Here is a 134,259-nt window from a genome sequence, read left to right as displayed (position 1 = left end):
TTTCCTTCCCTTGGAACTTATTCAACCTAAAACACCAATTCAACTTTAGTTCGAATAAAAAATGTTGGGAAAATTAGAAGAAAATTGACTTGCTTTTTGCTTTGCTATTTTGTACATTTGTTATTTTATACGAAAGGATCCTGCCTAATTCACTAATTCGGGGTATAATAAAACTATATTCTTCTAAAAAGATTGTAGACAATTAGGCTGAAACGCGAGTATATCGCTCTTCTTAAGAGATTAAAGTTCACTGTGGTTTAACAAAGTCTATGAACAGATGTAGCAGTATATCTCATGACTTGTTCCCTCCAGAATACAATAGCATAACAAATTTGTTTTGTGACTCAAACCTATCTGGACAAAAGGAAGAGTCCAAAGCTCGACCACACGAACACTCTTCTTTGGTCAGTAAGTAAAAACGGAAAAGATGGAGGAATGGAGGGAATAATTGTTGTAGAAGAAATTAGGTAGTGGGATAAAACTAAAAGAAAACAAAGGATGATGGACAAAATACTACTAATTATAGATTTATTATCACCCTTAGTGGATAAGGTAATATACACAAATTAACAAGAAAAAAGTTATAAGAGTTACATAAGATGAATTGCTAAAAGACTCCATCTTAGTTTTCCCACTAACAACAAATAATAACAACCGTCTTAACTTCTCACTTACAACAAATAACGACAATTATAATTTATTTATTAAATATTAAAAATACATCAACAAAAAGCTTCTCTTCTTTTCTTCATTTCCGCAGCGGCTTTGCCACAGATGAGTTGATATGCTCAAAGTAGATTCCCCTTCACCATATTACAGAAAATAAATCTTCTTTAAGAAGTATAAATGTCCTGGCAAATGACACAATGCTCTGACATTAATCTAGCCATGACGCTTCCCTCTTGGATGGCGAATTCTCTACTTCGCCTATTCCACAGGTGCACTGCATAAGTTTCCCTGTCATTTAGCTCATTAAGTGTGATTTCCACCGCTCTTGACTCCGATCGCTTCTGGGGCTTCTTGAAAAGCCTGTGTATCCGATTCCAGTCCACGGGATAAAATGCCTTGGGAGGCAAGATTGTAAGGTTGTAACCTGGTGTGCTTCCAACTCTTTCAATTACCCTCGAAACCAAGTAAGGTCCATTGTGACCCCATTTGTTCCCATTAAAAGTTGTAGCAAATTCTTCTAAAAAGTCTATCAGAATCGGATGGTTTATGTCGAAGATCATCACTGCACCATTTAGTCTGGTCCATTGTTTGGAGTCCTCACCTACACTTTGTGCTCCAACTGCATTCCTCAGACCCGAAAAATCTTTCAATATTACTAAGTCAGTGTCCAAATACATGCCTCCATACTTGTACAGCATTGTGAGCCTAATAAGATTTGCTAGGTTTTGAGATAATGGGATGCGACCTGGGTCCTTCCTCCCGCTCTTCAATTCCTCAAGCCAAGATTCAGCCGGCGTGTTCTTGACCAAAAAGGGCAAGTCGGGCGTGATTGCTAGTATTTTGAATCCTTTGTCCAGCAATGGCTTCAGGATTCTGTACCCTCTTCCCGAATCCATGGATTTCGATATGATCATCAAGCAGCCTTGAGGGTTAGATTTGAAGAGGGTGTCCATAGCCAAGAAGTCTCGTTTCCCAAATGAGTTTGCCGGTGAGAGCCATATCATGTAGAACTGAGAGCTGCATCCATTGTTAAGGAATTCGAGCACTCGACCATGGAATTGCTTTGTCAAGTTGTCAGAGTTGAGTACATCAAGCTCCGGTAGTTTTCGCCGGAACCACCCTAGCCTTTCTTCTTTTGTGGCATTTTCTGGAGGAATCAAAGGATCATGAATTTCATCTGCAATGTCATCAATATTTTCTTGCATACTTGGAAGTGGTGACATTGATTCGATTTGCTTTTCAGGAATTTGAGTCTGGTGATTATGTTCAAGAATTTGATGAGTTCTTGGGTAATCTGTTTGCATGGAAAGGTTAGAGACGATGCTGTCTGTATAGATGATCAAGAATATGATGGCAAATGAGACGACGGAAAAAAAGGGAGATTTGGCACTGCATCTAAGTTGCCTGCAATCAAACACCTTTTGAGAGATTCTTTTCAGTTTCGTAAGAGTAGAATGGCGTGAGGATTGTTTTGGAGAAAGCATTGTTCTTGGTGTGTTGCATGGTACGGTATGCCAAGTACATGTATATATAGTGCCTGAAACGTTTAAAACTTTGCAGGTGCTGTCCATCTGTGGAAAATTAGTTGCATGTTAGAATTAATGTGCAAAGATTTACAGTTGTTGTCAATTTAGAAAAAAATGTTGTATTAATGTTGGATTTAAATAATTGTAGGGTTTATTATTGCATTCATTTCTTTCAATCTTCAAACCATTCATATTAACGTTTTGATGGCCATTTTTACTAACACATAATACTTCATTCATGTCCATCTTTCAATGTTCAATCAAGGAGTAATTTATGAAAGAATGTCACATTACAGCTACTTATTAGTGATTATACCGATTACATCATGGGATTATCAAACAATAATGATTGAAGAGGAACACGGTCATCATTTTAAATAGGGATTCATCTCCATAAATATTTGCAAATCACATATTAATATATGAAATAACTTATTAAAAACAAAATGTATTTGCATACGTGTCAAGTTTTTTTAGTTGGAAGTATGGATGCAAGTTGGATTAGAAATTCTGATTCAAATTAATTTTGAGCCAAATTTTCCAATTGTGGATGCGCGAATGTAACCCAACATTCAATATCTGAATTTCCAAAAAATAAAAATAAAAAATAAAAGTAATACTACACTTACCATTTATTTGTACCACAATTTTATACATACCACCTTATGTGGCAGCTTAATTAGGCAATAGCCACATCATTCATATAATCTAAATTTTTTTATGTAATTAAAAGAATTAAAAAAAACACAAAAAGAAAAACAAAACCCTAAAAAAAGCAATGCTACTGTGGCTTCCCTCCCTCACTATTCAACAGCCACCACCGTTTCTCAACCAATGATCACAACCCTTTCAATCATAAATTTTCCCATTATTGTTTACCATTGGATTCATTTCTTTCGTTATGAATAAACCCGAAACCCAATTCTTTCATTATGAAATTGCATCTATCATTAGTTTTTTCAATGGATTCCTTAATTTCTTTCAAAGGGTTATGGGTTGTGGGGAGACGGTGGCTATCGAAGGTGTAGCAGGAGGGAGGACAACGATAGAAGAAAAACGTGAAACCTGGGTTTTAAGATTTTTTATTTTTGATTGTGTTAATGCTTTTAATTAAATAAAAAATTCAAATCAAGACTGATTTGGAAGTGCTTTTAAAATGATTGAAAGCGTTTTTTAAAATGTTTTTGGGTTCTAAAAGCTTTTCAAGTGTTTTTCAGGGTTGCTCCAAAAACATTTTCACTAAAATGGTTTTAGCTATTTTAAAATCACTTTCAAATGAGCTCTAAATGATGTGGAATTAGATATCCAAATCAGCTGACAATTAAGGTGGTATAAAATTTTAATACAAGTAGATGGTAAAAATATAGTTTCATCTATAAAAATAAAAAATAAAAATAAAAAATAAAAAAAAAAGTTTGAAAAAAATGATAAAAATAGCATTACTCAAAAAATTGTGGGCAAGGTAGACAATGAAGCCACTTCATAAGCGATAGATAAATTTTGAGTAATGCTATTTTTACCTTTTTTTTCGAAACTATTTACCACTCAAATTGTCAGACAATCTATTAAATGGACGTTTCTGACAATCTGAGCACTATTTACCACTTAAATTGTCAGAAACATCCAAGTTCCGAACAATACAAAACTAAATTAAATGGACGTTGAATTTCCGCAATTTGAAGAAAACTTCATTCAAAATTTTTGATTTGAAATTGGCAAACCTTGATTCCAAACTGCTCCGTCCGACAATCAAACCAAGTTGAAAGTCCCAAACCATTTTATTTTTCCATTGAAAACATACTTCATATTTAAGATCAATTAAGCCCAAATTTATAAACCAAGTTGGATGAATAAGAGGTTTTCTCTACTGCACATACTAAATGCACATTTAAGTTACACATCTGAACGAGAGCTATTAGATCATATAGTCTAACGAGATATAACAGCTCTTGTTCAGATGTGTAACTTATATGTGCATTTTTTATGTGTACTGGAGAAAATTCAGCATGTAAGTATACCAAAAGAACTAAAAAATGATCATTCTCTTTGCTAAATCAAAACCTAGGTTCGAGTCTCACATCTAGCAATCTCTCTCTTGATGGGCTATGTGTAAAAACAAAAAAAAAAGAGCTAAAACCCTTTGTATGTCTTCAAAAAGACTTGTGATATGCTTTGATCCTGAAATGAGGTAGTTTTCCCTCTTCCGAAACTTTTTTTTACTTAAAAAAAAAAAAAAAGAACCCAAAGGCCCAACTTAATCTTTGGGCTTCTCAAAGCAAAATACAAAACGCACACAAAACATAAGCGATATTCAACCCAACGGTCACTAAAACAGAGCACACACATTCCCTCGAAAACCTTATCCGCTTATTCTCCTCAAGCTTCATCCATGGCGTCACTGATACTCGGAGCTCCACCAGCCCCCTCTCAATCGCTCGCTTTCAGCTCCCGCATTTCGTTCTCTCACTCCGAAACCCTAGTCGTTTCTCTCCCCTCCTCCACTGCTTCGCTATCACTCTCCACAGCTTCTTCTCCACCAGTCCCTTCAGGTATACGCAATTCCCAAAACCTCTCTCTCGCTCTCTGTAACTTTCCCTAATTTTTGCTCTGTGCTTCTGCAGTGTACTGCGGCAGAGGCGATAAGAAAACCGAAAGGGGAAAGCGCTTCAATCACTCTTTTGGCAATGTAAGTCAAATGTTCTGAATTTTCACCGTTTCTCTTCAAAAAGCTCATGAATTTCTTTAATTTGAAGACTTTCTGTTTCTATATTTGTAAATTTGTGAAAACATGGGAAATTGAACTGTAGGCGCGGCCGCGGAACAAGAACAAAGGCAGAGGACCACCTAGGGTTCCGGTGCCGGCGGCTCCCCCAAAGAAAGATAAGTTTGAGGACGATACCATTGTCAAGGTTGAAATTGATGAGTCCTTGTCTTAATTTATTAACGGAGCCCAATTTCTCTAGTTTCTGTTTTTAATTGTAATTTATGAACCTTGAGTTTATTTTATGAGGATTTTGATCAAATACTTTTCTTGGTCTTGCTTGGAATTTACGAATTAAATCTCTAAGCTCCAATTACATGATTTTATTAGTTTTTTATTTTTTATATTTTCCTTGTAGTCTGGGAGGGATCGGTATCCTCTCCTGATCCTTGTATGAGGATTCTCATGAACAAGGAATGTGGGAATCCAACGATTACAAACAGGAAGTCCCTTTAGGGGGTGTTTGTTTGCCCTCTCTAAGTTGGACTGGACTGGACTGGACTGGACTAACTATTAATCCAATACTGTGTTTGTTCCATTCTGAGACTAACATTAATGAGACTAAAGGGGGCTAGCATGGACAAAACCCTTCACTAAGAGGTCTTAGCGAGACCCCCCAATAACCATGGGACTAGCTAAGACTATCCTCTCTTCTCGTCCTTGTTATGCTCAACGACCACTCCCGACAGACTCCTCATCATCTCCGGTCACCTAGATCAATCATTAACTTTCCGACTCTCTTTCAGATCCATTTCACAACCAACTTTCACATAAAATATACCAAATTGAAGCTGGGAGTGACAAGGTTACGATTTTACCTGAATCGATGCCAAAATGTGGTCAAATGTGGCTAGAAAATGGCCTGGAAGTCTCAGCCTGTTTAGGCTTCTTCAAATCCATGACAGATTCGAGCATTCAAAGCTAAGATCTCGGTCCATGGATGGTGATGAATTTTTTGGCGGTGCTAACTTCATCCAATTTAACGAGGGTTGGCCGAAAAACACATCGGGAAACCTACAACTTGATAGGAGCATATTTATGCGCCTTAGTTAGCTAGTTCTTATGCATTTTTGTTATGTTTTATTCGTTAAAGTAGTCTTTTAAGCTACTTTCATGTGTTTTCAGGTTTAAAGGACATATTACATGAAATGATGCAATTGGGAGCTTTTGGAGCAAAACTGAGCTGGAATGTGGTGTATGCAAATGGAGCACGAGGAATGAACGAGGTTGAAGGTCAAAGGAGCTTAAGAAATGAAGAAATGAAAGTGAAGAGCAAGGAAGTCGGAATTGGTAACCAAAGTTTCTAAAGTTGGAAGTTTCTATTCTTGGAGGTTTCCATTGTCGTGAGTTCTATACTTGGCTTTGGGCTTTTAGATGACCTAAACCCTAACCTTAGCCCATTTTAGAGCCATTGCCATGGGCTTTAGCCCAAGTCCTTTCCCTTGCCATGCAAGGGGAGGCATTTTAGGCCCAAATCCATGCATTAAGCCCTTCACCCTAATTGGCCCAAATCCATGCATTAAGCCCTTCACCCTAATTCTTCCTCCTAATTAGTGCATCCCACCATTCCATTCCATAATTTCCATTAGTGCATCCCACCATTCCATTCACACTTAAATGCCCATTATCCCATTTTTTTAGCTTTTAAATTCCACACCATCCCATTATCCTTTACATCCACTAAATCATGCATCCACATTCACCTAAATAAACCCTAAATTACATCCACTAAACCATCCATCCACCATAATTCCCACCATCCACACCTTTTCCCATCCACCAAATACCTTAAACAAACATCCATTAACACCCATTCTCTTCCTATAAATACCCATTCATTCCATTCACCAAATCATCTCATTTTCCATTGTAATACACAAACACTTCCCCTTCTCCATCTTCTCCATTTCCACTCCATTCCACACTTCCATCCCCCCAACCAACCTATCCTTAAACCTTGTGCTACAACAACGAGGAAGAGAAAAGTGCCTAAACGTTCATACAATTCAAGTTTGAGTTGTTGGAATGTTTAGGTGTTTCTTTGATTTCAAAGTTTCATTTTAATTCTCTTTGTTTTGTACGTATAAGGAATGGAAGAGAAGAGTGCTTAAACGTTCATACAATTCAAGTTTTGAGTTGTTGGAATGTTTAGGTGTTTCTTTGATTTCAAAGGTATGAGGAACTAATCCCCCTTTAGCTAAGGGGTGATTCGAAACTATGTTTATATTTGCAATATGAATTGATTAACTTTCGTTGGAATTTCATAAGTTGTGGATTCAATTTGTTTAACCGTTTGATTGATAACTTATTTATGAATGTTTATTAAGAATGCGCGCTTAATTTTCATGCATAAATATGACGCTAGAATATAAGTGATTTTCACCTAATCGTTATGAACTTATATTCACAAGTAGTGGAGGTTGCTTATAAACAATCGCGTTAAATGAATTCTTGGCACGAGTTTCATGCTCATCATAGTAACGAATGCCTCGTCAACACTTATAGTTTTCATAATACTTAATGATCTTTGATTGTATCTTTATTGTGCTGTTCACGTAAAGGACTTTTGGAGAATGTTGTGAATTGCGTTGCGCAAACCCATCCAATTCATTAACTTAAGGAAAACTTGACGGTTAATTTAAGCGGACCTAATTAATCCGGAGTGTTGAGTTTCATAATTTATCGAAAGACCAACTGAGAATCAATCTTGTATGCAAGTATAACATGTGTGGAGAAGAACCCCTTAGCTAGCATTCATTCCATATTTCATCACATTCATATTTAAATTCTACCTTTAAATTACAATTTGTGCATTTAATTTATTTTCGTCAAAATTTCAATCCCCCTTTACTTTAGTGTCCAATTTAGTTAGAAAGTGTCTTAGTTTGTGTTTATAAGTGTTTTGTATTCTTTGAGTCTTTTGATTTGTTTTAGTGTTTTAATGTTTGTTTTACATTTTTGAGTCAGTTTCCAAGTGATTTAGTAATCCCTCCTAATCCCCGGTTTAGAACGATCCCTACTTATACTTATACTACAATTGACAAAAAGAGGGTTTAATTTGTGCGCGTATAATTCTCGCATCACAACTCGTTAGGAAAATTGGAGCCGTGAGGTCCCATTCGAACAACGCATAGCTAGAGAGGGAGGGAGGACGAGAAATAGAGACTGGAATCAATAAAGAGTTTGACCAGAAATGAGAAAGAGACATGAATTGAGAGGTCTAAGAGGAAAAAAAGAGGGAGAGGGTGGGATGATGAGAGAAGAAGAAAAGAGTGGGACGGAAATGATAGGAAAAAATGAAGAAAAAGATAAGATCATAATAAAATATTAATAATTTATATATTAAATAATATAATATTATAATTTGTTATTATTCAGCTTCTTAGTCCAATACTGCATCAAACGCTTCACTAAGTTAGTCCAGTTTAGTCTAGTCCAAGCCAATCCAGCTTAGTCCTTGAAGCTAATCCAGTCCGAGATAGTCCGGCGCAACAAACGCCCCCTTAAAGTTATAATAATTATAGTCGTTGAATTTTCATCCAACGGCTTACACTCCTTGGTCATGAGAATCCTCATCCTTAGATCAAGAGAGGATCTTGATCCATCTGGGAGGACAATTTGTCAACTTCCCCGGATGTGTTTTTGTCTTTCATTTGTTTATTTTGTGCTTTTTTGCCAAAATGATCCCGATACCGATATAACTACTTATTTTAATCTTTGATAATAAAAATCAATAGAAATAGTCATTGAGCTTGTCCATTATAAATTGTTTTATTCATTCCTTGAAAAATCTATCAATATCTTCGTTAACTGGAGGAGTTGGTTTGACAAAATACTCTTAAAATTGTGATAACCGGTCGTTCATGTGACTATTTAACGAGGATATTGACAGATTTTTCAATGAATGATCAATATAATTTACGGTGGACAAAGATCACTTATATCGATTTTCATTATCAAGACCAATCTCATGAACCAGTTTAGTTAAAAAGCATTTATTTAATTGTCTAAAATTTGGATTATCTATCATTCTATTGTGTTACTGTCTTTCTTTTTGGACACAAAATCGTCTTGGAAAGACATGGAAGAAAAAACTAGGGTTGGGCACGGGCCGGGCCGGGCCCAAATTTGGAAGAACCGGACCTACCCGTTTTAAAATGTAACGGGCCGGGCCGGGCCGGGTGTAGGGATTTTAAGTTTGGGAACCGGACGTAACCCGACCCGTATCAAACGGGCCGGTTCGGGACGGGTCCACGGGTCCAATACTTTTTTTTTTTTTTTTTTTTTTTTTTTTTTTTTTTAACATCATTTCTACATCGATCTGCAACCCCCCGCGTCTCCAGAACCTCGACCTGTCCAACAACTCCCTCTTTGGTCCGCTTCAGAAAGACTACTTGAAGAACTGCAAGCAATTGCAGCGGCTGATCCTCGCGAGAAACAGATTCGACGAAGAAATTTCGGCGGGAATTTGGTCCAGCATGGAGAATCTAAACCAATTGGATCTCTCCTCAAACGAGTTAACTGGATCGGTGCTGAACGATTTCAGCGAGTTGAAGTCTCTGTCGAGCGCGCTCAACCTATCGTACAATCACTTCTCGGGAAAGATTCCGAAATCCCTCGGCGATTTACCCTTGACGGTGAGCTTGGATCTCCGAAACAATGGCGATTTACCCTCGACGGCGAAATCCCTCGGCCACCTCTGTAATCTGTCATTTCTGTTCTTGCACTTGCATCAATGGCGGGTTCGGGAACCAGGATTCGGATTCGGGCAACCCGGAAAAGGCAAAGAGGGGAAAAGGGGAGGGGGATCTCGTCGCGATCGACAAACCTGGACGAGCTGTTGAGGGCGTCGGCGTACGTGCTGGGGAAGAGCGGACTGGGGATCGTGTACAAAGTGGTGCTCGGGAATGGAATCCCGGTGGCGGTAAGGAGGTTGGGGGAGGGCGGGGATCAGAGGTATAAGGAGTTCGCGGCGGAGATTCAGGCGATCGGGTGGGTTGAAGTGTTGGAGAAAGGGTTGGAGTGTTGATTATAATATGAAACGGGCCGGTCGGGGCCCCGTTTTTCTAAGGTGTAGGAACCGGCCCGCCCCGTAAATAACCATGCCCCGGCCCGCCCCGGCCCGTTTGTTCCCAAAAAAAAAAGGACCCGGCCCGTACCCGCCCCGAACCTACACTACCCGCCCCTACCCGCGGTTCCTCTACCCGTTTGCCCACCCCTAGAAAAAACAAAGGAAAATTAATAAAAAAGGCTTGAAAACTTTGAGTTTTAATTATAAGGACAAAATAAAAGGTAAAGTGAATAATATCATGTGTTGACTTTTTAGTGTAAAAATATAATTTTTTTTTAAAGTGAACAATACTGCAGGCTTTTTATTAAAACTTCCAAAAAAAAACAAATGGTTTTCGTACCGCCGGCTTTCGCCATTGTTTTTAGTTTATTGCCGGCTTAGTCCCAGCTGTTGTGTTTTCCTGCCCTCTTCAGCTTCTTCTTCATAAACCTGCATCTTGTTTGTTCCTTTTGAGCAATCCGAATACGCTACATCTTTAGGGTTAGGATGAGTTTATCGGAAATAACCGAAGAGAAGGATGATGATGAGAGCGAGTTCTTCGTCGATCCAGAAACTCAGAAGGAGAGGATAAGGCGGATTATAGAGTATCAGAAATCTCTATATCGGTCTTCATCTTCTTCGTCTTCTTTGTCTTCCTCTTCTGCTTCCTGTTCCTCGTTTTCTTCAGCTCGGAGAAGTAGCAGTTTGTTAGGTTTGATGAAAGTAGGAAACACATCTTTGAGGAGATTGTTTGACATGGAGCATACGAGTTTGGCGAACCATTTCGAGGATTTCAGTGGCTCGTCGATAATTAAGCCTATCCTTCTATGGGGGAGTGATACGGATAATGAACACGAAACCCGTTACCCCTGGGAATCCATCAAGCAGTTTAGATCAATAAATCATTCCAGGATTGATGATGTACAGGATAAGTTTGCTTCAGATGGTAACTTGGGTGGAGATTATGGCTTTCGGGATAGGGAGGTAAGAATCGGCACCCGCAGGTTGACTAGGAAAAAGTCATTTAGAAGATTACCAGGATTTGGGTTATGGAGATGCAGAGGATTTAGATTTCGATTGAGATTAAGGCGGCTTAAGATTTTTTTTTGTAGAAGAAGATGTTGATATCAGCCTGCAGACTTGTAATACGAACCACATTTGTTTATATATAAAAGAAAAGGTTAAGCTCTATTAACATACTGAGACATGGAATGTCTTCCATAACTTGTTTACAGAATCTAACATTTACAAATAACAACCAAACAATGGGGCTAAAAACTCGAAATAAAAGAAGATTGATCGAAATTTGTATGATCGGGAAAAAAAACTGAATGAAAAAAAGAAAAGAATTGCCATAGCTCTAGCTCTTGAACCAAAGCTAATCCCAGAAACAGATAATTTCCAGTCTGCGGACTTCGTCGCTGATTGAAGATGCTTCACCGTTTATTTGCTTAAGATTCTTGATGAACTGTATATGTCGTTGCAAATGATGCAATTATTGGAGATTAATCTCTGCATAATGCTTCCTTCTTGGACTACTTCTCTGCTGCTTTGCTTGTTCCATAGGTGTACTCCGTAAGTCTCCCCGCTAAGCTGAAGCAGCTTTGCTTTTATCCATCGTAAATGAGCCGGGCTTCCCGGCTTTTTAAACAGCCCCCCGATCCTATTCCAGTCGACGGGGTAAAAGGCGAGAGGGGGTAGAATTGTGAAGTTATAACCGGGTCGGTTTTGCACCCTCAGGACCACTCTGGAGACCAGGTAGGGACCATTATGCCCCCATTTATTCCCATCAAAAGTCAGGGCAAATTCCTTCATGAACTTGTGCAGAAGGGGATGATTCGCATCAAAGATCAGAACTGCATTATTTAATCTGGTCCAGTTCTTCGAAACCGCATCCACACTTTGTGCACCGATCGAGTTTCTCAATCCTGAGAATGATTTCAAGACGATGAAGTCTGTGTCTAAATAAACACCTCCATACTTGTATAGAACTGCAAGTCTCATCAAATTCGACAGGTTCTGGGCTAATGGAATCTCACCGGGGTCTCTGTTGCCTCTCTTCATCCCAGCAAACCAGGTTTTTGCCGGTGTGTTGTTGAACAGAAATGACAAGTCCGGTGTCACAGCATGAACTTTGAACCCACTATCCTGCAGCGGTTTCAGAATTCTGTAGCCATGCTTGGAGTCCAGACTTCTCGAGATAATCATCAAACATCCGTGTGGGTGGGCTTTGAAGAGACTCTCCATAGTCAAGAACTCTCTGCTCCCAAAAGACCTTACTGGCGAAATCCATGTCATAAAGAACTGACCCTCACAATCCTTGTTAAAGAATTCCAGAACACGGCCATGGAATTGCTTTGCAGACTTGTCTGACTTGAGAATGTGAAATTCTGGCAGCTTGCTTCGGAACCAAGCAATTCTCTCTTCTTCTGTGACATTGAAAGGAGGAACAAGAGGCCTTGTGTTTTCTCTACCAACTTCAATGGTCTCTTCCTGCATGGAACGCAGGACTAAGCGACTTACATCAGAGTTGATCAGTCGGCCTGCAGAACTACGATCATAATTCTGCAGCAATGGAGAAATCGCTTCATTGTTCGACGCCAATGACTGTTCTGAGTCGCTATAGATGATACTATCGGTATGGACGATGAAGATGATTGCGACAATTGAAAGAGTGCAGAAGACGTGAAATTTGGCGAGGCTAAGTAGGCGGCTGTCGATTCGAGTCATGGTAATTGTCAGAGGAGTTGCTGCATGGGGAAAGAAGTGAAGTTGAAGAGATATAGCTCAAGAGGAACTTTCATGGCGAATAGATCAAAGTACTTGACGACAGACACGCTTATACAAAAGAAAGGTTGGTTGCAGGCTTTCTATAGTTCAATGTTTACTCTTTAGGCGTCTGGTGTTGAAGCATTCAATAATCCGAATTTTTGGTAATAGTCAAATGGGTAGCCGCCTCTAAAAGTATGGCCTGACCTTTGTATGGAATATGGTAATACATAATTAGGATCGTAAATGACTAGTTCGTTTAGCGGTCCTTTATTTTTACTTTGGTGAAGGATGTCAAGTTTAACTCACATCCAAATTGACACTGCAATACAAATGCATTCCACAAACCACCCTAAGGTTGCATCTATTAAACACTATTTCAGATGTCAGCAAGTGTGTTAATTTTGTATGTCTACGTAATTATTGTTTAATACAAATATGTGGCTCATTATGACTTGTCAAAGTATATTTGTATCTCCTAAAATTAATAAAAAAATATCGATGGTCCATCACATTTTCGATAAAAATATGGTGATGGAAACACGTTTTACAATAATCTTTATTTAATCATTTAAAAAAGCCAATAATCTTTGTTCATTGATTAGGGGAATTGCCCTATTGCTTTAATTTTCAATGACTTAGATAACAAGCTACCTTGCTATTTCTGACTAACCCATACTTTAGCATTGAAAATGTAATTTCATCAAACCATAAAGGGAGGGCCCTTCCGTGAAATTAAATTGTTTAACTAAGAAAATGGGGTGATCAAAATTATTGGATTATTTAACAACTTGGCCATGTTGTTGGTGTATTTATTTTCCTCATACGTCCATTTTTAGTGGACCTAGAGAGGGGGATACATTGCATAAGGTTTATAAAACAATGGACTTATGGAATTGTGTTGGGTCTTATTCCTTATTCTTTTGTCCACGTGGTTATTTTGGATAATTCATCTTTTTTCATTGGGTTGAAATGTTATTTATTCTAGTGGACAGAATATTGATTGTTCTGTTACTTACATACATTAGCTTTTCTTACCCGCAACGAAATCTGTTGTGTACAAATTCTTACACGTATACAATCATAAATATTTTTCTTTGTTATAAAAAACCATGACATGTGAGTAAAATTTTCCTTTTGTGTGTTACACAACATCTCTCATAGACATGATACAATCAATCTGTTTTGAGGTGTATAGAAATTCTTACATACAATTAAGAATATACACTCTTGTATTTACATCTGTCATCAAGTGAGACATCATTTAATAGTACATTGACAAATGAAGTGATGCAGTTAAATTTTTCTTTATTACGAAAAACTGTAACATGCAAATATTTTCCCCCGATTACACAAAACCTCTCCAACTATATGATAAAAATAACGATTTTTTCATACCTCGTCATCCACATTAGTAGAAGGTAAAACCTGTACAAGTGGTTTAAAGAATAATGTTTAACACTACTATTTTTAACATGGTGATTTATGTTTCAGATAGTATGTTGAAGGGGTTTTTTCTGTTACTGAAATAAAAACTAAAAAAATTAAAGCGTGCACATAATTACAATATAATTTGTTAACTAATTTGATCCATGCAGTACTACTTGTCAACTATTTTGATTTTCTCACTAATTAGTATAGTATTTATTTTTCTTCATTTTATTTATCGATCAAGAGATCGCATGCAACATTTGGAACATGTAGCAAAATTATTCAAGTCTTAGTTTTAAGCAACGCACGTAATCGCATATGAAATGTAATTAAAATATATAGTGCCAGCAGAAAATTACGTATATATGATTCGATTCAAGGGTTGGGTCCATGCAACTTGTGACTTGTTTTGCATTGGGGATTAAGATAATCCTTACAAATTATTCCGTGATTACTTGGCTGATTCAGGTTAATATTTTACGTTATATGGTAGATAAAGTGTCTTTATTAACGATATTTTTTATTACATATATAATGTATTAGATAAGGTATGTACTCGGTCGTGCTAAAACATTGTTTACTTTTTTAATCAGTGATGTAGTTGTTGTAACAATTTCTTATGAGTTGAATCAAAATGGATGGGGTCTTGGAATATTAGCTCCTAGTCCTGGTTTAGTAGAAAGTAAAAAAAGCTTTATGGCATTAGTAGAAGTGAAAATGTTAAAATGAAAAGATTGCTAGCACTTTTTTTAACGTAAGAAATCCGCATGATTCAGAAACATTCTAAGGTTGTACGTGTACAATTGATCATGAAGCTCGTCAAAACTTAAGTGCAAGAACGACTCCCAACTTTGATTATTATGCGGGGGCACTCTAGGCAGTTGTACCTCGTAAAATTCTCAATAGAGAATAATTATCTGATGTAACAGTTCTAGAAGGTAGACAAAGTTACAAATTTTGCTTGATTTATCGAAAAAAACTAGTATCTAACCCAAAAGTCAATATCAGTAGGAACATCAATTTTGCGTGTACAACATGATCACTAATAATTAAACATAACCCCCTAATTATTGTATAATATGACCAAATAACTGAACTGTTAATATGTGGAAATGTTGAACAAACTAGAAATGGTTCTTAATAGCAAATGAAAAATTAAAAATGCACCAATAATACCCCTATATTATGGTGGGGATTCAATCTCCACCTTGATTGTAACATCCCACATCGTTCAGATGAGTGGATCCTGTAAGCCTTATATGTATATTCTCATCTCTACCTAGCACGAGGCTTTTTGGGAGCTTATTGGCTTCGGGTTCCATCGAAACTCCGAAGTTAAGTGAGTTGGGGGCGAGAGCATTCCCATGATGGATGACTTACTGAGAAGTTCTTGTGTGAGTTCCCAGAAACAAAATCGTGAGGGCGTGGTCGGGGCCCAAAGTGAACAATATCGTGCTATAGTGGAGTCGAGCCTGGGATGTAGTGGGAGCCCGGGCTGGGATGTGACATTGACTGGCTCTGAGATATTAGGACCCTAAATAGAAGGTAGTAAATGGGCCTTTGTATAAAAAAAGTCATGCTACAAAGCTAATTTATATGTCTATAGTTTTATTCATAAAAAAGTTCTAAATAGAGTATCATTACTTGAGTTATAGTTGAAATCAACAAAAAATCAAGAAATAAATAAATAAAAACAAAATTTAGAGCAAAGCTGGCAAAATCAAACTAAAAAAATAAAAGTGATTTCTCTTATGCATGCATGTTATATTTCTCTTATTCACATGCAAAACCTATAAAATTTCCCAAAGATGAAGTGTTTGGGCCACCAACCAAGTTGGTACATATGTAGATGATATCATCTTTCCTTACTGATTCCCCTCTTCACTAACATATAAGAGCATTCCCACCGTAGCAAATTGCTCGGGGGACAGCCTCCAAAACAAAGGCCCGAGGGCCGGTGGTTGGCCTCCAGAGTGAGGCAGCCCGGTGGAAGGGGGAGGCCCGAGCAAAGGGCCCGTGAGGGATTGCCAGCCCTTGAGCCCGAGTTGGTTGTGACGCAAGGCTGACGCCAGGGTGGCGTCAGCGTATTATTTAATTTTTTTTGTGTCAGGCGCGTGCACCCCACCCGCGCGTGGGGGCGCGTCCCGACACAATAATCAGAAAAAAAAAAGGGTTTTGTCAGTTACCGTTGGGAAGCCACGTGGCTTCCCACGGTGCATTAGATCCTAACGATCACTTAATGTGGACCGTTAGATCTCAACGGTAAAAAAAAAAAAAAGTGTCAGATTTAATATCCACCGTTCGATCTGAGATCAACGGTGGATATTAAAATGCTTTATAAATTAAAAAATAAATGAAAAAATAGTTTAAAAAATCTGAAAAGTTACCGTTGTGACACGTGGCACAATCTGGAGCGTTGGAATTCAAATTTTTTTATATCCAACGGCAGAGATTAATTAATTGAATAAAAATTTAAAAAAATTGTAAAAAATGCAAAAAAATTCAAAAAATATCTGAAAAATCTGAAAAAATTGTAAAAAAAATTGTTTTTACTTTTCTATAAATACCTTCTCATTATCATCTACCTTCACAACAATTTCATATTTTCTCAACTACTTTCAATCACATTCCTTTCTTTGTCTCAAAGTTTGAATCCATTTTTTTTCAACAAAATGACCACTGGTGCAGGTACGAATTGGTCGCTTATTGAAGATGTTGCGTTGTGTACTAGCTGGGTTGAAGTTACTCATAGTTCGCTTACGGGTAATGAGTTGCAGTTGCGAGAAATGTGGAGTCTTATTCATACCAATTTTCTTGAGAAAATTAGTGGGAAAAGAACCAATGAATCGATGTCTAGTCGTTGGAAATTACTTAGCCAATCGTTTAGTACGTGGAGAGACGCTTTGGCACAAGCTAGTAGTAATATTCGAAGTGGGGAAAATTACTCGGATATGGTAACAAGATATTATTATTTATTGTTTGTATTATTTATTTGTTACGTACAAAATTTATTATTTATTGTTACTTATTTGTTACATTATAATTATGTTGTTTGTTACATTATAATTATGTTGTTTGTATTATTAATTTGTTTGTTACATTATAATTATGTTATTGTTACTTATTTGTTACATTTATTTGTTACATTATAATTATGTTGTTTGTATTATTTATTTGTTACTTATTTTCATTAAAATTAATGTATAATATCACTTACATTAAGAAAAAAATATGTGTATATTTAAGGTTAAAATTATTTACTAAACTTGGAACTCTAGCCCCATGTTATGATTAACATGACATATATATATATATATATATATATATTTGCTTGTTATGATTAACATGACATATATATATATATATTTATTTGTTAATTATTTTCATTATTTACTAAACTAGAAGCCTTCTTACTTATTTTCATTATCTTTGTTACTTATATATATATATATATATGTATATATTTGCTAGTTACTTATTTTCATTATAATTATTTATTTGTTACTTATTTTTATTGTGTAGGAACTTCAAGCACAAGCTTGGTACGCTGCCAAAACCAAAAGCAAAAATAAATCATTCAACCGGTGGGAATGTTGGAATATTGTCAAAGATTGTTCTAAATTTAGAGTTGTGCCAGTTGGTCCAGAAGTGCACATGAACAGCACCCCTCTACACTCTACACCCGATCATGAGAGAGCAGATGATGCAGAAGAAGTGCCCGAAACGTCCCTCCCTGAACAAGCGTCGGGTTCGACCCGTTTTCCAATTAGGCCTCAAGGTAAGAAGGCTTCAAAGAGAAAAGGGAGTGCTTCCAAGAACGATTATGCAAAGTTCATGGAAGAACTTGCTCGCCAAGGTGAATTGACTTTGGCGAGGGAACTGGCGAAAGATGAGGCTGATAAGGCTGATAAGGCATCAAAAGCAGCAGCTGTTGAGAGAAAATTTTATGCTAATGAGAGAGAAAGAGAGCTACTTAGGCAAGAAAGGGAACATGTTAGAGAAGAAAGACGAGCTCAACAAGATCGTGAGATTATGAACATGTCTTTAGAAGGGAAGTCTCCAAATTCTAAATTTTTTTGGAAGTCAGAGAAAGCGGACGTGATGCGAAGGAGGCGTGCAAGAGAAACAATAGCAAGCCAAGGTGGTTCTAGCACCGCAAGAGAAGATCATCCTAGCACCACAAATTGGTTAAGTGATGATGAATAGAGTACTTTTTGTAATCGGAGCCCATAATTTTCCAATCACTTTGGGTTGTAATTTATTATTTATTGTTTGTATTATTTATGTTGTTTCCATGTTCATGAATATTTATTCAAATTAATTTGGTAAGTTATTTATATTAAGAATTAATTTGGTAAGTTATTTAATTTGGTAAGTTATTTATGTTGTTAAAAGTACATTAAAAGTCCATCGTTCTAATTAAAAGTCCTTTACATAGATTACATATACTAAGAATTACATAAACATAAACATAAAAAAATTACATAAACATAAACATAAACATACTAAGAATTACATATACTAAGAATTACATAAACATAAACATAAAAAAATTACATAAACATACCAAATAATAAAACACACCAAATAAAATAACATAAACATACCAAATTCAAAATAACACACTAAAATGAACTTAATTATCTTCAGCTTGTTTCAATGCCCACTGGTGCTCTATCAAGTCAATTTGTCGGGCATTGTGCATGTCTAGCATTTGAAATGCAGTATATCGTTGAATGAGCCTTTCATTGTAACGTCCATCCCTTTGTAATGGCTCATGTTGCACGGGCTCATCGGTGGCGTCATGAGCACAATATATACGTGTTCTTGAATTGTTCATTGGGTCTGGCTCATATTCATCAACAGCTTCATAATCGTACTCATCTTCCACAATCATGTTGTGAAGAATGATGCACGTCATCATGATGGATCGAAGCGACTCTACATCAAACAATCTGGCAGCACCCCTGACAATCGCCCAACGAGCTTGGAGGATACCAAAACAACGCTCCACATCATTCCTGCACCCCTCTTGACAGCTTGCAAAGTGTTTTTCCTTGGCACTCCGCGGACGTGGCACTGTTTTGACAAATGTTGACCAGCGCGGGTAGATGCCGTCAGCTAGGTAGTATGGCCCGTCGTACATACGTCCGTTGACCTCATATGTAACTTTTGGTGCCTTTCCTTGCAGGACATCGTTGAACACTGGGATTGGGTAAGGACGTTGATGTCATTTTGAGCTCCCAGGACCCCAAAAAAGGCGTGCCAAATCCATGTATCAAAAGATGCCACTGCCTCCAGAATGATACTTTTTGCCCCTTTTCTGTCCCCGTAAGCGCCTTGCCATGCACTTGGACAGTTTTTCCACGTCCAGTGCATACAATCAATGCTTCCAATCATCCCAGGAAAGCCACGCATCTCCGCCTTCTTCAACAGCCACTCCAAGTCCATGTGTGTGGGTTTGCGGAGGTACTCAGCGGTGTAGATAGATTCGATTGCTCCGCAAAACCTCATCAGGGACTCAAGAATGGTTGATTGCCCCATCCTCGTTATCTCATCCACTTGGTCTGCAGATGCTTCATATGCAAGCATCCGCAAGGCAGCAGTAATTTTTTGCTCCGGCAGTAGACCCATATCACCAAAAGCATCTTTTTTTTGCACAAAATAAGAATCATGGTTGCAAACAGCAATCATGATTTTGTTGAACAAATGTCGTTCCATTCTAAAACGACGTCTAAAGTACGTATCAGGGAATGCACTATTAGGAACAAAATAATCATCCAAGAGTTCCATACCTCGTCGTTGCCTGCTTCTATCAAGGTTTCCGGAATGGCTGGGCCTGCAGATCTGAGCCGCAGCTTGGATGACTCGACGGGAATGTGAGGCTCTGCCCCTTCTTACGTCGTCATCTCTCATTTGATGCTCCTCATCTTCTTCCCTCTCATTTCTTACCCCCTGGTGATTGAACATTGATTCTGATTGGTTAAACAAGTCTTCCTCTTCCTGATTCAATTCCCACATCATCCTTGAGGAAGAAGAAGAAGACATTGAAAGAAAGAAACAGAAACTATGAATATTGATACTGATTTTTGTGAATAAGGAAGCAGAAATTATGAATAATGATAGAGATCTTGAGAATTTTGGTGTGAGATTTGTGAAGATGGATGGTGGATTATATAGAGGATTCAGAAAGGATTAGGTTCTGCATAATGCCACGTGGCATGCCGTCATTCGTTAAAAATCTGATGGAAATCTATCATCAAAGATTGTTAACAGATTATGACACGTGGCATGCCGTCATTCGTTTAAAATCTGATGGAAATCTATCCTCAAAGATTGTGAACCGATTATGACACGTGGCGCGACGTGATTGGTTAATAATCTTATCAGAAATCCATCACCAATCATTGTATTATTTTGTATTATTTAATAATACTTAGGATAATGACACGTGGCGCAACGAGAACGATTAAAAATCTTATCCGATATTACATTTAAAATTATTTTGTATTAATTTTATAAATAAAAAAAATATTAATATTTTATTGCCTATTGCCAAGGCTATAGAAGTGTAACGGTGGAGATGCAAAGTCTATTGCCAGGGCTACTTACTGTTCATTAAGGGCAATTACTGTTCATTAGGTGGATTGAATAGTGTATTGCCAGGGGGAGGGCTCCAACGCTGGAGTTGCTCTAACAATTTGACCTATTTACACTATCGGTTGTTTTAAAAAAAAAAATGTCACTATTAATGTAGAGAGCTGTTCTGTGACCTTTTGAGAACAATAATATTTGCCAAATAAAAAGAAGCTTAAGATAACAAAGAGAGAGAGAGAGAGAGAGAACGCGCTTAAACTTCTTTTTCATTGGCAATTATTATTTTATACATTAGAGCATCTTCAATAGAAGTCTTTATTTAAGGACTTCCACCATCATTTTTGAGTACTCATTTAAGGATTTAAAGAGAATCTTTGTGTCCCTAAAGAAATATTGCTTCCAACGGGAGAATCCTTATAGTAGAATCTCTAAATTTGAAGTTTTTATGATTTTATGTGACAATTTGATTAGATGCACAATTTTTATTTATACATTTTTTAATTAATTAAACAATAAAATTAAAAGAAAAACTAATGAAAAGAATTTCAAAATTTTAGATTTTAACCAAAAATCATGTAATAACTTTATGTAATTAGAACAAACCCCAATATCAAATCAATCCAATAAAAGGGCCCAAGCAAAGTAATTTATTGAGATTCCGATTTTACCCCCTAACGTCTTTTATTGGCCCGTTTATTTTTGTCCGTCCCCTTGGACTTGAAGGAGAAAAGCTGATTCACTTCAGTTGGCGTTCCCCAACGCCCGTGATTCCATGAAATTCAATCCATTGCTGCTTCTGCTGTTCTGCTCGCGAACCCTAAATCCCAAACTCCTAAGCCCAAATCAGATGGGCAGCAAAAGCAAAAGCAAAGAGAAGAAAACAGTTGGAGGACTCAATCGACGACGATAAATTACTTTGGTTGATTAGATTTGCTGTACACGTTCTTCTTAGACAGGGTGTGCTTGGTATTAAGGTGCAGATCATGCTCGACTGGGATCCTAAGGGAAAGCAGGGACCCATGACTCCATTGCCTGATTTGGTGATCATCCACACCCCCAAGGAAGAACAATATCTTCTAGTTCCACCCGAAGAAATCGACATAGAGCCAGTTCTGGTTCCAATAGCTTAAATTGAGTTTTGATTCATTTGTAAACTTATAGATATAGGAAAGGAATTGGTTGTCCTTTTCTGCTTCGATTTTCAGCGCATGATCTTGTTTACTAGTCTACGGATTTAAAAATTAGTATTGAAATAAATGGCTAAGCAATATGACAATGGGGTTCTGCCAATTTATGACAGCCTTTTCTTCTTCTTTTTTTTCTTTTTTTTTTAATATTCAGTTTTCACAAGAAAACATGAGATGAACAAATGGTGTCTTGTAGCTATTAGAATTTGCAATTGAAACATATTCTTTTGCAATAGAATCAATAATTTGCAACCTTAGTTCATTTTTCGCGTTTGTGCAAAACTACACCAGTACTTTTGTAACACCATTGAATGAAATTCTATGTGTTGCATCTATAGATGCTCTGAAATTGTGTTTTTGTTTTAGAAACAGACAGTGTTCAATTTAAGAAATAGTGATGGTATCCATGTTTAGTTCTAGAAATAATCAATGTTCAGTTTAAGAGACAATATTTATGAAACTATAGAAAAATTACCCACACTATTTCAAAAAATTGAATCAAAATTACACACATTATTTCTGGAAGATAACAAAATAAACACTATTTTTGAAACAATGGCAAAATAATCCACACCATTTTTGAAATTGAAACAAAATAACCCACACTATTTCTGAAACTACAGCAAAATAACCCATATTATTTTGGAAACTGAACCAAAATTACTCATATTATTTCTAGAACCACAACAAAATAACTCACACTATTTCTAAAACTAAACCATAATAACCAACACTATTTCTTGAAGGGAACAAAATAAACAATATTTCTGAAACTACAGCAAAATAACCAACACTATTTCTGAAATTGAACCAAAATAACCAATATTATTTCTGGAACTACAACAAAATTACACACTATTTTTGAGGGAAAAAAAACTGAACTAAAACAATCCACACTATTTATAAAAGAAAATAAATTTCTGAAACTACCACAAACCTACACCATTTATGAAATTGAACCAAAATAGCTCACACTATTTCTAGAACTACAGAAAAATAATCTACACTATTTTCTAAAACTGAAACAAAATAATGCACACTATTTTTAGAATAACAACAAAATATACATCTATCTCGTAGATGATAGATTATATGTTTTTTCTATAAAATAAATGAATATGATTTGAATTAATTAATTAATTCATCTTTTAGCCCGTGAAAAATCCGATGTTGATCCCTTGAAGGCCAAGGGAAAATAAGCAACATTTGAGCCGTAATTTCCAGGGGAAAGAAAAAGTAGATGAATGAGTCTATTTATCTCCAAAGTGGTTCATCTAACACTAAGATAGGACCCGCATCAACCCCAAGACTAGAAGAAACCGATGAAGGGCTTAAAATACGTAGGCCGGTGGCTAATATGTGTTGGAGGTCGAACTTCATCTTCCTCTTGTAAAATCGGATCCACTTATCTTGAAAGTTGTCTATCCACTCCTCGAGAAATTTTTCTAGATGATGGGTACATTGACCGAGCTGGAGTTCCCCTCTAGTGATGCCAAATATCCATCTGCTTTTGTTTCATAAAAATCAATTAAATAAAAACAAAAAAAATTCAGTATACTCGGAATATGAATAAATACGTTATATATCGTTATCAAGTGAAGAGAGACTCAAATAAATAAATAAATAAATAATTCATTCATTTGTATAATAACATATGACGTACCGTTTTGTATTCCGAGAATGATAAAAATATCAATATCAAATCAAGTAATAAAAAGTAGAAATTTAGGAGAAATTTACAATTTCCTATTCCACGGCCAATTTGTTTGTTTCTAAGTTGTATTTGCTGCTAACTCACCAGCCACAAGGGTGGTTCTTGGAAATTGAGTTTCAGTCTTGTGCGTGTGGAAGTTGATGATCAAGCACACCATCCGGCACCGCGGGCTGCAGCGGCGCAAGTAGAACCGTAAGTATCGTGACCGATGGTGGAGTCTTTGCCTTTGGGCACGGCATCTGCACTGGAGAACATGATGGCTGAGATAACTGTTGGTATTTGACAGTTTACTAACTCAATACCAAAATATGTGGGTGATAAGTTTACAAACTCTATCACACCTCTTTCACTTTGCACTCTCAAATAAAATTGGACAAAGAAATAGAGAAAGGAGGGAAGCAACAAGCTTTGATAAAACACTTGGACTTTGATATATGAAAAGAGAGTTTACAAACTCTATAGCTTACAAGCTTAAAATGAGAATGAGAAATGGGATTTTGATGGGATGATTTACAATGCTTGAGAACTTGGGTATTTATAGCAAACCAAATGATTAAACTAAGATTATTTATTACCACACAAAACACATTAATTGCACCTAATAATTTTTATTCAACCATACCTAACATTGCCTAACTTTCAATGCCTAACTTTGACATTGATTTTCAACAATAGCAACTTGTTTTGATTTGAATTTCCAACACACCTCCTCAAATCAAAACGCCTTCATTCCTAGCATTTCACGCAGTAGCCGGAATGTTTCAATTGGCAATGGCTTTGTGAAGATGTCTGCCACTTGTTCCTTGGTGTGACAGTAGACAAGTTCAATTGTCTTTTGCTTCACATGGTCCCTTAGAAAATGGAACCTGGTATCAATGTGCTTGCTCCTTCCATGTTGAACAGGATTTTTTGCAAGTTTGATTGCAGACACATTATCTACGTGAATCACAGTCGATTCCACTTGTGGATGACACACTGACTTCAACAGATTTCTTAACCAAATTGCCTCACACACGGTTGAGGCTACAGCAACATACTCGGCTTCACATGATGACAAAGCAACAATTGATTGCTTCTTTGAAGTCCATGAGAAAGCTGTTGATCCTAGAAAAAACACATAGCCAGTTGTGCTTTTCCTTTCATCTTGGTCACCTCCCCAATCACTATCTGAATAACCAAATAATTTTGCATCTTCACCAAAATTATAAAATAGACCATAGTTTAGAGTACCTCTTATGTACCTCAAAATTCTCTTGGCGGCCAGCCAATGAGACTCCCTTGGTGTTTCCATGTATCGACTCACGAGTCCAACACCATAAACTATATTAGGTCTTGTGATTGTAAGGTACCTTAGGCTTCCAACGAGGCTTTTGTACACTGTTGAGTTTACAAACTCACTCTCTCCTCCTTTGGACAGCTTCAATCCAGTTGCGACTGGGGTATTGACAGTGTTGCACTTGTCCATATTGAACTTCTTCAATATGTCTCTCATGTACCTTTGTTGAGAGATGTAGATACCATCACTTTCTTGCTTCACTTCTATGCCAAGAAAGTATGACATTAATCCATTGTCAGTCATCTCGAATTCACTGAACATGGATTGCTTGAACTCATGGAACATTGCCTCATTGTTTCCTGTAAACAATAAATCATCTACATAGAGACAAATAATTAAGAACTCCCCTTTTTCACCATTCTTCATGTAAACTGAATGCTCGTATGGACATTTCTGAAATCCATTTTGGTGAAGGTAGTTGTCGATCCTTGAGTTCCAAGCTCGTGGTGCTTGCTTGAGGCCGTACAAAGCCTTCTTCAAACGATACACCTTATCTTCTTCTCCTTGTACTTGGAAGCCTTCCGGTTGTTCCACGTACACTTCTTCCTCAAGTACTCCATTAAGGAAGGCTGACTTGACATCTAGTTGATAAATTTTCCATTTATGATGTGCGGCAAAAGAGATTAGCAATCTTACCGTGTCAAGTCTCGCAACTGGAGCATAGACTTCATCATAGTCCACTCCATACTTCTGTTTGTAGCCCTTTGCTACAAGCCTTGATTTGTATCGATCCACACTCCCATCTGCAGTGCGTTTGATCTTGTAAACCCACTTGACACCAATAACCTTCTGATTTGGTGGGAGCTTTGTCAGCTCCCAAGTGTCATTCTTCTCGATGGCATGGATCTCTTCTTCCATGGCTTTCTTCCAACAATCTTCTTCCACAGCTTCATTGAATGAGAAAGGCTCGTGGTCTGCATACAAGCAGAAAAGGTTGGTTTCTTCTTCTTCTTCTTGTCCATAAATCTCTGTGAGATTCCTTAACCTCACTGGAGTTGAGGAGCTGCTTTCCTCACTAGATGTAGGACCACTCCTTGCAATTCTGTGCACTGGAGTTGTTGTGATTGTTTGAGCAGGTTGTTGCTCAATCGGTGGTACAACTTCTGGTTCTTCAAAATCAGTGGAGACGATCTTCTCTTTACTGACTTCTTTGTTGTTCCACGTCCATGTCTCTTCCTCACTGAAGATGACATCTCTACTAACCACTAGTTTGCCAGTTAGTGGGTTGTAGAGCTTGTATGCCTTGGACTCTTCACTATAGCCCACAAACACACATTTCTCACCTCTATCATCAAGTTTCCTCCTCTTGGCTTCTGGAACTTGAGCATATGCAACACACCCAAAAATTCTTAGGTGTGTAACATTCGGCTTGTATCCACTCCAAGCCTCTTGTGGTGTCATCCTCTTGACACTCTTTGTTGGACATCGATTCAACAAATAAATCGAACAAGCTACAGCTTCTGCCCATAACTCTTTTGGCAAATTCTTCTCCTTAAGCATGGACCTTGTCATGTCAAGGATGGTTCGATTCTTTCTTTCGGCTATCCCATTTTGCTGTGGGGTGTAGGCAGCAGTAAGTTGATGCCTAATTCCTTGCTCCTTGCAGTATGCTTGGAAAGCATTGGAGGTGTACTCTCCACCTCTATCTGATCTCACAGCCACAAGCTTGTGGTTACTTTCTGCCTCTGTGAGTGCCTTGAACTCCTTGAAAATTTTTAGGGCAGCTGACTTCTCCTTGAGAAAATAGACCCAAGTTTTTCTACTGAAATCATCAATGAAGGTAATAAAATACCTATTTCCTCCATAAGACATGGGATCCAATGGACCACATATATTTGTGTGCACCAACTGCAGTGGTGCCTTTGCTCTCCATGTATCACCAACAGGGAACGATAGTCGTGCTTGCTTGCCAAGCACACAACCTTCACATACTTGGCGTGTGGCTTCAATCTGGGGTAGACCACGAACCATTCCTCCACTTGACAGCAACTTTAGGCCATTGAAATTAAGATGGCCAAATCGAAGATGCCATTTCCATGACTCATCTTCCATTACACCGATGTTGCAGCTTCCAATCTTTGTGTTCAAATTCAACGGAAACATCCGGTTCTTTGACATTCGAACACGTGCAATAAGCTTTCTCCTTGCATTCCTGAGAGTGAGAAGCATGTTCTCCATATGTATAATGTACCCTTTCTGGAGCAGTTGACCAATGCTCAGAATGTTGCTCTTCATACCTGGTATGTAGTAGGTATCGGAGATGTATTCTTCTCTTCCATCCTTCTGAATGATCTTGATCTTCCCTTTGCCTTCAACTGGCAACTTTGAGGAGTCACCAAGACTTACAGATCCATAGGCCCCTTCTTTGAGTTCGGCAAAAAACTCCTTCTTTCCACACATGTGATTGCTTGCACCAGAGTCCAAATACCAAACATCTTGTTGGCTACTGGAATCATGGTGTGCTAGTAAGACTGTAAGTTCTTCATCGGTATTTCCACTTGATTCTGCCATGTTGACATGCTCACCATTTTTATGTGAACATTCATTGGCATAATGTCCATATTGCTTACAGTTGTGACACTGGATATGCGCCTTTCCTCGAGTAGATCTCCACTCCTGAGACTGACCTTGATTTTGTGCATAGCCTCGACCTCTTCCTCGGGCTCGTCCTCAGCTACGGTTGGATGGGCTCCCACGACGTGAGTTCCACTGCCCACGACCTTTATTTGGTTTGTCAATATTCAACTTTGACTCCAAAGCTTGCTCTAGCGTTGTGGGGCTTGCATTCTTCTGAATGCGTTGCTCGTGAACTAGGAGGGATCCTAGTAGCTCTTCTGCGCTCATCACCTCCAAATCCTTGGATTCCTCAATGGCAGTCACCACATGCTCAAACTTAGATGTGAGTGACCGGAGTATCTTCTCCACAACTCGTACTTCATCGAGTCTCTCGCCATTTCTCCTCATCTGATTTACTATCACAATGAGCCTTGAGTGATAGTCGGAGATGCTCTCCCCTTCATTCATATGAGCAGTTTCAAAATCTGCTCGAAGTGATTGTAACCTCACTTTCTTGACTCGATCTACTCCTTTGTAGATTGTACTGAGTGTATCCCATACTTGTTTGCTCGTTGTTGCTTCTGCAACCTTCTCGAACGTTGAATCTTCCAAACCCTGGTATAGAAGATACAGCGCCTTTTGGTCCTTCTTTCGTAAGTCCTTGAGAGTGTTCCTTTGATCCGCAGTAGATACGGCTTCTTGCTCGGCAGTGGGTACAACATACCCACTACTGACAACTTCCCATAGCTCCTGTGATCCAAACAATGCTTTGAATTGGATGCACCATCTTTCATAATTTTCTTTCTTCAATGTGGGAACTTGGAGTTGCACTAAGTTGGACGCCATAACTGCTGCACCTACCAGAATGGTATTCTGGCTCTGATACCAATTGTTGGTATTTGACAGTTTACTAACTCAATACCAAAATATGTGGGTGATAAGTTTACAAACTCTATCACACCTCTTTCACTTTGCACTCTCAAATAAAATTGGACAAAGAAATAGAGAAAGGAGGGAAGCAACAAGCTTTGATAAAACACTTGGACTTTGATATATGAAAAGAGAGTTTACAAACTCTATAGCTTACAAGCTTAAAATGAGAATGAGAAATGGGATTTTGATGGGATGATTTACAATGCTTGAGAACTTGGGTATTTATAGCAAACCAAATGATTAAACTAAGATTATTTATTACCACACAAAACACATTAATTGCACCTAATAATTTTTATTCAACCATACCTAACATTGCCTAACTTTCAATGCCTAACTTTGACATTGATTTTCAACAATAGCAACTTGTTTTGATTTGAATTTCCAACAATAACAACAAAGGTGGCCAGAGCTGCCCACAACATCACAACAACTGCTGCACTTCCGCCGCTTAAACCACCCTTCAGCTCTTTCCACTCTCTCATATGAATTGATAAACTGCAACCTCCTACCTTCTCTCTTAGAAATGGCTGATAAGGCTTTTTCTATGAAGCTGACCAACAGATATCGAAAAGACGTCTTTTATTTCCTTCCAGTTGTTCTCATATATTCTGACTGGTGGCTGACGGGCTTGGGTTAGGCTCCGTTAGGGGTAAATTATGGAAAACAATATTTTATTGCGGGTAGGGTTAAATATGAATAGTTTTGTTCTTATGATTTAATTTCAAGCTTTTTTGGTTAAATAAAAATTTAGGGTAGTGTTTGGTTACAAAAAAGGTGGTCCAAACTTCTTTCATTAAAACTCTCAAAATTAAAAACATTAAAAGTATTACAAGCTTTAATCAAGATTGTGTGGTCTGTTTTCTACTCAAGGTTGTGTCCATATAAAGTCTCCAAATGTGAGTACATATATTATGTATCCAGTGAGTCCCTATACTTTAGGGACTCACTTTCTGATTCATTAGAGATTTATTTTATCCTTATATTTATTTTATAAATATTTATTATGATGATTGTTCTTACTTAGGGATTCCACTGAAGATGTACATAATTGAAACTCTTCCTACCAGTGCCACCTTTAACATGTCACCCCCAGGACCAGCCAAATATAATAAATCTTGGTTTATAATTTTATAGTTGGTGAACAATTTAATACAAAAGCCAAAAAAAGGCATGGACCATAGTGCAGTTTTTACCATCTTAAATCTACCTCCAGAAATGATCTCAGTTCTTATTCTTATTCTTTGGTCAAGCGGAGGACTTTGTATGTCTATACTCTGGGAGAAGGATCCACGCCGGATCCTTTTCCTAGGGATCAAGTGATCTCACCTGTTTATCGTACATTGTGTGATCAGTTTTCGTTAAGTACTATTCATATTTAATATTAAATTTTAAATTTTGAAATGTTTTCTGACCATACGATGTACAATGAACATGTGAGATCACAGGATCCCTAGGAGAAAGATCCTCGCCGAGGATCCTTTTCCTATACTCTAGTCCTTTTGTATTTGTACTAATGTAAAAACTGATATACGACAAAATATGGATCCATTCTGATGAAGAAAGATAAAAAAAATAAAGTATTTAAAATTTTGAAAAATAAGGATTAAAGTTCAGAAATATTGAATTCAATCTATATGGTGACAGAAAAGGCATTAAGAAATATTTTGGTGTCAGAATTAGGCATTTAATAGTCAATCGATATAAGGACATATTATACGCTCAATTCTAGCACCAGATAGTTCTTACTACCTTTTGTTGTCACATATTGATTGAATCCAATATTTCCGAACCTTAATTCTTCTTTTTCAGAATTTGAAATATTTTATTTTCTTTATCTTTCTTCATCAGAATTGACCTATATCTTGTCCTATATCACACTCCTCCACTTGAATCGAGTTCGTCTTAAAATTGCCTCTAACATCAAGAATCATGAACCTAGATAAGCACGTATAATCTCTAACATGAGGAGCCAGATCTTCTTCAAACTTGGATTGTACAACCATGTAGTCGACTCCCTAAATAAGATTTAAATATGTACTTGACTCATCTTGTTGTCCGGGTTCACATGCTTGGTTTGATGATGCCATATATCCTACTACCATATCGACCTCGATAGTTTGAGTTTTATCAATACCTTATTCGTCATGGATGCTAACTTGATTGTCTTCTTCTAGTATGGCTTCCTCTTCAATCATGACACACTTTTAATTGGCGATTCTACTTCCTTGTCTTCAATTTCTTCCTCCATCTTTTCTTGGCATAGGGGATCATCAAATGATTTTTCCTCACCTACTTTGTCTTTGAAAGTAGCATTTTCCGTTCTTAGAAGATACAAATTATATTCAAACGAAAATCATACCTCTACAATAACTTTCTCTTCATCCTACGTCAAGATCGGATATGATCCTTTCCTACTTTCTTTCGTGCATTTTGCAAAAAGCAATGTTTTCCTTTAAATAAAAAACAACCTGTTAACACAGGGTCCTTTCCAAACCCGAAAATAGTAGGAGCCCAAAGAAACAACGGTCCAAAGGAAGAAAGAAAGGATGGCCCTAAGGAAGGAAGCGAGATCAAGGCCTAGCTGGAAATATCTTGGCCATACCCGTAAAAGAAGTTTGTGATGCAAATTGAGTCAATGGTCATCTATCGTGGAGCTACCACCATCTCAACTGCCCAAAATTCATTAAATTAGGTTAACTGCCCAAAATTCATTAAATTAGGTCATCTATCGTGCCACCATCTCAACTGCCCAAAATTCATTAAATTAGGTCAGAGGTACCATCACCATCTCAGGAGAGGATCCTCTTATTCATTAAATTAGGTCATCTATCGTGGAGCTACCATCACCATCTCAGGAGAGGATCCTCTTCCTTTCTCCAGTGGATGGGCCTACTGATAGGTAATAAATGTAGGTCTCCAAAGGATCACATTAATTGCTTCCAAAGGAAAGTCAAATCTCCTCAATGAACCCAGCAACGAAGAAGCAGACTCCTCTTTTAAACACTGAATTCAACAAACAAACCACAATAAAAAAGAAAAAAGAAAAACGAAATCTGTATTCAGTTTTTACAACAAAATGGAGATTTCGTATACTTACTGTGCAAATTTGTTGTTTAAGTTCCTTCCCGGATTGTTTCTCTTATGCATGATCACGTGCCCGGAATCCACATTCGGAAACAAATCTGATCGCCTCGCTCTGCTGGACTTCAAGAGAAGAATAACAGAAGATCCTCTCCGTATCATGAACTCATGGAATGATTCGGTCGATTTGTGCAGTTGGGTTGGCGTTACGTGCAACCATGCGAACAAAAGAGTCATGATCTTGAACTTGGAAGCTCAAAAATTGGTAGGCTCCGTTCCGCCTTCAATCGGAAATCTTACTCATCTTACTGGAATCAACTTGATAGACAACAACTTCCACGGTGAAATTCCTCAAGAAATCGGACGTCTACTAGGCCTGCAGTATCTCAACCTGTCTTCGAATTCTTTCGGCGGGAAAATTCCAGCTAATATATCTCACTGCACGCAGCTAAGAATGCTTGATGTTGGTGTAAATAAGCTTATTGGGTCAATTCCGAACCAACTCAATTCGTTGTTGAATTTAACTCATTTTTGGGTTGATGAAAACAATCTCACTGGTGCAATTCCGGATTGGATAGGAAACTTTTCTTTCTTGTATGCCCTCTCTCTTGCTAAGAACAATTTTGAAGGAAGCATACCAAATGCATTCGGGCGGTTGACAAGCTTGGGAACATTCGTAATTCCAGGAAACAAACTTTCCGGTACGGTTCCTTCTTCAATCTATAATATATCGTCGTTATACTATATAACATTTACTCAGAACCAGCTGCAGGGAGAGCTACCACAAAATGTGGGGACTACTCTTCCTAATCTTGAGATATTTTCTGGTGGTATCAACAAATTAACCGGAAGTATTCCTGTTTCATTGTCAAATACTTCTAAACTTCGAATTCTTGATTTTGCCGAAAATGGCCTCACGGGAAAATTCCCTGCTGAAAGTTTTGGGACTTTGAAAGGGTTGGTGAGACTAAACTTTGATGACAATAGGCTGGGAAGTGGGAAAACAGGTGACCTGAGTTCTCTCAGTTTTCTGGCCAATTGTACTAATCTTGAGGTGCTTAGTTTTAGTCGTAATCGTTTTGGAGGGGAATTGCCAGAGTCCATAGGCAACCTTTCTACGAAACTGAGAATTTTTACAATGGGGGGAAATTTATTACATGGAAGCATCCCTACCGGGGTTGTAAATCTTGTAAACTTGACCAACCTAGGAATGGAACAAAACTATCTTGGTGGTAGTGTCCCTGATGTGATCGGTAAGCTTCAGAAGTTGCAGGGGCTGTATTTGAATCTTAACCAGTTCTCTGGGACAATCCCGTCGACATTAGGCAACTTGACTTCAGTCACAAGGCTCTTCATGGAGGGGAATAGGTTTGAGGGAAGCATACCTCCGAGTCTCGGGAACTGCCAAAACTTATTGATGCTTAACCTTTCTAGTAATCAGTTAAGTGGCACCATACCTAAGGAGGTTATCGGGCTTTCATCTCTTTCAATTTCTTTGTCCATGTCGAACAATTCTTTGACTGGTTCTCTACCATCTGAAGTGGGCGAGTTGGTACATCTCTCAGAGCTAGATGTATCAGGAAACAAGTTATCAGGTGAAATCCCCATAACCCTTGGCAGCTGTGCTAGTTTGGTGAGCCTGCATTTGGAAGGTAACCAATTTGAAGGAACAATTCCTCAATCTCTGGCCAACTTAAGAGGCTTGGAAGAAATAGATATTTCACGCAATAATTTATCTGGCCAGATTCCTGAATTTTTAGGTAAGCTTAGAGCTCTAAAGCAACTCAATATTTCACATAATGAATTTGAGGGTGAATTGCCCACAGAAGGGATATTTTCAAATGCGAGTGGTTTCTCGGTTCTTGGAAATAATAAGCTCTGCGGTGGCATCCGAGATTTACGTCTACATGTATGCACTAGCAAATCTCAAGGACTACTTTCCCCGAAAGTAATGATCCCTCTAACTTGTGCAGTTGCATTAATAATTACTCTGTCATGTTTCATTGCTGCTTGTGCATTGGTGAAAAGGTCAAGAGGTAGACCTTTAACTTCACGTTCTAATGAAGAATCAAAATTAGGTGTCTCTTATTTACAACTCGTTGAATCAACCAACGGGTTCTCTCCAGAAAATCTCATTGGTTCGGGAAGTTTTGGTTCTGTATATAGAGGAGTCCTCTCTGGTAATGGCATGATAGTTGCCATTAAGGTGTTAAACCTTCAACAAGAAGGAGCTTCCAAGAGTTTCATTGATGAATGCAAAGCTTTAAGAAGTGTAAGGCACCGCAATCTTCTCAAGATCATAACTGCATGCTCGAGCATTGATATGCAAGGTAATGATTTCAAAAGTCTAGTTTACGAGTTCATGGAAAATGGAAGCCTGGACACTTGGCTGCATCCAAGGGACGACGAACAATCTCCAAACAAGAGATTAAGCCTTACCCAAAGACTGAATATAGCCATTGATGTCGCTTTTGCACTAGATTATCTACACCACAATTGTGAAACATGCATTGTTCATTGTGATTTAAAGCCAAGCAATATTCTTCTTGACGAAGATATGGTTGCTCATGTTGGTGACTTTGGCCTAGCAAAGTTCCTCTTGGAGGCATCAAATGGTACAACCTTGTCAGTAGGGCTAAAAGGTTCCATAGGCTACATTCCTCCAGGTATGGATTTCTATAATCCTCATTTGTTATATTCTTTTAGCACTAAAGAAATTTCAAATATGCTATAAATTCTAAGCATGAACTATTTTGAATGGCAGAGTATGGGATGGGAGGACTAGTCTCCACACAAGGAGATGTTTATAGTTATGGGATACTGTTGCTAGAAATGTTCACAGGAAAAAGGCCAACCGATGAAATTTTCAAAGATGGTCTAAGCATTCACGAATTCACCGCCATGGCATTGCCGGACCATGTCAAGGAGGTAGTTGAGCCCTCATTGCTCCTCGAAACAGATGATGAAGATGATGATGGCGACGGATATGGGAATAAAATACAGGAAAGATCATTGGCCAGATACAAGGATCCCGGCCCGGACAAAGCAAAAAGACTGGAGGAATGCTTGTATTCGGTGATACAAATAGGTATCTCGTGCTCCACAATATCACCAGGAGAGCGGATGCTTATGCATGTGGTTGTCAACAAAATGGGTGCAATTAGAGACTCATATCTCAACTTAAGAAGAAGAAGATGAAGCTGAAGATGAAGACGATTGCAATGTGCAACACCAGACTAAGTTTCTTTACCTATTCCAATCTATACGTAGCTTTTTTCTGTATGCAATAAATTATCTGTATAAATGTATGTGACATCATGTAAGATTGAATCAGTATTTTATCACTATATATATTTGTCTCTTCATAATCGTGGGGCTTGTAATTTGGTTGGCTTAAGAGCATTTCATGCTTGCACCTGAACTCAGAGTTCTATTACCTCTTTGCTTACTTCGGTTGTATAAAAAAGCATCAATCACACAATTTGATACTACTTTTCTGAAAAAAAAAACTCTTCAATTATGATTGAAGGAAGAGATATTATTAGATAAACAAGGGAATACTTACCAGGTAATGAGGTAGCAACAAAGTTGCACACCACCACAAATAAGTGTTCCCAGTAAAATTACTGCAACTTGAGTTTCTATAACAGTAAAAAGAATCAACTTTTCAGTTAGAATGTGTTTGATTTTCTTGAAAAAGGAGGGAGAGAATTTTGATTGGTCTGGGATTAAATTTCGCAAAATGATCCCTAGGGAAAGAGGAGGAGTCAGGAAAAGACGTTCTTTGACGCTTTTTATCTGGTTATGTAAATTTGGAATAAAGGAAAGAGAAAAAAATAGAGGGATTTGACTTGGAGGTTTTAGTGTAAAGGTCACAAAATACTTCTAATACTAAGATTGGGTCAATCAACATTTTATGTTTTCAAGTTGAAGTCATTCATTTTCGACAGGAAGTTTTCATTACAATTTGTGAGAAATTCTAATGAACTACTTAATCTCACAACTTTATAAACCTAATGGAAAGTTAACTAACACCATATGCTAATAAGTTGGTTTGAAACTTAGGTTCGTCTGTGCTTAATGGTTTGCATTGGTTTGAAACTCAAGTTCATATCTATGCTTAGTGTTTTCAAATTATGTTGAATTATCTGTGTTCGCCTGTGTGTTTTTTTTTCTTTTTGAATTGGTTGGTTAAATGTACAATTTTTTATTAATCTAATTGAAAATGCATTACATAATAAGAACCCGCAGCAACACGGGGACCAATTTTCTAGTAATGTCTATTTTGTGTACACTAATAACCTTGCTTCTGCTCGCGGCTGGCGCACCTCTCCTAGCTATTGCCCCGTTTATTCTTGAATAATCTTTTTAGGATGGACAATTTTACATATTTCTGCCACATCCTTCTATTATTAAGTACAGCTGGTACCATTTCGATATAATGTCTATTATGTGTACAGAAATTATAAAACTCTTAACAAAATGGTAGCCTCAGATGAGCTAGAAATATCTTGGCCATAGTAATTATTTGAGACAAGCTGATAAGTTGTGATACAAACTGAGTAAATGGTAGGCCTTAATGTTTCCTAGCACGTCTTAATCGAGCCTTTGCGTGCGTGATTCTTGGTCCGTCCAGGACACCGACGGTGACCAAACACAAAGGGATGGGGTCAAGATAAAAGTAGGGGTGTTTTGTGAGTGGTGGACGGCCACGAGAACATTGGCACTTAAGAATTTCTCCAGTGGATGGACCTGCTGATAGGAAATAAATGTAGATCACATTAACTGCTTCCCAAAGAAAAATCAAATCTCCTTAATGAACCTAATACTGAAGAAGCAGACTCGTCTTTAAAACACTGAATTCAACAAACAAACCACAATAACAAAAAATAAATAAAAGCGAAACGAAATTTGTATTCAGTATTTACAACAAAATGAAGCTTTCATATACTTGCTATACGAAATTTTTGTTTAAATTCCTTCCCGGGTGCCCGGAATCCGCATTTGGAAACAAATCTGGTCACCTCACTCTGCTGGACTTCAAGAGGAGAATAACAGAAGATCCTCTCCATGTCATGGACTCATGGAATGATTCGATCAATTTGTGCAGTTGGGTTGGCGTTACGTGTAACCATGCTAACAAAAGAGTCATGATCTTGAACTTGGAAGCTGAAAAATTGGTAGGCTCCGTACCGCCTTCGATCGGTACATGGCCTCACGGGGAAACTCCCTGGTGAAAGTTCTGGAAGTTTGAGAAGCTTGTTTAAACTAAACTTTGATGACAATAGGCTGGGAAGTGGGAAAACAGGTGACCTGAATTCTCTCAGCTTCCTGGCTAATTGTACTAATCTTGAGGTTTTAGGTTTTAGTCGTAATCGTTTTGGAGGGGAATTGCCAGAGTCCATAGCCAACCTTTCGACGAAACTAAGAATTTTTACAATGGGGGGAAATTTAATACGTGGAAGCATCCCTATCGGCATTGCAAATCTTGTAAACTTGATCAATCTAGGAATGGAACAAAACTATCTTGGTGGTAGTGTCCCTGATGTGATCGGTTAAGCTTCAGAAGTTGCAGGGGCTGTATTTAGAACTTAACCAATTTTCTGGGACAATCCCATCAATGCTACGCAACTTGACTTCAGTCACAAGGCTCTTCATGGAGGGGAATAGGTTTGAGGGAAGCATACCTCCGAGTCTCGGGAACTGCCAGAACTTATTGCTGCTTAACCTTTCTAGTAATCAGCTAAGTGGCACCATACCTAAAGAGGTTATCGGGCTTTCGTCGCTTTCAATTTATCTGTCCATGTCGATTTCTCTACCATCTGAAGTGGGCGAGTCGGTACATCTCTCAGAGCTAGATGTATCAGGAAACAAGTCGTCAGGTGAAATCCCCATAACCCTTGGCAGTTGTTCTTATTTGGTGAGCCTACATTTGGAAGGTAACCAATTTGAAGGAACGATTCCTCCGTCTTTGGCCAACTTAAGAGGCTTGGAAGAAATAGATATTTCACGCAATAATTTATCCGGCCAGATTCCTAAATTTTTAGGTAAGCTTAGAGCTCTAAAGCAACTCAATGTTTCACATAATGAATTTGAGGGTGAATTGCCCAAAGAAGGGATCTTTTCAAATGCAAGTGATGTCTCAATTCTTAGTAATGAAAGGCTTTGTGGTGGCATCTCACAATTCTGTCTACCTTCATGCCCCAACATATCTCGTGGACTATTTTCCCGAAATGTAGTCTTCCCTATAGCTTGTGCACTTGCATTATAATTGCTCTATCATGCTCTATTGCTACTTATTCGAAGGTGAAAAGGTCATGAGGTTGACTAGCCACTTCACGTTCTTATAAGGATTGGAAATTAGGTGTCTCTTACTCTGAACTTCTTGCATCAACTAATGGGTTCCCTGTGGACAATTTGATTGGTTCGGGAAGTTTTGGTTCTGTTTACAAAGGAGTAATCTCGGGTGATGGAATGATAGTTGCTGTTAAGGTATTAAACCTTCAACAACCAGGAGCTTTCAAGAGTTTTATTGATGAATGCAAAGCTTTAAGAAGTATAAGGCACTGTAATATTCTGAAGATCGTAACTGCATGCTCGAGCATTGATAATCTAGGAAGTGACATCAAAAGTCTAGTTTTCGAGTTCATGGAAAAGGGAAGTTGAGACTGATGGTTGTATCCATGAGACAAGGAGCAATCTCAGATTAAGAGATTAGCCTTATGCAAAGACTGAATATTTCCATTGATGTTGCTTCCGTGTTAGATTATCTCCACCACCATTGTGAAACGTCCATTGTTCATTGTGATCTTAAGCCCAACAATGTTCTTCTTGATCAAGATATGGTAGCTCATGTTGGTGACTTTGGACTAACAAGGTTCCTCTTGGAATCATCGAATGTTCCCTCCCAAAGTCAAGCAATGTCAACGGGGTTGAAAGGTTCCGTAGGCTACATTCCTCCAAGTATGAGTCATCATCACTCTTGTTTTTTTCTCCTTACTGGCTTATTAACAAGCCAAATTTTTTATTGAAAAAAAAATTAAAATTAGATTTCTTCTTCTTAAAAGAAAGTATCATAACACTCTTGAATAAGATTGAAATTATATTCGTTCTATTGTGATATCTTAACACATGTATTTAACAGGGCCGGTCTTAAGATTTTTGAGGCTCAGGGCAATACCAAAATAAGTGCCTTAGTATATCTACACGTCAGAAAAAAAAAAAAATCAATTGTTTTAGTGTTCATATTTGTGCATGCCGATGTAACTTTTCTTTGATAAAACGATAGCAGGATGTGAGGGTTTATGCTAAGCAACAAGATGGGTTGGCCATAATTTGGTATCTAACTTGTCATTTAAAAGACTCAAACCTAAGATCTCTCACTTATAAGTGAAGAAAAAATAGATTTCACATCTAAGCCATAATTAATATTAGTTTGTATTTAGATAAGGGTGCACAAATATTTCACAAGCAAAAATCAACTAAGGTATGAAAGGTATTTTTGTATATAACTTATAGTTATCGGATAATTTTCTAATTTATTGTCCCTTGGGGCTTCATAAGAATTGTCATATTTTTCTCTCTCTAATTTTTATATATAATGTTATAAACAATGAATGAACCAAAAAAAAATTATTGAAAAACCAAATACCACATATATGTTATTAAAAATATAACTCATTTTTCTTGGATAAGAAAGAAAAGTAACCCTAAACCCTAACATTATATTGAAACAGAACATCATTGCTAAAGCAAAAGGAAAATTAACAAAAAAAACTTGAAAACTTTGAGTTTTAACGAAATGGTAAAATAAATAGTACTAAGATTGACTTTTTAGTGTAAAAATGTGGTTTTTTGTTAAAGTGAACAGTATTGGGAGCTTTTAGTTAAAGTTCTCAAAAGAAAAAGGTCCTCATTTTGAAATTGGGTGACTACTATTATTATTATTATTTGCCAAAGGGTGGTAATTAATTGAAAATGAATTTGTAAAACCCACTTTCGTCAAAGTCACATACTTATTTAAACCAAAGATGAAATAAATGCATATAAAAAAAATTAAGCATATTTGAGTTTTGAACCCGTGTTCCTTTCCATTGCAAGAAAGTAGCGAAACACCGCTGCAAATGACATCTTATGACAAATATCTAGTTTTATATTTTTATACGCTTACTAAACATAACATTATAATAATAGAAATTAAATTTTTTGGTGCCCTCGATTTTTTGAGGCCCTGTGCGGTTGTCCTTGCTGCCCTAGGCTAGGGGCGGGCCTGGTATTTAACTGCAGAGTACGGCATGGGAGGCCAAGTTTCCATACTCAGAGATATTTATAGCTACGGAATACTGTTACTAGAAATGTTCACAGGAAAAAGGCCTACCGATGACATGTTCAGAGATGGTATAAGCATTCACCAATTCACTGCTATGGCGTTGCCTGACCATGCCATTGACATAGTTGACCCTTCATTGCTCCTTGAAAGAGATGACGTGGAGGCTGATGATAGCAGATACAGAGATGACAAGACCGATTACAAGACATCAGGATCGCAACCTAGTCCAAGCAAGAAAATTGGAGTAGTGCTTCGTTTCGGTGGTGCAGATAGGACTTTCATGCTCTGCGATTTCACGAGGAAAGAGGATGCATATGGATGTCGTTGTGAACAAAATGAAAACTATCAGAGACTCGTACCTCGGTTTAAGAAGAAGAAGAAGCTAGCAATGTATCAGATAGGCGAAGTTCGTTTCCTAATCTCAACATATAGGCCTCATCTATATAAAGATTATTAAAAGCATAGTTTTGTATCATGTATGAAAAATAAAGAAAGACATGAATTCTGTATTTTACATAGCAGAACAAGCAATAATTATATATTCTTTTTACGCAATATATTATTCCTTTCATTTGAAAAATAAAAGACATTCTGTTTCAATTTTGAAGGCATTGCTTCTTCTCTTCTATTGTGTCACTACAAAAAAGAAAACCAAATATTCTTTATGTATATATTCAGTTACGTTACTATTTCCGAAGGAATTGAGAAGTTTATTAATTTGTTTAGGGAAGAGTTTAAGTACCTGCTGCATTGGCCTTAATTCAATGCAGATCCAACAAGCCTGTCTTTGACTTGCTGCAATTCCTTCACAACATGACTGATATCCATTCTCACCCGCGGGGTTTCCACTGAACAAGCAACTCCGATTCTGAGTATTTCTTTCAGGCAGTCCTGATTCGGTACATCTTTTAGCTGCCCCACGATACAATTCTTGTTGAAAGTTGATTCCTCATCCTCTCCTTCCCTCCTTCAACAAACAACGGGTCTAAAACTTCGGATATTTGTTCAGGCAATGCTTTGCTAACAAAGTTATGGAGCTGTAGTCCGTCTTTAAAAATGTTCTCGGTGGGCCTTTTTCCTGTGAACATGCAAAGCCAGGAATTGTCGAGGTGAGGCAAAATTTAATAGCGTAAAGATGAGCCAAGAACAAACCCAGGTTCCAAATCCACTCTCACACAGATGAGCCAAGAACAGTGCTCAGATTCTTGCTCACGGACAAATGCAGAAAAGAGATCAAAAACGGCTATTACATAAAGATCAATACTAGCAAACATTTCAGCAAGCTAGTACTGGGCTTTGTCGAGATTTCATATCACATGGGCTTTTTGTATAGTAGGCCCATAATGCTCTTCTAGCAGTCTAAAGAAAATGTGTGATCTGCCAATTTAGTCCATAAATTATCACTTAGTGAAAATTAGGTGTCTAAACTATTTTTTCAGAAAATCCAGTCCTTGAATTATAAATATCTGCCAATTTCATCCCTAATATTATTTTCGAAGCTACTATATTCAGTTTTCCGTCAATTTTTAAGTCACGTTACTTGCGTGTGATACACATTGGAGGGTAAATTGGTAATTTTAAATAAAAAATTTGTGTATGGAGTTAAGACGATAGGTTTGCAACCTATATGAAATGTTAAGGGTTTATAGGCGAGAAAATTACAGTATCACACTATAAAGTTTGTCAAGTGACTTAAGTTGACGAAAAAATGAATAAAATAACTTTGAATATAATAGTAGGGATGAAATTAGCAATTTTTAATGAATTTAGGGACTTATTTTACCAAAAAAAAATTCATGGACCTAAGTTCAAGGACTAAATCAGCACTTCACCCAAAGAAAATTATAGGCACTTCCTCACAAGGCTTTCTCTAGTGTGTACATCGAAAATGCACATTTAAATTACACATTTTAACAAGAGTTATTAAATTATTTGGTTTAACGAACTCTAACGACCCTTGTTCATATGAGTAATTTAAAAGTACATTTTTAACGTGCAAGGGAGAAAATTCAACTTTCTGGCTCCATTGAGTCATTGGCTGGGGGAAGAAAGTTGCCTCAACCGGAAGCAAAGACTCCAATAGCAGGATGTAAAATATTCATCTTTGCTGCAAGATATAAATAAAAATGCAAATTTACGTCTTTTTACATCTTTTAAAAGTGGCACAACCTCAAAATCCATTGTAACTTTTCCATTCAAATTTGCTTCCTTCAATATTGAATTTCAGAATATTTGAGACATTTGGATAAAGATGCTGGTAGAGTATTAACCCATACTATTTTTTTCAAGATTTGGAAATCTAGTCACTCGAAGTCCATCGAGCGAAAATCTTAGAACTCCTAAAAAATCGGCAAATTCTTTATTATCATGCTTATTTCTTCCTCGCACACACTCTCATTTTCTTCTTAAATAACTTTCTCTGTAACTTCACATTCATTTCATGTTTTGATAGTATTGACTAATGAACACGATTATGACAGAAATTTGTCTACCAAAACTACTTATGCTATGGGTAATCATATTTAGTATAAAAAAAATGTTTAATCATATTTGCAGTTTCCACCAACCCTAACTTCTTATGTTAAACACATGACGCACATTTTACTAGGTTTACCAATTAAGATTATCTAGGGATGGACGTGGTCTTGTTTGGTTCTGCAACCTAAACTGATAACAAAACCAACTATCTCAACGATCATAACCAACCAAATAAGATCGTTTTAGTTCAGTTCGCTTGATGTGGAAATTTATTTGCGTTGGTCGATGATTAAGTACCAAATTATAAAGTAATAAAGAACAAAAGATTTTTCCAAAACAAAGAGAACAATTCAATTTGTGATATTTTCAATGTGCCCGTAATACGGGCACATACGTCATATGTCATTATATAAGTGGAGGAATACTTGAAATTAATCTTCTTTTTAATTGTATAATAACATATAACGTACCATCTTGTGTTCTGGACACTGAAAAATCTCTTGTTCAATTCAGTATGACTAGTACGTGGGACTATGAGATTTTTCCGCCTTAGTCCCCATTACTGACATTCAAATTTGTTAAGGTTGAGATTGTCATATTGAAATTGAAAGCAGTTGTGATCACAGACTATGACTGGAGCTGACTATAGTTTTTGGTCCTACCCTAATAGCTAGTTTTCCATGAACGACCCAACCAAATCTATGGACTTACAAGTTGGTCTTCAATATCTTATGCTTATTATATTGGTCTTCAATATCTTATGCTTATTATTCTTTGTCCTCGCTGTTACTGTCTCAAATTTTTTTGGCCATACAATCAAGTCTATGTGCTAAGATAACCTCTTTGTTATGCATTTGTGTAAATTCGGGTTTCGTAATTTGCTTCGTATTCCGAGCAAAATAATGGAGCGTTCACGTACTCATGGAAGGCAGATTTTGTTCAAATTCGTTTACGGGTTCATTCTTTTAAGCATGAGCACACATGCTGAATCTGCAATGCATCCCCGCACTACTTTGGCGAATGAAACTGATCGTATGTCGCTGCTGGATTTGAAGAAAAGAGTAACTAAAGATCCTCTCCATGTCATGAGCTCCTGGAATGATTCCGCCCATTTCTGCAGTTGGGTAGGCGTTACATCCAACCGTTCCACCAAAAGAGTATTGATTCTGAACCTGCAAGCTCAAAACTTGGAGGGCTCCTAGCCGCCCTCTATTGGGAATCTTACTCATCTTACAGGAATCAACCTGAGAAACAACCGCTTTCATGGTGAAATTCCTCAAGACGTGGGTCGTTTACCACGCCTGCGACATCTCAACCTGTCTCACAATTTCTTTGGCGGGAATGTTCCGAATAATATCTCTCATTGTGCACAACTAAGAGTCCTCGGTGTTACTTCAATGTGCTTATTGGGTCGATTCCTGACCAACTCAGTTCATTGTTGAGTTTAACTCATCTATGGATTAGTGATAACAATCTCACTGGTACTATCCCGAGTTGGATAGGGTACTTTTCTTCCCTGTATGCTCTTTCTCTTGGCCACAACAAATTTCATGGAAGCATACCCAATGAGCTCGGGCGTCTAATACGCTTAGGAAGATTCATGCTTCCGGGGAATAAACTGTCTGGTACAATTCCTTCTTCAATCTATAATATTTCATCCATATACTATTTCACTGTTACATTCAACCAGCTGCATGGAGAGATACCACCAACTGTGGGCATTACTCTTCCTAATCTCAAGGTTTTTTCGTGCGGTGGTAACAAGTTAACAGGAAGTATTCCTGCATCATTTTCAAATGTTTCTGGACTCCAGTTGCATGAGTTTTCTCAAAACAGTCTCAATGGGACACTCCTTGCTTAAAGTCTTGGAAAATTGCAAAGCTTAGTTGTGCTAAGCTTTGAATACAATCAACTAGGAAGTGGGAAACCTGGTGACCTGAATTTTCTCAGCTAATTGTACTAGTCTTCAGGAGTTCGGTCTTTATAATAATCATTTTGGAGGACTATTGCCAACATCCACAGCCAACATTTCGACCAAACTCGAAGTTCTTACTCTTGGGAGGAATTTGATTCATGGAAGTATCCCTATCGGTATCGGAAGTCTGGTAAACTTGAACCTTCTGGTAATGGAAGGTAACTATTTTGATGGTAGTGTCCCCGCTCAGATTGGGAAGCTTCAGAAGTTAGAGGTATTGATTTTAAATACAAACAAATTTTCTGGTCTGATTCCCTCCTCCCTAAGCAACTTGAGTTTATTGACACAACTCTACATGGAGGAGAATATGTTTGAAGGAAGTATACCTCCAAGTCTTGGAAACTGCCGAAAGCTGCTGATACTTGATCTTTCTAGTAATAATCTAGCTGGCATCATACCTACAGAGCTTGTAAGAATTTCATCCCTTTCAATTTCTGTGATCATGGCTAACAATTATTTTACTGGTCCGCAACCGCCTGAAGTGGGAGATTTGGAAAATCTAGCGGAGCTCGATGTATCAGGAAACAAATTATCAGGCGAAATCCCCAAAACTATCGGCAGTTGTATTATGTTGCGGCGCCTTCATATGGAAGGTAATGAATTTAAAGGATCACTTCCTCAATCTCTTAAAGATTTAAGAAGCCTGGAAGACATAGATATTTCCCGCAACAACTTATCTGGGCAGATTCCTCAATTTTTTGGCAAGTTTAGATTTCTTATGAATCTCAATCTTTCTCATAATGATTTTGAGGGTGAATTGCCCAAAGAAGGGATCTTTTCAAATGCAAGTGGTGTCTCAGTTCTTGGTAATGAAAGGCTTTGTGGTGGAATTTCACAATTCCGTCTACCTCCATGCCCCAACATAAAGCCCCATTCATCTCATAGACTATTTTCCAGAAACGTAGTCGTGCCTATAGCTTGTGCACTTGCATTTATAATTGCTGTTTCATGCTCTATTGCCACTTATTCGAAGGTGAAAAGCTTACGAGGTGGACTGGCCACTTCACGTTCTAATAAGGATTGGAAATCAGGTGTCTCTTACTTTGAACTCCTTGCATCAACTAATGGGTTTTCTGTGGACAATTTGATTGGGTTGGGAAGTTTTGGTTCTGTTTACAAAGGAGTGATCCCAAGTGACAGAACAATAATTGCTGTGAAGGTATTAAACCTTTAACAAGAAGGAGCTTTTAAGAGTTTTATTGATGAATGCAAAGCTTTAAGAAGTGTAAGGCACCGTAATCTTCTAAAGATTGTAACTGCATGCTCGAGTATTTATAATTTGGGAAATGACTTCAAAAGTCTAGTTTTCAAGTTCATGGAAAATGGAAGCTTAGACTCATGGTTGTATCCAAGAGACGAGGAGCAATCTCAGATTAAGAGATTAAGCCTTATCCAAAGATTGAATATTGCCATTGATGTTGCTTCCGCGTTGGATTATCTGCACAACCATTGTGAAACATCCATTGTTCATTGTGATCTAAAGCCAAGCAATGTTCTTAATGAAAATATGGTAGCCCATGTTGGTGACTTTGGATTCGCAAGGTTCCTCTTGGAATCACCAAATGATTCCACCCAAAGTCAAGCAATGTCAGTGGGACTGAAAGGTTCCGTAGGCTACATTCCTCCAAGTATGGGTCCTTGTTAACAAGCCAAATTTTTATTGAAAAAAAATTAAAATTAGATTTCTTCTCTTTAAAAGGAAGTATCAGAACATTCTTGAATAAGATTGAAATTACATTCGTTATATTGTGATATCTTAACACATGGATTTAACTGCAGAGTACGGCATAGGAGGCCAAGTTTTCATATTCGAAGATATTTATAGCTACAGAGTACTGTTACTAGAAATGTTCGCAAGAAAAAGACCTACAGGTGACATGTTCGGAGATGGTATAAGCATTCACCAATTTACTGCTATGGCATTGCCTAACCATGTCACTGACATAGTTGACCCTTCATTGCTCATTGAAGGAGATGATATGGAGGCTGATGATAGCAGATAGAGAAATGACATACAAGAAAGACCGATTGCAAGACATCAGGATCACGACCTAGTCCAAGGAAGAAAATTGGAGTGCTTGGTTTCGGTGATGCAGATAGGACTTTCATGCTCTGCGATTTCACGAGGAGAGCGGATGCATATGGATGTCGTTGTGAACAAAATGAAGACTATCAGAGACTCGTACCTCGGTTTGAGAAGAAGAAGAAGAAGCTAGCAATGCATCAGATAGCCAAAGTTCGTTTCATAATCTCAACATGCAGGCCTCATCTATATATAGATTATTAATAAAAGCATAGTTTTGTATCATGCATCAAAAATAAAGAAAGACATACGAATTCTGTATTTTATATAGCAGAACAAGCAATAGTTATATATTATGTTTATGCAAGTTGATTCCTCACGACACTTTTCTCTTTGCAAGTTGATTCCTCATCCTCTCCTTCCCCTCCTTCAACAAACGAAGGGTCCAAAACATCGGATATTTGTTCAAGCAATGCTTTGCTAACAAAGTTATGGAGTTGTAGTCAGTCTTTAAACATGTCGTCAGTGTGCCTTTTTTCTGTGAATTTCTCTAATGAAAGTATTCCGAAGCTATATACATCGATGTGCGTTGTAACCTTGCTTCCCATCCCATTGTTGGAATTCGATTGAATTCTTTGAAAATCGCTCATTTCGCTACTAATGAGTTTTTTTACGAGAATGAAATATACATATGAATAGCTGGTGCTTATTGTTGCTGCTTTGATGCGGCATTGCTGGCTTTACTGTTTTTTTTCTTATGACGACAGTTCTTTGTTCTTTACTATTTGTTTTCTTTTTTCTCGTCAATATATTTTATTTATGATAAAACAAAAATAGAGAACAATTATGAAGTTACTAGTTCAACATTCAACCAATTTAGACATAGCAACGTAACATTTGCCACCTTTGTGGTGCTTACAATTTGACACTGAAACGAATGAAGGGTTGAGATTGTCCGATCGGAAAAAGCAGCCATCACGGAGTGTATGAGGATCAAAGGCCACGACATATTCTTGCAGGTCAATCTCTTTACAAACAGTTACAAAACAGTTGGTTGGGGTTGCAAAGGCGGATTCAATTCAACCCAAATGACCGATGACGTGTCCCCAACCTACACGTGGAGGCGGATCCGAACCTCTCCCCAGGAGGACCCCACCAATTACCACTTGAACTGGATTGCTCATTATATAAAAGTGACAGAGACCCCCACTAGCAAACAACCAAATACTCTCTGTCTCTCTCTGGAAATCAGCAACAAGCTTTGAGTGCGAGTGCAACTCGGGTGAGTCAGTGAACGAGTCATGAGGACCCTGTCGAGTCCGAGTTCGAGGGTGGCGGTAGAAAAGAAGTGGGTGGGCAGAGAAAATGTCTTTCCCCGCGAGCTGGAACCTTGTTTCCTCAGGCCAAAGAGAAGTGGGAATCTTCGGTTCTTGAATTTGGTGTGTTTTCTGAAACAGAGCAAGCCCGTGATCAGACCGATCATTTGCCTCTCGTCAAAAACCCAGGTGGATTCTTTTATCTTTTTTTCTGAAAAGTTCTCATAAATTCAGTTTTTTCATTTCCTGGTTTTTGAAATTTGGATGAAGTTTCCATTTTTGTTTTCTCTGTTTTCAAAAATTCTGGAATATGATGTTGTTCTTGCTTTTTGTCATCATTCTTTTCTTTGTGTTGCCAAAAGCTTTGGAATCTTGCTTTTTTGGGTTGCGGCTCAAGAGGGTTTTGCTAGATTCTCTTTTTTCTTTTCTTTTTTGGAGTAGATTAATAATTGGCAGCTTTATTATACAATCATTTAATTTATTTTTAATCTTGTTTAGCTTTATGATCTTTGTCATAATTTGTTTTCTTTCTTTAGGGATGTTGTCATAATTTAAAATATTTGTTTGAAGAATTTGTTTCCATATCATAAAGTGTTAATGGTGATTAAGTTAGTTATTAGAGACTATACTTACACTGAGACAGTCAATCTGATTTCTGAGCATTCTCTCTGCAGACAGAATTGGAGATTGCAGATTCTCAAATTCAGGAAACACGTAAGTTCATGCTGTTTCTTTTAAAATGTTATATAATACATACACACACACACACACATACATATATATAGATATCTGTGTGTGTGTGTGTGTGTGTGTGTGTATGTGCATATTAATCTTGCTAACAATACCATGTCGTGCAGATCATACAAAAACTATTCATGTGAAATTCCAGTTGCAGAAGGAGTGCTCGTTCGGGCAGGAGTTCCTCATTGTAGGGGATGATCCTATGTTCGGTTTGTGGGATCCTGCAAGCGCAATACCGATGAACTGGTCAGATGGGAATTTGTGGACTGTTGAGCTGGTGAGTGAAATCTACTAAAAAGTGTAATTGTTTTTTTTTTTGGTCAAGTATAGGCCGAATTTGTGGTTTAATGTAATGCCTTTGTGTTTGATTAGGATATACCGGTTGGGAAATCGATTCAGTTCAAGTTCATACTAAAAGAACGCACAGGGAATATCTCGTGGCAGCCTGGCCCTGATCGGATTTTCCAAACCTGGGAAACTAAGAACAGGATCACTGTTTCCGAAGATTGGGCAGATGCTGAGCTTCAGAAAATAATAGAGGAAGATCGGGTTTCAAATCAAAGCGATGGTTCAAATGTTAACACAGTTATGTTGATTATGGATGAGAACCTGACACAGCTGAATGGTGAACTGGCCTTCAATAGAACCAATGAACCTAAAATCACCAATAGTAACACTGATTCGGCAGAGAAACCATCAGTAGAACCAAGGAAGGAACGAATTGGTGCTGATAATGGTTCTCCTTCACAAGAGAATATGACCCCTAAATGGCCAAAGGCATACGTGGAACCATACGAGGAACGAGTTGCTGCAAGAACTGCGGTGCTTAATGAAGAGAGAGTTATTTTTCCGAGCGAGGATTCTGCAGCCATCTCAAGTAAGGAGTTGTTGGTGGCAGACAACATTTTGGGAAATAATGGTAGAGCTGCAACAGTAATGAACCTTTCGAGCACTCACATCAAGGGAAGCCTAGTTAACCATGAAGAAGATCCTGTTCTGATACCTGAGCTGTCTCCTTCACCAACTGTTCCAAATGAAGAAGCGAACAAAGAGGGAATCGAGAAACAGATGTCCTTTGATGGCTCGGTTGGAGCCTTTGAAGCTAAGGATCGTAATATGCCAGAGGTAACTGCTTGATGAGCGTGAAGTATCTTTTATCTTTTTCTGTTTCTTCTTGTACTGCATTTACCTCAGCCTGAAATAACAATCCATTCAATTTCCACAAAATCGCAAGTTGTCAAGGGCTATAGGAGAGATTGAATTACTAGGTAGTTTTTGGTTTCTTCTTGTATGTTGTTGGAATCTACGTTTTCCATGAAGAGAAGTTCATGATGATGATGTATCGCAAGGCAATTATTTAATTTCATTAAAATTGAGCAGTCATCTATATATTTTCATGAAGAACTGTTCATGTATTTTTGTTAGACCATGTTCGTGCAATATCATTGCAGTGTAAACGTTGTATGCTACAATACAAATCTGTAGCCATGTATTCTCCTATTGCAAATCGAAACTGCGCTGTCTGATTCAACTGAAACTATTAACACTCACAATATGACAACGAATTCTCTATCAAGCATTACGTTTTTATCTTTTGTTTCTGCTGGCAATGATGAATGATTTTTTGTTGCTATGCATACGGCCAAAGAGAAGTGGGAACCTTTGGTTCTTGAATTTGGTGTGTTTTCTGAAACAGAGCAAGCCCGTGATCAGACCGATCATTTGCCTCTCATCAAAAACGCAGGTGGATTCTTTTATCTTTTTTTCTGAAAAGTTATCATAAATTCAGTTTTTTCATTTCCTGGTTTTTGAAATTTTGATGAAGTTTCCATTTTCGCTTTCTCCGTTTTCAAAAATTCTGGAGTGTGATGTTGTTCTTGTTTTATGTCATCATTCTTTTCTTTGTGTAAACTTTAGGAATCTTGCTTTTTGGGTTGGGGCTCAAGAGGGTTTTGCTAGATTCTCATTATTTTTTCCTTTTTTGGAGTAGATTATTATTTGGACTCTTTATTATATAATCATGTGATTTTAGTTTAATTTATGTTTAATCTTGTCTAAGCTTTGTGATCTTTCTCTTAGTTTGTTTTCTTTCTTTAGGAATGTGGTCATAATTTAGAATATTTGTTTGAAGAATTTGTTTCCATATCATAAAGTGTTAATGTTTATTAAGTTAGTTACTAGAGAATATACTTGCACTGAGATAGTCAATCTGATTTCTGAGCATTCTCTCTGCAGACAGAATTGGAGATTGCAGATTCTCAAATTCAGGAAACACGTAAGTTCATGCTGTTTCTTTTAAAACATACATACATACATACATACATACATACATACAGACATACATACAACACACACACACACACACACACACATACATACATACATATATATCTGTGTGTGTGTGTGTGTATGTGCATATTAATCTTGCTAACAATACCTTGTCGTGCAGATCATACAAAAACTATTCGTGTGAAACTCCAGTTGCAGAAGGAGTGCTCGTTCGGGCAGGAGTTCCTCATTGTAGGGGATGATCCTATGTTCGGTTTGTGGGATCCTGCAAGCGCAATACCTATGAACTGGTCAGATGGGAATGTGTGGACTGTTGAGCTGGTGAGTGAAACCTACTAAAAAGTGTAATTTTTTTTTTTTTGGTCAAGTATGGGCCGAATTTGTGGTTTAATGTAATGCCTTTGTGTTTGATTAGGATATACCGGTTGGGAAATCAATTCAGTTCAAGTTCATACTAAAAGAACACACAGGGAATATCTCATGGCAGCCTGGCCCTGATCGGATTTTCCAGACCTGGGAAACTAAGAACAGGATCACTGTTTCCGAAGATTGGGCAGATGCTGAGCTTCAGAAAATAATAGAGGAAGATCGGGTTTCAAATCAGAGCGATGGTTCAAATGTTAACGCAGATATGTTGATTATGGATGAGAACCTGACACAGCCGAATGGTGAACTGGCCTTCAATACAACCAATAAACCTAAAATCACCAATAGTAACACTGATTTGGCAGAGAAACCATCAGTAGAACCAAGGAAGGAACAAATTGGTGCTGATAATGGTTCTCCTTCTCAAGAGAATGTGAACCCTAAATGGCCAAAGGCATATGTGGAATCATACAAGGAACGAGTTGCCGCAAGAACTGCAGTGCTTAATGAAGAGAGAGTTATTTTTCCAAGCGAGGATTCTGCAGCCATCTCAAGTAAGTTGTTGGTGGCAGACAACATCTTCGGAAATAATGGTAGAGCTGCAACAGTAATGAACCTTTCGAGCACTCATGTCGAGGGAAGCCTAGTTAACCACAAAGAAGGTCCTGTTCTGGTACCTGGGCTGACTCTTTCACCAGCTGTTCCAAATGAAGAAGCGAACAAAGAGGGGATCGAGAAACAGATGTCTTTTGATGGCTCCGTTGGAGCATTTGAAGCTAAGGATCGTAATATGCCAGAGGTAACTGCTTGATGAGAATGAAGTATCTTTTATCTTTTGCTGTTTCTTCTTGGACTGCATTTACCTCAGCCTGAAATAACATCCATTCCATTTCCATAAGACCGCGAGTTGTCCAGGGCTATAGGAGAGATTCTATACTACTAGGTAGTTTTTGGTTTCATCTTGTATGTTGTTGGAATCTATGTTTTCGATGAAGAGAAGTTCAAGATGATGATGTATCGCTAGGCAATTATTTAATTTCATCAAAATTGAGCAATCATCTATAAATTCGCATGAAGAAACTGTTCATGTATTTTCGTTACAATCATTAACCAACAAAGCTGACCATCTTCGATTCTTCGCATAATATCATTGCAGTGTAATAAACGTTGTATGCTACAATACAAATCCGTAGCCATGTATTCTCCTATTGCAAATCGAAACTGCGCTGTCTGATTCAAACTGAAACTATTAACACTCGCAATATGACAACGAATTCTCTATCAAGCATTTCGTTTATATCTTTTGTTTATGCTGCCAATTTATGAGCATTTAGAGGAACCCTGTTCCTGAAAAATGTGAGAGTTCATGATGAATGATTTTTCGTTGCTATGCATAAGGTGATGCATTGTTGTCGAACATCAGTATTTGATTTAGATGTTCTTGGCCCTTGATAATGTTGTTATTGATGTCCTCCTTTCTGCTATCTTTTCATGTACTCAAACTAATGGATTCAGTTAGACGAGAAGCAAGAACCATACAGTGACCTACCTGAAGCAGAAACAAGTGTAATGACCAATGGTGATGAGGAGAATTTTGACGATGAACAATTCCACTCGGAGCCAGTCAATGATAGTGTCTTGTGCAACGGCCAACCTCAAGTGGAAACAGTTTCCGCGATCAGTGACAGAGAGAATTCTGCTAAGTGGCGAGGACAGTCCGACTCAGAGCCAATCAACGAGGTCTTGCACAATGATATGCAATGGGGTCGTAGAATGCTGCAAAGCCTTCTGTCTGACTTCAGATTGCTTTGGTATCGACTTTTCCGGAAACCTGGGTAGAGAATTTCCGGCATTCACGTCAGCCTGCTGTTACTCTCCGGCTTTGTTGCTGAAGTTTTGTGGTAGCCTGCAAAGAGGAGAGAGAGGCAATCTTGTAAACAACGGTTATATGTAGATATGATGTATGAGTGCTCAGGCTTTTGTATTCTTTTAGTTTGTCATATAACTGTGGCATGATATGTGCGAGAGGAAAATTTGTACCAAATACGAAGTTTTGTGAGGATTTGGTTGCTTTTTTCTTGTACTGTCATAAAATGTAGTTTTGGTCGAAGTCGAAAATACTTGACTCCGTCTTTTGGATGTAAAATAAACGCCTTCTTTTTGTGTTTTTGATGAGTTATGTTTTCATGTGTCGAGCTATTATATGCCGATACGAAGAATGCGAAGGAGCTATTATTTGATGAGTTATGTTTTCAGCGTGCGCGGCTGAAATTTCTGTTGTGCATAGCTCTTCGGGTTAGGACAAGTAACGGCGTAATTAGGAAACCAGTTAGCGATGAATTGTGTCGAGTCTCGGGAGAGTTGGATTCCCTCCATTGTAACCGAAACGGAAATTATGCTGTGCAGGAAAAATGCAGCTTGAAATTCTGAGTCCAAGAAGGTATCAAAGAAGTTGCTTGCCGATGCTACCAGCTAACATGTAGCTGGAGAACAAACTGGACTGACCGAGATCCATGTTAGTTATCAACAAGCACATAAGAGTATGGAATTGGATGCTCTTCAAAGTTTCGGGTGCAAGAGTAAATGCTCTTAACTGACCGAATTAGAAGCCCTTGCGAGGTCAGCCTATCCCTAAATGTTAGTGCGCTTGACTACTGAGATTTACAGCAAGATTTAATTATCTGAGATTCCGAAGCAAAATTTAAATCTTGTTTTAATTTACAGGATTTGATTCTTCCCATAGATCATGAAGCAAGAACATATAGTGGACATCAAAATTTACCATTTCCAACATATTTTCCAGAGAAATGATTTCCGCATACTTCTTCCCACTATTGTTTATTTTTAGTAATCAAAAGATAATCGAATGATTCACATAAACACAAGTATGCAAAAATCAGTCTAGTCTATCTGTATCGAATTCATATGACTAGGGTACGAAGATGTGAAAAAGAATTGAAAAGGAACCAACACAATGTAATTACTTATGGACTTTGACGGGATAATACAATTATTGTGTTTTGCGAACAAGATGGGTCTTAAATTTCAGGTTCCATGCTGCAATCTTATGATCAGTAAAATCTACGTAAAAATTTTCAAGGGGAAAAATGTGAACTATACTCAGAGATGCAATCCCCAACCTCAATATGTAAGCAGGAAAAGATGGGGCAAGATGAAAAAAAAAACACACACACACAGAATTTGCCCAGCTTTCCACCAACAAAATTTACACATACCCGCGTTGGCAATATTGAAACTGGCTCTCCGAAAGGGGTAAATATATTCCGAATTGTACAAGATGCCCAAGTCATGTGCCTTGAAAAGCCAGTCTTTCTACTTTCACTTCCTTGTTCCATTAGTTTTCACAAAGCTTCGGAGGTTGGGGAGAGATGCAGCCACCTGGACCTCGCCGAGAGGAAGAATGCGCTAGCAGGAGCCAAGATTGAAATGACTCGTGTCAATGTTTGTCTGTAACCCCATTCTTCTGCTGCCGAGAAAATGATAAACTTCGTGAACCATTCAATATGTCTTCCTTGGGTCGTTTTGCAACCGACTCTATCAATCTGCAAAAAGATAGTAACTAAAATGAAAAATTTAGGAAACACCGACATTCGTGAAATAGTAAACATTGAACTCAAAAATCTTTCGGAGCCTTTTATTGTATATCCCAGGCAGCGTCTGACCATCATCTTGAACTACTTGTCAATCTTACAGATATACATTTGCGCTTAGGCTAGGAGTTCGTTCTATTTGACCTCTGGCCTAGCAACACCAAGCGAAAAAAAAACCCTCAAGAAATGCCTAAATGAACCATAAAGACATCTAATATCCAAGCAGAAACACAAAAGAAGCCATAAATCAACATAAAGTATGACTTGGCCATGTTATATCCAACCAAGAACCCTTCAGGCTTCCAGAATTAGCCCAGCAAATAACAAAGATTCGGTTTCAGATATGTCTCAGATCAAACAGGGTGAAAATAAGTGTTGTGTTACCTTGGGGAACTGGCACGCTTTAGAACTTGCTGACTCACCGTAAAAGTACTCCCAGGTTCAACTTCAGCAGCCTGTATATTTGGCATTGAACACACGGGCATTAATCAGGAAATTCAACGCAAAAGTCAAAAAGATTACACGCTAGATGGAGGTCTCCTGTTTCCAGTTAAAGGAAGATAGTAATTTTGGGTTCAGAAGCTTCCCTCTCACAGGAGATAAATGGAAATGGTTTCACCACATGCACAAGTTAGATCCAGCACAAATATTGGGAAGAAAAATGAAATCTGTGAGAAGTTTAAAACAAGTCTATGAGAAGTTTAAAATTCAAGTAGAAGCCATACAGTGGGGTGGTCATGGTGATGAGGATATCTAAAAACCTATCGACTGAGGTACGAATAATTGCTATTCATTCAAACCAAAAAGAGAAAAGAACAGAGGTAAATCAAGCACATGGGAATACTTGGATAACGGGTAGAAATGAGGGACTGACGACCAAGCCCGTACCTTTCAAAACAGGAATTAATGGAGCCAATAAAGCAGCAGTAGCAAACATTGAAGCCAGCTCATTCCGCTTACAGTGTTTTAGCCATCACATCTTCGTGAGATGCAAAATTCAAATTAGGAGTGGTTCTCCTTTCAGTGTCTTGCCCACATACCCTTTATCCAAGCATCACCTATGTTTTTGAACATAGAAAATCAAATCAACTAATGAAAGCATCATTAATTATCCCCACCTCTGAAGTTCTTTCTTTAGGCAATCCATCCCTTAGCAGCTCAGCCGATCTTGGACCAACCATGTCCAATAGAAATCCGTTTTCATTTCCTTTATTTAAATCTCTGTCCACAGCACCAGAACGAGGTGCAAGATATGCTACATATTTATCTGCCATCCGACACACAAAATACATTCAGCACACAAACAAAAATACCACAGAAAACTGCAAGGAAAAAAAGTGGTTAAATAATAAAGTTACCAGCCAAGCTGTGAAGGGCATTCTCAGCAGCCTGTTGTTGAGCATCCTTCCTCGTCCTACCCATTCCAAAACCTATCTTCTCTCCAGTGAAAAGAACCTTTAAAAACGAAATTAACAATGAGCACATTAGAGTCCAAATTTGATACAAGATAGCTCCTCAAAACAAAAATAAAATACAAATGCAAAATGTATAAACAAACAAATTAAGAAAGGAGCTTTAAATTTTTTTCCAAATTTGCTCTTAAAAAAAGACATTTTCTCCGGGCTGGGTATTATTGATTTGTTCTGCTAAAGAAAGATTAATGACAAATCAGGGTCAGCTTATATTTGGAAAACAGCACTCCTTAAGACAACATTTCAAATAAAACATCTATTGGGTATAATTAAGTCATTTCACAACAACTTCATACGTATAAGGCATAAAATTTACACAGAACAACAGCTGTGATGTCAATAAGCAATAAAACTACCAAAGTACAAAGGGAAAGAAGGGAAGTTCACTGACCTCAACAGAAAACTGCAAGTCATTGCTGGTGCTTAAAACAGACCTGAACTCAATCTGAGCAATGGGCATATCATGGATAACTCCATTAGGAAAAATTAAAAAGATAAGAAAGAAAGGAGGGCATGGGGCGCCACAACGGGAGCATAAAACTAAAGCTATTCATACCTTTGAACTGCACCTCCGTCCAATTTCCTGCAGCACTCCAATAGATAAAGGGGATGGTACCAGGTTCACTTTACCAGATTCTGTTTGAGATTCTATATTCAAAGAAGATGCCTGAATCTGGGATACACCAGCCTCTGCACCAAAAAACCAAATCACTCCTCAAAAATACCATATACTATTAATTCTAATAGAAGATTATAACTTATCTCATGAACATTTTGAACAAAAACCATACAAGGACGAAATGATAATCCCATTCCTATCCTTCCAAGTTGTGGGGTTAACACGCTACAAGTTAATAAAATTAAAACGAAGGAGAAAAAGATAAAGACAAGGGGAAAGGCTCAGTAGGCACAAAGCAGAATGATGTTAAACCATACTAAGTTGGAAAGACTATTGGACTATTGGAAAAGACTATTGGAAAGACTATTGGACTCTCCAGTTCTTTTTAATATCTCAAAAAAAATTCCTCATTTAAACTTAAAAAGTAGAATGATGTTAGGCAGCAAGTATTTTATAAAAGAAACCTTTCAAACTACTTGAGAGGATAAGGACAACTCAAAAGGGAACTTAAAAATCAAGGTTAAAGGTAATTTGAAAATTAATGGATAATAAGTAAAATATCTATTTTTAAGATTTTCTGAGCTCCAAGGAACATCGATGTCTCCCTTATATGTTTAAGATTCATGGAATGACCAAAATGATTTACGAACAAACTAAGGGACCACTTCTATCGATTTTCGTTGTTAGGGACCAAAGTGAGGAGTTATGCCAATCTTAGGAACCATTTTGTGTAAAAATCCTAAATTAAATTACCTGATGGCTGACTTGGCACAGGAAGATTTTGCAAATCACACCCAGACGATATCTGCAAATAGAGAAAGTTTTGGTCACTGAGACATTTCTGGAGTTCTTATGGTAACACCTTAATTCAAATTGTCAAAACAAGTCTCTTAAAGAAATTTTAACAAATTCTGACCATACCTCTTCCCTCTTCAAATCTGATTTGTGTGAGAGCAAACCAGTGGGTGTCGAACCTGGTGTAGCAGGACCGAAAGGATTCTGGTAAACTGGCTTTTCAGGTTTTGAAACATCAGGCTGCTGAACAAGCCCAGAAGGGCGATTACTCAGATGTCCTCTATTGTTGTCGTCATCATCAACCAACCATCCTCCTTGTGCATTTATTGAGGATACTGGCAGTTGTACAGGCACTCTAGATAGAAGCGGGGGCTCAGCATAGCTTTGACTCCTTATATCTAGACCAGGAGTTGTACCAAGGAGTCCTCTCCTCATTTCATGGTCACGATCAGAAAAGCTATCTCGTCTAACAGGAAGTCCAAGCAGACCAGGTTTCTGAGAAGGCAAGACCAGCCTCAAAGATGTACTGGCAGCATTGGGAAGAATTGCAGCCGGTGCTTGAGAGTTGTCAGATCTTGACTCGGCATTTTTCACAGGTTGAACCACTGACTCCACGCTACCCTTATCATCACATGGGTTCAATTTTCGTTCCACTTCGCTACCATTCATTCCTTCACCAATGGTAGCATTAGCATTTCCATTTGGTGCAAAACCAGTATCCTCAGACATCAAGTAATTGCTCACATCAGGAGCAGGAGGCAAATTTACCACCTCATCTTCATAAAAAACTCCAGAAATTCTTCGCAACAAAATTTCATCAAACTCTTTGAAAAAACAACCTCTGACATTGCATGCAACATTTCTTGCTATACAGAGGACTGGAACTGCACTAGCTGTCTCTGCTTGAGGAGCATAATAAGGGGTGAATGCTGGAACAACATGGACTCGAGGTTGATCCTTATCTTCCCAGACCTTGGAACGGTCATCAATAACCATTGCCATCTTTGGATGGCACACTCCTTGTTGGAAGACATTGAGTAAAGATTTCCTGGAGCCTGATTTAACACAAACAACACGGTCCAGAAGCTGCTTTGAGCCTATTAAGTGTGACCCTGGGTCAAGAAGCCTCCACATTTCTAAGGCATAATCTCTTTCAGCCATAGTACAGACGTAAACTTCAAACCTCTTGCGTCCTTTTGCAGTTAAATAACTTCTCAAATCTTCCCATGCAGGTCGTAACCGCACAAGCACACTGGTATCGCGATTCTGCATTAAACAACAACATTGTATTGTAGTCCTCTGCACATTTGTATGAGAATATGTAGCGACTATAATGAGATTAACTACATATCACTCATTCGACTTTTTTGTAAGAGGACAGATGTTTTACTATATAAGTTCTGACAGCTTCCTGACTAATCAAACCGCCACATGAATTTTGGAAAATTTAAGGGGTAAATATCGGACAGAACGGGTGCATGTATCAATGGATAAAAAAGTTAACAACCATACAAAGGTCTAGCTAAACGAAAAAAAATCTAAAACTGATTTGCAAACAACATTCGCCTACGCTCTTAGCATGCAGCCAAATTTTGTCTGCCTAAAGGACACACTACGTAGTTTTCATAACTTTTGCATTAGGATGGTGTTGTTCTCAAGTCCTAGGAATGAGAGATATTGCAACGTATTGTCTCAATCCGCTCATTCATTATCTCTAAACGAAGGCATTTAGCGCGCTTCCCAATCCACCAGGCCAAACATATAAAACAAAAGGACACAACCACATAAAACATACAGAAACAAACATGACTAGAGGATCACCTCGGGATTGATGCGAGTGAGCACAATGTTCTTCTCTGGCAATCTAATGATAGGCCGAACAATTTTCTCGTGGTTATCAGACAGTGGAGGAACCTCCTCCAGTTGTACCTTATACAACTTTCCGTTATCCGTCACGAAATCATTATCTATGTACTGCTTCAACAGCCCTCTATCGTCCATGTACCGCTTCATTTCAGCAGACATTCCGGCTATTCGAACCCCATCACTCTCGCGTGTAACCCAGCTTCGTAAAGTCTCAACTCTATCCTCAAAAGACTTCATGGTGTTGGCAACAATCAACGTCTCATCGAGATCAAACACAATTGAAAGAACCCTCAGATTCAGCATTCCTAGAGAAGCACTGTACAGACCTAGAGGAACTGCATAGCACCAAAAGCACGGAAATTTCTTCTGCTTACTCGGCATGGCTACCAAGTGAATCTCCTCCTCCCCAACCAACACAGTCGCCGTCTGCGTAACACAATTAATCACCGCATTAGTACACTCCGCTTGATTAACTCGAAAATAAAAACAAAATCTGGATCACATTCTTCTTTTAATCAAGATACTAACTGAGCTAACTTTACTAGGTCAGTTTATCCAATCAAATTACATCCAAAAGCTTCAGATTAAACTTCTACGCTGCTGGTACATTTTCTAGGGAACCAAACAAAAAGCTCAATCTAACAAAACCAACATAAACAAAAGCGAAATTCGGAAAATGGAAGCGATTGAGTGGGGACCTTGAACTCATAGAAACAGGAGGCGTGGAGATTGATTAAATGCGGCTGTTCGACAGGGGAGGACGATTCGAGTTTGCATCGAACCGAAAACGAAGAAATCGTCTGGAGAATCGAGAGGGGAGGACACCTCTCGCTTTGCTGCGAAATCCGGTGGATTCGAATCTCATTGTTTGGGAACTGGAAACTCCCCTCCGTCACCGGAATAGCGTCCAGCTCCCCCAAACACAGCTCGCCATGGTAGACCACGGACTTAAACCCTAAACGGCTCATTAATTTAGATCAAATCCGAGAACGAAAGCGCGAAAATTTGAGACCAATTCGTAATTGTTGAAAAGATCAGGGGGTTTTCTGTGAAAAATTTGGGAGTAATTCTCCAGTTTCGCTCTCTGCTCCCCTCTCTCACTACTCTCAGACCTCTCTCTCTCTCTCTCTCTAACTTTCTCTCTCCATCTCCCTCTCTCTGCCTACGGTTTCAAACAATGAGACTCGCCGGGTATTTATACGCCCAAGGGGGCAGTTATGTGTCCAAATTACCATTATATCCATTCAGTTCGGCCCCATTGCCGTGCGTGTCATGCCCTTGGCGGGTAGACGAGAACATAATTTGTACGCGTGTCGTATGGAGGAGTCCCTTGATTTTGAATGTACGGATCTGGACCGTTGGATTGTGGGTCGGATTTAGGACTTTCTCGAATCTTTCAGCCCAAGAGGCATCAAGATTTGGCCACCGAAATACAAAGGTAAAGGTCTTTATTATTGCGAAAGTAAAATGAGATTATTCAATAGCCATCACGAATTTCATTACTTTTCTTTCGTTCCGTCCAAAATTAGAAAAAAAGAATATCGAATAATTGATTCATCATTGAGAGGTTTAACTCTAAAAAGACGAATATTTTGATGTTTTAACAGCAACAGTTCAAACAAGAATATTTTCTTTTTCGTGTATCGTGAAAAGTACGATATTTTTTTTTTTAATTCATACAGTTAATTTGATTTTTGTCAGCTAATTAATGGAAACCAGGCTGAATTTTGTTATTACTTACATGAAATTTCAATTTGAAAATATATTTTATACATATATATATATATATATATCTATTAATTAATAAAACTCTCTTTGTCAACCAAAAGATGATGAAAAAACAACTTAGTTTTCTATCGCACAAAAAAAAATTGATGGGCAATAATGTAATTTCACAAGTCCAAATTTTACTGGTTTTTATTAAAACCTCACCTACATATGATGTTAAAATATTTCTAATATTAAAAAAATAAAAAATAAACCAAAAACAAAAACCTCTCACTCCCCTCACGTTCTCTCTCTCTCCCTCTCTCCTTATTTTCTAAAAAAACGTGTTTATACACATAAAGTGTGTAAGAAAATGCTAGTATATTTAATTATAAGACCAACCTTAATGGTTGAGTTAAAATTCAAAATTTAAGTTTTAAACTCGTCCAAAATTTCTCCAATCATTAGGCTATAAAAATGATTTGGATTAAGACTTATTTTGGGACAATTTTAACCGAGAAAACAGACTAAGATTCATGGTTGAAACCCACTTGATGAGCCACGTACAAAAGGGGCTTTTATCAAAAAGCTCATGGTACTGTTCATTTTAACGAAAAACCATATTTTTACATTAAAAAGTCAATTCTGGTATTATTCACCTTACCATTTATTTTGTCTTTATTATTAAAATTCAAAATTTTTAAACACTTTTTATTAGTTTTTCTCTTGCAAAAAAAAGCATGAACTGATTTTTTTTTTGTTTTTTCTTTTCTATCGGAGGGGCCACATAGGATGAGCTGAAACAGGAAAAGTTGTATTTATAATGTTTTGGTATATAATTGCCCAGGAATAAACGTCGCGGTCATAAAGAATGTTAATAAGCTGGGAGAGATCCATTGGACTCTATTTAAATTGGGGGACTGTAAACACGGGCCTCTAGAGATACTTGGCCCTCAAAATCCAATTAGAAGTCTCAAATAGGATTTGACAACTCAATTTATCGTATGTCTCTTCCTGTTCTCAGAATGTAGATAGTAGTGACGAAACTATTAGCTGATCTCTATTTTTTAATAATAAAAAAAAAAGATTTCCAAAAAAATTTACTTCATAAATAAAAGGTTGCTACTTGTTAGGTTAATTGCATGACCACACATATACAGGATTCCTCGGATTTATTCCTCTCCTAATTTTAATTTTTTTCTCAAAAAAAATCATATACGGATTGCTTGAAATTGCTTTTAAAATAAGTGAAATTGTTTTTTGCAAAAAATATTTCTGAAACCAATCTTTAGTAAGTGAATTTTGAAAAAGCACTTGATGTACTTCCGACAATAAGCACATAACTGATGTTTCTTGTAGGAAGAACTTTAAGTGCTTTTGGAATTCAGAAATTTTTTCTTAAAAACGATTGCAGTAATTTCAAAAACACTTCCAAACGAAATCTACATGAAAAACTCCAAACAAATACGATAATAGCATCCATAAATGGAAAGACTTGCCAACAAAAATATCCATTTACCTTCTAAATCCATCGACCTGAAGGAGATTGGTTTGAAATGAAGCTTTTCAAGGTTGGTGCTTCACTTTTTGTGGTCAAGGAATTTGTGCGTTACTTGCATAGGCATATTACCAGATACACAGTCGCACATTAAAGAAAAGCCGATCCCAAGCCAGCTTCTCACTTTGCGAGAATCAGAGAAAACGTCTATCAAACTCGAACGCATCCTTATGACAGAAATAATAATACGACCAACCCTAAAAAAAAGATCTAATAGCAGGTATGCATCTTACAACATAGCCTATCCTAACACAGTTAATCCCCATATATACGATAAATCCATTACTCGAACAGATGGTCAACGAGGTGGAAGATAGAACAAATAAAAGAATGGGGTCTAGCAGAAAATTAAAAGAAAAACTAATGAAAATGACTTGAAAATTTTGAATTTCAATGATAAGGACAAAATAAAAGGTAAAGTGAATAGTACCATATTTGATTTTTTTAGTGTAAAAATATGATTTTTCGTTAAAGTGAACAGTACCGCAGACTTTTCGTTAAAACTCCCTAAATTAAAGACATACAACACTTGAAACTACATTCTTCCCATTCTAGCTTGCTATCAAGATTCAAATCCCTAACACACTTCCCCACAGAAAGAAAATGAAACTTGGACAGAACCATTTGGCATGGTATAGAGGCACAACACAACGAGTTAATTTAAAGTCTTAGACAGTTAAACATAATAAGCCTAAAGCACAGAACCAAGCTCCAAAATCCAGCATAACCCTAACACGTTATCTCCTAAAACCCTAATCCTAAAGCACGGAACCAAGCTCCAAAATCCAGCATAATTAACCCACTAAGCAAAAAGAAGCAAAAGGACAAAGAACCAAAAATTAAAGTCAAGAACTTTCTCATCTGTAAAATGACATTGAAAAAACAAAAGCTGGGAACTTTGAAAAAAAACAAAAGCTGTAAAAGAAACAGTCGTTTCATCGATGTTGTCAATAAGCAAAAATGAACTTATTCTCACAGCACATCAAAAACAGTTTTTTTTTAAAGCACAGCAATATCAAACCAGCCATATGACTGTTTATGATGGCTGACATTGTTTTTCTTGGGTTTAATCTCTTACCCAAACGGCAAGGGAAGGGACAGATTAGGCAAAATTAAACTGAGGGTTTTGGTGGAGAGGGACTTAATGGGAGTGATCACATTCGTAAGTCAAATTTGATTGATCTGGGCATTCTCCTCCATAATTCTTTAGGCATTTTCTGGTACTGGTAGGTAGTCAGTCACACAGAAACGGCTCGAGTTTCAAACTCACCAAAACCAAGTTTTGTACAAAAGAAAATATATCATAGTTGATTTTTTCTTGCTAGGATGGAAAATCCTTCTTTCTTGACGCATGAGAGATTTTTGGGTTAACATGTGGACGTTATCAACCCAACTGGTTAATTTTTAACGTGTTTATGTTTAAAGTAAACACGCAAAATTGTTATTATCTAATATAAATAGGATCTCGTAGTACGAGTTTTCCGTCTGAACTTTTGAAGCAAAAGGAAAAGATTTAAGTTTGAATGTTTTCTTCCTCTTTTGCTAAATTTTTACTTTACGACAGAGTGGGTTCAATGAGGAAGTTTTAGTAAAACATGGGAGAGAGCCGTTGTTATTTGCCAGTGTCCAGTGGGTGAAGAACGGGCAGAATAGTTATATTATGTTGATAATTGACAGGGACATCTATTTATTCATGTGGAACGTACTTGAACGTTTGTTCGATTGTCGAACGTTTGTATTTTTGTCTCTCTCTAGTTTTCAATTGCTTTACCTTTATCAACATTCCCTTCACTTCAAACACCCCTTATTTACTGTCCAACATAATTAAGTAAGCGGAAGTGATTTCCGCACTCATTTTTCTCTCCTGCATTCCTCCCCTTTTCTTAGGATTTGGATTGAATAAGTCATAAGAGAATCAAGAGCCAGAAAAAAGGAGACAAGTGCAAAAGGAGAAAATAGGAATGTGAAATTCACTACCTTCGGCAACTCGACGTGGAATGTTCTAATATGACAACAATATGAAGAATGAAACCTTAATAATTTCAAGTTTCGTAGTTTGAAGTGAACAGAAAAATGTAAATGCCGAAGGAGGTCTTCAGCTTCCAATCATCAAAATATAATACAAACAATCAAGTCTACAGAGAATATGGTTCATTGGATGCACCTGATATTTGTTCCGCCAGCAATGTGAGGACCGATATTCAGAACAGACATGCACTCACAAGCTTTCTCTAACATTTACAGTATTATCGTGCCTTCTACCATCAGCTCCTTCAGGACTGAGTTGTCGCTTAATTATCACGCTGAGTAGGCCAACCCCATGTCAAATAATAGTGTTGAGAGAATGACGAGGATGGATGCAAAACCAATAATCCGGGGTTGATGGTCACATGGGGTGGTCACCTACCTCGATGGCTTGCAGGAGAGGAATTTCCTCTCTCACTTCCAAGATCAATATCTTCAACTTCACACCCCTCTAAACTAACAGGAATGTTGTTGACACTTGGTTCGGAGCTAGCATTGCTGCATGTAGCAAGAGGAGAGTCCATAGCACCAATTGTATTGCTTTTTGTTGGTTTCGTTCTGACGCTATACCCACAGGAGGCTGGAACATTTGTCAGAACTGGCCGTAGATTGCCTGCCATGCTTCGCTTTATATCCTGCATAAGAAAATTCAAAAATTAAGTTAAAAACTACTTCTTACAACGAGTGCTTTGCTAGTGACGCGGATGATTATGTATCACACCAGGCATAATTTGGATAGTACTAAGTGGGTTGCAAGATCTGAATGCAGAACATTATGCATTAAGTGAAACAAAGTGCACTTCAACAACGAAAGTGATACATACCATGTGCCTCATAGCCATATCAAAGGACTTTTTAGAAAGATTTCTTCCAAAGCCTGAGCTTTCAGAGGATGAAGGCTTCCCAGCAGAACCCTTAAGAGTATTGTAATGGTCATATTGCTTAGGTGGTGCCAATCTCCTCGAGTTTACTACTCTCTCAACCATTTGTGTTCCCATAAGTACAGGGTTCACATCATCATTGTCATGGGCAGATGCTCTGCTTATGACTCGATGAGAGTTCCCACTGGTGGCGGTACTAAGATTTGAAGCCCGTGCTCTAGAAGGTGAACACGATTGCTGTCTTGGTTTTCCGTTGCAACCAGCCACAACAGAAGATGTTTTAACACTTGGCGCTCCAGGCCTATCCCTAGAGGCTGAAGCCGGCCTTTGTGGCAATGATGTTCTTAAATTTGGCGGAGCATCATGTGAAAACCCAGGAATCTTAGAGGATTTTGAGGGCCTTGGTTTTACTGTTGGAGAACTTCCACATGATGAAACAGGAGTTTTTGAACTTGTGGGACGTAACTTTGATGCTGAAGAAGATCGACCAGGAGGGGCAGATATGGCAGATGCACTTGATGAACTTAGTTGACGGGTTGGTGTTGCTGATCTTGATGTTGACTTGGAAGTTGGTGCAGAAGGTCTGCTAGTTGGTGTAGAAGAGCGAGGGGTGGACCGAGAAGGAGTTGAAGATCTCACTGGAGGAGCCGCAAGCTTTGCGGATGATGAGGTGGCTCGTGAATTTGGGGTGGAGGATCGTGAGGGTTTGGTTGATGAAGGTAATGTGGACCGCCCAGTTGGTATTGTGGACCGTCCAGTTGGAGTTGTAGACCTACGACTAGCAGCTCCTGACCCTCTGGGTGTTGAGGGCCTTCTGTTACCAGTACTGGAAGAGTTCGGTCCAGACGGCAATGTTGGCTGCTTAGATGTTATATTGTTCCTTGAAGCAGATTCTATCTGGTTGTTTGCTAGCTGAAAGTCCCAAGTTATGGTAAACATAACAGCATAAATTTGCAAATCATGACTTCATAAGTAAAACGAAATGTCCCAAAACAAACAATAAAACACCATGTGCAGTCATAAGTTTGTAAATCGTAAGGAAGACTAAAACTATGGGAAGATTCAAGTCCAACATTACTATGACACACATACATCTCATAGAATCTACGATCAACGAGCCAAATGTACAAATGCTGCACATACATTTCATAGAATTAACAACAATGAGTCAAATATACGAATGCAGCACATACATCTCATAGAATTGAATGCTTATATGTATCTAGAAATCATTTTAACGAGTCCTTACCCGAGATTTTGGAGCGGATACACGGTCATTAGTAACCTCAGTCTGATTCGTTCTTGTTTTCTGCACTTCCATATCCAAGGACGGAAAAAGTGGAGTAGCCGGTGGAGTAAGAAGCCTGTACATAGAAAAAGATCACCGATAAACGATAGCAGAACAACTCCGGAGTCCAGACCAAAGCATAGAGATTAGAGTGAGAACTATAACTATAAGTCTACAAAATTGAACAAGAATTTCTACGTGAAGGCTCAAATCAATTTTTCTTGAAAACAACCCTTAGAAACAGAACAGCCCCCGATTTTTGGGACCAGCAGAATGTTTTGGGAATCAGATCCCATCTCATTAGTCCTAGGATCAATTAGCAATTATCTTCATCAATTCAACAAGTTACCATAATCGGAGGCTTGAACTTTGACTAGTCCTAGGAAAATTTAATCCCACCAAAAAATAAGCATAAAATCAAAGACTTAAACTTTGACACTAATTTACTCACCAATCGTAATCAGACTTCTCATTCTCCGAATTCAAAAACTCATCCACCCGGCTCTTCCGCGGCGGCGCCCCAACAGTCCTAGAAACCGCCGCGCCTCCGCGGTTATCAGATTCTGCACAAACAAACGCAAACACCATCAAAACCAACAGACAAAGACCGAAACTTTAAACCACCAACAAGAAACGCAAAAGGCCGTCGTACCTGGAGGAGCAGCTGCGGCAATAGCGTCGAGCTCATCGACGTTCTTGCTTGGAGGAAGAAGAAGAAAGCCGGTACTTTTCTCCTTGTCGCGCCTCCGCATCTCGAGAAACAAAGCGAGCTCTTCGTCTCTGTCGTTCGCGTTCACCACCTTCCCGAAGCTCCGTTCTCGCGCCCTCGACTCCAATGTAACTTCCATGGTTGTCTCTGCAGCTCAGCAAACACAGAGGCAGCTGCGAGGAGAGAGAGAGGGAGGAGCGGAGTTTTTTGGTAGCGGAAATTTTCAGGTGCTGTTTTTTCTTGGCAGTTCTCTCTCCCCTCTCTCTGTTTTGCAAGCATTCAGAAATTTGAATACGAAAACGAAGCGTTGGGAAATTAATATTTTATTTATGGGCTAAGAGGTGGCGATAATTACGACTCTGTCTGTTTTGCAAGCATTCAGAAATTTGAATACGAAAACGAAGCATTGGGAAATTAATATTTTATTTATGGGCTAAGAGGTGGCGATAATTACGACTCTGCCATTGCATTTGTTCTTGCGAGACGTGGCCTAAGTCATCTTCCTCATCAACTGTAGACATGTGAAGATAAAGCTGGACGTACATGTATGCGTGATGCATGTGAACTATGAAGTTTCATGGAAAGTTTGGGACTTGGAACACAATCGATTTTTGGTTTAGTAAAAACTTAGAACTTCTTCGATAAGATTCTGCAGGAGAAGATTGAGATTTGAACACTTGACTTCAAGTGCAGAGTAAACGTTATTAATTACTTTAAATATAAGTATCTTATCTAGAATGGTAATCAAAGTTTAGCATCTTAGAAGCTCTTGGGATTGGATTAAAAGACGAGAGAGAAATAAGTTTCTGGTTCACTTCCCTCCAAATATATCAAAAACAAAAGCGTAGCTTGTTAGATTGTTAAATTTCAGTATGTCACAAGGAAAATCTCTTAATAAGATTTTTATATTGCTTGTAAGTAGACTATTAGTTTTAGTATGTTGCAAAATATGTTCAAGATTGTGAATACATATTACATTTGATCACTCTAATTACATAAAATGTGTTGTTGAGAGATGTCACAGTCTGACAACATAATATGTTAAACTGTGTGATACATAAAATGTGTTGTTGAGAGATGTCACAGTCTGACAACATAATATGTTAAACTGTGTGATAAAAGAATACTTTGCTCTTTTGTCATGTTTGCATGTGAACATGTCAACTATGACCTCAACTACATCGAGATTTTGTGGTCAGACGTAAGATAAAAACAATCGAAACTCGTCAACCAATGGATAACCCCTATAACTATGACGATCAACGAATTGTTTTTTTTTTTTTTTTATAATAATAACTCCTTACACTTGCGTTAATAATACACTTTCCAAACTAATCAAAAATAGAAACTTAACTTAAAATACTTGATTACTTGCAATACAAGAAATCTTATAATTAATAGGTCACCTCCTCAATTCCGAAAAATACTATTCTACCCCCCATCTTCTATGAAGTTGCTTGAATGTACAAGTACAAGAAGCTCCAGAACCATTCAAAGATGATCATATTTCAAGCAAATGACGAAATCAGTGACAATTTCGTAATTAAGTGCTCAGGCAAACCCATTTTCCAAACGAGATATAAAATTCGGGAGTAACATTCCCATTACGTAATGGCACATGGTGGAAGCCGCGAGCCTTTGACTGACGACATGTCGTATTAAAACGCCGAGGAATTTAATTCGAACTTTCTTGTTCAAAAGATGCTCGGATTTAAACGTGGGTTGTTGGATTCCTTTCCTCGAGATGACCTACTCCACATCGGACGGCTGTTGTTGGTTGGCAGAATTATAAGGAGCTTGTGTTCGTGGGTCCCACCTCGAGAATCGTGTGGTTTAAATTTTGATATGTCTCAACAATAAAAAAATTTCAGTCATTAAATATCATAATACAAAAGGTTTGATACTTTAAAAAAAAAAATTTCAATCCCTTATATTAAAATATTTTGTTGACCGGATCATATTTGTAGCATACTAATAATTGGAAGCAGATTGTCTGCCCTCTTATTTGGTGCTCTTCTCATCCCTTTCTATTTTATGCCGTCATAATTAAGTCACGTCAACATAAAATGATTTATGCGATCACTTTTATATTTCTATTAATTTTTGTTTTATTATTTTTATAAAAAATTAATATAAAATATTGACGTAATTTAACTGTAACCATATAAATAAGAGAAGATGAAAAGAGCATCCAAACTGAAGACTAGACAATCTCCCTCCCAAATAATTTCTCCTCAATATGCAGTTCGTGGGTCCGGATGAGATTGCAGATTGCTGTGATTGGTCACAAAGCCCAACGTGAAATGACTCTTATTTTTATTCAGCTCAAAAGTTCTTTAATTAATTTCTTTATCAATCTACACTTTTAGGCTCTGTAGTTTAAGAAAAATTTCACTTTAGATCATGTAATTCAAATTTTAAAATTTTTGGACATAAAGTTTGTACTTTGATTTAACTTGCTACCTCATTAGATTTGAGAATGAAATTTCGTGTAGCAATATATGCATGTTTCATATGTTGACTTTTTATAGTATTGTGTGTTTTAAATCAATTTGAAAAATTGAGAACGTTTAAACTAGGTTTTCAGGATTCTGGGCAAAATATTAATCGCTGTGGTTAGGCACGTTAGCGAACGCACTTAAATGTTACCTTTACTCACACATGTGCTGTCATCTCAAATTTCAGTTCTTAATTTTAACGAAGGTAGCAATTGAATCAACAAACTATAATATACCAAATTAAATAAGTAAGAAAACTAGAAAATTAAGATTTGCCTAAAATCAGAAAACAAGACAATGCATTTCTTACCATCAAACACCAAACAAAAAATCAACCTTCCATTTTCAATCCTCTACAGTGTAATTCGAGAATCAATATCCATACATTCATTTCTACAAATCAAACATAGTTTGCGTGTAAGTTTCGAGAGTAAAATGGAATAAGACAACATTTTGGGTGAGGATAGAAATACATGTGTTGTGTTACTTGTGGTGTTTTTTAAGAGATATTTCTGGTGTTTTCGGAAACATGACCAAATACATTAAGAGTTGGTTTGGTACTGTTGTGCTTTGAAAAAAAACTGCTTCTATGCTGTGAGAATAAGCAGTTGTGAAATAAACCTGCTGAGTGCTTAGTAAATTTTTTTGTAAAAGTGCTTTTGGAAAAAGAAAAAACAGTATTATATTGTTTGGTAAACTTTTATTTAAAACAGCTGCAACTGTGTGGAATGATAAAAATAGGATATAATACTAGATGTGGTATTAATTAAAAAAAAAAAAACCTTTTTCTCTCTCCTTTCTTACCCCAATTTCCTAACCGTAAACGCCGATCCAATCTTACTCAACAAAATCAAATTGATATATAAAAAAGCTTTCCCTCAACCCCCAATTCTGGTTCCGCGAAGAAGATTAAGGGCCTGGAATTTCTGTCAAATTATGGCCATTTCACCAGTCTCCCGATTGTGCGAACACGACGACGAGTCGTCGAAGCTGCTGCAGCCACAGCCTCTGTCTCTGTGGTCGTGGCATTCAGGTAAAGAAGCCAACCGACAACGAGGCACAGGAGATGATCCTGATCGTTGACGACGATTCCACGGCGGCCCCGCTATGGAGTTGCTGGGGTCGGGTCGCGACTGGTCCAACTTGTTGATTTGTTTTCGAATTTTGGTTTTCACTGCTTAATTATGTTGAATTAAGTAGATCACTAAGTGGATATTTGAGGTTGATCAATCTCTGGTGAGGTCGAGGCATTTGAGGTTGGGGAGCTCAGGGGAGGGTCGCGGGAGGGCGCCGGTGAGAGGACTTGGCAAGCACGAGAAAGGGGAGGGTAGGATTGGAAAATTGAAAAGTTCATTAACTTTGTTATTGTTCACCCGCCTCTTAAAAAAAAAAAAAAAAAAGCTGGTTTTGAGAAGCAGCATTTTGCCAAATACAGCTTAAAATCACAGTGACTTTGAAAATAAGCAAACTTACCAAATACAAATTTTACTCAAACTTTTTTTCGTCCCTGCTTTTTTTTAAGCACCTCAATGTCAAATCAAGGCCAAGTGTCATAATACAACTATTTGAAATTTTTTTTTTCAAATATTTAACCATTTATATTATGATACTTGTGTACTAAACCGTGTTCCCAACATATTGAAAAACTTATTGCATTTTTTGGGTTGGAAGTAAGTGAGACGTGCATGGCATGTTGCATGCTCAATCCTCAATGTGTTTGAGCCCCATGCTACTCTCATGTGTTATTTGTAGTGGGTAAGGGGCATGTGGCTGTCACATCGAGTGTAGAATTTTTGGTCATGGTCGGAGCAATCAGTGCCTAAGACAATGATGTTTTTACACCATCAGGTCCTGTCTCGTCCCGAGACCATATAAAGCATTTGTAGCTGCAGAATAAGAACAATAATTACAAGTGGTAGGCATCACCACATTATTGCAAGTGAGATGTTCACCACATTCTCAATTCGACATTTTTGTTCTGCTTTTTCGATTCTCTTTTATTTTGGTTCTCTTTCTATTTTATAATGATTGAAGATGACTTGAACTATAAACTTTTTAGATCGTCCTTTAAAGATCGACTTTGCAAAATACTTATCAAATCAATTAACTTTTAACCATTCAATTAATTTTGTCAAAATTTCAATGTTTAATTGTTTGATTGAAGAACATGATTCATCTAATCATTGAATAATAGTTAGATGACTAAAAAATTTCGGAATTGGTACAACGACCTAGAAAATAGAGGTTCGAATCATCATGCAATATTTGTGTCCATTTTTATGATAGGCAACTATGCCACTGAAAGTGGACGCAATTCAAGTGCTTAAGAGCATTTAGCTTTGACCTCGAGGTTATTCGTTTGATTCCCTCCTCTCGCAATATCGCTGGAGAATAACTCTCACAGAATTAGATTCACGAATGAATAATGAGCACAGGAACAATGCAATTTTCTGATAGGCAACTTTTTAAGTAGAAGCAACAGTTCATAGGAAGGTGAATCTCGAACACAGTTGATTAGCCGCACAGGCTCTTTTCTAACCAGAAAAACAAAATGTTCGTTTAATTAGACTTGCTCGGACTAAACAAAGTCATCCGTTTCAACTCTTCCATGATATTACCTTCGACAGTCGAATACTCCTAGGAGTTTCAGAAGGTTGGAACTTTGTCGGAAGAACTGTAACGCTGTCGGTTCTTTAGGGAAGGTGTCTAGCAACTCAATTTGTCATGGACTAACCACTGCTCCAACAACTCTCAACCTGAAGGGGCATTGCATCTGTATCAACTTTAATAGCCCTGAAACACGAGGAGTCTCCATTACAAATTGGATATGGATACGGGGAGATGGAGAAGGGCAAGGTCGCGAGGAGTCTGATCATGTAGAACATTGTTCGTTTCACTCCAAAGATACCAGCCGATGAATGGAAACCGACAAAGCTCCTTCCATGACAAGACACACCGCAGCTGCTTCAATAAATCCATACCAGCGCTGCAACACCTTTGGGAACTCCATCAGGAAAAGCCGTCGTCTCCTACTTGAAGCTGAGTTCCCCACCCAGTTCTTGGGTACGGAATGCAGGAATGCAGAAACGCATGTCATAAACAACATAATCAAATCTGGCACATATCTCCACATGAAGTTTCAACAAGACCATTTGTTCCTTGGAACTTCCCATTAACAAGAGTATCATACGTATCGTCATGTGGAACAAGGCCTTTGTCAAGCATCTCATCATGCAACCTAAAAGCCTCTTGCAAATGCCCCTCCTTAAAGTACCCAGCAATCAAAGTATTATAAATATGAACACTAGGAGTCATTCCCTAATATTCATGTCTTCCAAGTTCTTGCGTGCATTCTCTAGCTGTCCTTTGTTACGAAGGGCATTTATCAGAACTGTATATGTTCTTTTATCAGGTACAATTCCCTTCTGAAGCATCTCTGAGTAGAGATCTGCAGCAGATTGTAACTCTCCCTCTCTTAGCAATCCATCAATTAATGTAGTGTATGCTTTCAAATCACAAGGAATAGCTTCTCTAATCATCCTGTTGTGCCAGTCAAGAGCCGCTTCCATGTTATTTAAACTCCGGAAGCCGGATATCATGCTACTGTAAACAGCTACATTTGGAGATAAACCAACTTGAAGGAGTTCTAAGAGAAGTTCACCCGCAGTTCCCATGTCTCCTCTTTTACAAAACCCATCAATTAGAGCACAATATGCAGTAACATCCAGTTCAATGCCCTTGTTTTTCATCTCATTCCACATTTTCAAAGCCATATCAATTTGATTGCTTTTGCAAAACCCATTAATAATGCTGGTGTACGTGACAACATTAGGAGAGACTCCACCTTCACACATTTCTCTGTATACAGCCAGTGCAGAATTAATGTCACCCTCCTTGGTATACCCATTGATAATGCTATTGTAACTAATACATCCCGGAATAAAACCCCTCCAACAATTTTCTTTAGCATGTCACTTGCCTCGGATGTACGACCAGCTTTGCACAAGCCATCAATGACAACGCCAACTGTGAAGCCTGTGGGAGAAATCTTGGCAGCCACCATATCATCAAAGACATCAAAGGCATGCCCTACATCACCGTTCTTGAAGTAGCCGTTTATCAAGATAGAATAAGTCACATCATTTGGTTTCAAACCCCTTTTAAGCATCTCCACAAATACACTGCGTGCATGCTCCGTATTCCCTATACTGCAATGGCCATGTATCTTGCTATTGTACGATACTACATTTGGTACCGCACCTTTACACATCATTTATCCCATAAACTACAAGCTTCACTTACTTTACCCTTCCCACAAAGCCATGATAAGATATTATTATATGAGAAAACATTAGCAACACCACACTCAACGGCCTCATCAAACATGTTAGACGCATTCCAAATGACCGATATTTCAAAAATCCTCGTATCAAATAATTTACAATGAAGACATCAGGCAAGATATCCATGTCTTTCATTTGCGTGTAATGCTCATAATCCTTTTCCATGTTCCCATTCTTACAGCAGTATTCTATAAGAATTGTATACGTAACCCTGTTCGGAGTAAGTTCATCCTCTATAATCATACTGAACAAACCCAAACCACTCTCCGAAGTCCCTTGCACACAACCACCCTTCATCAAGCTTGTAGCAACAACCAAATTAACTGGGTACCCACAACTTACCATACCATCCTTAATCCTTATGGCTTCAACCATATTCCTCTGCTTCACACAAGCCGTGATGACACTACTAAACGTGACAACAGAAGGAACCCACCCCATTCTCTCATTTCATTCAAAAACTCCAAAGCCAAAGACGAATTGGGTTTCTTACAAAAAGCCTCAATAGCAACACTATAGGATGCTGCATCAAGTCCTACCCCTCTTTCCTCGCCTCTCTAAAGTACTCCTCCGCGTCATCTGGCTTCCCCTGCTTCAAACAACCATGCATCATCACGCGTAGAGTGACACGATCACCTCCAATTCTTTATCATACACCTCTTGTGCTTCCGCAATCATATTTCTCCTAACCAATTCTGTTAAAAGAATATTCACATATGTAACGCAAGGATACATCTCAAGCTCTAGCGTTCTAGTAAAGCAATCAATGGCACATTCGATTCGATTGGCTCTAACCTAACTGTTCAATAAATAGCCAAAAACCTGAGATTCTAGTTCAAAATCAAACCTTTTGGCGCAGTCTACCATGTGATCGACAAAGACTCCAGGAGCCGGGCCCGGATTGCCGGAAACGTACTGGTTAAGTGATGAGTCCATATTATACTATAGATTTTACTCTAATCTTAGTATTAATTTATTAGTTATTTTGGTAGAATTTTGATACTTTGTTATATATTTTTAATGTAGGACATTTGACTTCCTCTGGACCAAAAAGTATTCAAACAAATGAATTTTGGAGTGATTCCAATTGGAGGATGTTTTTGTGTCTTTCAAGATAATTGTATCAAAATTTTAGATTTTTCTACCATGTCATTTGACTGTGGCAATGAAATAAAGGCTCAGCGCGCAGCTTTCCCAGATTAATGTTTTTGAACGTTTTGGGTATTTTAAAAGTCAAGATGACGTATTTTGAGGAAGATTCCTTCTGAGGATTTGTAGGGGATGTCTTCAGCTTTCAAAAAAGACTTTTGGGGCCAAATTAGAGTTGGTTTGGTCAGTCAAAAGTATGATTTTCTAAGAACTCCAAATTCTAATTCAAATAGAAATCTTTTATTTTATGTTTTATCATTTAATTATGTTTCCTAGTTTTCTTCTAAGAACAACTCCAGCTTTGGAGCCCTCCTCTCAGGCTATTCACTATTCAATCCACCTGATAAACAGTAACTATCCTTAATGAACAGTAATCACCTTTGGCATCTCCACCGTTACACTTCAATAGCCCTGGCAATAGGCAATAAAATATTAATATTTTATTTATTTATAAAATAATACAAAATAATTTTTAATTTTTTTCCTTTTTTTTTCTTATTCCTAATCCTTTTCATTTTCATTTTTTTTTTCCTATTCCTTAACCCTTCCATTTGACCGGTTCCTCACCTACCCTCTCTCTCATTTCCAATCTCACCTGTTGATGCCCTATCTAATGGTTGTCATGAAATCATAACAAATAACATCACAAAAAGCCAACAGGTGGCAAAATTAAAAAAAAAAGGAAAAAGAAAATTTGATCTTTCATCTGCCCCTCAACCAGAAAACGAGAGAAAGAACCCAGAAGCTCCTCTCTTTCTCTAGCAAGAAGCAAGCCATAGTTGATGGCTGTCAAGATACGATATCAACTGGTATGTCATTGATCCTCACTTTTTTTTTCTCTCTCTCTCTCTCTTTCTCTTCCTCTCTACCGACGCAACCTTTCTCTCTCATTTCTGAAACCTCTCTCTCTCTCTCTCTCTACAGCTCCAAGAGCTCTCTCCTTCCTCTTCTTCGAAACCAAAGAATCAAACTAACAAACTCTGAAATCTCAATCCCCTGGATGAGAGGAACTCGAATATATCCTTGCATGCATCATCAGAGCACCATTTGGGTGATCCACCATTGAAGCCGAGAGCTTCAAGCTTCCATTGCTCAAACTCAGATGTGGTTATTGCCCTACTTCAATTGCTTGAGTTATTCTCTGGTTTTTTTTTTTTTTTCTTGTTTGATTTCTTGTTTAATTTAATTTTCTGAAATTGATTATGCATAGTTGATGTTTTTCGTTCGAATTGAGGGTTTCGGATGGGGAGATGTCAAGCTCAGCACATGCACTGATGCCGCACATCAGCCATACGTCACACAGCCCTCAGGCTCTCGGGCGAGCGATTCCTGCCGGGCCTGCTCGGGCTCCCTCGCTAGCACACGCTGGACCACCTTCCTCGGGCTATCTGGCCCTGTTTGAGAGCCAATCCATCTGGCTATTGCCGACGGTGGAACTGCTCTAAGGCCTTTTCAAGGTAGGATTTTATTTTGTAATAATATAAATAAGAATTTTTGGCTATTTTCTTAATAATATTTTGTTTTATGGTTGTTAGTAACTAGTTTCGTTTGCTAGCACGACATCTTAGCACGCCCATGAGTCTTCGGAGTGCCCATCAAAATGTGAAGCTACACACAAACGGCATCGACACCTCTGACAAAACCTCGCTCCTTCTCAGCCCATTTGAAGTAATTTACTGCCGAGTTTGGCTTGCTTTTGTGGCTAAGAAGAGTACTGATCACACTAGTTTGTATTAATTCCGAGTCTTCTGAAATCGGGGCGGCGAACTCGCCTTGATTTGGGTCTGATGCAACTGGGTTTTCGTGAAATTCGATTTCTGATGTGGGTTTCTCCGGAAAATCAGATTCTGATGTGATTTTCTCGTAAAAATCTGTGCTTGGATTGGAATTCCCGGAAAATGGGGGCGATTCTGAATGGGGTTTTGGAAATTGGGGTTGTGTGGAGAGGAATTTGGGGTTTAAGAAAGGAAGGCGACGTAGTGCAGGGAGTGGTGAGGAATTGAGAGACTTCTTTGTTTTGGGGTTTTTGCTGCTGAAGAAGAAATAGCAGAAACCCTAATGGAGATCAAAGGCTTCGGCTTGGTGGCGGGAGTGATGAAGTGAGGAAGGGGATGACAACAGAGGCTGTGGCGCGAGCTTTGGCCATTTTACGGTTTTACCCCTTTGAGATAAAACTCAAATCCCCAAATACATATTAAGGATATTAATTGTTTGATAGGCAAATCAGAAAATGGCGCTTAACAAAAAAATACCACATAATCATTTATTCATACACAAGTGAAATGTGACGTTTGATTTTCGTAGATGGTGAGTTTTATACCACTTAATTCTGATGACTAAGTTATATGATTTAAAAATACTGAAACACTATTATATTCTATAGAAAAAGATATAAACTTGATGTGAAAACGTCAAACTGACTTGACCTACTTATTTAAGTCACATTTGCACCGCTTCTCGACTCATCTATTTTTTTTACTAAATAATGTGAGTGGTCATTCTTATCCAACGTCTTTAAATTCATTTTAAAAAGGTTTGTAATTGAAGTGGTTAAAAGTATCTACTTTTAAACCTATTTGTTTCTTTCATTAAAACAAATATTGGGAGGAGAAAATCAACCGCATAACCTCGAGAATGCAAACGCAAGTGCTCTAAACTACTCTTTTCATTATTTTAAATTTGCTACCGCTGAGAGTATAGTTTAGTTTTTCTAAGCATACCTTCATAGGCACTGCAGAAGTCAAGAATCAAGGAACCAGACCTTTGTAAGTTCAAAGGTCTCATCAAAACCTCAATCCATGATGCCAAAAAGACGAGATTTTGCCCTATCATCTGGAACATATCCCCGTACGAGTGTCTCACTCATCATGTGACCGTATAACATGTCTGTATATTTTCAATGAACCTAAAAGAGCGATAGCAAACCAGATGTACGCTAATACTTTTTTTGAAGAACTTGATTAGCAAATGTATTGGTCTTCAATAATGACCATGTTCTAATCAATTAGCAAAAGCCTACTCAACAAAGAAAATAGATTGCAAAGAATTTACATTGAAACTAATAGTGCAGTTTCCTGAATGGATGGGAAATCAAGCCTCATCATCCGCCAATCTGAGCTTCGAGAGCAATTGACTAGTTGCTTCCATCAGGACCGAGAATCTGGAATCTGCTCAAGAACACAGAAAATCACTCTAAATGCTTTTAATGCAGCAACCACGGGCGTCAATTTGGTTTTACCTCTCAAGGATGCACTTTCCTTCCTTGTACTTCTGGGATTTCTCATGCGCCGCCTCCTGAAATCGATAACCAAAATAAAACTCTCATTCAGCTGTCACTTTGATGCAAGTACTGCAAATACCGAAAACAAATAAAGCATCGTTTTGAAGAAAAGATATTCTTACATATTTCCATCCCACATTTGATCCACAAGAAACACAAAATATGTCGGCAACGGTATGCAATCCTGTTATCATGATCCGCTCTTCTTTCTCTCCAAGTGTGACATTCACGCTGCCATACATTGGGAAAGCGAAAGGTTAATTCAGCATTCATATGTGTAAGCTGCACTTGATGCAGTTATGAATAAGCCTTCTTCATAGGATTCAAGTGAACGAAAATGCGTTTGAGACAAATGCATTAATTAGTGAAATTTGGGAGAACAATACTCCAAAATAGATTTGCTATGCTGTCACTGATTTCATTAATTCTCTTTCTTTTGCCATCCTCAAAGTTAAGCTTTCAAAATTCATCAACCGGAATGAATCCTCTGGCCTATATCATATCGGGGGACAAGAAACAATACATGGCCAAGTTTTTTGTGGCAAGTGAGACCAATATAAACTCAAATGCTCATAACCCTAAAACTGATATACAAGCATCCATAGCTATGACTGAATCTATTCAAATTTTCAACCGTAAAATAGTATTACACTTACACTTTATCGAAAAGATAAGCCTTCCCATAGCTGGAGTAAAAAGACTGGAACAAAAACAAAAGCAAATCAAGGGGTTAGAATGTCACTAATCAATCCTGGTATCAAACATACACCATACTGCATTGCTTTAGTTTCCATATGATCAACGTTCAAACCAACAGTAACCGTAAGATCCCACATCGCCCAAGGGTGAGGATCCTGTAAGCCTTATATATATATATATATATATATATATATATATATATATATATATATTATCATCTCTTCCTAGCATGAGACTTTTTGGGACCTCACTGGCTTCGGGTTCCGTAAGAACTCTGAAGTTAAGCGAGTTCGGGTTTCGTAAGAACTCTGAAGTTAAGTGAGTTCGCGTGAGAGCAATCCTAGGATGGGTGACCCACTGGGAAGTTCTCGTCTGAGTTCCTAGAAACAAAATCGTGAGGGCGTGGTCGGAGCCCAAAGCGGACAATATTAAGGCCCAAAGCGGACCCGGAATGTGGTGGGGCCCTGAGCCGGGATGTGACAGTAACACAAACAACCAGGACAACATTTCGGCCTCGAATTAGAGTAGAGAGAGACGCAAGTTCGTGTCTAATCTTCCAGCCAAAATTTAACAATTAAACCAGGAAAGTGTAAAATAGATATCTTGGACCTAATCTTAGCAGGAATTGAAGACCTAATTCTTCTCCGGCAAGTAAAGCAACAATCTGTGTTCCTAGAATTGCATAATTAAACCGGGAATATCATCATAGAGGGTTACAGATAAAGGTTCAAAATCTTGAGCATTTTGCATATCCGTTCATCAAACGCGCAAGCCATTTCACATGAAGCCAAAGCTGATTGTGATGAGCCATAAACAGAATTAGGAAACGAAAGCCTGCACCATGAATAAAAGAAGGAACCCAGAAACAACCCAATGTTTGAGCTTCCAATCTCAACCAGTTTGAACATGAACCATCACATTGCGCTACGGTATAAAGGTATCACAACTCCTCAATATCACAAACAAAACTCTGTAAACAAAACCTAAACCAACAATTTACGTATCACATCTCCTCAATATCTAATGATTAGACCCCCTATCACTCATTGGAATTTAGCTTAACAAGCCCACACAAACTAAATTCTTACGTCTACTACCGATAAATCTCTCATCGAAAAATCGCCACACATTTACATATCACAACGATGCATCATAATTTCACAGAGTTCTTGAATGTCCAGGTAGCGTGCATTATGCAAATAAACAGTCAAAATTCATAACAAACAGAATTACGGGGAAGGCGATTTCGGACCTTAGAGATTACGTCGTCGACAAGAGCGAGATGGGTTCTGCAGTGCTTGCAGCTATACATGTTTTCCTCAAGAGTGATCACAAACAGCCTTCCCATTTCTCACATACAATTAAACTTTCTTAATTCTTGATTTTCTTTTCCCTAGAAAAACACAAAGATCGGCGGCCATGTTAGAAATTCAAGCATTCCAAAAGAAACCCAGAAATTATCTTGACGAAAACTTGAGAAAAATCAACGTGATTAAAACCTGAAAATTCCAAGAAAAAAATTACGAAAAAAAAATGAAATGATACACAATGCAGGAGTGCATTTCCTATAACTGTGTGATATGAAGAATAAGAACAGAACGGCGACGTACAATTGGGATATAGTGTGATCTTTCCCGGTAGTTACAGAGGGAGCTGAACAGAAATAAGAGCTTTCATGGAGAATTGAGAAGAAGAAGTGCAGAGAAAGTGCTTTTCCGAGTACAAATATACAATCGGACCAAAGGTACCTTAACACCTTTTCTTCACCCTCTAGTTCCTTTTTCCTTCTCTTTTATCTTTTTGAAGTGAAATATTTTGTCTTTAAATTATAAAAATGTAATATTTTTAGTATAAAATTATAATAAATCTGATAACATTTAAGGGAGAAAATGTAGATTTTAAAGAAAAGATTAATACCAAAAAAATCTCTCTGTGTTGTGGTACGTTGTATGTCTTTGTCGCGCAAATTTTATTTTTACGAGCTTTGCGCGATGTACTTATTTTCGTCGTGGAAGCTATTAAATGTAGTAGTGGGAGTCTTTGATTCCTCAGTAGGGTAAGCAAAATGAATGGAAACGTTAGTATCCTTCTTTGAATTTGATATGCTACATCTAGAGAATGTTAATTAATAATCTTTGCATCACTATCGAATGATGTTCTTAATTCCCAACATGACAACTTAAACGTTAAATTCTTTAAGAAGATTTTTTTTTTTTTTTAAATTTCTCTAAGGCCTAAACGGATAAATGATTTTTGTGGTGATATAGTATTCCAAAGTTAGGCCTGTGGAGAAAAAAATTAGGAATCAAACACTCATGGTGAAGTCCATTAGGATTCATGCCCCAACTGACTTAACTACATGAGTTTAATTCCTAAATTTTCCAAACTAAAGACTATCTTCCGAATACATTATCAGTTATCACCTCAAAAACCGTTTATTCCATTAAGCCTTTCTTTAATTGTATGAACCAATGACTCCCCAAATTACAAGAAATTGTATTTTAATATTATTTTTACTACGCGTGATATTTGATTCTAAACTATAAAAAGAGGAGGGAAGAGAGATTCATACTCAACTTTTTTTTTTTTAATTTTATAAAAAAGATATAATTTATAGTAAGAAGAAGGGACGGACTTAACCTCACAATGAGTTAACAATAATATGGTTCAAATTCGTCTTTGACAGGATTCAAACTCAACTATTGAGAGTGCAATCTCCACGCTGATGTGACTACGTCCACATGCCTTTCGTTATAATATTTTACAAATAAATAAGTTTTGCACAGTTTAAAAAGCTTTCAGAAGAAAGAAAAAAAAATCCCTCTACTATTTTGGGAAAAAGAAAGAAAAGAAAGAATCTCGTGGCCTATTGTTTGGTTAAAAAAACTGGTCGCTAATAGGAAAAAGCCACGGTAGAAAGTAAGGACGCATTATTTGTGTGTTGGGGGGGGGGTGGGGGCCCGTGCCATGAAACCGCATGAGATTCAGATTTGGTTGGAGGACGGAAAGAAAGCAATTCACCAATCTCATTCACAAGAAGGTGCCAAAGGACACACGAAAGAAAAGTTTCACTCATAGTGACTAGACCAAAGCAAAAAAGCCAACCCAATCCGACTGGGAGCGACACCTGTTTTATGCAATTATGTGTTTTACTCTATTATCATCTGACTATTCACGTTGTGATAAGAGAGACGATTCATGATTGTTTTTAGAACCCAATTGTCCCACATCATTTAGTATATCTTAAAGACGTTTAAGAGCTTTTGCTTACCTTTCCCTTCCAATCCGATTTTTAGGGGCAATTTCTACTCTTAAAATTTTTATTAGAGCTTAGCTTCGCCACGCAACCGAGCGTAACTCTATGAAAGGAAATGAGAAATTTTTCAGTATGTCTGGAACATGGGGTGAAACACCACATGTCATTACATAAGTGAAGGGAGATTTTATTTTTCAAGAGTCCCACCACTTATCTAATGACATATGGTGTATCATCCCGTATTCCGAGCACGTGAAAAATTTGTAGATGGGACCGCCTCAAAGGAAGGAAAGGGCTCCTCTAGGTCAGTTTAGAAAGCAAAACTTCACCATACCCCTAAATAAAATCAAGCCACTTGACTGAAAAATAACTCATCAATAAATGAAGTCTTTATTGAATCAAAAATTGGATGTGATCCCCTATAGATGGTTTCACAAAACACATATTATTGTTAACTTTATGACCAGTGGACAAGGTTTAGCACAAGACAGTAACTAGGTAGAGAACCAAACAAGAGCTAAGACAAAGAAACTTGATGAGCTGATGGCTAAACCTCGAAGAGGGCCGGAAGTTGAAACGGGCATCATTTGATCTTCCTTGATTACTAAAACTCCAATGAAAGCATGCCTCCGTGACGTGTGGTCAAAATATAAAGGGTCCAGAAGGAAAAGTATACGTTCTCCCGTTCAAAAGAGGGGATGCACGAGTAATGTCCAACTATGAAGATGAAATTGTGTCGTGTGGTGTTATTCTCTCAACAGCACCCATTCTCTGAGGAGGCCACAAAATTTGGGTAACCCTTCCTTGAACTAAACCAAGAGGAATCTGCCAACAACAGCTTGTTTAAGTTAGCCAAAGTAACATAGGTTTAGAAGGAAGCCAAAAGTAGCCACATTTTCAAATTATTTTGCACAATATCAATTCTGATGCGGACAACTGAACTGAAAGCAACATCTGAAACAAAGTCTTAGAATACGTCAAGCATTATATTCTATCAATGTTTTGCAATGACAACAAAATCATCTAGCAGAAATTTAGAAGGATGCCAAAAGTAGCCACATTTTCAAATTATTTTGCACAACATCAACTCTGATGTGGACAACTGAACTGAACGAAGCATGTTCATAAGCAACATCTGAAACAAAGTCTTAGAATACATAAAGCATTGGATTCTATGTATGTTTTCCAACGACAACAAAATCATCTACCAGAGCCATGAGTTGCAAACTTTTTCCAAAATGCCAAACTAATTATCTATTTAGCATTTCAATTTTATCGTGTCCTGAAAAACGTATTGTCTCATTTACAAGCCACAAGCTAACGGAATACAAAAACAATTTCCATCCTACTCCACATTCAAAATTTTCAGAATATATATAAACAAGAGGAGTGATTTGCCATACAAAATACAAAAGTAAATTCAAATACCTAGTCAGCTTATGGTTTCATATTTGAGCACCAAATCAATATAATTAAGGCCACGATGAAAGATTATACTATGGTTAAACTAATTATTTTTCTGGTGCACAAACTTAGCAGTTAGGTAGACTTACTGGTCCAAACGATCTCGAATCCAGGCTAGAAGATCAATTGTCCCCCTCAACCCAACAATGTCCTTCTGGAATTTTCACCACATCATAGGAGTGACGCGTTCCAATCCACTCACCAGGTAAGGCAGTTATTCTCTTTATGTGACTCTCCTAGTGGTTATTACTTGGGGAGCTGCAGAATGTTCCCTCAAGCTTCTTGTTATAATTCACTAGGCACAAAAAGTACTCGAGTAGTGTTAGGGGCAGAAATTACCGGAAAACTACCACGTCACCATGTGAGAACTTGTAGTTTTGAAGACACCGTTTGTCGACCAAGACATAGTCATCTGCAACCAAATCACAATCAGACCACAAAACAAACCATTATATTGCACAACACAACTTAATGAGATGTCTTTCAATATACCAACCAGTTGGCAAGCCCATCAAAGAACTCGTTCCAGGGTTTAACGTAGGCAACATAGAGGAACCCCGCACCAGAGCAACACTCGCAAATCAATCCGAAATGTATACACCTATAATCCCACATGTGAAAAACTTGTTGGCAAAATTCCACAAACCACTCCGAGTTCCCATGTCCAGTTTTTCTTCCGTAAATACTCACATTTCATGCCCAAAATGCAACAATCTGTAACGCTTATCATCAATTTTACCAAACATAAAATCAAATGTGCAATGTCGATAAGGTAAGAAGATTTATACAAGCAAAAACAGTAACCAGTCTCTCAGAGGCAAACAACCAAACACCTGGTGAGCTGAATGGACGAGAGGGAAAGAGAGAAGCCTCCTTCGCCGGTGGTAGTCTTCGTTAATGGAGATAAGGCGGGAGGAGGTAGGTCGTGTACCGCCGTCGTGGACTCGTGATTTGGGGGAGAAGCAAAGTCTGGGATATGTTTCGGCTTTTGATCTAAATATCAGTTGCTTTTAGCTCAAGGAATTTGAACTGGGTGACAAAAATTAAAGAATCCGGATCCTCGGTGAATTCTCTTTGTGAGGATTCTGAGGATCTGTGAATCGTTTCCGTTTATTATACATCGTGAGGTCATAAATTATTTTAAATATTTTTATTTGAAATTAAGGGAATTGTTATTAACACTTCAAAAATCTCATTTGGCACTCCAAACTTTCTATAATTAGAAAGAAAAATACACTAATGAGGAGTGTGTAATGAGATTTTTAGAGTGCTAAAATTAAATGCAAACACTACCTGCTAAAAACTGATCGCATAATGTACGATGAACGGATTTTCAGAATTCTCTCCGGATCCTTTTAGTAAGGAATCGAAGCCCAATCGAACCATAGAGCTTGAAACTCTCAATTTTTATTTCACTGATTATCTTTTTACACAAGTGATATTGGTGCATTGAGGGGAGGAGGGCGGGGAGTTCGAATTTAGACCAGGGTGTAGTGATCAAAGCTCTATGACATTCGAGCTATAAGTCTCTTGCACAAAATCATTTTCCCATGAAAAAAAAAATGACTTCTACTAGTTGATCTATTGTAGTTTTGATTTATTTATTTTACAAAATGGTAAGTTAATTGTTCTAATTTATATGGAATGAGATTATCATTCGTTGCAAAATCATTAAGTTGTGTTATCATTTTGGGAGCGGGAGATGTAATCTCGAACTTGAGTGAAGGGGGTAGACACATTGTTACAACTAATTGGTTTAACCTGAATATGATATGTGTTGATGCACAAAGTCATTGAGATTTTGGAACAACGTAAGGTGTTGAGTTTGTGACATTCGCTCGGTTGTGTTCAGTCACCTAGTGAGAGGACCTTTTTTTTATAGGTAAGGAGAGTCTCTAGCTTTTGTCATTTATTCTGAAGTTGACACGTGTTGTATTGTGATTGATATCCTGGATAGAGGGAAACTCTTATACTTCGGCAGGGGTGCCTCAGCATGAATCCCTTAGTGGGTCATTGAAGGTATAAAGTTGATCGGTGCTTGGTAGTTTCGAGATTGGTCAAGTATGATACAAACACTATGTATTATTTTTTCTTCAATTAAATCCTTAATTTTTCACTTAGATAGTGTAATTTGAGTTTTTCACTTAGATAGTGTAATTTGATTTTATTTACCCATAAAAAATCTTATAATCGATCAATTGGTTAAATGAAAATTTTCTTAACTATGGGCCATACAATTATGTTTTATTTTCGATCAAGTCCTAATGTGTGGTTTCATTTGCAATAAGTTAAATGCCTTAATATTCACTTAATATTACATTTAGTGACATTATTTTTTCTTGCAAGTAAGAGATTAAGTTTGAATTTTCATGGATGACGAGTTCAATACTAATTTAGCAAGTAGGAAAAGCTCACATGCCGTTGCTTACACTAATCCTTTGATCACATTACAATCTTTACAAGCTTAAGCATCACAAATCATGATTCAGCTAAGTAATTAACGGTACATAATTAATCACTGTCCACTAATTAAAAAACCAAACATGATATGCACGTAGAGAATGGGCGGTCTAAGAAGAGAAGGCGTCGATGATGGTAGTGTGGAGCGGGTCACTCAAATGGGTAGCCCAGTTGTTAAGCGGGCCCTTTCCGGTTACGGCGGCCTGCACGGCAAACCCAAGGAACCCAACCATGGCGAGGCGGGCGTGCTTGATTTCAGCCAGTTGAAGGGTGGCCTTCTTTTCTGGGTCGGCGGCAAGGCCCAACGGGTCGAAGAACTTGCCACCCGGGTACAACCTCTTTTCCGGGTCGAGCTCGGCGTTCCTTTGGAACTCGATGTAGCCAATCACTAGAACTTCGATCCAGATCAATGTGGTAAGTGAGAACGGGAGTGGCTGACCCAAGTAGGATGAACCTTCGATGAGCTCCACCTGTAATTAGCGTTGACTGTCAGGTGAAAAGACAAAAATACACCTAACTTTTTTTTTTTTTTTTTAAACAAATGATATTCTAAAAGGAGAGTAAGTTAAGCTTGACAATGAACTAATAATAAAATGATTTAAATTTGCCTTTTGACAAGGATCGAACATATGATTTTCTACTTTAGAAGGGAGAGTAAGTTAAGTTTAATAATAAGATAGTTCAAATTTGTCTTTTGGCAGTGATCGAATTTAAAACCTTTCACTTACAAGTAAAAGAAACTACCATTAGACTGTAATAAGTGTCAAATACACTAAGCTATTCACATACCCATTTTTATCTCTCACTCATTCTTATTAACTTTTAACTGTTTATCTTCTTTAATTTATTCGATCTGAAGAACGAAAATTAAGAAAAATATATGACAGGTAAAAATGAGTGTTGGTATATACACTTTGATTTGGCGCCAAATGAAAACATGCAAAATGAATGTAGGCTGCGTACCTTTCCGGCGTCTTGCCATGTGATCCCGGTGAGGGACTCAACAGTGAGAGCACCGAGCGTGGCGAGCATGGCCCACCTTCCATGAATCAGCTCGCACTCCCTAAACCTCTGCAACCCAAACACCTCCGTGTAAGGCTGAAACGGCGTCGACTGGACGTCCGCGGTTTCGGTTCGAGTCCCGATGATGTCACCCGCCAAGTTCTTGGCCAAATTTTGGTCCAACCCGTCGTAGTCGTACTGCAAATACTCCGCGGGTTTGCCCAAACCGAACGGGTCGAACCCATAGTCGCCCACCAGGGTCCCGTCCAGCCACTCCGGAGCCTTTGCGCCTGGGTACCAAAGCGGGCGGTCAGTCGAGAAAGTGGGTTTTGTTGATTTCTTGGGCGGGGTTTTCTTGGAACCGAATCCGAACCGGGCCTGAACCCGACCCGAGTTCGAGTACGCCTCGGACGGGAGGCGTGTCCCGATGAAGGAGGATGTAGCGGCGGCAGCAGCTGTGGTTGTTGCCATGGCTATGTGCTAACGTGCGCCGGGGGTGGAGGTAGGATGGAGATTATTGTAATGTGTGTTTAAGTGAACTTGTTTGGGATTTTTATGTGGAGATATGGAAGTGAAGTATTGTATCGGGTTGGAATGGATGATCCGGTGTGGCGGATTACTGGCCCTTGGATTGAGAAGAGTATCCATCTGACGGATGTGAGGGTATCGGCCTTATCTTTGCCTTATCTGATGGTGGGGTTTGGGAAATTTGGACATCAAATTGACTGTTTTCTTTTTGAGATGATTGTGGCATTTCTTGTGGTTGAGGTCACAAGTACCCTAAAATCTAGTTCCTTTTTCTTGTGGTTGCCACTTCCTCGGTGAGTTTCCTCTGTTTCATATATGTTTTTGTAAGCCAACGTTTGAATTGTATTGTAACTGTAATGACAAGAGCCGAGTATGTGTAAAATGTAATTTATCCAAACTCCAATTTACAAGAGCCGAGGGTGATAACTAACTAATCAAGGATTGAGGTTAAAAAAATTATTTGACAGGTAACTAGAACTAGTCGTGAGCATGTGAATTAGGTTAGCTAAGGCGTTTTCGTAAAGCTCAATCCACAAGTAAAGGACCCAAATCTTTAATGTAGCATAACCTCATAAGATTCGAATTCGGAGTTCCAAATCTTTAGTGTAGCATAAACTCATAAGATTCGAATGCGGCGTTACGGTGGACAAACTCAGAGACAATTGCTATTGATTTTTATTGTCAAAGACTAAAGTGCAGAGTTACATCAATGTTATGGACCATTTTAGCTAAAAAGCCATCTCATATTGAATGTGTTGCAGGATCTGAATGAGAATAGAAATCTTAAGGAATACGTACTTCATGAGAAAAATCTTGGACACCCCACGGTCACGACCATATCATCAGTAGAATACTTTTTACAAAAGCAGCAAGACCAATATATTATAATCTTATCCAAATCCATGCTTGTCCCATTTTATAACCGTACTGAAGTTTCTCTCTTACTTCATGCCTTCATGGCGAAGCCAATTATACCCACCCCTTTTGGATGTTAATACATGAATAGTTAATGCTATGTTCGAATGTTTAGGATTAGATGCGTCATTGTCTTTTTAAGAAAGCTTTTGCATAAGTAACAGGAAATTGTAATGAATCATGTGCAAGTCACTATCGGCATGGCGTCTACCGCGGTCTGGATGCTGTCAGAAGATCTTGATCGTCATCTGTCACCGGAGTAGACTGTTGTGCGTGCTGTGGCACCGCGTCCTCCTCCAAACAGGTTCCCTTTGAAAGAAAAATAAGAAGTAGGTTGCTTATGCACCAAGTTCTGCCGTGCCTTTCCACCAAGATCTGGCATGGCGGATCACGGTGCGTATCTTCTTAAACCCATTTACAAACTAACGAAGAGAGGAGTTCAAGAATAATTAAACTACAAATGCTTACGCAATTTGATCAGTTTGTTCCCAATTGGGCTTCTAGATTTCGAAACAGAAAACAACTTTCATGCTTGCTTACAAAGATACAAGAACCTCTAACCTAACACAAATGACATGTTAGTATCGTAATTAATTACAAATTAAAGAGAAAATTGTCAAAGTAATGCAACTCTATTTACACTTTCCAATATAAATAAATTGGAGATACGGAAAGAATTGTAATGAGAATTTCCCAGGTGATATTCCAGCCCCTGTTAATTGCCCTTACTGATAACAAGGGCCGAAAGAACATGCGAGTATAAACCCCTTATCGACGAAGATCATAAGAAACATACGCTGGATTTGGCGCAATGAGAGGAAGCTTATCAATGTACATAAAAAGTCTCTTCGAATTCTCCCTAGAGATTGCAGACAGGTCAACAATCTCATTGTTGCTGGTGTAGATCCAAAGATCACATGAGTTGACTCGTTTCAGACTGTCTCGGCAGAAGGGGCATGATTGAGACCGTGTACGCCTAGATAAATCAAAAGGGAAATCTTCTTAGCCAAGGAAAAAACAGACACATTAACTGATGTAGCCAAGGAAAAAACAGACATCTTAGATCCAGATTATATATGCCAGCGACTATTTGACCGTGGTGCTATGTTATCACTTAAGAGAACTATACAACATCACTTTCAATACATTCTTAATACAATGTATGTTGATTGCTAAACTTGAAAGTATATGGATCTAAATTATCACGTTTCAGCCTATCTATGTGCAAGTGAAGATTACTTGAATCATCAACCACTTGTGCACGAAAAATTGAATACAAACGGAAAACTTTTGGTAAGAAAGATGAGAAATCAAGATCAACAAGCAAAAGGGGATAAAGAAGGACAAAGTAACAGCTGCTTACCAGTTTCGATAGCACTTCATACACATAGAATGACTGCAATTGGGCAATACAACCTTGCTGTTCATCTCCATGCAAATACCACATTCTTGTTCTCGCTCTAAATCAATTTCAGAGAGCTTTCCTTTGACTGCCTCGTCTTTTCTCTTGTACTTGGTGGAAAGGATTTCTTTTTGTTTCCTATCTTCTACCTCAGTCAATCCCCTCTGAAGTTGCAATAACGAAGGAAATATCACGCCTGATTTGAAACAGTCAAAACGGGATTGCTAAAGAGTTGTACATCTTTGTTTTATAAACACTTCTGTTCAAGAATTCTAAGAAAAGAATACAAATTGCTTTCAATTTACTTACCGTAGAACTCTTTTAGACTAGCTTTTCTTTCATGAATAGACATGGTGGTCTTCCCATCCTGGTACACCTGCGACAAAATTGACACCATCACAACAATGACAAGAAGCTACAATTCTTTATTACCAATACACCAGATTAAAAGTTAGATGGAGGGGTCACTACAATTCACCTTGTATATTAGAATTCTAAGCAATCCCATGGATCCAGCAAAGTGACAATCAGTCCACTGAATGAGAAACCAAAAGAATTGCGCGGCCGGGCTGTAGGATAATCTCATTTGGAAGCAGGCCCCGTCATATTCCCTCGGATAACCAGAAGCCCTGTATACGGAAGAAACATTAAATTTCAAACGGATAAAACCTACAAGATACAACTGCCCCTCTATTTCCCTCAGAAAATTCCAAAGCAAATGACATCAAAACAAAAAAAAATTCGGAATCTAAAACATTTGAATATGCAGTGGGCCAACAAAAAAGTTCCCAGATTGGCTAGGATGAGAACAGGATGAGGGTATTATCCTTTATCAAAATTAACTGCAGATTTTGAAGTTCTACAGAAATAAGTTACCCAACTTGAAAAAGGAAAATTTTGGTACGGTTGAAAACACCAATAATTGCAGCTCCACAATTCCCACCACACAAATCAGAGTAAAAGCTGAAAGAAGCAGCTCACATCCCCCCTCCTACACGGCTACACCAATTAGTATATAGAGTTTGAACAACCACCAAATCAAGAGGCAGTTTCGATACGTCAAGCGGCCTAACATCAGAAACCGAAATTCCACAATTATGCTAAGAAATTAAGAATCTATAGCAACCAGCCTACCATCCACAAATTAAATTAATTGTGAATTGTGGGTTTGGAGCAGAAACGATTGTTTATAAAGCAGGAAACTTTCAATCCATATCGATGAATCCCTAAATTACAAGGACACGAAAAAAAATATATCATCAGAAAGCTCAGCCCTCATGAGTTGTTCAACTTTTACCAAATGTCAGTAAATTCTGTAATGCAAACTACATAAAGAAATCCAGAAGGATGAACAAATATCAAGTGAAACAGATAACCCAAATTCTGAAACATCATCGAATTGCTAATACGATCCTTTTCCATCAAAATCCCATAAACCCAAAAGAAAAAATGGAAACTGGGAACGACCCAGAATCTGAAAATTTACAAAAATTAACAGAAACGTATGAAATTGAGAGAAAGAATTTGAGTTCTTACAGAGTGTTGGCGAACTGTATATCAGCTTGGAGCGCCTTGAGAGAATCCTTGAAGGACTTTCGCATTTTTCTTTTCCTGATAGTCTTCACTCTTTTCTCATCCCTCCCATAAAAAACTCTAAACGTTCATCACTCCACCCACCTCAAATCCTCTCTCTCTAAAAACAGCAGAAATATACGACCCTTTCTCTCTCTAGAACCAGAAAAAAAATCTGATCAAAATTTATAAAATTGGTTTTTGGGGTTGTGAATTCGCAACTGCTAAAGCGTTAGAGAGAGAGAGAATCGTGCACAGTGAGAAGGGTTTTAGAGAGAGAGAGAGAGAGAAGGGTTGGGGCTTACTTGATTTTCGCTTAAAGCACACGTAAACAGTATTAATAGAGATAAGAAGAAGTAGAGTATGGAACGGAAAAAAAAAAAGAAAAATTATTATTTATGAAATGACACATTTGCCCCTTTCCTTCCCGCCTCAAGATTCATGACAGACCGTTCCCCGATATGTTTCCATCATCACCCTGCGAGTGGCCGTTTAGCCTACCGACTTGCCGTTTGCCGGTTGTTATTCAGCGACAGCAACGTCGCGGGGCGGTGGGCGGGTGAGGACAGGGACGAAGCTAAATCCGGGCTGTGGGTGGGTGACGGCAGCGGTCGTCTTGACGCGTGGCCTCCATGCATCACGATCTGGTTCAACCGTTAGTGAGTGGGTCCCGTGCTCGGTGGTTGTTGAAAGCGCGACGTGTCGTGATTGGTGAAATGGTAGGGACCACTACATTCCCAGCCGTATGCTTTCAGCTTTATTGTTTATCATGGAATCGGGAGTGTTGGGTTATTGGCCTATTAGTCCCTATAATATAGGGACTCCCACAATTTGGTGCTTCGTTGACTAGATATTTGGGGTTTACTTGGGCAACAAGTAGGGAACCGGGTCCTCTCTGAGGCAAACTTTCGGGATCTTGTTGAGCGACAAATACAGATCGTTAGATTTCGATACAATTATTATAACTTTAAAAGGGATCTTTCTGTTTGTAACCGTTAAATCGAAATCCAACGGCCCATGTTTATTGCTCAGTAGGATCCGAGGGTTTGTCTCGGAGAGAATCCAGGTCCAACAAGTGGCACCAACAAAAACAAAATAAATTCTTATTACCTTAAAAAAAATCCATGTGATAAGTGTTCAGATCTACATGTAAATTTCACCATCAAGTATAGGTAATCGTTTACAGTTAACTAATGTTTAAAATATTGGTATATTTATAGTTAACCAGTGTTTAAAATATTGGTATTGGTAGAAATATCGATGTGCAAATTTATGAAAATATTGATATTGATATTGGTTACCTTTGATAGACATGATGAAAATTTGTTCAATGTTAAAAACACTTGTTTAGACTAAATATAAAGTTTCTCCATTATTTAATAGATGTGTCAGAAATATCGACAAAATCTTTCTGTTTTAGCCGAAATTTAAGCGTAACTGTAATTTTCCGATATTTCAACAAAAATATGGATCGTATTGAATAAATTTCAAACACTACAGTTAACACATTAACTATAGTTAAAATAATGTATGCATTCATTAGGAATATTGGTTCCCAGCTGGGGAAAGACTGAGAGATACATATGTATATAGACGCCATTAAAAAGGTGGTTTCTTGCACAGTTGTTGTCCATAATCCTGTATTTCTATTAGTTTAGAAATTAATTAGTGTCCACCAACTTTGTGTAATAAATTTACTTAGCAGAAAACATAAAAATAATTAATCACGATTAAGGCATTTGTTGTTATGCTACCTCGAATTATATATGCTTCTTTGCACAAGATAAGTGGATTGGAATTGGGGACCGACTGAATTGGGTGGAAAATGCTTTATAATTGGTAATGTTCGTCAACTTACAAAGACAAATGGTATAAAATGATCATAGCAAAAGTTGATGACAATAAAATGGGTGCATTTTTTAGATTTATGTCTATTCACTATACATATCTCGGAATTTAAACTCATTTAACCATGATAAATATGATAGTGACAAAAAATATTCTCAAAAAAACTTGTGTTAAAAATAAGAGAATTGCTATTAATACTTTAAAAATCTCATTTGACACTTCAAACTTTCTATAATTAGAAAGAAAAAAAACACTTATAAAGAGTATAAAATGAGATTTTGAAGTGCTAATACCAGTTCTGAAAAATAATTAGTAATTTGCATTTTCGAGGCACCATATAGAAGAGCTGGTAAATGATTTTCGAGAGGCATCATCTAAAAGAATTGGTGCAAAAAATAATAGTTTTATGTGGTGATACTTGGTACCTGATTTGGCAGAGGCATTATATATAAATGAGCCGGACTTTCCTTTTTTTTTTTGGTTCCATTTTTTTTTTTCGTTCCGAGGTAATCTTTTGGGATATGGTTTGTACATTGTTGCTTTGTTGCAGCAATTTCTTCTTTTCTTGTATTCATTTTCTTCAAGTTTCACCAGGCAAGTTTTTGTTTTGTCCTCGTTTCTTGTAATATGAAGAGTAAAATTTTTGTCTCCATTGAATAGAGAAATTTTTTATTATGATCGGAACACTGATGATACGTTTTTATATAAGTGGTGAGAAATTTTACTTTTTAAGTTATTAATTTTTTAACACACATATTCCACTATTTGCATAATAATATGTGGTGTACTACCTCGTGTTCTGATCACACTTAAAAATTTCTCCACGACTAGGTCTAACTTTTTTTTTTTTCTCATATCAATAAATTTCCGCCGAGTTTTCAAGAAAACAATTTGACAATGCAAGGAAATCTATAATATATAAAGCGAGCAGTGCGATGAACAGTGACTTTGGGGTCACGCATGCGACAAAAAAATTGGTGCCACCCACTTTGACAAAAATAATTGGACCAAATTGCCCCTCAGACAAAAAAATTCAAAACCTACCCAAAATAATATATCAAATCATGCAAGGGTGAGTTGGTAATTTGGTCATCATAAAATATAATATAAATATAAATGGGAAGAGTGAAAGCTAGCGCCCCACGCATGCCGACAAAAATTTGGGGTCACGCCATTCGATAAAAAAATTTGGACAAATGACCCCTCAACCAAAAAAATCAAAAAACAGCCCAATATAATATATCAAATAACGCAGGGGTAATTTGGTAATTTGATCATCATAAAATATCATATAAATATAAGTGGGAAGAGAGAAAAAAAAATTAAAAAAAAGTTTTTCGCATGTGGATAACAATGTGATTAAACAATTTGTCAAAGGTCTTTCACTATGATTAAATTAATTGTCAAATGATTGTTTTTTTTTTTTTTTTATAAACGATGCCGTGATTCAAAAAATATCTTTTGCACGCGCATGAGCATGTGCATGAAGGCTAGTGTAATCAATAAAGGATTGGATACTTAATGATTGGTTGGATGAAAATGACAAGGCAACAGAGATTGCATCTAAAGCACAATCGTCTAGAGTGAGAAGCTACCATTCGCTTCTAGCTAGGATCAACCAATTAACTTGGCTCTCTTTTTTAAATTTTATCCCGTCAATACCATATTATCGTGACTTAATCATTCGTTAAATATGAAAAATTAGAAAGTAGAAAATTTTAAACGGAAGAAAATCCTGCTATGATGTTATCACTGTGACGGTGTACTTGTTGTTCCTTCAATATTGTTGGCCCAACCATGAGGCGGGTGTACGAAGACAGAGGTGGCGGTCATGACGCTCTTGCGGAACATAATGGGCCTCGAGCCAGGCTCACTGGGTGTTCCCATTTAAAAACCCTTCTTTACATTGTGGTTCATTTTTTTTACAAATATGGCTTCCAACCCTAATAGTTGTATTGTAAAAGAAAACGTGCACTAATTTTATAGTTGAATTATTATTAAGTGTTGGTTAACGTGTTCCTTTTCTGTTAGGAACATATTATTTGGTTCAAAAATTTGGTTTAAAATTTTGGTTTTCCTAGCATTATCCATTTGATTATGATATGAAACAAATAATTTGCTAGAAAATTAAATTTTTTTAGTCAGTTATCACCTAACGCGATAATTACCCGACTGGACCTAAGTTATCCATTACACACACACACACACACACACATATATATATATATATACACACACACACACGAGTATAATTCAAAAACAGCTACAAAATTGCTGGTTTGTTTGTTGCCCACACTCCTTTTTTCTTGTATTTCTTGATGAGAAAGAAACTCTGTTGACTTCACCCCCAAGTAATAAGCTTCAGTAGAAAGTAAAACAGTCACTATTTATTTACAATCCTATCACTCAAATCTCAAGCACACACTACTCACATACTCATCATTCAATCTCTCTCTCTCTCTCCCACCTCCATTGTTTCCTTTCTCCTCAATGAGCACGCCGAGCGGCTGGTGCATCACCGGAAAGATGGTTCTGCTGGGTGTGCGGGACACTGCCATGACATTAGCCTGTGCCTTGTATGTCAAGTAAGTACATCACTCTCAGTCTCTCTCTGTCTCTCTGTCTCTCTTCTCTCCGTCTCTCTCATTGTTTTCTAATGCACACTTGCACAGGGACAAGTTAATCGACAAGTCTGGCAAGAATGGAGGGTCTGCCCCGTCTGGTGGTCGGAATATTGGTGCGGCTCCATGATGGCCCGCCAGTAGGCTCACGGACCGTGACGGCGATTGATCTGTTTTCTTTTGTTTTCTTAAGTTTTGTGGAAGAAAGAGAGAGGCCAGAGTTAATTAACTGGCTAATTAAGCAGTTAAAATATGTAGTGCAAGTTAATCACTAGTACTTAATTAGTTTAACTTTGAATTCACAATGTATTATCAAGTTTCATGGAATCATGTTGATGATACAGATTAAATTTAATAACCAAACTTGTAGTTTCTTCTTTCATTTTTCTAGGGAGGAGTTGCCTAAAACTTCATTATCCCGCCGTAACATTTCAAACTTGTCACGCATCGCCAAATGTTTTAACTCACCGCTTGATGTCGTAAAATATGATTGATTTGGAACATCGCAACATCAAAGTCTTCACTCCTCACTTCATCTCAATCCTCCATATGAGGGGTGTAGGAAAATCTCTCTTATCAAATAGATACATTTTACTATGGATTTTTCTCCCAATAGTGCTTTGCACGGCCACATTTTACAGCAGTTAAAAGAATTGATGTAGCAAGTGCACATACACGTGTTATAACATCACATGTTCGATTCCTACAGGACTGAGTCAAGAAAAGAATGTTACTACATGGAAATTATAATCAGAACAGCTTCCAGCCTTCCATTACCTGGAAGGATTACGTTACAACAAAGAAAGGCCGGGTCAATGAATTACTACAAAATCCAAGGGTTTTCTACCTAGAACTAATAGGAAACCTAGCTAGAACATCTACAAAAATATATAGAACCTTCGGGACAAAGCATTGACTGGGCAGCTCAGTCCTCACTAATACAAGTCCCACATAATGCCGGGAAGAAAATTCGGTGAAGGTCAGTCCTCCTAGTACTCGTGTAGTTCTCTGAACCAAAGACCATACAGTCGCACAAAATGTTGGACTGTTCACCCAACAGCCTTTTAATGGTGTTTACTGCGATTTTCCTCCACAATTCTCTGAAACTCCTTTTCACTGGTCGCAATGAGACGCTTGACCATGTCGTAAGTCGTGAGCCTAATGCTGCAGTTGACAGAGGGAGATTTCATTAGCTAACCAAAATTGCACTTAGGAATGAGATCATTCGGCTTATATTTTAACATAATGTGATAGGGAATGAATAGACAGGGATGTTCATGGAACCTGCTGTTCGGTAAAGTTTTCAAAGCATTAGGCAAGAAACCCCTATATAAACCTACAAGTCCATCACGCTCCACAATACCTGCACAAGCAACATCAACTCAGATAAATGACTTTTACTATAAACCCAAAGATATAACTCGTCACAATCCTAAGTCGAGTCCAGCTCACACACAAATCAAAAGAAACCCTAAATCCTAAGCTCAAAGGCTTGACCAACAGCTAATTTTCCAATTCACTATGCATGCAGGAAAAGACGCATTCTACCAAGTAAGGGCCAGAATTATCACCGAATGAAACTTTTTTGTTACTTTTTAAGGTAAACCTATTCTCACAAAGATAAAACTACATCATGCACACACGGTCCACGTTTTTCAGTTCATAGAAACATTTAAATCCTACACTATCACGCAACGAATATTCTCAGAACTAATACTCCAATGCAAAGTATGATCCATGTATTACCAAATTCGTTATCTTTTGCCCACCATTTTAAGCATAACTCATGAAGAGATATTGAACATATACATATTTTTACCCATATTAGTATATACTACATTGAACCAAATCAAGAATATTGGAAAGTTGAATTCCTGGTCCCCACGAATGTGCCCCATTTAATCATAATATCATAGACGAAGCAAAGTAAATATACAATACATAATAGTGAGAAAAACTAAAGTCATCTGCAACTGTAACAACATGTCTCATGTTATAATTCTAAAAGACTCCACTACATTCAGACTTGTTACTATCTCATGTCTCATGTTACCTGGAATGGCATCCAAAACCGTCTTGTAAGGTGTGCCCTTCATTTGCATCTGTCTTCTGACAGTATCCAAAGGATAACAAGTGAGTGTGGCAAGGGAAGCTGACACCAAACCTGTTAATAGAGATGCTTCAGCTTTCTTTTGAAAATCCTCCGGTAAAGACTTCTTCACCCTGTCATCCGAAAAACTTTGAGTCTATGACTAACATAGAATACAATCATTTGTATTCTCCTTCAGTGTAATAAAGAAAGAGGTAGGAGAGAACTAACAAGTCAAAAATGCAAAAGTTCACAGCAATATATGGAGCTATTCCAATAAGAGAAGGTCCAAGACCATAGTAGAAGGATGCAACTCCTTCCTCTTTTAGCATGTTTAAGGCAATCTGGAAACAACACTTCAAAATTCATCTTTCATGAACATAAGGGCATCTTATTAAAAATAACACTATCAGGTCAGTCATACCTCAGACATAGTTCGATACCCTGGTTCAACTGCTAAGCGCAACCTCAGGACATCCAATGGGTATGTTACCTACAGATGGAAAATAGTAGATTTGTGAATTGTTCTACATAACAGGTAGAATGAAAATAAGCTAGATAAAAAACAAAAAACCAACAATGTTAACGACTATCCATAGAGTTGAGTAAAATACAAGGTTTTACATCTCCCATGGAGTACTACACTGACAAACAGATTTACAATTAACAGGAAAAGGCTCATCAACTAGAAATGTTACAATACCACAAATGACCATAAATGCATTACTCACAAAAGTGGATGTCATGCCCGCACAAGCACCCGCCGCAAGTCTTCCCAGAAGTGAGAGCTCACCATCTTTGCCCCTAAAGAGTTTCTTCAAATTCAAATAAAAAAACTTAGGAGTTTAGTTCTAAATACATGGAATGCTGCACAAAGATTTTCTTGAAGAGGGTTTCAAAATTACCTTATAAGCCTCATAAGCAAAAAGCTGAACAGCACTATAAGGGATAATCCGTATCACCTAAACAATTAAAGGAATTTTCAAACTTAAATGCAACTCAAACAAACCCCCTTCTATAGAGCATGGGAAAGTAATGTTTTGTAACTAAATGGGAAATTTAATCAGCAGAAAACCTGAGGAAGGTTGCCCTTCCAGTACCCCTTAATCCCTTCTTCCTTCCCTATCATTGTTATGGCCTGCAGGGCATGCACCAAGATTAAACATGAAGAGGTGATCATACAGGATAAGGTCAAATGCTTCTAAAAGATATATTAAATAATAAAGAACTATAAATTTTGAAAAACCATGAATTATGCTACTGTATGAAAAGATCATAAATCTACGTTAATTATGTAAGCCACAAAACCACAATACGAGAAACTAAGAGCAGGCGATAGAGCTGAAAATGCAAGACTGTAAGACAAATGTATATAATTTATGATTTTAAAAACCCGGGCAGAGCCAGAGGATGGTCCAGATGAACCATAACATACCTCGATAAAACTGATCGCCTTCTTACCGCTTTGCTGCCCAACTCGCACCCCATGAGTCTGCAAATATGTCAACATCCTTTAGAGTACTGAAAAGTTCCAATTGAATTACTAATTAATTTTGAAAATTCCAGAGTAATGTTGTTCTTAAGTTTACAAGATACATAACCTAATGTTCTTTTTTCTATGCTATTTTCTCAAATCAGCTACTTCCAAAATTCACAAATGCAAATAAAAATTTTGGATTTTGTAACCAATGCCTTCTAAATTCCCCGGAAGCAACAAATTTTGAACATTTTCTTCGTATTTTCACCGAAACCATAACACAAAAGGCAAAGGCAACACAATGTCTTCCATACGAAGCCGTATCCAAAGCATATCGGGCTATAAAATTGTGAGAAATGTGACAAAAATCAAAGATAGATAGAGAGAGCGAGAGTTAACGAGCACCTGCATAAGAATCTTGATGCGATCGAGCGGAGCGGTGACGCTCTTAGCGGCAGCTCCAGCGACGGCTCCGGCAGCAAATAGCGCAACGTCCTTGGGCACGCATGCGAGAATAGCCAAAGGATGCTTCAACAGCTGAGCCCAGGTCGGCAAAAACTCGTTCCTTTGTTCTCCCCTTTCCGCCACCGAAACGCATGCGAAATTGCACCGAATTCCACGGCCGCTGCTGAAGCTGAGTTGCGCGGTCGTCCACAGCGGTTCGTGGTGGTCCGCGGCGTCGGTGAGGGCGCAGCGGGAGACGTTGAGGCTCGGGATGCTCCGCCATGATACAATGGCTCTGGAATCTCCAGCCATGGCGTGGGAATTTTGAAGAAGGGTGGTGGAAGAGTGAAGGGATAAGGCGAGGGAGGCAGTTGCAGAGAGAGAGAGAGGAGACCAGAGGGCACGGGAAGGCGCACTTTGTTCCGACTCTCAAATCTGTAGAGACAGGCGCGTATTATTTGCTAATTTGGTAAGAAATGCGCGTGCTCACCAATCGCCATACGTATGTTCTGAAAAGAGACGACCTTGGGCCCCATGTTGACGGCCACCGTTACTCACCCCTTCTGGGTCTGGAAAGACTATGGAGTTTGGACCCGATTTTTCATTTGCTTAATTTTATAAAGAATTGGGCTTTATATACAAGATTGACTTATTTTCTTGTTTCCTGACATATTTCTCACGTAATAATGTATGATTCGATTGAAATGTAAAAGTTGAGACTTATTTTAATGTTGTCGGAATAAAGTTATTAATTCATTTATATTTTAATAAGTGGTCATAAATTCAACTCATATGAATAATGATAATGTATAATATATGTGTAAAGTTGATAGTTAGTAATGATTAGCATATTATGTGGCTTACCCTTTTTTTTCTTGTCAAGAGTTAAGTGGGGTTTTATGGTGAAATGGAAAGGAGGTCGGGAGCCTCGAACTTTGGTGAGGGGGCTATAAGGGGTTTGATTTCTATTGGGGTATTGTTGTACACACAGTTATTTTTACTTCTTACATTCCTCTCTTAATTTTCGATTATCGGATTAAATGAATTAAAAAAGATTAATAATAAAAAATTAATAAGGGTTTTAAGTAAGTACAAATATGTGTGTGAACAACATTATTCTTTATAGAATAGCACTACACTCATTAGCTTAACTGGTCTTTAAAGTAGAATTTCATTGTGAATTAAGTCACTAGAGATGGTGTACATGACTCGTATACATTCAATGACTTATCTATACATTCGATGACTAATCTTATACATTAGAATATCATCTCGTAAAAAAAAAAAAAAAGGTTAATTATTCAATACTTTATATTTTTATGAACTTATCAATTTACTATGTAGCATGAGGATTAGTGGCTTTGTATTAATTATTTATATAACTAACTTCACTATCGGTAACTTGTCTTTTATTGAACTTGTTTAATTTAAAATGGTGCACAACAACATTATAGTATTATGGTGGACACAAAGGTATCGTGGCGGACAAAGTTAATAGTATAAAAATTAATATAGAAACAAAATTACAAATAGTTAGATTGGATAATTAAAATTTCCAAGTCACAGCATTAGAGGCATGACTCGATCAATTAAGGTTGAGAGTCAGTGGTGGAGCTAGGATTTTGTAATAATGGAGTCATCATAAATCATAAATAAGCTTTTCACAAGGAAAAGAACTTAATGAATTAACCTACTTATAAGTGTAAATACATGTGTCACTTAATACTACTGTTTAGCACTATTCATCTTCACTTGTAAGCAAGAGTTCTTAGGTTCGAAACTCGTAAATAATGAGTCCACAACCAATTCATTCTCCCACCATTTAGTATAAATATATCGTTGTATTAAATAAATTACAAAATATATGTGATCGGGTGCCATGAGTCTTAGAAGAATGTCAGAAGGCTCAAATTGTATATCCTACGTTACAAATCCTCAATTATTAGATCTATTCACTCCATTGAAAAGAAAACTAAAACTCTATAATGGATACTAGGTATGATAATGTAAATTGTGATTATATTCAAGACTTAATAAGAAGATAGTTGCTGAAACAATTAATGAGAGACCTAATTAAGTGAATTATATAATATTCTAATTGGCAAGTGAAAGATGAACATATATGGTGCACAAATTGGTCAAACAAAGACCAGCCCACATGAATTAGGAAGTAAAATTCGTATCTCCAGTTTAATTGATGAAGCCAAATTCCAATTGGATGGTATACAAAATATCTAGGACCACTCCACCTACACCACCAAATTTGGTCTTCTTTAAATTGATTCCGAGGACAAGACAACAAAATACAAAGAGCACTTCGGTTATTGGATCGTGAGCATACATTACCCCCAGTGTAGCTCCGCTACTGTTGAGAGTGTATCATCAATAGAAGGGATGAGCTGATTGATGCACGCCAAAAGCGGACCAGTCTACCCAACCCACCCATGGTCCATCTAACTTTCAAGTTTTGTCTCACAAAACAATAGTGAGAGACATTAAAATGAAAGAGTATGAGCGAATAAAAATATAAATAAATAAAAAATGAGAAAAGGAGTTTCTTGAAGGTTGTGAGTCAACTTGTAACCAAAACTTAAGCAAAACCGATTGATTATGCTTATTTCTCACCTCACAAATGCGTCACATGAGGTGAAAAATATGTAGAAAATGGTACGCACTCGGTTGCACTCAAGTTGCTACGTTTATTTCTAACCCGCGACATATCAAACGAGCAAAATGGGTCTACTCTCGGCTGAAAGAAAGAACCCATACCTTGAATTAGAAAAGGGGTTAGGCCGGCCCAACATTTCTGAGGCACGAAGTTCAAAAAATGAGCTAACCCTGATCATGACCCAATGGTCATCATCTCTCGTCATAACCACTAGGGTTAGACTGGCTAGTAGGGCATTTTAGAGGATTGGACACCACCATGAGATTTTAGAGCATCTTCAAGGAAAGCTCTAAATTTTATCACACTAAGAAGTCAACAGTCTTAAAGAATTATTTTAGTTATTGTGTTTAATTTTTCATCTCCAACAACATTATTTTAACAAACTTTGATATTTATCCAACTCAATCCGTTCATTTTTTAAAGGATAATGCTAGGAAGGCTAAATTTTTAAACCAAATGATATGGATGTGAGATGTTAATAATTGAATTATTATTTAAGTGTCGATTAACATGTTTATTTCCTATTGGTTACATCATTGGTTTGCAAATTTGGTTTCTCTAGCAATGGTCCACCATTGGGTTTTATTTATTTATTTTTTAATATTTTGATGAATAATTTCTCTGTAAATTAAAGAGTGATGGTTTATTTTGTTATAATAGAGACTCTTTATAGAGCCTCTTACGAATGTGTGTGTGTGTGTGGTTTTTTTTTAAATTTTATTTATTTATTTAAATTGGCTCTTTAAAATAAAATTTTGGTTGTTTTACAGCATCTCTTGGAGATACTCTAATAAGCCAACTTCTAACTTTTTTGGAAATCTTTGAATGAACTCCCATTTAGTCTGCTAAAAGCCAGTCATCTTGGCCTCTCATTTCAATCACTTTCAAAATCTAAAGCATGCGTTGTTTTGATCCATTTTGGCAACATATATACAAGTTGGGTTGTATCTTTGATATTGTTACGTACTTAAAAAAAATTAAAGTGCTCAAAACAAGTATGGTCTTAGAATAAAAGAGAACTTATAAATTGCAAAACCCACCCCAATTTTGAATTCATTAATTCTTTTATTGGATTACAAAGCAAAGTACTGAACCTCTATGACATATGCCCCAACTCTATTCAGAACACGAAATGAAAGACCAGATGACAAATACAATCTGATCATATCGACATGGAGCTATATACATATGACATACATATATATATTTTGTAGCCGGTCATCGATCATCAAGCTTCACCAGTACTACCAATTCATACTGTTGCCATATTTAGATCCCCAAGCAAAACGAAAACTGTTTGCTTTCAGACAGGCTCTATAACACAATCCAAAATTGAAGAAATTTAACAAAGCTGCATCCAGCCAAACTTGCTGATCAAGGCTCAATCTTTTGCTGTAATCGGGAAATAATGAACCCAAAACGCTAAAACCTGGTTTAAAGCGAATGAGTTCATGTATTAGTTAACTTTATAACTTGCTAGTTGGAATTTAAATATTTGAATTTTACCGTAATGAACTTACATTTTAATTAAGCTCCAAGAACTGCTCCAGTGGACATTTGAAGCCCCAGGTTCACGATGTTCGATTGATCTAAAAGAAGAAAAAAAAAAAAAAAAAACTCATGTTTTAGATACGAAATTTTTTAATTGTTACATTAACAAGCAAATTAGGTTGTTAAATACTTACGAAGCGGAGATTTGTTTACGAAAAAGCAGGCTGAAATGATAATGTAGCACAGCAGAAGAACCAATCCCTTCAGGTAGTGGGAAGTGCCATCCTATAAAATCAAGGAGAAAGTGAGATAAAAGGTTGCTTGCTAATAAAGGAAAGCTGATTAGGTTAAATTTTAGCAATCTTAGATTCTCAATTAATTACCTGTAATGTGAAGGCCACAGCAAGTATTGATAAAGCCAAAGTGCCAGTCTCAATGACACTGAAATTGAGATCCATGTTTATTCCCATAATCCAAGCAACGATCACGCACAACGGAACCTGAAAGTTCATTTCAATGGCATTAGAAATTATAAACTTCAATCAAATTTGAAAGAAAAAACTAGCATTTTATATTCTTAGTGTATATAGACGTACAACGAACATGGCTATTTGAGTTGCAGACCCCAAAGCAACGCCGAGAGTTATATCCTGCGTTTACCCGAAAAAAAAGTACTTGAGAACCTAGATTTTCAAGTTAATGGTGGCAACAAAAACGTGCTGGAAAGATTAATCATATGTTTAGAAATGCAATGGGAAACTTAATAATTGTGATTCATTGAAGATCACTCACCAGCTTGTTCTTGAAAGCAAATATGATTGCTCCTGCATGTTCAGCTGCATTGCCAACAATTGGTAGCAAAATTATGCTGATGAAGCTGACAGACAAGCCCCAAGAATCTGCTGCTTCCTGTTGAAAAAAGTTGTGATTAATTTTATATTAACATAGTAAACAACATAAGGTTACTAATCCAATCAAGGTGGTCTGACTTCTACCTCAATAGTTCCCACAACATACTCAGACAACAAGGCAATGACTGCAGTCATTGCAACCAGCCACACAATTCCACTCCATAACCCTATCGCAGGTGTTTCTTCCGAAACAACATCATCATCGTCCGATTCCTGGTCATTAGTAACACCATAAACAAAATGGCTAAATTAGTAATTAGCACAAATCAATGCTGCCAAAATTGTCCCGAAAATTTTCGCTTTCAATAGTCTTGCATAACAGTGTTCTCTCGCCATACTTATGCTGCGAGACTGAATCTGAACCACACATTGAGAAAAGATTCTAGATATTTGGTGGTTCAAATTGGCAAAAGAACATTTTCCCACAATTTCTTTTGTCGAACACTAGATTGTGAGATCATGAAAGGTGCAATAAAACTTGTTAACTTGATTAATTATTTATTTACCTCCTGAGCTTCAAATAATTCACGATGTGTCCACAGCTGGAAGACTATGTATGCAGCGTAAGCTGAGAGCATCACAATGCTGCTGGCTCTGGACAAATGGAGTGTGGGGTCCACTCCCATAACAGTAGAGCTCCCTGCAGCAGCAAACGTGAACAGCATTGGCAGCAAGTGGCACAGCAGAGCCAGGAGCAGCATGAGGGAGTTCACATCAGCTTGCCTCTGTATGAACAACCAAACAAAATATTTAGATAAGCATGAAATGAAACCAAACACTATCCAGGATAAGTTTAAAATTGACAGAGGTATCTATTTGTCCAAGAAAAGTATTATATAATATAGGGCCGTTTGGTGGCTGGGACTCGATCGATAGGATTGGAGGTAGGTCGAAGTTAATTCTATAGAGTGTGGACGGTAATCCAATTTAATACGTCAACTTCCAACATTTATAAATTTCGCTAAACAACGGCCATGACAGTGATGCAATTTAATTGAAATAGTTTAATTCAAGTCGAGCCAGCTTACCCTGTCATATTTTTGTTCTTTCTTGATGTTGGCAATGCCACCACAAAAGAGAGAAGTGCCGAGGACTAAGAGAAGGTTTGAGAGAATGGAACCCAGTAGAGAGTACTTCACCACTGCTACTTTGCGTTGGGCTAGGGCAAATATTGCAATTATGAGCTCTGTAGCATTGCCACATGTCGCATTTAGAAGCCCTCCCACTGCAAACCCAAAAATAAATAAATTCGAATAAATAAATCAATCATTTTTGTCATATGAAAATTTCATACAACTTTTTTTTTAGGACTATGATAAATTGATACATAGTTCCTCTTATCTCCTCCCTTTTTTTTAGTACAACAATATAGAAGGAGGAGTTCAGTTAATTAAGCCACATAACAGACAACCTAATTTGATTTCGAATTCGTCATTCACGAGATTCAAACCTAATACCTCTACAGACTATAGTGAGTGGCTTATCTTGCCCTTTTGTACTTAATAATTAACAATATGGTAGGGCAACTAAAGATAATGAGGTGAATTACCTGTTGGACCGGTGTAATAAGCAATTTGTCTGCATTTTTGGGAAACAAAAACAAAATGTTAGTGTGGTTTATTGCTTTGTTTACGTCAATGACAAATAAAAATTACACTACTACTAACATAAAATAGTATGAATGAAAAATAGTAGCAAAGTTAGCACTCTTCATTTAGTTTCTCCCATTCAAAATCATTACAGAATTTTAATATACTTACTCTGTCAAGAAGCTGACTCGTTCCGCTAGTGGCATGAGTCCAATTAAGCTCAATGCAAACACCCAAGGCTGTTTCATATAAATTAAGTGGTTAGATAAAAGAAGTCATAACGGTTAATGTCGTAGAAAAGAAATCAGAAGATCAGTTACAAATTTACAATCATAGACAGAAGTCAGAACGATTACGGTCATAGAAAAGAAATCAAAAGAGTTACAACCACATAAAGAAGTCAGAATGGTTACGGTCTAAAACATTTTATTTTTATTTTTTATGATCATAGTATGTAAATGATATTAACTCATAATTAGATTCATACACCAAGTTTAAACTCATTGAATTTATTTACCAAATGATATATATGATATATGATGTATCATATCATTTTATTTTATATTTATACTGGCTTAATCAATATATGCGTAATTATTTGGTTAATTCTTGTAAGGAATCATTTTCTAAACTTAAAATCAAAGTTTATCTACACTAATGGGTGGGGAAAGCAAGTTCAGCCTGACAATGGGCTAGTACTAATGTCATTTTTTGTGAGAATCGAATTTAAGGTCTCTCACTTTTAAATGAAGAGAAATAATATTAGACTATAGTACTAAATGGCAAGTTAGACGCATTTTAAAACTGTAAGGAACTCTCCAAGGAGGAATGAATCCTTCTAGAGAACGAGACGCATTTTAAAACTGTAAGGAACTCTCCAAGGAGGAATGAATCCTTCTAGAGAACGAGCCACATACTTCCTATTTGTATGCATGGGAAATTAATTTTAATCAAGTTTAAAAAATGACGTTTTGAAATTAATTAAATAAAAATGTTGTGTTTCACTGTTTTATTGAAACCCCTAAAGTGGAACTCACTCTTGCAAAGCCAAAACACTGAGCAGCAATGGCAATAGGGATGGCTGGGAACAAAACAGAGAGTTTAGTCCCCAATAAAACCTCTTGCAAATTCCCCAGAAACTGTCTGAGAAGGGCACACGGAACTTTGGAGACAAGTGTGCGGTCGGACTTCTTCCGAAGTGAAGTGGATGACATGTTGTGCGCAGTCCGGCTGGTGCGGCCGGTCTCCTTGGTTAAACCCTTGAGGGTGCCATTTTCTAACAGCCATGGCTGGTCTTGGTTTGAAGCCATGATCGATGGCGATGCACACAAAAATGTAGAAGAAAAACAAGGCAAGGAATGTACGTATACGCAGCAGGCTGGCTGGCTAGGTAGCTAGCTAGATAGTATCTAGTCAGATGAAGTAGAGTAAAGAGTTATACAGTTAAATAGAGTTGCGATGTTTCTTGTGTGAGGTTGATATCTGCCAAGTATAATTGTAGGCTTCCAGGAAGTTTCGTTTTTTGTTTGAGTGCCAAAAACTGAAAACCGAAAAAAATCGGACTGAACACCAAATCAAACCAAATTTTATTGGTTTGGTTTTGGTTTTGGAGGTTTAGAAACCAAACCAAACCGAACCGAACCAAAATCCCTTTACACTTTAAGAATGTATGCCCATGATGTTTCTTTTGTAAAACTTTGTTGCTAAGTTTGAAACTAAGCCTAGGGCTATTTCAAGGAGCATACTTGGTTTAGTTAGGGAGGATATTTTATTGGTTATAGAGGAAAGTTTTGGAATGCTTTAGAACTTGGATGAGCTTCTCTATTTGTTTGCTTTTTGAATGGATACGGTGATCATTTTTCTTTGCAATTGAGATTGTTGATAGAATATGATTGGTTTATATGACCTTGTATATGTCCAATTACTTGCCTATTTTCCCACTTTCCCCATTTTCTTATTATTAGTCTAGCAATGCAAGCCTCTTTTTTCGTAGCTTGCAGACTTTTTATGCTACTTATTTTCTAAAATAAGAGATCAAAACTAATTCGTATATTCGTCCTGCATGCTACACTTCTTAATTTATCTTCTGCGAACTAACACGAAATTGTTGCTTCATTAGAGTAGGTTACCGAAACTAGATTCTCATAGTGTGGCGCTTCGAGTTAGCAAAGCGTTCTAGTAGCGCCGAAGCCCTATGTTCTATAATGCTGAGGCAAGGACGCTTCGCCTTATCTATAGAAGCAGTCAACTGAGTTCTATACTAATTAGCTACTTGGTAATGGCTTAATCTATAGATAGGAAGGCTTATGATGGGAAACTACCACGTTAGGTATTTTTCATAATGTGCACACTTGAGTTAACTTGACACAACTTGATATATATGATTTATTGATTTTAACCAAATTGACACGATTACTATTTATATGTTGAGTTTTAAGCAAGCTAAAACAGCAGAATTAGGGAATCTGGACTAAAGCAAACTGTCCAGATTATACATTTTTATCCGTATCAAAACTTAGATTTAGAAAGATGCTCGCAAATAGACAGTTTAATAACTTTACGGTTATTAATTACAAACATAATAAGCTAGGGCTATAGACATACAATAGATAATTCATAACATATGTTGTTTCGTACAGAAGATTGTATTAGAATGAGCAACACTCTAAATTCAAGCACTACAAAAGGCGTAAGTAACGGAATTTCACATGACGCTCAAAAGTAAAAATGAAATATTTTCCATTTTGAGGAGATTATCATTTTATGGTGAATTGGAATGTATAAGTTATTTTCTTGAGTAATATTCATCTCCTATCTCTAAGATAGTGACAATTTTTTTTTCTTCAACATTCAAAGTTTTGAATAAACTTTAAATGTTGACCAATTTTGTCTTACCAATTGAAAAATTCGTCGAGTAAAATCTCTCTACCCGACGAGATGCGCTCCATTTGTCATAATTTCGTCGAGCAAGACTAAATTTCTGAAGTGCTTACAAATTGTGTTATCTATTCAAATCGAATTCCCGTGTCACCAATTAGTTCTATTTAAAACCTCAATTTTCTTATCTGAAGTGGTACATTCACAGCAATCACCAAGATAAAAAACTGCGTCTGACTTTTGACTGCCGATTATGTACTTGATGTGCAGTTCTGGAAAGTACAGGTAAAAGCCAGTAGAGACAGAAAACCATTGACGTTTTGTTTTTTAGTAATTAATCACATAATTTCACGTTGATTTTGAACCACGTATATAAAATAAAATTATGAGAAAAAAACAAAAAAGTCCAACGTTTAGCACAGAGAGAATTGTACGCTGTCTATTCTCCATACAGAGACCAAAGAGGAATAATAATGACGATGGTGATGTCATGATCATATAAAGTGGCCGATTTAAGATTTTAATTGTGGGAGGTTTTAGTGTTACAGGGCGGGAAGAGCACAAAAAAGTCATTTTATTCACTGAGATATTCTTTAAACAATTGGCGAACGTGCTGTCAGCCATTCTATAGCATAATGTCAACAAATATCAAATACTAAGGTAATTTGTTGAGTGATGTTGAATGGTGTTTACGCAATGTATTGAGATATATTTAACATAAGTTACATCAAATATTTAATAAGTATAAAAAGATCACACAAACATTCGGAACGTCCTCTAAAAACCTTTATATGTATATTTCTCGAATTTCAAGTTATCCTTGGACTACCTTGGTCACAGTGTAATCTCCCCCCCCCCCCCAACCACCACCCATATATGTGCATATACAACTGCGTATTAATTATTTTTCATTTTTATATTAACTGGACCAAATGCATGAGAATAACTGAGAACTCTCAGAAGTAGTTGTACAGAAACCTACGTATACTGCAGACGAACCTTCCTGGAAACTCCTGGATGGATCGATGACGGTTATGCTTATCTTTCCATACTCGAACAAAATCTTGAGTAAGAGCTATCCCTTCATAAAGTTCTTGCTTGCTAGATTGGGATGACAGGCTCACATGGAGTTGCACATGAGCATACGATCGTTTTTTGTTTTTTTGTTCTATTTTGTTTTTGTTGTTCTTAACCGTCGTCATATATTACTAACTAATTTTATGTTGGATTGCTCACATTTTAATGTGTATAGAAGCGTGCATTGTTTTCATTTGTCAAGTCACATATATATGGTGCCGGTATGAGCTTTTTGAGGCCCTAAGTGACACCGAAAAGAAAAACCCTAATTTATATATAGATAAACTTGAACCTGGTTTTGCAAGTAAATTCAAACTGTAATAAAAAATAAAAAAATAAAAAAATAAAAAAAGCCCACTACTGAAAAATGCCACATTTAATAACTTGCACCCTTTACGTTGAGAGAGGGAATTGAAGATGGGTGGGCATGGAAACAAAACCGCACAAACCACTCCGGCTTATAAGATAATTTGATAACTAAGATGAACGTTTATTAGTTATTCAAAACAAAACAAAACCTTATATATACATGAACTAACATAATTTTTTTTTATGCCCCTCGTTTTCGGGGACCTTAAGCGGTCGTTCTGGTTGCCCTACGCCAGACCCTGTCTTACATTACGATTACACACATGAAGGGTTCAATTGAAATGTCTATATCACAATAAACTGATTAGGGGGAAAGAAAGATTTTCATATCAACTATCAGGCTACTCTCTTGCTTACACGTACTTGGGTACGTTTATAATGCGACATATGAGTCGTACCAACTAGTTAGTAAGAAGCAAAGGTGACAAAATTAGGGAAGGTAGAAAGAAATTTCGTGAGATATATATACACTATTCAAGGACAAATATCTAAGTACGCCTATATATATATTTGTGGCTCGAGTAGATTCTCAATTGTGCACAATATTTACAGATGAATTCCAGCGGTCCAAAGTTTGAAACTGCGCTATCAAGGGTTGGATTGTTGAAGGTTTCTTGGTTGCTCCATGTAATTTGCTTATTTTACTGCATGCTATCATGTGTCCATAAACGTACTTACGTACGTATGCTCATGACCCTACTCTTAAGCCCAAGCTCTGAATTTCTGGTGCTAGTTGATTTCACAACTCTTAATTATAATATTTTCTTTGGAGGTTACTCAATTCACGGAGATTATTAAGCAACCAAATTTACATGTAATTAGTATTTTCTTATTCATAAGCTGATCTCTACTCTTTCTCATAGTCATTTTATTTTTAGTTTTTAGTTTTAATTTTTGTGGTGAGATTAAGGAAAGTATAAGGGTGAAAGGAGTGGTGAAGAAGAGGTGGGAGGGAGAGGAAGAAACAAAGAAGAATAAACTAAAACATGATCTTGAAAGTATAACGATTACAATAGTTTTTTGTTTTATATTTTCTGTGCATTTTCTCTACCTCTTCGATCATCTTTTCTCCTCTCTTTATTTGTAGTCTTGTGCTTCCATGATCAAGTAATTTGGTAAAAATTTCGAGGCCAAATTAATATATATTGTAATAAATGTGGAAAAATCTAGTTTGGTCTTTTCTGTTAAGAATAAGGGTGAGTATGGATTCATTCGGTTCAATTTTTTTTTTTTTTTTTTTTGTTAAATCGAAAATCAAACCAAGATTACTATTTGGTTTGTTATGTTTTTGCAATCTGTAAAGTAGAAACCGAATTCGGTTTCGTTTTTCTTCAACTTTTTTTCTTTTTCTTTATAACCTAGGAGAGAAAATGAAAAAAAAAAAAATCTAGAGAATAAAGCTTAGAAAATATTTGGGCCTCTCATCACATATTGGAGCTTTATCACATATTATTTACCATCGATCACTCCACACAGTCCAAAAACATGTCTTGCTCTCATTATGTCTTTGCTAGAATAGCCAAATAATTCCCAATAGTATATTTGCCCTCCACACGATCCATGTCTGTGGAACCCTAGGACTGAGCTTTCCACGAAGTTTCCTCCATCTTTGTGGGCACGTCCGTACACATCTTTATCACGTCTTCTCTCTATAATTGCATGATTTGTTTTGTACAGGAGCTCAGCTGGGACATGCATAAGATTTATATCACACTTCCGGATTAATAACGACGGAAATGTTGTTTTGGAATGTAATGTCACGTACATGGGGTGTAGGAACTGCAATTTCCACGAACTTTCCTCTCTATCTCTATCAGGGCAGAGGTGGCTTTTGGAGTAGCGAAAGGTGTAATCGCATAATGTTATGTACACTTTTGTTTATTCACTAGACAAAAGATACATATGACTGTAAATGTTGTTTCTAAGCTCAAATCGAAAGCGTAAAATTACACTTTAACATGTTTCGGAAATTTCATTTCATTAAGTGATTTCAAATGGGAAAGAGATAAATAAATAAATAAAAACATAAATTTAACAAATAAGAACAGAAAAGAAAAAAATATGAAAAGGGAAAAATTATCCGATCCCTAGTTACTAATGTTTATTGATTGAGACCTTATTAGTTTTCAAATTTTGATTGGAGTCCTAGTATTAATGTGATAATGAATTTACATGTTTATTACATATTTTTTAAAATAAAAATTAGTAATTGATTTAGGGTTTTAATACTTACACCTCTGTTAAGCTCCTAATTAATTTTCAATTCAAACATTTCCAAAATAAATAAAAAATATTAAATTAGAATAAGTTTGTACCCATTACCTTTTTATAAAAAGATTCTCAATTTTTTAATCTTAAATGCACCCATTCATATAATTTTCAATTTTTTTGCTCTTAAATGTACCCATTCTTAAATATACCAATTTGTTATATGTAAAATGTACCTTTTTTTAAATATAAAATGTACTTTTTTTTAAAATATAAAATGTACAAATTTTTTATATAGAAAGTACCCTATTTTTTAATATAAAATCCATTAAAAAAATTGATCCATTTTTAAACTTATATGGGTACATTCTTTTTTCGTTGATTTGAGAATGTATCTATGTCAAGTTTAATCGAAGAAATTTACTAACGTTATTAAGTCTAATATCTTTTTACAATAATCTGTACACATTTTGTCGAATAATTATCAATCTTCTCATATTCATGTTTTTTCTAACAATAATCTGTACACATTTTTGGGTGTTTGTACAAAGAGGATTTTTTTTTTTTTTTTTCGTGTACAACGATAAACAACAAGAAGTTCACATTCAAATCCGAAAATTATGAAAGTTAACCAAATACCTCTCCTTACAGAAGGCGAGAATATCACAAAAGGGGATGCATTCAATTGACAATTTGATGAATTCTAATGGAATTATAAACTCCCATGGAGTCTATGAATTTAATAGATTCATATATGACACGCCCCGATCCTGATGTTTGAAGGACAATGGGATGGCCACGTGATGGCCAACATCCGAGGTGACGCAAGCCATTTTATGAATGCATATACTGAGCCAAGAACATGAATGCATATAAATTTCGTGCATAACTACACAATGTAATATTCAAATACAACCTTAACAAAATAATATAATAAGTTCAACTGCCAACAAAATAATAGTGATAATGCATGACATATTCAGAGCATACTACTAATTCAGAATACAAGCGAAAGGTGTAACAGAAAATGCTACAACAATGTCCAAGCGGAAAGTAGGACACAAAGTCACTGGTATGGGAATGCCTCGTAGCTCGGAATACCTCGTTCCTAGGTCTTGATGGGGTGCAAAACAAAACATGAGTGGACCAAGTTGATATATAAGTAATACTAAAACAGTTATTCATCAATGTATTAATCCCCAAAGTTTATGAAAACTTAATAGTATAATAGGTAATAGGTTTTCCGAAAATCCTAGCATGCCATATAGCGTGCTTAGTAGTGGCATTAGAATCGCCCGAAGGCCTCCATTCGCCCGTAGGTCCCTACATCATCCGATCGAAGCCATATATATATCTTTATTCGCCCATAGGCTCCTACATCACCCGACCAAAGTCATATATAAATATCATTCGCCCGTAGTCCCCTACAGCACCAGACCGAAGTCATATTTAGATATCATTCGCCCGTAGGCACATAGTATGAGTAACCACTGAATAAGCACAATAAAAACATGAACTTAATATTTCCAATATATATGTTTATATCTCAATGGAGCTTAATAGCTCAAACATCATGTCTTAAATCATATTCATAGTATATAATCATAAATCTCCCAAAGTACTTAAATCTGATAAAGCATGATATTTCAATAATCATAAATCCAATTTACTCATCAACGTTTTTGAAATTGTAATCATAAAATCATGTTTTTCATGTATGCATTTCTAATAGTAAAATCATGCATTTTGGAAAGGGTCCACTCACAGATATTCTGCAGTTGAAGAGTTGTGCAAACTAGGGAGGATGGGGATGCCATTAACAAACGTACCTAAGCACATAAAGGGAAAGAAAAATTTATAAAACTATACTACAATGATTGAATTTCAGGAAACGGACATTATAAACGGATTCAGGACATCGAAAAACCTTAAGGGGAACATCGGGTACCCCTACGCGTCGTTACCCGCCGAGTTGGGTCGCTAGAAAGTTGGTCGGAAAAGTCATCGTCGCTGCCGTGGATGGTGACAGAGCACAGCACCTCCGATGGAGGTGCGTGTGCTCTACACGCAGGCCAACGCGCTGACTGGAATCTGGGTTGGGCTTGGTTTCTGGGCTTGGGTTTGGGATAGTGGGCTGGGTCTCTGAGTTAGGCTGGTAGCATGGCCTAAAGGTTTGGGCCGGTTAGCAGGTAGGTTTGGATCCAGGTTTTAGGGTTATCGGGTCGCCTCGATCTGGTTTCAGGCCATGGATCGACCGGTTTCTGGGCAAACCTTCAAACATTCATAACTTCTTCAATCTTCAACCAAATCAAGTGATACAGAAATGAAAGTTGTAGTTCTTAACGAGATGAAGAGAATGATACCTTACATGATAGCTAACTCGTCGTGGATTGGCCGAAAAACGCCTAGAAAGTGGCAGTGTTCACCGAAAAACTAGGGAAAACTCACTCCGGGCTATTTCTGCGTTTAACAAGCTTAAACTATTTACAACAAGCCTCGATCTAACCTTAAAACACATCCCAAAGGTTTCTAGGAACTTACCCACGTTAGAAAAGTCACGAAAGCCGTCAGAATTCTTTGGGGAATGGTGCACCGTGACTGTCACGGTTGAAGTATCGAGTTTGGCCTGGGGTTTTGAGGTCCAACGTCCAAGCCTTGAGTCTTGGGGTTGTTGTTGTTATGAGAGTGAACTCAGAGAGAAATGAGAGGGAAATAGCAGAGAGAGGGCACATGGATAGCTAAAAGGGAAATAGGAAAAATCTAAAAAGTAGGCGAGGGTATCTGGATAAGGTAGGGCTAAGAGGACAAGAATCCAAAGTAGGTCCCCTTGGTTTGCAATTTAAGAATGCATAAGACGAAACACAAAATATCCGAAAACGTTCGACGTTCGAACGTAGAATCTTCATTATACCTTCAAATTCGAATCCGTTCGTGCCTATGCATTCGTGACGATGAGTATGAAACAAATAAATTAATTAAATTAAGACTACACGTTTCGACGAGACGGTCAACAAAAGTCAACTCAAGGGTACAATGATAATTTCATAAATCCGATAGTATAAAATACGATAAATCGACGATGGAGATTCACAATATAGACTCCACATGAATATTAATCAATTCTTGTATTCTAAAAATACTCTAGGCAGCAGCCTAAACGCTAAACGATAGACGTCGATTTGGGGCAATTTGTTTACAAAAATCAGTGGGAGTTAGGCGGCCGCCTAGGCATCTCTAGATGGCTCTAGCTAGCGGCTCTAGGTGGATTAAATCTAGTCTTCTTCCATCACTCGCTCTACAACTCTTGCTGTCTTGAATTCTTGTCTTCTTCCATTGATATGAAACTAATGATTGTTTCGAGGATTAGCTGCTAAAATGGGGTTGTTAAAATGAGGTTCCACCCTCAAGAATATAATTGGAAAATCTTACCTTAATTTTCAAAACCTCACAGTGAGGCGAAGGTGAAAATAAATAGATTGAATGATGATTTATGTACGAATTTGCAAAACTAAATAAAAACCGGGGGTCACCCACGTTTTTTGTGAAAATTTCAAATGTTTTATTTTCGCGATATATTTTCCATGAGCATTAAGGAAAACTTTATAAGGAATTACGAAGTGGTGTTACAGTTTACTGAACAATAAATGTATATTTAGTGTAAAATTTAATCAGAAAACTAAATAAATAGGTGAAAAATATTATTGTGAGGCCCAAGTCATAGTTAAAATGGGGTTCCACTCTCAAGCATATCAACAGAATGTCTTACCTTAATTTTCAAAACTTCACGGTGAGGTGAAGGTGAAAATAAATAGATTGAACAATAATTTATGTACGAATTTACAAAACCGACTAAAAACCCATGTTTTTTTTTTTTTTTTTTTTTGTCAAAAATGCAAATTTTTTATTTTTGTGAAATATTTTTTGTGAGCATTACGGAAAACTTTATAAGGCATTTAGAAGCGAATTTACAATTTATTGATCAATAAATTTCTATTTAGTAGAATATTTAAGCTAAAAACTAAATATTTTTGCGAAATATTTAAAATATACTTGTGAGGCTCCAAACATTGTCAAATGGGTTTCTACCCTCAAGAATCCCAACGGAAAGTCTTACCTTAATTTTCAAAACTTCACGGTGAGGTGAAGGTGAAAATAAATAGATTGAACAATAATTTATGTACGAATTTACAAAACCGACTAAAAACCCATGTTTTTTTTTTTGTCAAAAATGCAAATTTTTTATTTTTGCGAAATATTTTTTGTGAGCATTACGGAAAACTTTATAAGGCATTTAGAAGCGAATTTACAATTTATTGATCAATAAATTTCTATTTAGTAGAATATTTAAGCTAAAAACTAAATATTTTTGCGAAATATTTAAAATATACTTGTGAGGCTCCAAACATTGTCAAATGGGTTTCTACCCTCAAGAATTCCAACGGAAAGTCTTACCTTAATTTTCAAAACTTCATGGTGAGGCGAAGATGTAAATAAATAGATTGAACAATTATTTAAGTACGACTGGGCGAGGATTGGTAGCATGGTACTGCTCATTCCCTATTCCAATTTATTTCTTTATTTTCTGCTTTTTTGCTTTTTCCATTGAGTTTTTCTTCATACATTACTTTATTTGAGTAACCACTATTAAATTCAAATATCTTGAAATTTAGGTTTTAAATTGTTGATTCCAATGTTTAAATATGAATTATAATAGATTTTTCACGGAAAAATATATTTTGAAGAACATGAGTATGATAATTTGTTATTATTGTGACATCCCACATCGCTCAGGGGAGTGATCCTTAATTGTATATTCCCATCCCTACCTAGCACGAGGCCTTTTGGGAGCTCACTGGTTTCGGGTTCCGTATGAACTCCGAAGTTAAGCGAGAAGGAGGCTTGAGCAATCCCATAATGGGTGACCCACTGGGAAGTTGCTCGTGAGTTCCCAAAAACAAAACCGTGAGGGAATGGTAAGCCCAAAGCGGACAATATTGTTCTACGGTGGTGGAGCGGGCCTGGGAAGTGGTCTGTCCCGGGCTGGGATGTGACAATTTGGTATCAGAGCCTAACCCTGGCCGCGGGTGTGCCGACAAGGATGTCGAGCCCCTAAGGGGGGTGGATTGTGACATCCCAGATCGCCCAGGGGAGTGATCCTTAAATGTATATTCCCATCCCTACCTAGCACGAGGCCTTTTGGAAGCTCACTGGTTTCGGGTTCCGTAGGAACTCTGAAGTTAAGCGAGAAGGAGACTTGAGCAATCCCATGATGGGTGACCCACTGGGAAGTTGCTCGTGAGTTCCCAAAATCAAAACCGTGAAGGAATGGTAAGCCCAAAGCGGACAATATCGTGTTACAGTGGTGGAGCGGGCTTGGGAAGTGGTCTGTCCCGGGCCGGGATGTGACAATTATGGTAAGAGAAACATTAGCAAAAATAAATAAAAGACTATAAAAAAAAATTAAAAAGGAAAAATCACTACGAAACTAGCGATTTACGATTTATTGAGTAACAAGTGTATATTTAGTAGAATATTTAAGCCGAAAAGTAAAAACATAAGTGAAAAATATAGAGACGTTAAAATAGTGTATATTATTAATTTTTTAAATTAGAGATGTTAAAATCATCTGTACGTGGGGCTTAAACAAAAAATAGCAAAATTTTGTTTTGTTAAATACCCTTTCACCCTCTTTTGGTTGATAAAGAGGGTTCTATTAATATGTAGTTTAGATTTAGATAAAAGAAAAATTAACAAAAAAAAGGTTTAAATATCTTTAAATTTAGGTTTAAATTGTTGATTACAAGTGTTTAAACATGAATTATAATAGCTTGCGGTAATGGTGAGAGAAATAAAAGAAAAATTAACAAAAATATACAAAAATAATTCAAATTCTTGCAAGTGCCAGAAAGTCACGTGTGACTCGCACCCTCAAGAATTTGAGTCATGTTTGTACATTTTTATTAATTTTTATGTTATTTCTCTTACTACTTCAACAAATTATCATATTCATGTTCTTCAAAATATATTTTTCTATGGGTGAAGCCCGACTCATTTTCTAAGCATCTGAAAGTTTGCCTCATTCTGCGTACACAGTGCCCACCTTGTCTTGTGTGCTTGGGTTTGCCTCATTCTGTATGTGAGGTGTCTGCATCGTTTTCCATGCCAGAAGCCCACCCCTTTTTGGATCTACGGAGCCCGCGTCGTTTTGGCATGCACGAAGCCCACCTCGTTTTTCATGCATAAAGTTTGCCTCAATTTGTGCGACGTATCCCACCTTATTTCTATGTGCGAGCTTGCTCGTTTTACTTACCAAAATCCCATCCTATTTTATGTGAGCAGAGTTCGCTTCGTCTTGTGTGCTTGGGTTTGCCTCGTTCTATATGTGAGGTGTCTGCATCGTTTTACATGCTAAAAGCCCACCCCTTTTTGGATTTACGGAGCCTGTGCCATTTTGGCATGCATAGAGCCTACCTCGTTTTTTGTGCGCAAAGCTTGCCTTGATTTGTGCAATGTATCCCGCCTCATTTCCATGTGCAAGCTCACCTCGTTTTGCTTGCCAAAAGCCCGTCCTATTTTATGCGAGCAGAGTTCGCCTTGTTTTGTGTGGCATGGTTCGCTTCATTTTGCGTGCGTTGAGCCGACTTATGTTTTTTGATAAAAATGCAAAATCTTTTTTTTTTGCAAAATTTTTTTCCTAAGCATTAAGCTAAACATTTTTAAGGAATTCGGAAGCAGTTTTACAATTTGTTGAGCAACAAATGTATGTTTAGTAGCATATTTGAGCCAAAAACTAGAAAAATAGGTGAAAACTATAGTAGTGAGGCCAAGAACGTTGTCAAATGGGGTTCTACACTCAAGAATCTCTACGGAAAGTCTCACCTTAATTTTCAAAACTTCACAGTGAGGCAAAGGTGACAATAAATAGATTGAATAGTGATTTATGTTTCTGATGAGCACTGAAGAAAACTTTATAATGCATTTTGAAGCAAGTTAACGATTTATTGAGTTTAGTAAAATATTTAAGCCGAAAAGTAAAAAAAATAAGTGAAAAATATAGAGACGTTAAAATAGTGTATATTTTTATTTTTTATTTTTTAAACTAGAGATGTTAAAATCATTTGTACGTGGGGCTTAAACAAAAAATAGCAAGATTTTGTTTTGTTAAATAGTCTTTCACCTTCTTTTGGTTGACAAATAGTGTTCTATTAATATGTAGTTTAGACTTAGATAAAAGAAAAATTAACAAAAAAAAAAAGGTTTAAATATCTTTAAATTTAGGAAAAATATATTTTGAAGAACATGAATATGATAGTTTGTGGTAGTGGTAAGATAAATAAAATAAAAAAAGTTAACCAAAATGTACAAAAATAATTCAAATTCTTGCAAGTGCCAGAAAGTCAAGCATGATTTTGTGGCAGCCAGAAAGTCACCCATCAAGAATTTGAATCATGTTTGTACATTTTTGTTAATTTTTCTTTTATTTTTCTTACCACTTCAACAACAATCATATTCATGTTCTTCAAAATATATTTTTCTATGTGAGGAGCCCGACTCATTTTCTGAGCACCCAAAAGTTCGCCTCGTTCTACGTGCACGGATCCCGCCTTGTCTTATGTGCCTAGTTTGCCTCGTTCTGCATGTAAGGTGTCTGCATCCTTTTACGTGCCAGAAACCCACTTCTTTTGGGTCCACGGAGCTCGCATTGTTTTGGCGTGCACGAAGCCCGCCTCGTTTTTCGTGCACGAGCTCGACTCGTTTTGCGTGCCAGAAGCCTGCCCCATTTTATGTGAGCGAAGCCTACCTTGTCTTGCATGCCATGATTCGCCTTATTGTGTGTGAGTTGAGTTCGCCTCATTTTGCATGCGTCGTGCCCACCTAACACCTATGTTTTTTGACAAAAATGCAAATTTTTATTTTCACAAAATATTTTTCCTGTGCATTAAGTTGGACTTTTTTAAGGACTTCGAAAGTAGTTTTATAGTTTATTAAGCAACAAATATAAGTAATGAGGCTAGAACATTGTCAAATGGGGTTCTACACTCAAGAATCTCGATGAAAGTCTCACCTTAATTTTCAAAACTTCACAATGAGATGAATGTGACAATAAAGCAATTAAACGGTGATTTATATACAAATTTGCAAAACCAACTCAAAACCTTGAGTGTTAACTCATTTTTTATTTTTTGGTCAAAAATGCAAATTTTTTATTTTCTCAAAATATTTTCTGTGAGCATTACGGAAAACTTTACAAGGCATTTGGAAGTAAATTAACGATTTATTAAGCAACAAATGTATATTTTGTAAAATATTTATGTGTAAAACTCTGGCTGGTCTATTTCTTGATAATCAGAACATTTGATGTGTCTAATTGTCCTAATTGTCATACAAATTAAACATTGTACTTTATTTTCTTTATTCGGAAAATAAGTGCCCGAGAACATGTCCGTCTTAAAGCTTGAATACTTTTAAAAATTAAATAAATAGATTAAAAACGCTAACCGTAAATGCTAGTCATTTTGACTCATGTTGAGTGTGGTGTCTGAAATTGCTACTCGTAATGTGAACAAATACGAAACTAAAATGGCTACTCATACAATCATCCGTTCCCAACGGTTATGTTACATCAAGGGCGGTTCCAGAGATCCAGTTTCCATGGGTGCAAAGGATTAACACGATTACAAGACCAAACCAATTTGTAACACAAGAAGTCAAATAAAGGAATATTACATACAAAAGGGGGAAAAGCAAACGGGGGTGGCAGCAGCGGAACACTGAACTTGCCACTCCCCCTGCACTAACACAACGCAAACTCAGATGATATTCGCCTAATCCTCCAAAACCTTTCAACAGTAGATCAAACCTAGGCATACGCATCCGAACGTTAAAGCCACTCCGAAAAGAGATTATAGAACCGGGAATTCCAACAGCTACAAGTGAGTGCATGCTGTTCCAGAGAGAACGTAAATTACGAGGAAAGTTGGAACCTGCCGCTAGGTTTTTTTCTTCTCCATCCCTGAAATTTTAAACCGAACATACTTTACTCTTGGAAGCACGTGGAAAAGACTAATAAACCGAAGAAAAAAAGAATATACAGTTAGAAAACGTACAAAAGCAGCATAGTACACAAACGTCAGTCCCGCCAGGACAATAAATGCAATTTGGAACACATTGTACCTGTAATGCAAATACCAAAGTGTATAATCGATATCAGTAGAACATACATGCATGTCTAATTAGAATGAATGCTGTCCAAGAGAATAACTCACTTGTACAGATATCTAATTCCACGAAGAGATTCCAAGGTGTGACCAAATATTTCTTGTGCTGCAGTTGCTTGAGCATAGTATGCAAATGCCGTGGAGCAGAACTGAATTACACTGAAACAGTGGAAACCAACAATAATTACGATTGTAATTCTAGAAATCTTCAAAATTTTACGGAACCATAAACATGCAGTCTTCATCTAATATGTAAATGAGGAACACAAAGATACAAACCTGATGGAGCTAAGTAGTATAAGTCCCACATTAAATAAAAATGAATTCATTAGAGTAGCACCCCACCTGAAACGAGAAAATTAAATTTATGAGCAACCAAGTCTTCTGGTGATAAAACAATGGAGGTGTAAACAAACATTATTGAATAAGTAGGGCCAGAAACAGAAACATCATTACTTCATCGGATGAATTGTGATGAAAACTAATTTCAGCCCAAGCATCATCGCCCCAGCAATGACTGCAAGCAGAAGGTAGAAGCAGAAGAATGCAAACGCAACAGTGCCTAAAAGACCTGATGAAGAACATAAGCAGATCAAACTCATATTCATTCAGAAGAAACTATAAAACGTAGAGCAAGAAAAATGTATTCTGAAAGTACCCCAAACATCATCCAGCTTGATGAAAACTTCGTTCAAGAAAGGAGAAAGCGGAGGGCTAATCAATAGATATATGATGATATGAGCAATCCAAGCCACTGAAACAATCAATCTGAAAAACAAAGGCACAACACAAGGTTTCAGTCTGAATAAATCATCAGAGAGTCATTAAAGAAAGTGTGACACACAAGAAAACAAGAGCTATGGTAGTATATGCTATGACAAAAATCATGAATGATACCACGTCATAGCCTTAAAGAGATTAAGTATTCCTAACCGCCCAAGCTATATAAATGTTACCGCATAATCAAGCTATATGGGTACATCACCTGCCTACAGTGAGCACCAACAAAAATAAATCGTAGTGAAATGCATATATTATACTTATAAGTTACAACAAATGCTTAAATTTCTCTTCCACAAACATAATGTTTCCTCTTCCTTTTCTGAGACGTTCTGCACTAAAATATCCATCCCATCTGAATCTTCTCAGGAAGCAAGAGCTATTTAAATCATTGAGCATATAGAGTTTACAATAATTAAATGGACAACATCAGCACTCACCCTAAGATTCCCAACACAAGTTTTGCCAAGTACCCAAGAACTGTCATAGCCCAAGTAGTCTCAGCCTGAAATGAGGCAGGAAGATTAGAATAGAAGAGAGCTTATATATGGAATGTACAACAAGTCACATGTGAATGCCCCTTACTTTCTCTCCTTGAGGATACACCTCTTCTAAAAGTTTTACATCTTCTTCTAATTGAAGCAACTCCTGCAAGGTTAAGCAAGCAAAACTTTTGATGAGATGGTTAAGTCGTCAAACAAAACTGAAAAAAAAACTGCTGATGCCTAACTGTGAAATAAAAATTCACTTGCAAAATTTAATTATACCTTCTCTACTGCCTTTACATTTTTACGCCATTTTCTACCCTTAGAGCCGCCTCTTTCTTCTTGATGAAGCGCATCAGCTGCTTTCTTCAACTCTTTTGCTTTCTTGCCCAGTTCAGTAGCTTCCTAGATTATAACAAGAGAAACTACCCCATAAGCAATCACAACGATCTTCATCACCTTAACACTTGATAGAAAATAAAGTAGTACCTTGATATACTGTGACCGAGTAATAACAGCCTTTGGACGCCGAACGAATGAAAATATGAGTCCCAGCGGTAGACAAGCAATGCCAACACCACCGAATATCTGGATGATAAAGAACATTGGAGATTAATTATATTTTATACTATATAAAAGAAGGATAGGAAAATACGATGTCTGTATAATATCTTTGTTGACTATACACACACGCATAAAAATTTAACACATTCCACACAGAGACATACATAATATGTATATACTATATCCATATGTAGTATCTTGCAAAAGAAAAGAGGCAGTCTAATCAACTCCTGGTGGGGGCATGTTGCTCCCCTGGACCATAGCCAAGTTATCCAACACATAGTTCTCAAGATTAAAACAAAAGAAGCTGATCTCTTCTCATCATTTACATTCATTTATCTAATAAAGGGTAAAGACTCCCCAGTTATCACATGCATATTCAATAACAAGACAAATATGTGAAGATTCCGGTAATGAACTTACAGTAAAAAGCACGGATCCAACAATGGTAGCAAGAGCAACGACATATTCTGGAAAGGTAGCACGCATTGTCCATGTTTTCTCTGACGTATCACTTGCAAGATATGCAGAGCACTGTAAGGACAAGAGAAGCAGGACAGAAAGAAACCCAATATGAGTAAGAGGACAGAGTTGATTCAATAATAGCCCAATCAAACACATGTGACAAGCTCATACCGCCTTTGCACCGTTTATGCATTCATTATTGCTAGAAAATTGAAATGAACTGGGAAAGGAAGTTGTGGAAGAAGAGAGGTGCCTAACAGTAAAGTCCACCTTCCCAACTAGCCCTGATAAACAATCAAAGAGTAAACACATGATACACAGAGTGTTCTAACAAAACATGTACAACAAAAATCAAAATGTAACCAAACAAATGCTTAAATTCGTAAAGCACAGTTGTCGAAAAAAGAACAATTCTTTCAATGCAAAGATAAAACGTTCAGATGAAAATAACAAGTGAAGGGAACTAACCGTATAAGATTCCGAGCACGAGAGCGCAGACAACGGCGGTCACCGCAACCCACAACAACGCGCTTCCAATCCGTTTTCCAACACTCCTGAACACAAAAACACAAACCCAATTCACAAATCAACAATGTCAAGCTATTCACAACAAACATCTAACCCGCATTAACGAAAAATGATAACTTTGACAAAAAACCCTAGAAGTACCTACTTGTCCTGGTCTCCTTCGTAGTAGAACATAGCGAAGGGGATGATGAAGAACACGAGCACGGCGTCAAGGATATAGATTGCGAGCCACAGATCCTTCATCGGAAGAGTGAGATTGCACGCGCCATTATAAATCGCGTGGCGACACGCCTGGCGGTTGGCCACGTCGGCCGGCAGCATGAGTATTGAAATAGCGGCGACGGAGAGCCCCAAAACGACGACGAATTTGGGGAAGTAGGCCTGGTTCTTGTCGTCGGGGTGCTGGTAATTGACGAGCAGGTAGACATTGAAGACGAAGACGATGATGCAGAGGATAATAGCGACGATGACGAGCGCGAGGTTGAAATCGCCCATCGCGGCGGGTCGTTTCAGCTTCTCTCGATCCGAAACGAATCGAATCGGAGAGATCGAGAAGGGGAATCAGGAATTAGGGTTAGGGATTTGAAATTGCACGTTCGAGTGATCGCAGATCTCTGTCGCTAGTTCGAAACGAAGCAGAGAGGGGAAAGGGTGAGGGTCGGTTCCGGGGAGGTGGTTTGTTGGGGAGGGAGAGTAGGTTAGGTCCGTTTTGACGTTGGAGTGAGAATTACGGTTCTGTCCTTGAAGAGGTCGTTAGTTACGGTGTGGGAAGGGTGGCGAGGAAGGGCGTTCGGGGGTTTTACTGTAAAATGAGGAGGGGCGTCCGTGGCAAACAACAAACAAACAGGCTGTCGCACTTCGAGGCGAGAGGCCGGTTCGAGACATGTAAATAATCGCTCGAAAGCTCCGCGGCGAGGAAAGCGTGTGACGTCTTCACTTAACGCGAGAGTGTTTAAACAAAAAATGTGGGACCATCTTTATTTTGTTTTACTTTAGGGTTAATTCATATTTGCTCCCTAAACTCCTTCAACTCCTTCATTTTTTTCCTTCTACTTTATTTCGTCCCGAATTTGATCTCATTGTAAAAGTTGACAGAATAGCATATGACCAAAAAGCATAGCCGTTGAGGGATGTGAACTTATGCGTTCGAGTTTCATAGATCTTTGTCGTTGATTCTAACTTTGATAATACAATTTGTAATATCGAACAAGGACTATCGTTACAAAAGTTGATAGAATAGCGTATGACCATATTTTACAGGGCATCTTGATAACATCAACACTTTTTGCTCACCATCCTCAAATAGTAATAATGTTCACCACCTTATTTATCACCGTTAGATGAGTTTGAATTTTGAGATTTGCATCTATCTACTACACGAATCTCAAATTCACACTCATCTAAAGGAGATAAATGATACAACATCGCTTATGATGGTGAGCCAAATACTCTCAAATATGTGACGTCTTCACTAAACGCAAGAGAGTGTTTAAACAAAAAAGAAGGGATCATCTTTACTTTGTTTTAGTTTAGGGTTAATTTCATATTTGCTCCTTAAATTCTTTCGGCGCTTTCATTTTGCCCTTCTAATTTATTTCATCCCAAGACGATTCTAACTTTTGATAATTTGGTTATTAATGTCAAACAACGATTGTCATCTCAAAAGTTGATACAATAGCAATTGACCATATTTTGTAGTACATCTTGAATTCTCGATAACTCATCTACTAGACCAGAACCAACTTTTTTCTTCCCATGTTCGCCCAATTTGAATATAAATAATTTGTATGAGAAAAGCTCTCTCCTCTCTCTTCTTGAAAACACGAACAGAGATAAGAAACTCTGGTGCCGGCCCTAGCCTCCCTCAACCCCCCCCCCCCCCCAACAAAAATGAAAACCCTTTTTTCTCCTCTTCCCTTTTCTTCTTCCATTTTTCTCTTATTTCAATTTTCTTTAGAGCTTTGTTTCGGTTTTCTTTGAGCTTTGGTCTTAATATTTCCTCTGAGCTCGTCTCAAATTTAGGATTCTTGCCCCTTCCTCAGCGTTCATCACTCTTTTTCCACCCTCCCTCTCTTCTAGGTGTGCCTTTGCAAACTCAAACCTCCATCTCCCCCCACATTTTCCTTCTACATCACTTCCTCATAATCCATCTCCACCCCATCATGTGCTCTGATCTACGTGCTCCAAATAAAAAATGGATGCCAAATCCATCTCCCTTGCTCACTTCCTCTCCCTAGACCGGCCTTCCGGAATCCCCTTGAGGCCAAATGTTCTGTGGCTTTGACCAAAGTAAGAGTAGTTTACATACCCCTTTAGCCTTACCTTTTATCCATGTGTTACTATTGTTGTATATATTTGCAGGAATTGGTGAAAGGGATTTGGATCATGTGACTATTTCTTAGTCATGCGTTTTCAGTGATGAAATCTGGTTGTGTATTTTGTCAAATTAACCATTCAGTCATTTATCTAGTGTTGTTACTTTGGTGGCTACTGGAAAGACGTTCGTGACAGCTCTCTGCATTTGGAAGATAGAGATTAAGGTTTTAATTTTTGTTTATTTGCTTATTGGGCTGGCTTTTGTTCATTTGAATTCTCCAATTATATTTTAGGTTATTTTACTTTTCTTTGGATTGTCGTGTAACTTTTTTTGTACTTAATGAATGTTACAACAAAAAAAAGATAAGAACAAAAAAAAAAAAAACGGTGCCTAGGAGTGTAAGCATTAATGCGAAGAAACATACAAAACCAACCAAACCCAAATTGGTCAATTTGATCTGAAATTATTTTTTATCGCCCCAAAAACTGACATAATCTTAAGACATAATTTGAGGACGAAAAAAGTTTGAGATTAAAGTGAAATAATTACTAAAATTCAGGGGACAAATTCATTTAACATTCTTGATAAATTTCCCCTTTTGTGGGGTTGTTGGATTCCCTTTCCAGGTGAAAAATAGTAGGGAGTCTTATCTACAGAGACAAAACTCGAAAGTACATTTTATAGATCTCTATTAATTTTGAATTACTTTAAGGAAAGCTAAAATCTCAAGCCCCAACAAACCTAGCCCAAAAATTAGCAAATCAAAATTTTAAAATTCCAGCCCTGCTTTTAATAGACTTTTTCAAAACTACACCATCTATAAAAAATTCAAACGGATTTTTTATTCATAAAAACTAATTCATGAAAGATTAGTTTTAGAAATCATGCACTTCTGCAAGATCAGCTTCACAATTCATGCATTTCTACAATATTAGTTTCAAAATTTTTTGTACTTCTCCAAGATCAGGTTTTTAATTCTTGCTCTTCTGCAAGATTACTTTCAAAACTCTAGCATTTCTGATCAATTTCAGAATGTATGCATCCAAATCATCAAAATCTCAAAATGAAAAGAAGATAATGTAATAAAAAACCAAAAATAAAAAAAATCTTAATTGTTCCCTTAAAAGAAAAAAAATATACGAAAAAATCTAGAGAACAATACGAAGAAGAAGAGGAAAGAGAGAAGAATGAAGAAGAAGTAGGAGAGAGAGATGGACGAGAAAGAGGAGAGAGGGGGAAAGAGAGATAGGAAGGAGGAGGATAAAAAAAGAAGAGAAGTTCCGAATAAAAAAGAGGAGAGAAGAAACAAAAAATATTAATTTTTTATTCGTAAAAACTAATTTCTACAATATTAGTTTCAGAAATCATGCAATTCTGCAAGATCAGCTTCACAATTCATGCATTTCTACAATATCAGTTTCAAAATTTTATGTACTTCTCCAAGATCAGTTTTAAAATTCTTGTACTTCTGCAAAATTAATTTCAAAAATTCAGCAATTCTGTAAGATTAGTCTCAAAATTTCAGCAATTTCGTAAGATTAGTTTCAAAATTCATGCAATTTTACAAGATTAGTTTCAAAATTCCAGCATTTTTTCAAGATCAGTTTCAGAATCTATGCATCCAAATCATCAAAATCTCAAAATAAAATACTTCGAGAAGATACTAGAATAAAAAACCAAAAAAAAAAAAACAATGCTCAATCGTTCTCTTAAATTAAAAAAATACTAAAAAATCTAGGGAACAATACGAAGAAGAAGAAGAAGAAGAAGAAGAGGGGAGAGAGAAGTATGAAGTAGGGGAGACAGATAGAAGAGAAAGAGGAGAGAGAAAGATGGATGAGAAAGAGGGGAGAGAGAGGGAGAAAGAGCGATATGGGAAGAAAGAGGAGAAAAAAAAAGAGAGAAGTACCGAATAAAAAAGAGGAGGGAGAGAGAAAAAGAGACAACGAAATAGAAAGTTACTAAGCCCACTCCAATGTCTTATCTCTTCACCCATATTATATTTACACCTATCATAAGAGCACTCCCACCGTAGCATATTGCTCGGGGGACTGTCTCCAGAACAAAGGCCCGAGGGCCGGTGGATGGCGTCCAGCGTGAGGCAGGCCGGGGGACGGGGGAGGCCCGAGGGCCAGGCCCGTGAGGAATTGACAGGCCTTGAGCCCGGGGTGGGAGTGACGCCATGCTGACGCCAGGGTGGCGTCAGCGTATTATTTAATTTTTTTTGTGTCAGGCGTGTGCACCCCACCCGCGCGTGGGGGCGCGTCCTGACACTTTAATCAGCAAAAAAAAAGTTTTGTCTGTTACCGTTGGGAAGCCACGTGGCTTCCCACGGTACGTTAGATCCTAACGGTCACTTAATGTGGACCGTTAGATCTCAACGGTAAAAAAATATAAAACTGTCAGATTTAATATCCACCGTTCGATCTGAGATCAACGGTGGATATTAAAATGCTTTATAAATTAAAAAATAAATGAAAAAATAGTTTAAAAAATCTGAAAAGTTACCGTTGTGACACGTGGCACAATCTGGAGCGTTGGAATTCAAATTTTTTTATATCCAACGGCAGAGATTAATTAATTGAATAAAAATTCAAAAAAAAGTGTAAAAAATTCAAAAAAATTCAAAAAAATATCTGAAAAATCTGAAAAAAATTGTAAAAAAAATTGTTTTTACTTTTCTATAAATACCTTCTCATTATCATCTACCTTCACAACAATTTCATATTTTCTCAACTACTTTCAATCACATTCCTTTCTTTGTCTCAAAGTTTGAATCCATTTTTTTTCAACAAAATGACCACTGGTGCAGGTACGAATTGGTCGCTTATTGAAGATGTTGCGTTGTGTACTAGCTGGGTTGAAGTTACTCATAGTTCTCTTACGGGTAATGAGATGCAGTTACGGGTAATGACACGTGGCGCACCGACAACGATTAAAAATCTTATCCGATATTACATTTAAAATTATTTTGTATTAATTTTATAAATAAAAAAATACTAATATTTTATTGCCTATTGCCAGGGCTATAGAAGTGTAACGGTGGAGATGCAAAATATATTGCCAGGGCTACTTACTGTTCATTAAGGGCAATTACTGTTCATTAGGTGGATTGAATAGTGTATTGCCAGGGGGGAGGGCTCCAACGCTGGAGTTGCTCTAACAAAAGAAAAAGAGTGCTACTAAGTTTACCCCATTTTCTTATCTTCCCACCCCACTTATTTTGTCACCCACTATTAAAAGTAAAAACAATGAGATACTATCTCTACACCCACCTTTATTCCTAAAATAATCTTAATATTTTACATTCCTAACAATAAATAAAAGATAAAATAACAATTTTTTTTTTTTTGTTTAATCTGCTCATGATTTGTGGAAAAAAAAAATCATGAATTGGGCCTAGTACTCCTAATCAATGGAAATTTTTTGGTGATACCAATGGAAAACTTGAGATCTCATTTTGTATCCCAGCTGGAGAAGGTTGTCATGGGTTGGATTTGGATGAGAGAAGATGTTGAGTGCATGGCGTATGGAACAAGTCGAGTTGCGCATATGTAGAAGTGGCGCGGATCGCCTCTTTTTGGATCTGCAAAAGACTGGTCTGTAAATAACGGGTTCGTAAGTTCGTAGTGAGTGTTTTAGCCGTGAGTTTTATCTTCACATGAAGGAAGTGGAGGACGGCGAGGAGCACCATCACTAAAGCAGTGGTTGTCCCGATGGATATGGAAGAAGAAGAGGAAAAAGAATGGAAGGGGATGTAGGGGACGATCTGGACATGATTATAATAGTATTCTTCCTCTTTTTTTTTTCTAAACTTTTTTTTATATATTCAAATTGAATTTTTTTAGGTCTTACTTTGTCAAAATTCTTTTTTGTTTAGGTCCTTCAAAGTCATTTTGCAAGAGGATAAATTTGTAAACAAAATATTTAATTTGGAGTGGATGGAGAAATAAGACATCGGGGTGGGAGTAGCAACACTTATAAAAAAAAACCACATAAACTCTATCCCCACCAGCCATTATTTCCAAAATAACCCTTGCTTTAAAAAATAATTATAATTTAAAGAACAATTATCATTAAACAAAATTGTTCCAAAACACCAAATACGTACGATCGGGGGTTCTAATTATGGAGGTGGAGAGGTTTATGATATTTAGCAGAGGAGACGAGCATGTCGTAGAACAAGATCGTGGGCAACAACGGCTCTAACATTGTTCAGAATCAGTTGGAATTGTCGACTAGGAAGCTTACCAATCTTTTGCCGAGAAGAGTACATTGCTGTTACAGTTCATAAACAAATTTGGCATTTCAGTTACAGTTTAATAATTCCTACTGAGACAGAAATGTTGAGCATCGCAGGTGGGAAAGTTTTGGAACTTCTATAAATTAATATAACGAACTGCTTCTTTTGCCACTATAAGTTTGAAAATAAACGTTTAAATGTTCTTCAAAAGCACGTAAATAGATCCAAAACATATAAAATGCAGTTAATCCTGCTGTGGACCAAGCTAACTATGTTCTGAGCCTTATGGGATTTACCATAAAATAAAAGGAAAACTAATGAAAAGGATTTGAAAACTTTGAGTTTTAACGATAAAGACAAAATAAAGAGTAAAGTGAATAGTACCATGATTGACTTTTTAGTGTAAAAATATGGTTTTTCGTTAAAGTGAACAGTACCGCGAGTTTTTCGTTAAAACTCCCAATAATAAAAAGGGAAAAAGTTTATGAAATATCATAAACCTCTCCACCTCCACAATTAGAACCCGGATTGTATTTGGTGTTTTGGAACAATTTTATTTAATGATAATTGTCTTTAGATTATAATATTTTTTAAAGCAAGGGTTATTTTGGAAATAATGGTGGGTGGGGATGGATTTTTTTTCATTTTTTATGACGGGTGTAAATATAAGGTGGGTGAGGAGATAATAAGACACTGGTGTGTGTATAACATCACTTAAAAAATAAGAAGATAGAAATTCATCTTCAAACATAAAGCTAAATTATAAATGCAAAGACAATTAAAAAAACCGTAACAACAACCGTTACATGAATAAATTTTGTCCCTTTTATGAAATAAATCAAAAACTTTGTTCCTCTCCGAAATATAGGTTTTATAATCCAACATTATGAGTTATTTCTCCATTACTAGTATACTAAATCTTATTATATTTATATTGGCAGGATACGAAGAACATGTGATTTTTATATGCTTCTACCATCCCCTTATTATTTTAGTTTTCCTTGTTGGATTTAGGTGTCAACTTGAGTCCGAATCTTCGCCAGATCTCTTTGTGAGGATCCTGAGATTCATAAATCGTGTTTGTTCATCATACATCGTGCGATCAGAAATCATTTTAAATATTTTTATTTAAAAATAAACATAAACAGTATTTGACAAAAACTAACTGCACGATGTACAATAAATGGACACGATTCACAGATCTCTAGAATTCTCACCAAAGGGATCCGCAGAGGATCTTGTTGGTGTCAACCTCTCCATTATATGCATTTCTTTCAATTTTATATTGAAACTCTCTGGATACAGCTTATACGTAATCGGACGGATCTGTCTCTCTCGAAAACTTCATGTTTTGTTGAAAGCGATGAAATGGTAATCCAATTCACAATGCTCTATGTTTTTTTGATAAATCTGTTATGCATTTCCAAATGTTGGCATCTTGAACAAGGTCTCAAGTCTTGAATTCCCAAATATGTTTTTCGTATTTCGATAAGGGCAATGATTTCAACGCACCATTTTCTACTTTATACACACTTTTCTTAGTTATAGTCTTCAATTCATCTTTGATTTTGTTCACTACAATGACTAGATGAAAAGAGGAGTGTACATTAAGTGAAAAAATGTTCCTTAAATCATTTCACTTTGATAATTATATACAATAACGCTTGAGGCCTTTAGAAGTACCGTTTTAGATTGAATAAGAAACGGTTTTATCACAAATAATTCATGACATAACAGAAATTTTGACAGAATTGTGACGAA

At 37.3% G+C, this 134,259-nt stretch overlaps 15 protein-coding genes, 2 long non-coding RNA genes and 3 pseudogenes across 34 annotated transcripts; 7 read left to right on the top strand and 13 right to left on the bottom strand.

Annotated features, from left to right (window-relative positions):
- Window positions 1–645: 645 nt before the first annotated feature.
- LOC103936613 (lactosylceramide 4-alpha-galactosyltransferase-like) lies at window positions 646–2,157 on the bottom strand. The gene has a single exon (XM_009346454.3). The coding sequence runs from the start codon at window positions 2,151–2,153 to the stop codon at window positions 834–836; it is 1,320 nt and encodes a 439-aa protein (XP_009344729.3). The 5' UTR covers window positions 2,154–2,157; the 3' UTR covers window positions 646–833.
- A 2,362-nt stretch (window positions 2,158–4,519) lies between these two features.
- Window positions 4,520–5,220, top strand: LOC103936602 (30S ribosomal protein S31, chloroplastic-like). The gene is made up of 3 exons (XM_009346448.3): window positions 4,520–4,744; window positions 4,817–4,881; window positions 5,003–5,220. Exons 1-3 carry the CDS (start codon window positions 4,585–4,587, stop codon window positions 5,129–5,131), a joined length of 354 nt encoding a protein of 117 aa, XP_009344723.1. The 5' UTR covers window positions 4,520–4,584; the 3' UTR covers window positions 5,132–5,220.
- A 4,214-nt stretch (window positions 5,221–9,434) lies between these two features.
- On the top strand, window positions 9,435–9,918 carry LOC125476863. The gene is made up of 2 exons (XM_048583431.1): window positions 9,435–9,593; window positions 9,712–9,918. Exons 1-2 carry the CDS (start codon window positions 9,435–9,437, stop codon window positions 9,916–9,918), a joined length of 366 nt encoding a protein of 121 aa, XP_048439388.1.
- Window positions 9,919–11,173: 1,255 nt separating this feature from the next.
- LOC103936603 (uncharacterized protein At4g19900-like) lies at window positions 11,174–13,155 on the bottom strand. Its single transcript, XM_009346449.3, has 2 exons — window positions 12,046–13,155; window positions 11,174–11,934 (listed from the first exon to the last, which is right to left on the bottom strand). The coding sequence occupies exons 1-2, from the start codon at window positions 12,734–12,736 to the stop codon at window positions 11,450–11,452; spliced, it is 1,176 nt and encodes a 391-aa protein (XP_009344724.1). The 5' UTR covers window positions 12,737–13,155; the 3' UTR covers window positions 11,174–11,449.
- Window positions 13,156–22,795: 9,640 nt separating this feature from the next.
- Window positions 22,796–24,110, bottom strand: LOC125476642. Its single transcript, XR_007257965.1, has 2 exons — window positions 23,731–24,110; window positions 22,796–23,497 (listed from the first exon to the last, which is right to left on the bottom strand). It is a non-coding gene; the product is annotated as an uncharacterized LOC125476642 (long non-coding RNA).
- A 7,288-nt stretch (window positions 24,111–31,398) lies between these two features.
- Window positions 31,399–34,981, top strand: LOC103936601 (probable LRR receptor-like serine/threonine-protein kinase At3g47570). Its single transcript, XM_009346447.3, has 2 exons — window positions 31,399–34,279; window positions 34,378–34,981. The coding sequence occupies exons 1-2, from the start codon at window positions 31,609–31,611 to the stop codon at window positions 34,809–34,811; spliced, it is 3,105 nt and encodes a 1,034-aa protein (XP_009344722.2). The 5' UTR covers window positions 31,399–31,608; the 3' UTR covers window positions 34,812–34,981.
- Window positions 34,982–37,233: 2,252 nt separating this feature from the next.
- LOC125476862 (receptor kinase-like protein Xa21) lies at window positions 37,234–38,279 on the top strand. The gene is made up of 2 exons (XM_048583428.1): window positions 37,234–37,660; window positions 37,978–38,279. The coding sequence occupies exons 1-2, from the start codon at window positions 37,234–37,236 to the stop codon at window positions 38,277–38,279; spliced, it is 729 nt and encodes a 242-aa protein (XP_048439385.1).
- A 5,112-nt stretch (window positions 38,280–43,391) lies between these two features.
- On the top strand, window positions 43,392–46,398 carry LOC103936612 (annotated as a pseudogene).
- Window positions 46,399–47,700: 1,302 nt separating this feature from the next.
- LOC103936600 lies at window positions 47,701–53,297 on the top strand. Of its 3 annotated transcripts, none has more exons than XM_009346445.3 (9): window positions 47,701–47,923; window positions 48,409–48,448; window positions 48,592–48,752; window positions 48,848–49,600; window positions 50,172–50,219; window positions 50,711–50,750; window positions 50,925–51,085; window positions 51,180–51,929; window positions 52,646–53,297. In XM_009346445.3, the coding sequence occupies exons 1-9, from the start codon at window positions 47,720–47,722 to the stop codon at window positions 52,967–52,969; spliced, it is 2,481 nt and encodes an 826-aa protein (XP_009344720.2). In that variant the 5' UTR covers window positions 47,701–47,719; the 3' UTR covers window positions 52,970–53,297. The 3 variants fall into 3 exon arrangements, with proteins under 3 accessions (XP_009344720.2, XP_009344719.2, XP_009344721.2); XM_009346444.3 differs by having other exon boundaries at window positions 50,124–50,219; XM_009346446.3 differs by lacking the exon at window positions 50,172–50,219.
- Window positions 52,979–60,656, bottom strand: LOC103936599 (RNA polymerase II C-terminal domain phosphatase-like 2). Of its 10 annotated transcripts, none has more exons than XR_007258174.1 (11): window positions 60,192–60,656; window positions 59,449–59,919; window positions 57,754–58,893; window positions 57,586–57,637; window positions 56,770–56,903; window positions 56,605–56,658; window positions 56,100–56,196; window positions 55,860–56,008; window positions 55,126–55,196; window positions 54,367–54,693; window positions 52,979–53,036 (listed from the first exon to the last, which is right to left on the bottom strand). XR_007258174.1 is itself a non-coding variant. In XM_009346441.3 (10 exons), exons 1-10 carry the CDS (start codon window positions 60,459–60,461, stop codon window positions 54,588–54,590), a joined length of 2,544 nt encoding a protein of 847 aa, XP_009344716.1. In that variant the 5' UTR covers window positions 60,462–60,656; the 3' UTR covers window positions 54,086–54,587. The 10 variants fall into 10 exon arrangements, 2 of the variants coding, with proteins under 2 accessions (XP_009344716.1, XP_048439542.1); XR_007258178.1 differs by lacking the exon at window positions 52,979–53,036 and adding an exon at window positions 55,630–55,720 and having other exon boundaries at window positions 54,576–54,693; window positions 55,126–55,409; XR_665675.3 differs by lacking the exon at window positions 52,979–53,036 and adding an exon at window positions 55,630–55,720 and having other exon boundaries at window positions 54,576–54,693.
- A 4,121-nt stretch (window positions 60,657–64,777) lies between these two features.
- On the bottom strand, window positions 64,778–67,996 carry LOC103936598 (flocculation protein FLO11). Its single transcript, XM_009346440.3, has 5 exons — window positions 67,605–67,996; window positions 67,404–67,515; window positions 66,914–67,028; window positions 65,608–66,576; window positions 64,778–65,418 (listed from the first exon to the last, which is right to left on the bottom strand). Exons 1-5 carry the CDS (start codon window positions 67,798–67,800, stop codon window positions 65,158–65,160), a joined length of 1,653 nt encoding a protein of 550 aa, XP_009344715.1. The 5' UTR covers window positions 67,801–67,996; the 3' UTR covers window positions 64,778–65,157.
- A 4,602-nt stretch (window positions 67,997–72,598) lies between these two features.
- On the bottom strand, window positions 72,599–75,438 carry LOC103936610 (annotated as a pseudogene).
- Window positions 75,439–76,132: 694 nt separating this feature from the next.
- LOC103936597 lies at window positions 76,133–77,954 on the top strand. 2 transcript variants are annotated; one of them, XR_007257974.1, is made up of 3 exons: window positions 76,133–76,460; window positions 76,576–77,108; window positions 77,207–77,954. It is a non-coding gene; the product is annotated as an uncharacterized LOC103936597 (long non-coding RNA). The 2 variants fall into 2 exon arrangements; XR_007257973.1 differs by having other exon boundaries at window positions 77,187–77,954.
- Window positions 77,955–78,582: 628 nt separating this feature from the next.
- LOC103936596 (protein yippee-like) lies at window positions 78,583–81,413 on the bottom strand. 5 transcript variants are annotated; one of them, XM_048582976.1, is made up of 6 exons: window positions 81,379–81,413; window positions 80,883–81,023; window positions 79,588–79,631; window positions 79,054–79,162; window positions 78,890–78,945; window positions 78,583–78,818 (listed from the first exon to the last, which is right to left on the bottom strand). In XM_048582976.1, the coding sequence occupies exons 2-6, from the start codon at window positions 80,976–80,978 to the stop codon at window positions 78,785–78,787; spliced, it is 339 nt and encodes a 112-aa protein (XP_048438933.1). In that variant the 5' UTR covers window positions 80,979–81,023; window positions 81,379–81,413; the 3' UTR covers window positions 78,583–78,784. The 5 variants fall into 5 exon arrangements, with proteins under 5 accessions (XP_048438933.1, XP_009344714.2, XP_048438931.1 ...); XM_009346439.3 differs by having other exon boundaries at window positions 81,241–81,382; XM_048582974.1 differs by lacking the exon at window positions 81,379–81,413 and adding an exon at window positions 81,176–81,372.
- A 1,842-nt stretch (window positions 81,414–83,255) lies between these two features.
- LOC103936595 lies at window positions 83,256–85,819 on the bottom strand (annotated as a pseudogene).
- A 1,101-nt stretch (window positions 85,820–86,920) lies between these two features.
- LOC103936594 (chlorophyll a-b binding protein CP29.1, chloroplastic-like) lies at window positions 86,921–88,283 on the bottom strand. The gene is given in 2 exon segments (NM_001319808.1): window positions 86,921–87,280; window positions 87,774–88,283. Coding segments are annotated over 2 exon segments (870 nt in total).
- A 1,421-nt stretch (window positions 88,284–89,704) lies between these two features.
- Window positions 89,705–92,568, bottom strand: LOC103936593 (E3 ubiquitin-protein ligase AIRP2). Of its 2 annotated transcripts, none has more exons than XM_009346436.3 (5): window positions 92,194–92,568; window positions 91,136–91,286; window positions 90,967–91,033; window positions 90,619–90,853; window positions 89,705–90,231 (listed from the first exon to the last, which is right to left on the bottom strand). In XM_009346436.3, the coding sequence occupies exons 1-5, from the start codon at window positions 92,256–92,258 to the stop codon at window positions 90,024–90,026; spliced, it is 726 nt and encodes a 241-aa protein (XP_009344711.2). In that variant the 5' UTR covers window positions 92,259–92,568; the 3' UTR covers window positions 89,705–90,023. The 2 variants fall into 2 exon arrangements, with proteins under 2 accessions (XP_009344711.2, XP_048438897.1); XM_048582940.1 differs by lacking the exon at window positions 92,194–92,568 and adding an exon at window positions 91,539–91,831.
- A 4,703-nt stretch (window positions 92,569–97,271) lies between these two features.
- On the bottom strand, window positions 97,272–101,158 carry LOC103936591 (probable envelope ADP,ATP carrier protein, chloroplastic). Its single transcript, XM_009346434.3, has 10 exons — window positions 100,670–101,158; window positions 100,223–100,279; window positions 99,863–99,925; window positions 99,693–99,749; window positions 99,519–99,602; window positions 99,212–99,280; window positions 99,019–99,131; window positions 98,752–98,921; window positions 97,983–98,061; window positions 97,272–97,862 (listed from the first exon to the last, which is right to left on the bottom strand). Exons 1-10 carry the CDS (start codon window positions 101,018–101,020, stop codon window positions 97,763–97,765), a joined length of 1,143 nt encoding a protein of 380 aa, XP_009344709.2. The 5' UTR covers window positions 101,021–101,158; the 3' UTR covers window positions 97,272–97,762.
- Window positions 101,159–104,403: 3,245 nt separating this feature from the next.
- Window positions 104,404–108,808, bottom strand: LOC103936590 (vacuolar cation/proton exchanger 3). Its single transcript, XM_048582897.1, has 12 exons — window positions 108,405–108,808; window positions 107,539–107,606; window positions 107,328–107,356; window positions 106,807–107,003; window positions 106,285–106,503; window positions 105,863–105,991; window positions 105,660–105,776; window positions 105,464–105,517; window positions 105,251–105,367; window positions 105,062–105,152; window positions 104,897–104,965; window positions 104,404–104,805 (listed from the first exon to the last, which is right to left on the bottom strand). Exons 1-11 carry the CDS (start codon window positions 108,675–108,677, stop codon window positions 104,904–104,906), a joined length of 1,356 nt encoding a protein of 451 aa, XP_048438854.1. The 5' UTR covers window positions 108,678–108,808; the 3' UTR covers window positions 104,404–104,805; window positions 104,897–104,903.
- A 13,650-nt stretch (window positions 108,809–122,458) lies between these two features.
- Window positions 122,459–126,711, bottom strand: LOC103966335 (LIMR family protein At5g01460). The gene is made up of 14 exons (XM_009379490.3): window positions 126,084–126,711; window positions 125,879–125,964; window positions 125,582–125,694; window positions 125,369–125,479; window positions 124,871–124,969; window positions 124,664–124,786; window positions 124,482–124,544; window positions 124,337–124,401; window positions 123,775–123,884; window positions 123,573–123,687; window positions 123,396–123,461; window positions 123,165–123,275; window positions 123,006–123,072; window positions 122,459–122,911 (listed from the first exon to the last, which is right to left on the bottom strand). The coding sequence occupies exons 1-14, from the start codon at window positions 126,431–126,433 to the stop codon at window positions 122,864–122,866; spliced, it is 1,527 nt and encodes a 508-aa protein (XP_009377765.2). The 5' UTR covers window positions 126,434–126,711; the 3' UTR covers window positions 122,459–122,863.
- Window positions 126,712–134,259: the final 7,548 nt, after the last annotated feature.

Source organism: the organism of the source record quoted next, unplaced genomic scaffold, assembly GCF_019419815.1.
Source record: "Pyrus x bretschneideri cultivar Hongxiangsu unplaced genomic scaffold, Pyrus_bretschneideri_v1 Contig2, whole genome shotgun sequence".
In the NCBI taxonomy this organism is placed as follows: Eukaryota; Viridiplantae; Streptophyta; class Magnoliopsida; order Rosales; family Rosaceae; genus Pyrus; species Pyrus x bretschneideri.
This window is presented reverse-complemented; position numbering and strand designations above follow the sequence as displayed.

Excerpts from the sequence above, each read along its gene's own strand:
- LOC103936613 (XM_009346454.3), bottom strand. The coding sequence starts at position 2,153 with ATGCTTTCTCCAAAACAATCCTCACGCCATTCTACTCTTACGAAACTG.
- LOC103936602 (XM_009346448.3), top strand. The coding sequence starts at position 4,585 with ATGGCGTCACTGATACTCGGAGCTCCACCAGCCCCCTCTCAATCGCTC. Across the intron at positions 4,745-4,816 it reads TTCTCCACCAGTCCCTTCAG|TGTACTGCGGCAGAGGCGAT; the intron begins GTATACGCAATT and ends GTGCTTCTGCAG. Across the intron at positions 4,882-5,002 it reads TCAATCACTCTTTTGGCAAT|GCGCGGCCGCGGAACAAGAA; the intron begins GTAAGTCAAATG and ends ATTGAACTGTAG.
- LOC125476863 (XM_048583431.1), top strand. The coding sequence starts at position 9,435 with ATGGAGAATCTAAACCAATTGGATCTCTCCTCAAACGAGTTAACTGGA. Across the intron at positions 9,594-9,711 it reads TCGGCGATTTACCCTTGACG|GATTCGGATTCGGGCAACCC; the intron begins GTGAGCTTGGAT and ends TTCGGGAACCAG.
- LOC103936603 (XM_009346449.3), bottom strand. The coding sequence starts at position 12,736 with ATGACTCGAATCGACAGCCGCCTACTTAGCCTCGCCAAATTTCACGTC. Across the intron at positions 11,935-12,045 it reads GAGAGGCAACAGAGACCCCG|GATTGAGAAACTCGATCGGT; the intron begins GTGAGATTCCAT and ends AATCATTCTCAG.
- LOC103936601 (XM_009346447.3), top strand. The coding sequence starts at position 31,609 with ATGGAGATTTCGTATACTTACTGTGCAAATTTGTTGTTTAAGTTCCTT. Across the intron at positions 34,280-34,377 it reads CATAGGCTACATTCCTCCAG|AGTATGGGATGGGAGGACTA; the intron begins GTATGGATTTCT and ends TTTGAATGGCAG.
- LOC125476862 (XM_048583428.1), top strand. The coding sequence starts at position 37,234 with ATGCTACGCAACTTGACTTCAGTCACAAGGCTCTTCATGGAGGGGAAT. Across the intron at positions 37,661-37,977 it reads CCAGATTCCTAAATTTTTAG|GTGTCTCTTACTCTGAACTT; the intron begins GTAAGCTTAGAG and ends ATTGGAAATTAG.
- LOC103936600 (XM_009346444.3), top strand. The coding sequence starts at position 47,720 with ATGAGGACCCTGTCGAGTCCGAGTTCGAGGGTGGCGGTAGAAAAGAAG. Across the intron at positions 47,924-48,408 it reads GCCTCTCGTCAAAAACCCAG|ACAGAATTGGAGATTGCAGA; the intron begins GTGGATTCTTTT and ends TTCTCTCTGCAG. Across the intron at positions 48,449-48,591 it reads TTCTCAAATTCAGGAAACAC|ATCATACAAAAACTATTCAT; the intron begins GTAAGTTCATGC and ends CATGTCGTGCAG.
- LOC103936599 (XM_009346441.3), bottom strand. The coding sequence starts at position 60,461 with ATGAGCCGTTTAGGGTTTAAGTCCGTGGTCTACCATGGCGAGCTGTGT. Across the intron at positions 56,904-57,585 it reads TGTGCCAAGTCAGCCATCAG|AGGCTGGTGTATCCCAGATT; the intron begins GTAATTTAATTT and ends TTTTTGGTGCAG. Across the intron at positions 56,009-56,099 it reads TGCCCTTCACAGCTTGGCTG|ATAAATATGTAGCATATCTT; the intron begins GTAACTTTATTA and ends GTCGGATGGCAG.
- LOC103936598 (XM_009346440.3), bottom strand. The coding sequence starts at position 67,800 with ATGGAAGTTACATTGGAGTCGAGGGCGCGAGAACGGAGCTTCGGGAAG. Across the intron at positions 67,029-67,403 it reads GAGAAGTCTGATTACGATTG|GCTTCTTACTCCACCGGCTA; the intron begins GTGAGTAAATTA and ends TTCTATGTACAG. Across the intron at positions 65,419-65,607 it reads ATATGGCTATGAGGCACATG|GATATAAAGCGAAGCATGGC; the intron begins GTATGTATCACT and ends TTTCTTATGCAG.
- LOC103936596 (XM_048582976.1), bottom strand. The coding sequence starts at position 80,978 with ATGGGAAGGCTGTTTGTGATCACTCTTGAGGAAAACATGTATAGCTGC. Across the intron at positions 79,632-80,882 it reads TCGACGACGTAATCTCTAAG|TCTTTTTACTCCAGCTATGG; the intron begins GTCCGAAATCGC and ends TTTTTGTTCCAG. Across the intron at positions 78,946-79,053 it reads CAAATGTGGGATGGAAATAT|GAGGCGGCGCATGAGAAATC; the intron begins GTAAGAATATCT and ends TATCGATTTCAG.
- LOC103936593 (XM_009346436.3), bottom strand. The coding sequence starts at position 92,258 with ATGCGAAAGTCCTTCAAGGATTCTCTCAAGGCGCTCCAAGCTGATATA. Across the intron at positions 91,034-91,135 it reads TTAGAATTCTAATATACAAG|GTGTACCAGGATGGGAAGAC; the intron begins GTGAATTGTAGT and ends ATTTTGTCGCAG. Across the intron at positions 90,854-90,966 it reads TAGTCTAAAAGAGTTCTACG|GCGTGATATTTCCTTCGTTA; the intron begins GTAAGTAAATTG and ends GTTTCAAATCAG.
- LOC103936591 (XM_009346434.3), bottom strand. The coding sequence starts at position 101,020 with ATGGCTGGAGATTCCAGAGCCATTGTATCATGGCGGAGCATCCCGAGC. Across the intron at positions 99,132-99,211 it reads GGTATCGAACTATGTCTGAG|ATTGCCTTAAACATGCTAAA; the intron begins GTATGACTGACC and ends TGTTGTTTCCAG. Across the intron at positions 97,863-97,982 it reads AAAACTTTACCGAACAGCAG|CATTAGGCTCACGACTTACG; the intron begins GTTCCATGAACA and ends TGTCAACTGCAG.
- LOC103936590 (XM_048582897.1), bottom strand. The coding sequence starts at position 108,677 with ATGGCTTCAAACCAAGACCAGCCATGGCTGTTAGAAAATGGCACCCTC. Across the intron at positions 107,357-107,538 it reads CGAGTCAGCTTCTTGACAGA|ACAAATTGCTTATTACACCG; the intron begins GTAAGTATATTA and ends CCAAAAATGCAG. Across the intron at positions 105,992-106,284 it reads AATTATTTGAAGCTCAGGAG|GAATCGGACGATGATGATGT; the intron begins GTAAATAAATAA and ends ACTAATGACCAG.
- LOC103966335 (XM_009379490.3), bottom strand. The coding sequence starts at position 126,433 with ATGGGCGATTTCAACCTCGCGCTCGTCATCGTCGCTATTATCCTCTGC. Across the intron at positions 124,787-124,870 it reads CTCGGTCACAGTATATCAAG|GAAGCTACTGAACTGGGCAA; the intron begins GTACTACTTTAT and ends GTTATAATCTAG. Across the intron at positions 123,885-124,336 it reads CTTGTGTTGGGAATCTTAGG|ATTGATTGTTTCAGTGGCTT; the intron begins GTGAGTGCTGAT and ends TTTGTTTTTCAG.